The 144,179-nt window shown below is 41.7% G+C and overlaps 2 protein-coding genes across 4 annotated transcripts; one reads left to right on the plus strand and one right to left on the minus strand.

The window, feature by feature from the left end:
- The first annotated feature begins 737 nt into the window (after window positions 1-737).
- On the plus strand, window positions 738-64,525 carry JHY (junctional cadherin complex regulator). 3 transcript variants are annotated; one of them, XM_082339809.1, is made up of 9 exons: window positions 738-816; window positions 3,344-3,747; window positions 18,250-18,766; window positions 35,442-35,555; window positions 50,624-51,285; window positions 55,421-55,715; window positions 61,057-61,137; window positions 61,919-62,047; window positions 64,061-64,525. In XM_082339809.1, the coding sequence occupies exons 2-9, from the start codon at window positions 3,434-3,436 to the stop codon at window positions 64,256-64,258; spliced, it is 2,310 nt and encodes a 769-aa protein (XP_082195935.1). In that variant the 5' UTR covers window positions 738-816; window positions 3,344-3,433; the 3' UTR covers window positions 64,259-64,525. The 3 variants fall into 3 exon arrangements, with proteins under 3 accessions (XP_082195935.1, XP_082195937.1, XP_082195936.1); XM_082339811.1 differs by lacking the exon at window positions 738-816 and having other exon boundaries at window positions 938-3,747; window positions 61,862-62,047; XM_082339810.1 differs by lacking the exons at window positions 738-816; window positions 35,442-35,555 and having other exon boundaries at window positions 938-3,747.
- A 15,925-nt stretch (window positions 64,526-80,450) lies between these two features.
- Window positions 80,451-88,435, minus strand: BSX (brain specific homeobox). The gene is made up of 3 exons (XM_082339854.1): window positions 84,440-88,435; window positions 82,226-82,422; window positions 80,451-81,066 (listed from the first exon to the last, which is right to left on the minus strand). Exons 1-3 carry the CDS (start codon window positions 84,699-84,701, stop codon window positions 80,827-80,829), a joined length of 699 nt encoding a protein of 232 aa, XP_082195980.1. The 5' UTR covers window positions 84,702-88,435; the 3' UTR covers window positions 80,451-80,826.
- Between the last annotated feature and the right edge of the window lie 55,744 nt (window positions 88,436-144,179).

Below are 144,179 nucleotides of genomic sequence, written 5' to 3' on the forward strand. Positions count from 1 at the left end.
CCAGAAGCACACACAGCTGTGGGGTAAATACCTAAAGGTGAAATTGCTGAATCATAGGGTGTACACATTCTAGCTAATATCATTCTAGCTAATATCAAGCCATTTTCCAAAGTGTCTGCACCACCTCACACTCCCATCTGCAGTATATGAGGGGGTCTTTGCTCTACCTCCTCCCCAACCCTGGGCGCTGTCAGATATTTTAACGCGTGCCCAACTGGTGAGTATGGAGCTATATCCACGGTGGTCTTAATTTATCCGCTTCTGATTATTAACGAATTAAGCACCTTTTCGATCAACAACAGACAGTTATTGGCCATTGGGTTTCTTTTGTGAAATTCCTGTTCAAGTCATTTGCCCATTCTTTAATTGGATTCTTTGCCTTCTTAACTTGTAGGAGTTCTTCACGTTTCCTAGCAGTATGTGTTGCAAATATCTCCTCCCACTCGGTGCCCTGTCTTTCCTTGCATTACAACTTTGGAAAAGCCAGTGTGACCTGAGAGCGGCTTCTTCGAGAGCTCCCGGGGTCCTGGGAGCTCTCCCCTGGCCACCGTCATCACAACCGTTCCCACCCTCTCCACCAGGACAAGACAGGGCACGGAGTTATTGGGATGCTGGGGCCTGGACCGCACCGGCCCCGCCCTCCCGGTGCGGCCCCACCCACGGCCGTGCTGGCCGAGTCGCGCGGGGTGGGCCCTGTTGGTCCCGGTCTCCAGGGCAGCGCTGGGCGACGCGGGGCGGGACCCGGAGGCAGCCGGGCTGCGGAGGCGCTGAGGATGAGGGCCCGCCGGGGTCGCGGCAGCCAGGAGCGCCGGGCAGGTGACAGGCGGGGTGGGCGGTGCGCCAGAGGAGGGGATCGGGAGGGGTGGGACTGAGAGTGGGGACGGCAGGAAACCTCTCGAGGAAACTGGATCTGGACGGGGAGAACTCAGAGGTGCCCGCGCCGGGGAGCACTTGGGACCCAGGCGGGAGGGGCAGACGGTGGCCGAGGCAGGGACGGGGCCCAGGGGCTGGTGGCCAGGATCTGGAAGGACTTTGGCGCCCAGACTCCCAGAACAGCCCTAGCGTGGGTTGATTAGACCGGTCCAGGGCATCAGACCCACCGGGCTCATCACTTCCTGGGCCTTAAAATGCTCCTGGTTGCCCAGTCTTGTCCATCGGAGAAAAGGCGGGGGGAGAAAATAAACCCAGCTCCCCTTTGGGCAGCTTTGGGCTTGTTCCAAAAGAGGGCAACTTTTCCTCTACCACTCATCTTGGTAGGTGAGTCCTTAAAGCAGGGCTCCTTTTCACCTGCAGAAGGAAATGTGTTTCTCCCAGTACTAATGCGCTAGGCCCAAGGTCTTGAGGGGACCCCTAGGGAATTAGCCGTTTCTTAGTGCCACCGGTTTATCCCTGTCTGTCTTGTTTACTTAGGAGATGTGTCAGCCCCTCTTGGTCAGAAATTTCAGTGAAAAACTTTGTGCCACTAGGCAGCAACATTCACTACATTTAAAAGGCCCACTTTTAATTTATTTCAGCTATCAGCTTTTGCTACTTTAATCCCATGCTTTTATAAAATCACACCTTCCACAGAAGACCCAACTTGGATGGTATCTGCCTTTGCTCTCTTCATAATCTCCCAAACTTCATTAATGACAAAAATTATATCTTCTTCTATGGACATTTTTAACTGATTAACTCCAAGAAGTCCGAGTCTATGTCATTTAAAAGAGAAATTGAAGGGACTGAATTATTTCATGAAGGAGCAATTCCACATTGAAATGTAATGATTATTTTAAGCTTTTTTCTTTAAGATCCCAAGTACAGTGACTTGAACTCTTAAAGTAAGACTGGTGTTTATTACAAACTGTTTCAGTTAAAATGTGTTAGTATTTGAGGGATTTGCCACTTTCTAAAAATATCCTAAAAGCAACAGTTGATCTGCTTATCAAAATTAAAATAATATGGTAGAATGAAATTCGTATTTTTAAAATAAGAGAATTAACACAGCAAACTGGTCTGTGCAGTTTGACAATAATATGTTAGTCTACCAACAAGGGGGAACTTTGAATTAAAAAGAAAACCATAGATATTTAAATATCAGATGTATTGAAGTACGAATGTTACCTTTGGTCTGTTTTGTTTGTTAAGGTGCTTTCCTCCAAGGAGTTGAGGATGTTCCTTGGAAACATTAGCAACAAGGTCAACTAGGACTAGGAAGAAGGTCGTGTTATTTAATTAAAGAGAGGATTTGCCCAAAGAACAAGAGCAAGCCATTAAAACAAACTTTACAGTAATCTCTGATGAGAAAGGTTGTTTCTGTTACCTGACCTACAGAAAACAAAACAAAACAAAACAAAAAAAAACAGCATAAAGGCAGTGAGATGGAAGACAGAGCAAATAGAAATGCCAGGTAGAGATGAAAGGAAGCACATCCAAAAACATCATTTCCTTTCAATCCTATCTGAACTCAAAGCATCCTTTCCGTAAACCATCTCGTGAGTCTTTATGACAGCCCTTTGAGACAGGGAGGGCTCACTTGGAATCATACTCTTAAGCTAGTTACAAGGGACCCGAGCTGTTATTCAGGTCAATCTTCCGCCCACCCAACATTCCCCAGAACAGCATTCCGTTAAGGTAGGTGGACACCCAGCCTCTGCTATGAATCACTGAATGGCAGAATTCACAAGGCCACCAAATCTTTTGTTGAACAGTTTTAATCATTATCATGGGTGTTTTTTTGTTTTTTTCCTCTGAGCTGAGGTTGATCTCCATGTAATGTCCACCTAAATTACACATTCCTACCTAACAGCAATCTGGATATCAAAAAGTTTTCCAAACGATAGAGCCAGCCAATACAGGTCTAGGAGCAAAACAGCTTCCATCAGCTTTGCAGTTCCAACTGTGGAAACCATACTCTACTTCTCTCCCCCTCCTTTATTTTCCAAAAGGCAGACCCTGAACCTGTTTTTACTCTGTCCATAAATACTACTGAACATGGCATATTTATATCAGTGCCCTGGGTCTTGGAAATAAGGCATTGAAGTACTGTCCATAATTAGCCATTTCGCTTTGTCCGGGCTTATCTGTAACAGGCCCTTGGAAGCTCAAAAAAGGAATCCAGTCATTTAATTTTCTCAATAAAGCTGCATTTGATTACTCAGACTGTTTATGAGCTCTACATCAGATGTGTTTCTGTAGAGAGAAAAACATAATAGTTTTTCCAATAGACCTTTCTCATACACACAGAAGGGGGCATACAAAAGCCTGCAGGTAATAACAAGTCTCTCTTATTTAATTTTTTGATTAACATTGGAATTAAAGAGATTTCAGTAGTCACAGAGTAACATAAATATAATTTTTTTAGGCAAATTCTTTTGCGAGCCACGACTTTAAATATTCAGCCAGCTGCTGCCATCCACAAGAGTATCCCTGTTCATTTTTGTATTTTCTCAAGATGATTCATAGTAAATTAATTCCCAAGCTCTCTATTCAGTCTCCTGTTCATCACACCAACTTCAAGGTCCAGTCCACGGAGCCACCTTTTAAGAAAGAAGACTTACATTTGATTTCAAAAGACTCTTTGGAATCTGATTCAGAAAGCCTCACTCAAGAGACCAAGTCCCAGTCTAAACCTGAAGACCGAATTCAGGACAACGACATGGACCCTGACAGCTTAGAGGAGGAGAACTTGAGCGAGACGGAAGAGGAAGCAAGCAGAAAAGCAGCTCAGACAAACCTCCATACCCAAGATGCTGGTGCGAATAACAGGTAAGGAATTGGCTTGTGTAAGAAAACAGTGGGTTCCGAAATGCACTGTCACATAATTACTGGTACTGTCCCAAGTGAAAGTAAGGACAGGCTCTTGGTTTTCGTTTTTTTGTTTTTTGTTTTTAATTTTTATTTTATATTGAAGTATAGTTGATTTACAATGTTGTGTTAGTTTCAGGTGTACAACAAAGTGATTCAGTTATACATATACATATATCTGTTCTTTTTCAGATTCTTTTCTCATATAGGTTATTACAGAATATTGAGTAGTGTTCCCTGTACAGTAGGTCCTTGTTGATTATCTGTTTTATACATAGTACTGTGTACATGTTAATCCCAAACTCCTAATTTATCCCTCTCCCCAACCTTTCCCCTTTGATAACCATAAGTTTATTTTCTAAGTCTGTGAGTCTGTTTCTGGACAGGCTGTTGTAATGAGCACCTTTGTAGTGTGTGTGAGACAGGTCTCCAAGCAGCTAAGGACAGCTTGGAGCCAAGATTTTTGTCATATTCATTTCTATTTTTTAAAAACAAGCATGGACTTCCCTGGTGGTGCAGTGGTTAAGAATCCGCCTGCCAATGCAGGAGACACGGGTTCAAGCCCTGGTCTGGGAAGATCCCACATGCCACGGAGCAACTAAGCCCGTGCACCACAACTACTGAAGCCCACGTGCCTAGAGCCCGTGCTCCGCAACAAGAGAAGCCACCACAATGAGAAGCCTGCCACTACAACGAAGAGTAGCCGGGCTCGCCGCAACTAGAGAAAGCCCACGCACAGCAACAAAGATCCAACACAGCCAAAAATAAATCAATAAATAAATTTAAAAAAAAAAAAAGCACAAGAAGAGAATAGTTATTAATAATAAGGGCATTTGCATTTCTTATGCTCCTTATTTCCTATCCATATTCCAAGTGTCTCCACTGCTATGACCTCACCTTGCAGAAATCCCAGAAAGCCTGGTCTAGCAGAATGCCATGACTTGGAGCCAGGTGGTCTTGAGTTGGTCCAGGCACTGCCGTTTAGTGTATAATTTGAAATAAGTCCCTTCAGTCTTTTGAGGCTCACTCTCTCATCTGTCAAATGAGCCAGCCTGCTTCTCTCACAGAACTGCCATCACTGTCTGTAAAGGACGTTCTGGGGGTAGAAGCCTACCTGAGCTAGGAGAGGTCTACCTTCCCGGGCATATATAATCACATAAAGATTTAATTTCTAATAATCAGTACTTATGGGGTATTAAGTTTAGGCTACAAGTCACCAAAACATCTAAGAGGATTTAAATGAGTACAATATTACTCAGTTTTAATGAAAATATAAATGATATGCTAGAGTACTGAAGTTAAAAGCTATTGATTAGACAGGGGTCTTGGGATGGTGGTAAAGTACAGAGCATCTGAAGCAGACCATGTGGGTTCAGACTGTGCCACTGACCAGCTGTGTGACCTTGGCCGAGCCCGATTGAACCCTCTCTGCCTCAGTTCCTCCTCAGTAAAAATGGGACCGTAATAATAGTTACCTCACAGAGTTACCGTGAGGCTAAAATAAGTCTATGTATATATATAAAAAAAGTGCTTCGAACAGTAACTATAAGTTCTGTATGTGTTAGATTTTTTTAAATTAGGGTTAAAGTAAATTGAGGAAAGTTTATTGGAAGGCCTAGAACTTGGGCAGGCAGGGTTTTGGAGACTAGGTAAGATTTGGGGAAAAAAGAATAGAATTAGAATGAATGTGTGTGGCACATCGAGCCCCACTTGATGGCAGAGGATCTGTTCTGAGTGTAGGGAAAGTAGACAGAGGAGGGGCCTGCTGACAGGGACTGTCGTGGAGTGCCCCCAGCCCACGCCGCGGGTAGGACGTGGGACACAGACCTCAAATGACATGTCCCAAGAATGCAGTCACAGCGTAGACTCGTGCGGGAGCCAGAATGAGAGCCCAGCCCTGAGTCTTTTTCTTCCTTTCGTCTTTCCCTCTTTCTCTCTTTCACTGGAAATGTCAAGTTGAATCGAGCTCATTTGCTTCTTAGGGGATCTCACAGTACAGTACAGTAAGTCCCCGACCTACGAACCTTCAAGTTGCAAACTTTCAAGGATGCGAATGTATTATAACCCTATTACAGTACAGTACTCTACAGCCGATTGTGTTAGTTGGGCACCTAGGCTAACTTTGTTGGACTTACGAACAAATTGGACTTACGAACTCGCTCTTCGTATGTCCACTGTACAAGTGATAAATGCTATAACTGAGGTGCAGCCATAGAGCTGGGGGGCGAAAGAGGGGCTTAGGAAGGCTTTAACCAGCCAGCCGCCCCTGACTGGACTGGGTTGGGCACACCCGGAGGAGAAAATACAGGTTCTTGAGGAGGGCAGTGAGATGAAGCAGTGTTCAAGGAAGATTATTCTGCAAGCTGGTGCATTATGAATTAGAGGGTAAAAACACAGTGGACAAAGAGACTACCAGATGGTAATAATTACAATGACAACAATAACAGTAATGACGTCTCTTTTGAAAGGCCATCTCTTTTGAAGAATTTCACTCAATTCTTCATTGTAATCCTGCAAGAAAGTGCTGCTATTCCCATTTTACAGATTAGGAAGATGAAGCTGGCAGAGATGAAGCCACCCAACATCAGAGTGCTTTGTTATTGATGTTGAGGTGTTTTTTTAAATAATTTATTTTATTTATGTATTTTGGCTGCGCCGTGCGGCTTGCAGGATCTTAGTTCCCCGACCAGGGATTGAACCCGAGCCACAGCAGTGAAAGCATGAAAGCGCCAAGTCCTAAGCACTGGACCGCCAGGAAATTCCCTGAGTTTTTTAATCAAGAAAAAATTCTAACCTACAGAAAAGTACAGAGAAAAATACCATCTCACCCTTATTGCCATGTTTGTTTCAGATATATTTTTTAAAACATAAAATGCTACAGATAGTTTCCTGGTTCCCCTTCTCAAATCCGTCCCCGTCTTCCTCTGAGAGATAACCAATGCATCAATACATACATCAATACATACTCTTTTCTTTTTATTTTTGGCTGCGCCATACGTTATGGGGGATCTTAGTTCCCTGACCAGGGATCAAACCCTCGCCCTCTGCAGTGGAAGCACAGAGTCTTAACCACTGGACCACCAGGGAAGTCCCAACCTACACATACTCTTATATGAGTGTATATCCTTCGTAGCAATCTTTTATTCATTTCCTTCATAGGTAATTTATCATTAGTGGAGACATATGTGTATAAAGAATTGATAGGACTTGGTGACAGTTTAGAACTGGGGTTGGAAGGAACAAGAAAAGGCACAGATTACTTTAAGGTTCTAACAACAATAGCATTTATAGAATGCTTGTCCCGAGCCCATCCCTGTGCCAAACGCTTTACATGTATCATCTCATTTAATCCTTATGGCAGCCTCAATGGGTGGACATTATAATGATCCCATCTTGAAGACTGCAAATGAGGCTTAAAGAAACCGGTTATGTTATACCCATTTATTTCACCGGGTGAGTGGTGGAACAGAAAACTCCTGCAGTCTGACTCTCTGCTTTAAACCAGGGGTCCCCAACCCCCGGGCCGCACAGCAGGAGGTGAGCGGCGGGCCAGTGAATGAAGCTTCATCTGCTGCCCCCCATCGCTCCCCATCACTCGTGTTACCACCTGAACCATCCCCCCTCCCCAACCCCAACCCCTGTCCATGGAAAAATTGTCTTCCACAAAACCGGTCCCTGGTGCCAAAAAGGCTGGGGACCTTTAAACCATGTTTGTATTGTAGCTCTAATCTAAGAGAGTCATAGTTTCCTAGGTAATAAATGGTACTTTTATTTACTACGGGGGTGGGAGGGGCATCGGAAAAGAAATATCTTTTGTGGTGCATAGGTATTCTTGTCTGTACTTTTACGATGAAGAAACCAAGGCAGGGATCCATTATGTGACCTCATTTCCCCAATGTTGAGTTTTTCCTCTTTGAATGGGGCTCAGAGACCTGACTTTAACCTTGCTTTTTACCCAAGGACAATGTAAATACCACTCAATATATTTCAAAATAAAAAACCATACTTACAAAGTCAGAAGCATCGTTAGGGCCTTGGTCTTCTGACTCAGAGATCCTTAAATAATGGTATTTTCCTTGGACGGATTTGCCTTGGAAATCCTTAATGATAGACTAATCCCCAGGGTTAGAATGGGTTACAGCCCTAGTAATTGTTTGGCTGTACAGTGCTTCATACATTGAACATTTACAGGACCAGTTCTGTACTACAAAGGAAAGCTGAACTGAAGCATTTAGCCAAGTAATGCCTCAAAAATATCCTTCAGGTGAGTGTTTTGTTACTGGCCCCTTTCTCTGCCTCACTTTAGTCTTGGAAACCTTTCTTAGGTGTATTGTTACTTGGATCTGAGTAGTTTACTAGCCATGAAATAGACAAATTGATCTCAGGCTCTCAGTATGAAATTCAAGAAGACTTTCATTTCTGTCAGGTAGATGGCATTCTGGGAATTGTAGTTCAAAATAATTAGTCAAAGCCTTGCCTTAAAACGGAAGAAAATCTCTTTCTTCTTGCTTTTATGGGCAACCGTTTTAAAAGCTGCCTGACAAAATCACTTGAGCCCTACTCTTGTGTTTTGATGTTACTAGAACCCCCTCAAAGCAATTACTCCCTTGTTCCTCAGCAAAGTCAAGCCACAGTTCGATGGGTATGGATTAGAGAAAACCTTTTACTTAATGGAAATTGGAGCAGCATTGACTGCAGTGAATGAATCAAGAGTGGAAAGAGGATCTTCATATGATAATCCTTAAACCCCACTCCAGAACTAGCCCCATGACACTCGGCACTCAGAAGAAAGAGATCAATGTAATTCCTAGAGCATTAGAAATAACCTCTTCAGCTCTGGGGCCTTCTGAAACCTCATATGTTAAAAAAAAAATCAGAAAGCAGCAGTACAGTAACCAGTATATGTGTTTGATAAGGTCTTATTTACAAAAATACTTCAATATAATTAGCTACCATTTGTAGGACTATTTGCTTGATATATATACTATCTCATTTATCCTTACAAGAGACTCTTAGATATGGGCATTATTATCCCCATTTTGCAGATAAGGAACCAAGGCTCTGAAAGTTGTGTAGGTGTACGTAGCTACTAAGTGGCAGAGCCAGAAATTTAACTGAATGAACTCTCTTTTAACATCAAAGTCTGAGCCTCTAATTATAAGTATCTAGATAGGTGATCAAGGGCTGATCTGGTAAAGGATTCAGTTTTGCTCTCTAACAAAAATTAAAGGTATAACAACTTCAATATGGAGTAAACTGAGGCCAGATTAAATATGCATGTAAAATTATAAATATTAGTAAAGTAATACAAATTTATAAAGGATCCTGTGCCCTCAGAATACTATAAATATTAATGGCATTTTACCTTGGGCAGTAAGGTCATAGAGCCTATATTCCTCAGCAGCTCTCCTGGGAAACGGAATGTTTTCATTCATTGAGATCTCTCTCATCACCTGGGAAGTGTAGCCTTCACAAAAGATCCCACATTCTGTCTCATAAACCACCGTGTGCCAGAAATTACTGGGTGGGAGATAGGCACAGTAAGGTATTCTTAGTTGAACTGAATTTCAGAATTGTCTGAAGGTAAGAAAAGGATTCAGGAATAATTATCTGCATTTTTATGGTGGTATATAATTTTTCCTCTCAAACACTTTCATATATAGTTGACTCTTGAACAAAATGGATTTGAACTGAGCGGGTTCACTCATATAAGGATTTTTTTCAATAAATAGTACTGCAGTAGTACAAAATCCACAATTGGTTGAATTAGCGGATGTGGAACCGTGGATACAGAGGGCCGGCTCTGGGACTTGAGCATCTGTGGAATTTGGTATCCCCTGCGTGTCCAGGACCCAATTGCTCGCAGATACCAAGGGACCACTGTATGTTGTTTCCGATTAATAATGCAAGAATCAAGTGAAATATTGAATGATGATTTCTAGGACTTCAGTAGCAGTATGGGATAAGCAAAACAGAAAGTGGGTAAAGGGAGACTTAGTAAAAACTAAAACTCAGTATTTTAATTTCCCCCTCCAATTTCCCAGACTGTTTTGTAGGACACATTGGATATATTTAAGCTGAGGGGAGATTACTTCCTCTCATAAGTGTTGTAGAGTTTTGTTTTTTGGTTTTGTTTTTTTTTTTGCTGTGGTTGGGAGAGTAAATGTGACACTTGAGGCTAGATCTAATATTCTAGTATAACCAAGAACATTCTGAGAGCTTCCAGGAGTCGACTCTCATTCCTGTTAGTTTCTAGCAGCATTCATCCATGTTGATTTATATTGTCTTGATTAGGTTGATTTTCAATTTAAGGCCATTGGCTGGCCAACCTCTTTCAAATACATTCTACTATATACCGAATTCTAGGGGTTTCACAACAGTATTTGGGGATAGCTACTAGCGTTTTGGTTATTTATTTCTGATCACATGGGTATAGTCATAGCAGAGAAGTGACTTGTCGTAGGCATTATCATTGCTGTTCTTTTTAATATAAATTTATTTATTTATTTATTTTTGGCTGCATTGGGTCTTCATTGCTGCATGCAGGCTTTCTCTAGTTGCGGCAAGAGGGGGCTACTCTTCGTTGCGGTGCTCAGGCTTCTCACTGCGGTGGCTTCAGTAGTTGTGGCACACGGGATCAGTAGTTGTGGCACGCAGGCTCGGTAGCTGTGGCATGGGCTCTAGGTGTGCAGGCTCAGTAGTTGTGGCACACAGGCTTCAGTAGTTGTGGCTTGCGGGCTCTAGAGCACAGGCTCAGTAGTTGTGGCGCACAGGCTTAGTTGCTCCGCAGCATGTGGGATCTTCCCAGACCAGGGCTCGAACCCTTGTCCCCTGCATTGGCAGGCGGATTCTTAACCACTGCGCCACCAGGGAAGTCCCATCATTGCTGTTTTATGCTCACTTGCTCACAAACTATGCAGCAGTCAAACCCTGATGCGCTCCTCAGAGCAGGCACGGTGCCATCGTGACAGACAAGCAGAGGAGGGAGTAAGGCGTGTGCCTGGGCATGAATTGTGTCTATCAGAGGCACAGTCCCCGCCAGAAATGCTAAAGCCACTGTGACTCCTGGGATTTTATTGCCCTTGGAGACGACCACGAGTTCCTTTCTAGCTTATTTCCAAATGCGGATGCATTACTGTGTTAAAATAAGTAAATAAATAGTGAGTTTGAAACCTCCCAAAGTGTAATTTAAATTTACAGCACCTGCAATCTTGCAAGTTTATCAAGAGGATTAGGAAGGTTGTAACCAATGGATTGAATTTAAAATAAATGTTTTTTTTCCCAATGCTTATATACATCGCTGAGTTTCGCATGATAGGCCCAATTCAATTTAAAAATTAGTGAATTCTGAGAGCTGTTAGGACTCTTAAAGGTCAGTCTATTCCTTACTGTAAAAGGAGAAACCTGAGGCCTGGAGTGCATAACAAATTCACCCAAGTTCACACAGCTGCTCAGTGGCAAAATCTGGACCAGGACCCAGGTGTCAAGACCTGTCTAGTGCTTTTTCCCATGAAGTCACAGCTACCTGGCAATTCTGTTGCTGTAAATATCTGGCATTTAAAATACAAGAGACTCTATCTAAAGAAAGTGTATGCACCTGGAAATGTTGTAAATCTGGGTCCCTGGCTTTTAGCCATTGTTTCTGGAGAATGAAAAGAATATCCAAGCCTTCCACAGAAAATGTCTGGCTTGAGCACTGTAAACTCTCACTGAATGAGAGGAATTATATTTCTAAATATGTTCTGTGTCATACAGCATTTCCCTTGTGAAGATGCAGCCTTTGTTTCACATAAGATAATCTTAATTAGAAATGAGGTACGAGAATTTTACATTGCAATTACTAACACGCCCTCTTAAGATAATTTATTTTCATTTAACACTCAGATTGTCCTTGAATCAAGACTGGTACTAATAAGAACTTGGGGCAAATATCTGGTTATTTTGCAGCCATAAACCTGTTGTCAAAAAGAAAAAGAAAGGGACTTCAGCTGGAATTATCTAAACTATAATTGCAGTAAATAAACTTCACTAGATAACAATCCAGTCCCTTCACTTGAGTGTGTTTCTAAAGACAGTCTTTGGCCTTCGGTTCATTAAACTACCTTTCTTCTATTAAGATGTTTAATATTTTTAGCAGAATAAATGCCTGCATTAAATGAAATTTTCTGGGTTGTAAATAGCCTCCCCAAAGCATTTCAGTATACTTGTGGAACCATTTTATTTCATACTTGCAAAAGTGATTTTTTAATCCTTTGGATTTATTTCATTTTATTTACTTAAAAGCTGTTGATAAAAAGATTAAGATGAGCACAGAACTCAGAAATCCTTGGAAACAATTGTCAGTTTTATAGCTCCTTAAAGAAGCATTAAAAACTTTACACTTAAACAGAAAGTGAATTTGCTGTTCATATGCATAAAAGATTTAATGGCATATAAATTGGGAATAATTGTTCTGTTTAAAAGGATTAAATTAAACCTAAATCAATAATAACATGTGCAGTTTCAATTTAACTGCCTACTTAAAATAAAGTGGCAAATAAATAACTGCTAAATGATTAACAGCAATGCTTTTATTCACCTCCTCGACAGGCAAAATGACCAGTTATTGAATATTTTACTATGAGTGCAAAGGATGTTCATTGTACTAGAAACATGCTCTAATTTTAGTAATTTTTTGATTGAATACTAAACTGAATATGAGGCTCTTCGTCAAATGGAGATTTGATTTTATTTGGACTGAAGGTGTCACAGTCATGTTCAAATATGGTCCATTAGAGCCAGCAGATAGGATGGCATATGCATATGAGACCACCCTCCCCTTCCTCTCTGCATCCGTTTCTAACCTGGGCATCTGAAGGCCAGACCTGGCATCTGTTGTCTGAACAGCAACAAAAGCATTGTGTACTCATCGTCTGTGTAACCTTCCTATCAAATGGGGAGGGAATGAGGTGTTTTGTGTGCACACGATTACTGATGAAGGAGCACTTCACACTCATTTTGTTCCAGTGTGTTGACCTGGACCACACAACACAATTGAGCTTCCCGCACACAAGCTCAGAACAATGGGGTTCTTTAGTATCATGTTCTATTTCAACCATTAGATTTGTTTCTGTGAAGTATTACAGCTTTCCATGCTCGATAGTTTGCAAAACATAAACTCCCATTTGTCTCAACATATGGTTTCCATCAAAAGGGGAAGAAAGGGGCATGTTTTAAGATAATCATTGCAGGTGTACACGGTACAGTGTAATTAAAGCTCTTAGAAGAGCCACATTTTCCGATTCTCATCTTGTAAATACACATTATTAGAGTGTCTCTTCAAACGATTGGTTCAAAAACATCTTTCACAGCCAGAGCAACTCATTATGTCTGATTTGTTTCAAACCCGTCTGTATTTTCTAGGTTTCACTTAAAATATCAGTCTTTTTCAGGGCATGTGAGATTGCTTCCGTGGGCATCTAAGAATGGCAATTTGTTGAGGCTAGAAATTACAGCTCTTTCTGAAGGTCTAAAGTAATTGAATTCTCCCAGTTTTATCTTCCTCATCATCTTTCAGCAGTTCTTAAAATATCTCATCATGTGGAAACACTGACATTTCTTAATCCCATTTCCTAAATTACCGTTCAAACAGATTCTCCGTGCTGCCTAGGTCGTGGTAAAAAAAAATTGGATTTTTAAAGATAAGTGTTCATTCTTTCAGGCCACTAAGGTGCCACTTAGTGCATCACGAGCCAACTTCGTGTCCTGGAAATAACTTAAGCCCTAGGGAGAGAAGAATCCCATGAGATCCATCAGGAGGAAGCCATAGTACACACCAATGTTGTGTCATGGTGACAGAACACAACACACAGCAAGCAAAGACCAGTGATGGAGCTTGTTGGCATGTGCTTTTATAGCCGGCCCTTCCTGGGACCTTCCTTACTCCATGCCAAGAACATAGTTCTAAGCATATATACGTATATAAATGTGCTTAATACTCTCAACGACTATGAGGTAGGTACTATTATTTATTTTTTTTAGGTAGGTACTATTATTATCCTCATTTTATTGATGAGGAAGCTGAAGCACAGAGAAGTACAATAACTTGCCCACACTCCCACGGTAACTGGTGGCACCAGGGATTGAGCGCAGGCAATCCGATTCTAGGACCCTTGTCCTTTGACTTTCTACGGTACCATTTCTCAGAACCAAAATACTCCATACCATTTATTCCATGAGACTGAGGGGTGTCTATAGCCCTGACCATGGACATCATGCCATCATCAGCTAATGCTAGTTAAGTCTGGTGACCAGTCTGAGTGCCAGTTTTCTTAGTATAACTGCAGAGATGGAAGTCAGGGACTCCATTTCCTTCAATCATCAAAGACTACCTATTTGTTAAAAAGAGTGGGCATTCCTCGCTTATTGACTCTTGTGAGTTCATCATAGGATCACAGAACAAGAGAGTTGGAATGGACTTTGAGATATCATCTAGCAATTGGATCTGGAAATAAGAGGTCAACATATTTTCATTGATAAACAAGGTCTGTCCTCCTAGTTTAAATGCCCATAACATTCTGTACTTCTTTCTGCATCTAGTTTATTACTTGATTATTACTGTTGGTGCATAAGATCCGTCTGCCTGTCTTCCTCACTCAGCAGCCAGTTCCATCCACCTGCTTCTGTTTCACTCACCGCTCACCTCCAGTGCCTAGTATGTGGGCAGCCACTCAGTACATATTTGTTGACTGGCCAACTGACTGACCGACCGATTCACTAACTCCCCTAAGGCAGGCCCTGCAACAACACCTGCTTCACCACCACCTCTGGGATTGGCTGTGTGATACAGGGCGAGTTACTGGACAGGAGCCAGATCCCAGGGCCAACTGCCAGGGTCTATATCCCGGCTCCACCACGTATGAGCTCTGTGACCTTGGAAAAGTGACACTCCAAGCCTGTTTCTTCATCTATTAAATGGGCATAATAATAGCACCTCCCCATAGGGTTGCCATAAGGAGAAAACTAGAGATTCACTGTAAGCTTTCCCTAGATCAGCACGTAGTAGTGTGTGCTATCTTCCCAAAGCCAGCACTCTACAACTCACCCAGAAAAGCAGCAAGACAGTGGGCTCCAATAACGTGTGTTACTTTTAAAGGTTGCCAACCCCTACTCTAAAGAGTGCAGAGGACAGGGCTACCTGTTCTAAAACTTTGCCCCAAGAAACCATATGGCCTCTGTACAGAATCCTTTCCAAAAACTCATCACTTTGCCTATCCAGAAGTATTTGTCTTACTATAACATCTTTGCTCTCTAATTAAATGATTTTTGCTTAATTAAATAAATCCAAACTCTCAAGTTAATGTAGTTAAGCCAAACCCTTCACAGAGTTTACAAAGCCCTTCAAGATTTCACCTCTGCTTAAGCCTGAGTTCTAATCCTCCCACCCTCCATTTTATCCACGTAGAATTTGTTCTTTGAAAGCCCCATGTTCTCTCTCCCCTCCATTCCTTTTTACGTGTTGTTTCCTCAGCCTGGCTTACACTTGCTGCCCTTCTTAGCCTTCGGTCTCAGCTAAGCCATCACTTCCTTCAGAAAGCTTCCCTTTCTCCCAAGATGGGATTGGGTGTCCCTCCTGAGTCCTGATGGCCCCATGCTCCTCATCAGGGCACTCATCACTCTAATCACAAATAGCTCATTTCCTGGTCTGTATCCCCCACTAGGCTGTGGGCTCACCACTGTATCCCCCTAACTTAGTATGTGCTCAATAAATATAGAATCAGTGAACGAGCAAATGCATGAGGAAAGTTAAATTCTGTCGAATCAAGTGAATGAATGAACGAGGAGAGTTAGACTCACTTTTTCCTTTCAATATATCATAGATACGGGAAATGGCATGTTTCTTCATTTCAAAAAATCTGTATATCTTTATTTACTTGAAGATGTACTTTCATCTTTTCTTCCCCATCTAAACAACCACTGCTGAACCTTATACTTAATGCAGCACAAGATAAGCCCTAAAATCATTCACTGATTTGGTCCAATGCAGGAAGTTTTTCTGCATGTTTAGATTCTAATTTACTGCTGTTGGGTTTTTTTAAAATAAATATCTAATGCTCAGTTATTGATTGAAGCATCACTTGTTGCTTCTTCTGCCCAGAGCACAGGTTAGAGGTTAGGGAAGGAAGGATAACCCTCTGTCCCTGCTGCCCAGGACCTTAACCAGGTGAGGAGATATGGTTGCCATAGTGAAAAGTGAAATAAGCACAAATACAGAACATGAAGTAAGCTATATTGTCTCATTTTGATTTTATGCAACCTTGAGAAATAAACAGAATAAATATAATTGATCCCCTACTTACAGATGAGAGAAACCAGCTTGGAGGTGACATGATTTGCCAGCTGATGTACAGATAGGTAGTGGCAAACCCAGAACTTAAGCCCAGGTCTGTCCAGTCCCAAATCTAGATGATGCCCTGCTGGCCCCCTCGCTGCCCCTGGGACACTTCATGCCCAGTGACCCTTGGAGCCAAGTGAAAGGCAGGGCCAAAAACTCCTGTAAGTTCTCGTGAGGGGACATCACATGGAGAAACCTTCTCAAAGCCTCCGAGGCAGGTAGCCCTGTGGAGTTTCGGGAGTGGCGAGTTGCACAGTTTGATGTCGATTTCCTGACAAATATGGACCATCTCCATTCAGGCACTTTGCTGGAGGAGAATATCATTTTTCTTCCCTTGGTGGAAAAGGAAGAGCAGCCTATCCCAAGGAGTTTTCCATCTTAATATGCGAACTAAAAATTCAAAGTTACAAGGGGAATTCCCTGGCAGTCCAGCGGTTAGGACTCAGCACTTTCACTGCCGTGGCCCGGGTTCAATCCCCGGTCGGGGAACTAAGATCCCATCCCGCAAGCCTCGCAGCGCAGCCAAAAAAAAAAAAAAGACACTAAAAATTCAAAGTGACAATTAAGCAAGACATAGGAGTTGGGGCTTTCTGCTCTAGTTTTTGCTTTACATCAAATCAAAGAACTCTAGGTCCACATTAAGAAGACTAAATTAACATTAGGGGCACCATTAGTTTGTTTACCCAGCATAAAATTATGTCCTCTATAAACGGGAATATCAAATAGCATAAAAAGCCCAGATGATTTACATTTTCTTTTTGATTAGAGGATTGCATCTACTGTACCAAGGAAGGAAAATCTCTCCCATTTAGCTTTTGAAGATCAAAGCAGCCATTAAATATGGCATATTACCAGCATTTTTTTTTCTTTTTTGGTTAAGACTAGGAGGTACTTTACAAATTGAGATCGTCATGGAGAAAAGGGAGGACTTTATTTGGGGTCATATGTACTGATTACAGACCAGTTCACTCCCCTCGGGCTGGACCCTGTGCTTAGCCTTTTATTCAGATAGGGCTGTCTACAGCTTAAAGCTCACACTGACCTGTCTACTGAGTTTTGTGTACATAGACTTGACCAAGAGAGTACAAACTGAGAGCTTTCAGAGGCACCATCTGATTCCAAAAGTTAGAGATCTTTCTATAGCACATTTGATAAAATCTACAAAGACGAAATGAAGTCACAAGTAAAAGTCACTGATACAGGAGGATGAACCTATGTAGGTATTCAGTTGGGATAAGTCTTGCTTTCCTCCCACGAAAGGCTCAGACTGAGTCGTTGTTCAGGCAACAGTCGAATTTCCCTTGCCAGATAAACAGCTAAATGTGTAGCTCACTAGCTAAGTGTGAAATCCATTTTATCTTCAGCAGCTTGTTACTTATTCAACTTATGGTGTGTCTTAAGTAATAGCATTCCTTGCATCAAGGCCATTTACTGGTTTAACATTATAGACATTTGTTTTCCAGCATATAGAAATTAACCATCCCCCATTTTTTTTAAATCACTGAATTGTACACTTTATTTTTTAAAATTTTTAAAAATATATTTATTTATTTATTTTTGGCTGTGTTGGATCTTCGTTGCTGTGCACAGGCTTTGTCTAGTTGCAGCCAGTGGGGGCTACTCTTCATTGGGGTGCGCGGGCTTCTCATTGCGGTGGCTTCTCTTGTTGCGGAGCACAGGCTTTAGGCGTGCGGGCTCAGTAGTCATGGCTCGCGGGCTCTAGAGCACAGGCTCAGTAGTTGTGGCGCACGGGCTTAGTTGCTCCACAGCATGTGGGATCTTCCCGGACCAGAACTCAAACCCATGTCCCCTGCATTGGCAGGCAGATTCATAACCACTGCACCACCAGGGAAGTCCCCATCCCCCATTTTTATTTCATATTTCAATGAACTTAGATAATTATGACTTTTTGCCCTTATGTGTAGTGTGTAGGTCTAATCTGAGCCTGGGATGTGTCTTTCCCATGTAGACAGTAAAAGGAAAATTGTAGGAGAAAGATGGAGATTGATTTCGAATAAGATGATCAGCTAAAGAGAACGAGTAAATCTGTTTGGATAAAGGACTTGACATTTCTTTTCTGCTTTGGGCAGTCAACAACCCATAGAAGACAAATACTCAGACCTGCGATATGACCCAAATTGGAAGAGGAAAAAAGAGGAGGGGAAGTTGTTGGGCGTGGAAGCATTGCCAGAGTCTGTGAACAGCTCTGCAGAAAATCTGACTTTGAATCCACTTTACCCTTCCAAGGAGACTTCGATGGAACTCTCAGGGAGGAAAGGTGAACAGAAGAGCCCACAGAGCACAGCCGCCTTACTTGGGAGTGAATTTTTAAGCCCAAACTACGAGCATGGTGCCCATTGCAGCGGGCCGTTTTCAGCGCTGAGCAGCAGTGACCTGGAGGAGAAATCCAGCAACCTCTCTCAGTACTTGAAGAGTTCAAGTTCACATAGTGAGGTATTCCTGCCAGGATCACGCGGCCCTCGGCGAAGGAAGTCCAAACAATATTTTGTGGAAAAAAACAAGCTGACTTTGGGATTACCCACTCCGAAAACGGACTCTTATCTTCAACTTCACAATAAAAAACGGCGGGAAACTCACCCAGAACAGGTATGTAGCAGCTACTTAAAAATCCCTTCTGAGCACTAGACTGGAATTTGCCTTTGTTTGAAATGGCTAGGTATCACTTCCTTTGGGATGGTGACATCATTGTAACCACCTGGCTGAGTAAAATGAACTCCATGTACCTTGCCCCTCTTTGAAGAATCAGGGGAATTATTCCACAAATTCTTGAGAGCAAAATAAAAGCCATCAGTGGCTTACAGTGCTGTAATTCAATTATTATATTCAAAATGTTTCTATTCAAGGAACCGTAGATTTTTTTTTTTAACTGTATGCTCCATTAGATAAAATACAGGGCCGAGAGTTTGATTCCCTATGTTGGTTGCCTTTGTTCCCACTAAGGCACTGGTTTTCAACCCTATTAAATTCCTCCAGTACATTGGAGGTGCAATGACACACTCATATCAATAACAGCAGCTCACTTACAGAAGTGATTCTCAACTTAGATTCTGTATACATATTGGGTGGTAGTGCAAGGGGGACAGGATACAACATGAGTATTTTTTTAAATTATCTAGTCGATGCTATTATCTTTCTATTATCTTTCCAACTTCCATTGATAATCACTGTACTGTCTTTTATCCTGTGCAAACGATGTGATACCATTATGAACTTTAGTCTCCCCATCTATAAAACTGGAATAATAATAAGTGCCGTCCCTTTCTCATCTGATCGTTTTGAGGGTAAATTCTATCCCAGATGATGGATTCAAAACCTGTTGGAGGACTTCCCTGGCGGTCCAGTGGTTAAGACACCACGCTTCCACTGCAGGGGGCACAGGTTCGATCCCTGGTCGGGGAACCAAGATCCTGCATGCTGTGCGGCACGGCCAAAAAATAGAAAAAAAAAAAAAAAAAAGCCTGTTGGAGCCAGTAAACTTAGTCCTATTTCATGGGTGCACATAAAGATCCCATCAGCCCACTTCCTAGTTGATATGTTCGTGAACATGGAAAACAGTGGCTAGATCAGTGCATCCACCACCCTTATTGAGGAGACAACTTGAAATTCATCACCCACTAATGTGGGATCATTTTCAAATATGAAGGAGAGGTTATTACATTAAATAGGCATGCCCTTAGACCTCTCCCAAATTCAAACAGGTATTATGTAGAGTACTCTCACCTGTTCTAACCTGTAAGTATTTCCTGATAGAACAAGAGGGATGAGGTGGGTGAATATTTGTGATTTTTTCTTCTTAATTGAGAAACTCCTTATACGGTCTTAAATGATTATGTCACATCCCTGCCTTTGTAACTAATAATAAAACAAAGGAACGGGTGTGTATATTTAGTTGATTATCAAAATGAATACTTAGCTGACTTCAAACAGAATTTTTAACATTTTTGACTCAGTTTTAGTTGTTAATGTACTTTTCCATAAAACTTATGTGAAATTTTGAATTTTGCTTGGTTGCTCATTTTAAAATATAAATTCTGTGAAAAATGTTTATAGCCAATAATTTCTCCTAGACTAGGACAATATTTTTCCTTTGTTTTTAAATGTATTCTCAAAAGAGAAGAGGCAAATAGTGAGGCCAAAAAAATTACTTATATTTCTAATAATAAAAGTGAAAAAAGATTTATTATAAACTGTTTAATTGATTTTGTAATTGCTAATTTTTCTTAATAGTTATAACTTAAGTTTGCAAACAATATCATGGTGTGTTCCCAGTGATTCCAAGCATAATTTTCTTCTCATTATGCCAAGGAGGAAACTTTAAAGCATTTTAGGCTTGCCCAGTCTGTAAGCTTGTGAATTATTCTTTGAAGTGGCCATTGACTTTGTCCCCCACTTTCTCCAGGTTCAAATGTTTAAGGACTGATTGCTAATTATATTCAAAATTGTTGCTTCACCATTTTCCAACCTATATTTCCTTCATTTTACTCCTATTCTTTTAAAAAAGGATACAAATTAGTTTGACCTAACAATGATAGAATGATAGGCGTAACTTGTTTATTGAATTATAGTCAGTAGCACGGAATGTGTTCCTTTCAAATCATTATTTATATATGCAGTATGTGCAGGTTTTTCTACCAGTGCAGATTATATGTCCCCTGATGGGCAGGAACTATGCTTTGCATTTATTTTTAACCTTCATGGTAATTAGCCTAACACACTGTAAGGGCTCAGTAAGTATATGGGAAATGAAACGTGTCTGTCTTCCATCACCTCCAAACTATTCGCCACCTCCTTCTCTTTACTGTGATTTGAAGTTTATGTGGGAGAAACGGTATTTCTAGAGCAGTGGTTTGAAGTTCTGGCTGGATATTAGATTTGTCTGAGAAAAAAACCCAAAGTGATTCTCAACTCTACCCAGACCAGTTTACATATCTGGGTGAGAGCTCGAGCATCAGTATTTTTTTTTTAAAGATCCTCACGTGGTTCTAATATGAAGCCAGGTTTGAGAAGCATTGTTCCAGACTAGAGCAGTGGCTTTTGTCCTTGGCATCACGTTGGAATCACCTGGAAAATGAAGAGAATACTGGTTCCTTGGCCTGCAGCCCTGAAACTCTAATTTAAGTCATCTGAGGTACACTGTAAGCATGGGGAGCTTTCAGAGCTCCCCAGGTGTTCCTAGTGTTTCATTAAGACTGATCTAGAGGGCTTCCCTAGTGGCGCAGTGGTTGAGAATCTGCCTGCTGATGCAGGGGACATGGGTTTGAGCCCTGGTCTGGGAAGATCCCACATGCCGCGGAGCAACTAGGCCCGTGAGCCACAATTACTGAGCCTGCGCGTCTGGAGCCTGTGCTCCGCAACAGGAGAGGCCGCGACAGTGAGAGGCCCACGCACCGCGATGAAGAGTGGCCCCCGCTTGCCGCAACTGGAGAAAGCCCTCGCACAGTAAACGAAGACCCAACACAGCCAAAAATAAATAAATAAATATTTTTTTTTAAAAAAGCAAGGAACATGACTTTAAAAAAAAAAAGACTGATCTAGAGCAGTGATTCTCAAACATTAGATGCATCAGAATCATCTGGAGAGCTTGTTTCTGGACCTAACCCAAGGATTTCTGATTCAGTAGGGGTAAGGTAGGGCCCAGGGATTTGAATTTTCTACATGGTTCCAGGGGAACGCCACTTCTGCTACCAGGCCAACACTTTAACAACCACTGATCCTTTTTTCCCTCAAACTTTAAGATACTTATGAACGCCCTGAGGATCTCGTTAAAATACAGATTTTGATCCAGTAAATCTGGGGTGAGACTCAAGAGTCTGCATTTCTATCAAGCTCCCAGGTGATGGCAAGGCTGTTGGTGCTTGGACCACACAGAAAGAACATAAAAGGTTTTTCAAAAACCTACAGTAACAATTGTGCAAGTCAGTACCCATTGACCCTTGATGTTTGCAATGGCTGATGGGATTATTTTGTTGATTTGGGGGTGGGAGGTAAGAAGCTGGAGTGGCGGGTTTGGAGGCTGTTTTATATTCAGCAGCATCCATCTGGAAGGTTTTCATATTTGAAAATCTGTTTTCCCCTACTCATTTCTTTGAAAGAGATGACAAATATCTTAAAACTAGAAATATTGAAAGGATAAATGACCTCTGTTGTTCAATGAATGAGTAAATGTCAATTACCATTACATGCCAAGAAAACCCAGCTTTTAATACATCATTTTGTTGCAAGCCTCCATGCCCAGTTGAATCAGACAGGGTCTTAAGCAGTGTATTGTATTTGGGAAGATTTGGAAGTAAGTCTAAGAAGTTCACAACATCCCAGTAAAAAATGTGAACCTTTTTTTTAAAAAAATAAAACTTGAAAAGTTCACACTAAAAAAAACAGGCAATAATAGTAAAGCAGGGATTTCCCTGGTGGCGCAGTGGTTAAGAATCTGCCTGCCAATGCAGGAGACACGGGTTCGAGCCCTGGTCCGGGAAGATCCCACATGCTGCAGAGCAACTAAGCCCGTGTGCCACAACTACTGAGCCTGTGCTCTAGAGCCTGCAAGCCACAACTACTGAGCCTGCATGCTACAACTACTGAGCCCACATGCCACAACTACTGAAGCCTGCTTGCCTAGGGCCCGTGCTCCACAACAAGAGAAGCCACTGCAATGAGAAACCCGCACACCACAAGGAAGAGTAACCCCCGCTCGCCGCAACTAGAGAAAGCCCACGTGCAGCAATGAAGACCCAATGCAGCCAAAAATAAATAAAATAAATTGTAAAAAAAAAAATGATAAAGCAAGCTCTGCAAATTAAGAGTCATAAGAGAATCTAGCCCCACTAGATAACAGAGTATATTTTAAGCCTCAATAATGAAATAGTAGGGTAATATTTAATGCATATACAGACAGAAAAATAGAAGAACAGAATAGAAAGTCTAGAAATAGAACCAAATTAGTGTGAGAATATATGATCTGATATTATGATTTGATAAAGGCAGGACCCAATTTGAGGTCCAAAATCTACAAAAGACTGATAGATTTGACTACAGTTGACCCTTGGACAACATGGGTTTGATCTGTACAGGTCCACTTATTTGTGGATTATTTAAAAAATACATACTACAGTACTACACGATCTTTAGCTGGTTGAATTCACAGATACAGAACTACAGATATGGAGGGCTGACTGTAAAGTTATACATAGATTTTCAACTGTGTGGAGGGTCAGTGCCTCTAACCCCCACTTTGTTTGAGGGTCAACTGTACATAAATATCAAAAGCTTCTGGGGCTTCCCTGGTGGTGCAGTGGTTGAGAATCTGCCTGCCAGTGCAGGGGACACGGGTTCGAGCCCTGGTCTGGGAAGATCCCACATGCCACGGAGCAACTGGGCCCGTGAGCCACAAATACTGAGCCTGTGCATCTGGAGCCTGTGCTCCGCAACAAGAGAGGCCGCGACAGTGAGAGGCCTGCGCACCACGATGAAGAGTGGCCCCCGCTTGCCACAACTGGAGAAAGCCCTCGCACAGAAATGTAGACCCAACACAGCCAAAAATAAATAAATAAATTTAAAAACAAAAAAGCTTCTGCAAGAAAAAAGGCATAAGAAAGCCAAAATATAAAGAACTAGAAAAAATATTTCTAATTCATATCACAGCCAAAACACTAATAGCTCTAATATATAAAGAGCTCCTAGAAATCAATAAGAAAAAGACTAATATCCCAATATAAAAATTCACAAAAGATATGAATAGATAATTCACAGAAAAGTTAATACATAAGGCTATTAAACATACAAAAAGATATCCAACTTTGGTCATTATAAGAGAAATCCAAATTAATACTACATTGGGATTCCATTTTTCATCTATAATTAAACCAACAAAATTCCCAGTTTTTGCCCAGTTTACCTCTGGGCAAAAAAGTATAGTCAAGCTGGTGAGAGAATAAATTGGATTAACTAGTATGGGGGACAATTTGTTAATATCTACTTAAAATACAAATACTACATACACTCCTTGAGAAAGCAAAGCATAATGGCCAAGAGTATAGGCTTTCGAGCCAGGTTGGTTGACACTGACACCTGCTGGCCATCTGACCTTGGGCAGGTTGCTTAACCTCTCTGTGCCTCAGTAACCTCATCTTTAAAATGGAGATGATACTAGTACCTTCCTCAAAGGGTTATTAAGAAGATTAAATGAGTTAATATATGGAGAGAGCTTAAATCAATGCCTGGCTTATAGCGACCACTGTATACATGTTAGTAATTATTATTTTTTAAATTGACCCAACATCTTCCACTCCCAGGAATGTATCCTAGTTATATGTGTGCAGTTTTGAAATAACCCTTGAACAAAATCATTCATTTCATCCTCATTTCTAATAGCAAAAGATTAGAAAGTACCCAGATGTCTATCATTTGGGGAATGTGTAATAAATTATAGTACATTCATATAACAGAGTACACTGTAGCTATTAAAAAAAAAAAATGAGATGTTCCTCATGAACCATTATGGATGGACAACCTATCAGGATTTATTATTACTAAGAGAGAAGCTAAAGTTGTATAGAAGTGTATACAGTACAAAAAAGTGGGGAGGAATAAAAATATACATATCATATCTTCTTGGTATGCTTTAAAAAAGTGAGAAAAGATACATAGGTGGTTAATTGTAGAGGGTGGAGGGGGAGTAGGGTGGGAGCAAAACTTTTCACTTTATACCTTTCCATATCTCTTATTTTTGAACCATGCCTATGTGTTTACAATATACAGTGTTTTGTAGGAACCCTGGTAACTTTACACCCCCCTGATTGCTCAGGGTCACCTAAATTGCACTTTTGCTTGAAAATAATGGCTCAGAGTAGAACCACTAATTTTTAAATTCAATTTCTCCACAATCATTTCACCATTTTTCATAGATCTGTTAATCTCACATTAAAATGCACTGGAAAAATCACCTTTTAATACATTGCAAGATCTTAGTCACATGATGTGTGAGGCAAGGAACTGATGTAAAAACCAACACACGCTAGAAGGCACCTAAGTATCACAGTCGGCCAATAACTTTGCTGGTGAATATTCAGTACTTACTTTTATTTATGATTTGTTTCATAACCATAAGTATTTGTCTGAAACTCACTAGAATTTGAGTCGATTTATGATCTACCATTAAAGGAAATTGGCTCTTGAACAACGAGCTACCTTTTTTTTTTTTTTTTTGGCTGCGTTTGGGTCTTCGTTGCTGCGTGCGGGCTTTCTCTAGTTGTGGTGAGCGGGGGCTACTCTTCGTTGTGGTGCGCGGGCTTCTCACTGAGGTGGCTTCTTTCATAGCGGAGCACGGGCTCTAGGCGTGTGGGCTTCAGTAGTTGCGGCACGTGGTCTCAGTAGTTGTGGCTCACGGACTCTAGAGCACAGGCTCAGTAGCTGTGGCACACGGGCTTAGTTGCTCTGCTGCATGTGGGATCTTCCCGGACCAGGGCTCGAACCTGTGTCCCCTGCATTGGCAGGCAGATTCTTATCCACTGCGCCACCAGGGAAGTCCTGAGCTACCTTTCTATCTTGATTCTAATGTGACTTTGAAGGCTGATGAAGGCGAAATTTAGTAGGGGCTCAGGAAGGAGCAGTAAGTGCTTTATACATGTTATTCTGTTTTTTCCTTGAAATTTCTTAAAGAAATTACAGATACTTTGCAATGTGCACTATAGAAAGGTTATTCAATTACCTACGGCCTTCAAAACAATATAAAGTCCTATATAGAATCCACTACCCATGCTGAGCATCAGCACGTCTTTGAGACTGTTGCTGAGGCAGCAGGTAACTCAGCCAACAAGCATTTATTGAGCAACACTGTGTGCTAGGTACTCTTCTTAGTGCTAGGGATGTAACAGAAAATAAGACATGCAGAGCCCGGCCTTCAAGGGACTTACATCCAGTCAGGTGACAGGAAACATGTAACAAAATAACTTCAAGTAGGGATAAACATCTCAAAGGACACTGAAACAACTTTCTTTAATAAAGTAATGAGCAGGGTGTAACTGGGATATTTAGCGAGGTACTTGGGGAAGGGCTCTCTGAGGAGATACCATTCGAGTTGAGACGTGAATGGATGAGAAAGAAAAGACTATGTAAGCTCTGGGGCCCCAGCCTTGGAAGCAGCATTCTCTCCTAGGGAGCAACACAATATAGTGGGAGAAGAGATGAAACTGAAACAGAACACTGGTTTGGGAGTCAGACTATCATGGGTTAAATGCTGGCTTTTCCGTGTATTGGGTGGTACCACTAACTAGAAATTTGAGCAAGTGACTCTTCAAACCTTATCTTCATCATCTATTGTATGGGGTCCATTTCTGCCTTGGAGAGCTATTGGAAGAGTTTATACAAAGCTCCTGACACGTGGCAGACACTCAGTGAAGGGAAGCTGTTATTACCACTGGTCATTCCTCAAGCCATGAGAAAGGAATCCACCCCGGGAATAGGTTCTCCTAAACAGCTTTTTTTTTTTTTTCAGGCTACAGTGTCTCAAAATGAAAGGGACGTGACTGCAGGTAGAATAAGAACAAAGTGCTGTCAAAAGAATAACATCTGTAGGCTCTAGCAGCCCATTCTATGATGTGACTCCCAAAAGACTGCACACAACGAGGGTGGACACACCTCACACTCTCCATGCCGTCTCCTGAGGGTCCCCAGTCAATCAAACACTGCCCCATGGATTACAGGACCCTACAGTCTTGTACCCAACTTGTTGGCAATATTTCTTTAATAGTTGCCTTTGGTCTCAGTTATATTTCAAATATTTACACTTGGTGATAAGGAACATACGAATATTTGACACTTTGGTTTTGAAGTACAATTTCATATCACAACTCTTTCAAATCTATCTTCTCCACTGCCTTCACAAGTGTTCTTCTTAGATACAAATCTGATCATATCAAGCTCGTGCTTAATGAGAGTCCCTGTTGATTTCAAGATAAAATTCTAACTCTCAGAGTGGTACTCGAGGCCCTTTGTGACCTGGCTCCTTCCTGCCATTTCAGCCTCATCCTTTGTCACTCCTCCCTTGCATCCTATGCTCCAGTCATACTCTGGGAACTCACAGCTCCCAGAACCCAGCGTTTCCCCTGGGCCTCTGTCCAGGCTGATGGATTCCTTTTCCCTGTCTTGTTTGCTTGGGAAAATCTCAGCCTGCTTTTGAGATTCAGCTCAAAGTCCCCTACCTTTATGAAGACTCTCTGAGTTCCTCCCTCATCCTTGAACATCCACCTTAGAATCCATAACACCACACTGCACTATTTAGTGTATGTGTCTGTATGTCTTTACATGACTCTGAGCTCCTAAAGGCCTGGGCTGGCTCATCTCTGAACTCCGAGAGCCTGGCGTACAGTAAGCACTTTCTACATCTTTTATGAAGGAATGTGATTTTTAAATAGTTTTGGGGGGGGTTCAGAATTTTACCACTTTCAAAATGAAAAAATAAAAAAGACTAATGAGCTTGTGCTCTTGACTTAAATAATGGAATTTGGCATTGAAAGACCAGATTTGAGCCCCATTATTATTAGAGCCAATTATTCCCTTTGGTAAATAAAAAAAAATCTTGCTGAGCTTTGTTTTTCCCCATCAGAGTGAGGTTACAAATGTTTGCCTTCTTCTACAGACCCAGGATTATTTAGATGACCAAATAAGATGCTGTATGTGAACACTTTGCATAATCATATAGCCCTGTATAAATATGTTATATTTATTATTGAACATTTGATTTGAATTTAGCCTCCTATTGGATAAGATTAATATCTAAGTGATATAACACTCTCCTTTTCCATGGTTTTAAATTTCATGGTTTGTGAAACTTTTGGTTGTCTATAAAATTAAACTTTACCTTTATTTAAATTATGATCATCTTTTTCTAATTATGTTTGGTTAGAAACACAGAATTATTTTTTATAGAATTCTTCCAGTTTGGTGGTGTTTTTGAGTCCCATGTCTCATATTATACTCATTAAAAATATTCTTCTACAGAGTAGGTACTCTGTGTATGTTCATTGATTGATCTTTTTTTTTTTATTTTGCCCTGTGCAACCACAACAAGAGCACTTACTTATGACAGCATAATTTAAATTGAACTTTATGGTTTTTCAATACAAGAAGTTTCTTAAGCCATCTTTCTTGTATGCACTATTCAGCACTTATTTATCTGGTCTGTGGAGTGACACTTCATTAATTCGACATTACTGAGGAGGGATCCATGGAAAGAAAACTTTCCCCATAACTGAAGCACGCCCTTTCGAAAACCAGAACTTTAACAGAATTAATCATGTCTAAGGATAGCTGTCAAAAATGTGCCTGGAGAACCTGATAATTCTGTGCTGTCTTACCCAGGCCATAGTGCACTGTTGTGCAGTGAAGTCGAGAGCTATGGTGATGGGAACCATCCTTTGCCTCTTTACTGAATGCCCCCAAATGCTACGATTCTGTGGTCATTTTATACACTGCTGTCAGTGTATATGCTCTTCAGGCGCTTCCGGCCAAGTGGGAAGCAGACATGTAAACAGTCAGGACCAAGTGACAACTGCTGTCCTGGAGACATGTCTGGTCCCAAAGGAACCCAGAAGAAGAAGTACCCAAGTCTGTCGGGGGAAGTCAGAGAGGGCTTCACGGAAGAGGCAGTCATTGAACTGAGTCTTTAGGGAGAAGTAGAAAGTAACAGGTGGAGGTGGACAGCAAAGTTACCACAGGCAGAGAGAGCATATGGGGTGGCATGAGGGCGAGAAAGGACACCGTTTAAGTAGAGACCTGTGGGTACGGGAGGAACCACTTTGGTGCTGGTCACGAACAGGCAGTTGGTCAGTTAATCAAGTAAAGTGGTTAAAGCAGATATGACAAACGATGACCTTAAGTACTTTACTTTCACTTAAAGTATATAAATACACATTAATTCGCCAACCTTTTACTGAGGGGCTGGGCCTTCCTGTCAGTGTATATTCTATGGACGACAGTTTTGTATTGTCTTTCTCACATCAGTTTGAAAGATTTTTGGTGTCCACTTCTGATTGCTTGAAAGCAACATAAAAACTTAAAAAGTGTTTAGAAACGATCTAAGATCATAATCTTTCTAGATTTTTGTGACTGTTCCCCTAGTCTTTTACAGACCCCCCCCCCTCAGTTGTTATTTTTCCATTTGCTTTATTGGGTCATTCTAAATTATTTAACTTATTTTTCATGGAAACAACTCTCTATTCACACTCAGATTTCTCCAGATGATCTAACCTTTAAAAAGAAAGTTCATAATTTTAACAACACGTACAATAGGAATAGACAGGTTTGAGAACACACGTAAAAGACTCTTGGTAAACATATAACTCAACTAGTGGAAATAGACGTACCAAGGCATACCACAGAGTAGCCGACCAGCCATGAGCATTCGGCCCACTGTCTTAAGAAAGGACTGGAGAGTGTTACTTAACCTAGCGAGTTAGTTAAGGAGAACTTCGTGCTGTGCATGACTAGATCATGAGGATGGGAGTGTGCGTATTTAGGCTAGAGAAATGGGCATGGGCCTTTCATGTAGGCCCCTGTGTGTCATTTTAAAGTGGGGGCTCTCAGGATGTGGTCCCTGGACCAGCAGCATCAGAATCGCCTGGCAACTCATTAGAAATGCAAATTCTCGGGCCCCAGCCCAGATCTCCTGAGTCAGAAACTCCGGGGTGAGGCCTTCACCTCTGTGTTTCAACAAGCCCTCTAACTGATTCTGATACATGCTCAAGTCTTAGAACTACTGTGCTAGAGAGTTAGGCCTTTCCTCTACATGACATGGAATCATTGAAGGATTTTAGTAATGGAGCAGTTTGAATCCTGTGACCATCCAGAGGTCACACTTACAATATTCTGAGTTGTGTTATGGGGAGTTCAGGTCGCTAGCTAATCAACCTTCACAGACATTTCACAACACATTCCTAAAAATCTCTTTTGCGTTCTTGAAAATGGTTGATTGCTTCGTTCATTTGCATATAATTATTAAGAGCTTATTATGTGTCAGGCATTGTCCTAAGTACTTGGAATACATCTGTGAACAAAGCAGACAAAAATCCCAGCCTTCGTGGGGCTAACCTTCTATTAGGAGGAGACAGACAACAGACAAAACAGATAATCAGCGTATTAGTAGGTGATGTAATGGTGAGGAGAGAAATGAAGCAGAGCAGAGGGAGAGGGGATGCTGGGAGTGGGGTTACAACTGTAAATAGATCACAAAGGAGGTGGGAGAGAGCGCCATGCAAATATTTGAGGAAAGGGCTTCCTTGGAAAAGGGAACAGCAAATGCCAAGGGCTGAACTGCTGAAGGGCCATTGGGCCTGGGGCCGAACCAACGAGGGAAAGAACAGAGATGGGATCCTAGCTTCCACCTTGTTTTGCTGACAGCCTCCAGGCTTTAATATAAACCACAGATCTAGCCAGATAAACGATGCATTAGATGTGTTCTGATGTAAACGGAGCGTCCAGTGAGCAATGTAGATTGATCTTCTCACTCAGTAATATTTATTGAGCACATATGCGCCAGGTACATCCAGAACCACCACGTAGCTCATGGGAGTAGCGCCTCTGGAGCTGAACGGTCCAGCAAGGAGTCCCTACTTTTCCTGCCCTCATGGGACTTAACATCTAGAGGCGAGACAAACATAATGACCAGGGTGAAACTCATCACACAAGGGAAAGGACAGGGCACTAAGGCCGTGAGCTCAGGTGCATCTGGTATAACCTCCTCCAGGGCGTCAGGGAAGGCTAACTATATTTCAGCCAAGGCTAGAACAGTGAATGGGATTGGTCAGAATAAGTGAGGTAAAGGGGAGTTTCCAGGCAAAGAATGGCCCCGTGCGTGGACCCAGAGCAGGTGGCCCAAGAGCAGACCTGAAAAAGTACAGTCTAAAGAGAGCAGGGAGGGGAGGCTGAAGAGTAGAGGAGGGAGGGCCTTATAAACCTTTAAAGGTAAGGGCGATGGAACAGCATCAAAGGATTTTAAAGTAGGTGACTGGCATAATTAGTTTGGGGTTGTTAAAAGCTCAAGTATCTTATCTGGAAAACGAATGTAAAAATAATATACCCAGAGGTGTCAGTGTCATCAATGTCTTCCTGAGCACGTATGTGCTAAATACTGATACATTACGAAGTGTTCTACAGGATGGAGAAAGTGGCCAGGCAGAGCCAAAACATTTCAGGTTTCAGGTGTTTTGTCTCTAATAGCTGAATAATTAATACAAATCCCCAGATAATTCAAACAGCTGTACTAAATCCCCGTGTTGGAGCCTGACCGCGGCGGGCTCTCTGTGTTGCCATGCCTTCACCTCTTCTGCTGGCCGTGTGTCAATACAGGGGGCAGTAGCATTGATCTTAGCAGGTGCAAACCGACACAGAGCAAAGTGTATTAGAAATAGGACAGAGTTAAAACTGCAGATCGCTCACTAGCCAAGTTGACAAAGAAACATCAACTGAGTCCGCTGATTATGCCCCAAAGAGGGGGATTCAATAACAGCTGTGTTGGAATGATGGCAAGCAAATACCACATTTAGAAAAATAGGATTCTCTGGCCTATTTTAACTGGGATATATGCTCGTTGTTAACACCATCAAGGAATGAGAATAACAAGGAACCTAATAAATTAATGCGAGACTCCCCACGACATCTAAACACAAGGTTATTAACAGAAAGCAATAGAGGAAAAAAGGACCCGAACCTCCCAAGACTGCAGGACCACACAGTGATATTCTATTTAAACATGTTTCAGTGTGTGTCTCTGCGGATACACAGTGATTCACATACAGCTCTTGGAAAAGCATCAACTTTTTTTGTGGCGCTGATTCTCTAAGAACCTGATGAGTTTCTTTGAGAGAGAAGTAGCAGCCCAATCTAGCTCAGCTGTACTCAATCTGAGTTGCTCTCCTACATATAAACCCTCACTTCAAAGCCAGGAACATAATGTACAATTTTTTAATGGCTCTAGACCCAGGCACTCAGGCGCTCTGCTCTGCGCCTTACCTCAGTGTAAACACCTAATCAAGATTGCCTGCGCTCCAACAATAGCAGCCAAATGCAATTCGAGAACCACAAGCCTTTGAAGTCCTCCCAGCAAAGGCCGGTTTTCTAGTCTGGGATAATGACATGCCATGATTGCTGTCTTTGTTGTATCTTTTCAGTGGAGAAGCAATTATGGCCCCAATTTAACAGAATAGACATTACACAGCTTATGATGCTCAAAATGCAATTTCATTTGATCATTTTCTCGATTTGATTGGTATTAATAGAATGGTTCGCCAAGGAAAAAAAAAGAAATAGCTAGCAGAGGTTGTGTCCCATTCCACTTTCAAAGAGATAATGTAGAAGTATGTTTTACTCACCCAGAGACTTAGTGGAGTGATTCAGACACCAAGTTCTACCAAAACAGCCTGTGGATGGAAATATTATACATCCTATGTTCTCTGGGGAAGGAAGCGTAGGACAATGTATTTTTCATTTGTAAACTTTTTATCAGAGCTCCATAAGGGATCCCATCGTTGTTAATCAAACAATTAATATCACCAGTGAAAAACCAAATTAACTAAACTAAGTCCCCTTTACAAAAGCCGGGAATCAAACCCCCTAGTGGCAGATCTAGGAATAAACCCAACTTCTCCAAGGCTCCAGCTTGTCCAAGACATTGTGTGTTTGAGGTTTAAAAAAGGATTATTTCCTTGCCTGCTTAGGCAGCCTATTTAGATTTTTTTTTCCTGCCCCGACCTTCATTTCTCCTCCAGGATGGAGTTGATTTTTCTTTTAAATAAGTTGTGTATCTGTTTAACGTCATGGCAGTAAGGGACTGAAGCCTTTGAGAAAATGATGACAGAAGCTGTAAAATCTAATACTTTTATTATCATCCCATGTTTCTGGAACCAGTGAGGGACTGAGAGATGGAAACATGAGAAGTGGTTCCTGACCTTGAGCATTTATAGCATTTATAACTCCAAACTTTCCATCTCAGCACAAGTTAAACTGTTCCATGGTATTGTGAAGTTTTCCATTTGCAGAGTAGGTAATCACTCAAAACCTGTTGATTACTTCCATTTGTAATTTAAAAATTGCCATGATCCAATAGTACATTTTGTTCCTTGTATTAGCGGTGAGAATTCAAACATGGAAAAAGTTATATTTTCATTTATTCCCATTTTCAGATCAACCTTTAAGTACTGAAACTTTCACACTATTTCCCTTATTTGTATATATTAGTAGCGCAATTGTGATAGGGAAGCATTCAGGTAGGAAGGGGTTACACCCAAAACAAGAGGAACAAATTGTCTTTCTTGTGCCAGAGAAGCTACCTTGAGTAGTAAGGAATGAGGTTATCTTCACTGTCAAATGCCTGCTTACTAGTTAATATTTAACAAGTATTTTTGCCTCTTTCTGCATTGAATACTTGTCTGCATAAGTATGAAGTAAAAGTCAGCAGCAGAGTGAGAATTTAAACGCAGCCATGACAGATTCTAAACCCCATGCTTTTTCCAGCGTTCCACCTTGCCGCTTCTCACACCGCACAGCCCACCAGGGGAAATTTAACAAAACAAGTATCAAATCCTGAATCTAAATTTCTAAATTAAGGACATCAGTTTAGAAATGGGGAGACCAGCATCTTGCAGGTGACAAAGCAGGGGGGCCACAGGACCTCATATGCATAATCTTTCCCAGGAGGAATGACAAAGACGTCTTGAGAAGTCCTCTATATAAGAGAAGGCTTGGGGAAGGCATCTTAGGTTCTACCAGTTTAGGGCTGTTTTCCGAAAGAGGGATTAACTTATTCTACGTTATTTCAAAGGGCAGAGGGATAGAAATTACAGACAGACCTATCACTGCTCTTATAAGGAAGAACTTTATAGCATTTAGGTCTCTCGAGGATGGAAAATAACGTTCATCATTGATAAAACAGAGATTCAAAGGTCTAACATTTTCCTCCAGGGAGTGTTTGAAAGGACCAGGTCTCCCACAGAAAGGAACTGTTCACAAGCCACCTTGTTCCTTCTTTTTCCGTCAAGATCTTTAAACCTATACGAATAGTGACAAGCAGATAACTCCTGCCTGGAGAAGGGGCAAGTGATTAGGCAGCGAGGGGAGGAACGTCTACCAGGGATGGTACAGAAGCACTAGAGAGTGTACTGGATAATTACCGCCAGAATCTTTGCCAACGTTACTATCGCAGAACTTTAAGTTTGCTCTCTGAAATGCTACCTGGTGGCTAGAATTCCGTATAGCACAGAAGACAATCTAATTCCTTGACTTAAAACAGGTAGCTAATGAGAGCCTCCATAATTTGGGAACCTAAATCCATCAATAATTTGGGGACCTAAATCCCACGTCGCTGCCTTCATCACTGGCTCCCAAACCTGTCTTCAGGTTAGACCCACCTGGGGAGCTTTCAAAGTACGAGACTCATATCTGGGGCCACCCCCAGAGCTTCTGATTTAATTGATCTGGGATGGGACCAGAACATTAATTTTTAAAAGCTTCCTAGGTTATTCTAATATCTATCTAAAGTTGAGCACCACTAACCTACATCATTCCAATTTATGGGGTGTCAAAACTACAGTCTGCAAGTCAAAGATGATATTTCTAATAAGTGAGTTAATTTAGCAAAATCGCTAAATGTACAGTCTCTGGAGTTAGACTGCCTGGCTCCTCTGCTTACTAGCTGTTGATTCTGGGCAAGTTACTTAACCTCTCTGTTCCTCAGTTATCTCATTTGCAAAAAGGGGATAATAAAAGGTACATACCTGGTAAGATTGTTGTGAGAATTAACATATATGAAGTGCTTAGGACAGCTATCATGAGCATTCAATGTATATTAGTTATTTTTATTGTTCTTATCATCATCTTGGAGTACAGTGTTATTTCATTATTTGTTTGGCATACTTAAACATTAGTTGCAGCGTCTGGCTCAGATAACTGTTCTAAAATCAGGTCCCCTGAGTATGTATTGAGCATTCAGGTTTTTTTCCATAATCTTACGGAACGAATTTTTTGTCCAACCCAATAATTAGTAGTTTGACCTCAAAACACCAATTCTCACGTCATCCCTGCAAGAGAAAACATTGTTTATTCCCATTTTCCTTGGGAATAATCCAGATGCCTAAGGACTGAGATGAATCCTTGAAATGAACTATAAATAAAATGTAACCCTGCAGGACCTCTTTCTAGAGTACAGACTCGAGCCCCATGGCCATAAGACTAAAATGAATCCAGTTAACGTGCTGTATATGTTTTACCCCCTTAGATCTCCTACCCCGTCAGAGTAACTGACAAGCCGTCTATTCAGAACACCAGAGAGGTTGGAAATGTCGCTATCGACCCTGAAGACAAATGGCATCAAAGAGCCCAACAGCTAAAGGTCACCTGCTAGATTGAATTTTAAGTGTGTTTCAAGGGTTACTGCTGGATCTAAGTGATGTTTGTGACTGACATCTTATCACTTAAGGGTTTATTCTTATGCCACCTTCTGATGGGTAAGACTGCCTTCTGCCCAGATGGGTCATTACTTGCTCAGCTAGCCAACCCTACCCACTTTCCCAACGTTCTATTTCCTAGAGAAAAATCATCATATCACTCTTCAAACATTCAGAGGAATGGCATGGAGAAAGTACAGGCAGGAAAAAAAAAATCACAGTTCCAAAATATTGTCCAATACTCTGCTGCTCCCAAGTCTGTTTCCTTTTGGAGTTATCAGTCATATAGTATCCCTAGGTGATGGGGGATATGGTCCCTAAAAATGGGTGGGAATCCTCAGAGCCTCACTGAGCCCTCGTTTGCAGAACATAAACACCTACTACCTAGTAATTTAGCGTGATGACATCCCTTTTTTGGCCATGGGTTTACTACTTTGAAATCACAATGCAGTTTCAGGGAAGATTTTTATGAAACCGTCCCCACTGATTGTTTTGCTAGAAGAATCAAGAAAAGCTCTAGCAGCTGATGTCTTCTTAATCCAGTGTATAGTGTTACGTGGGGCAGTTGCTCTTGGACCGGGTTTTATACCTGCTTCAGAAGGGATAAAGCCCTTTGAAATCACCCAGCCTATAGGGCCTGTTGACATCATTAGTTAAAACTATGTACAGTGGAAAAGTAAGAAGAAGAAGAAGAAAATTCATTCCAGTTTCAGAAAAGTTAGAAAAGGGGGACGGCTCAAATCATCTTTTTGCCTCTGCAGTAGCCTCCAGGCTACTCTTAGAGTTGCCAAAAAAAAAAAAAAAAAGAAAGAAAGAAATGAAAACAGCCATTCACCTGAAGCTTCCTAAAAGCTGATGCCAGGGAGGCCACACCCAGAAGTTGGGAGGATGGGGCCAAATGTCTCCTAGAAGTGGACCTAGAGGACAGGGTCTCCTACCAGACCTGATGGAGAGCCTAGGCAGCTTGGCCAACAGGATCGAGGGGACAAAGGAAACGCCTTAAGGCTTGTTATGTGTTGTGGGTAAAGGACTGGGTCAGAAGACAGGGAGTTCTGGGCCCTGACCTGCCATTTACTTGATGCGTGACTTGGGCAAATCTCAGCTTCCCCCGAGCCTTAAGTTTCTTTTTTCTTAAACGAAGCATTGGCCAAAATGAACTGCAAGGTCCATCCCAGCTGCAAAATGCTATAAATCTATGATCCTTTATCTCTAGTTACTTAAATTACTATAGGAAACACAGTTGAAGCATGTAAGATTCTTGCAAACTCTAGCTTTCACACTTGTCACTATGGAAAATCGTAGGCGTCTCGGCCAGTGATAAAATAATCAAGGTAAAATCACAGTGCTTAATGCATGGCATGGCCCTAGGCAGAGACAGTAAAAAAAACTTCGTACAGAAGAAAGCAAAAAGGATACTGTTTCATCTCTGAGGGTACAAGACTCATTTGTTTCTAACCCACTCCTGAGTAAAGACAATAAGGAGCAAAACATCTTAAGATTGTTGCATCTAAAATGACAGCAAGACAGAGCGGCCCAAGGAATGTTTCCCTTTCTTTATTCAGAAAGGATCTGTTAGGTGTTCGCTGCATCCTGTATGCTGGCGGGGCACTCAGCATACAAACCTCCAGGCTGACTTTTTTTCTCCTCTTCAACTACCCACCTCCGATGGCTTCTCTGTGGTCCCCCTCCTGCCTCTCCCACCCCTGTCCTGTTGTGCATGTGGCTGGAACCACTCCTCCAGGGTTTAATCCTATTCGGCCATTGTCTCATTAGCTGTTGCCTGTGTTTCTTTTGTACCAACTACACGATAAGCTCCTTGAACCTTAGCATTGTATTCCTCTCCACCTCCTAGCACATTGCTTTACCCAAAGCTGATCTCAATATTTAATGGTTGACTAAAAAACCATTTAAAGGTCATTTAGTGAATCTCAAGTGAAAATGGGCCTCATCTGAAATCTTTTTCTTGAAAGATGATTTTCAAAGAATCTGCATATCCCTCAGTAAACTTACTCTAACAATGAGTAACTCAGTACTAAGAGATACCTTTACGTGAAATCAAAATAATTCAGACAACAAATATTTATTGAGTACCTACTATATTCCAACCACTAGCTTTTAGGTGACTAGCCCAAAAGACATGTTTTTTTAAAAAAACTCTTCAGAAAAGTAAATAAAACTCGACAAAAGATCCTTTTTTTAAAAAAAAATGATTCCTACCCTCAAGGAGCTTAAAACTTTTGGTAGTGGGAAGACAGTTATGTAATCATTATAATGCAGTGATATAAAAGTAGGTATAATTTAATTCTTTCTTTTAGTGTAACTAAAAGAGCACCTAATTCTGCCCTAAAAAGACAGGAAAAGCTTCCTGAAAAGAGATAGCACCTGAGCTGACCCTAGAAGGATGAGTCAAAATATGCCAAACAGACAAATGGGAGCAGAGGTGTAAAAATGCAGGGCAATCTAGTCTGTCCTGAGTATTACCTGGAGTTCAGTAGCTAAAGGGCAAAGTATGAGGGACACAGGGCTGGGCAGGTCAGCTAGGGGCCATGAAAGGCTTTTTATGCCGATCAAAAGATTTTCAGTTTTATCCTACGGAGAGCAGGAAGCCACTGGCAAATTGTAAGCAGGTTAATGACATCATCGGGCTTGCATGTTAACAAACTGGGAAGGTCTGAAGAATAGATTGGAAGAGAATAATAAGATTGCAGAGACAGCGAAACCAGTCAGGCGACTTCTGCTGTAATTTCTGCAAGAGATGATGGGAGAACTGGAAAGGTGGCAGCATTTGCTCTGTTTGCCCCACACTCCACATGTCATCAGTTCACTTTGCAGGACGGTGGGTATATCCTCTTCCACCAGCTGGACTGAACTCCTGGCAGGTTAGGACAGCATCTGATCCCCCTCAGCCCCTGCCTTGAGGTGGTCAGGAAGTGGAATGAACAAACTTAGCAATTGCTTAAATACAAGGTGAACGTGGGAGAGAGAAAGAGAATAGTTTCTGAGTGTCTGATTAGTGGCACCAACACCACTGAGGAAGAAAAGGAGGGCTTTGGTGCTGGGAATGAAAGGGGGGTGTGTGAGGCCAGCAGTGGGCCTGACGTTGAGTTTGGAGGTGCCTGTAGGGAGGAGGACCTAGAACTCAGGAGAGACATCTGAGTTAGCCTATGTGCATTTGCATCATAAGAATTCCCTGGTGGGTTGCAGCCATGGGAATTGCTGAGCTGCCCCAGGAATTGTAGGTAGTGGGAGAAGAAAGGAAGGTCAAAAACAGGGCTCTGGAGAAATTGGTAAGAATATTTTAAGGGAGAGCAGAGGTAGAGAAGGTAAAAGATTACAAAGGGATTGCCAGAGAGGCAGAAAGCTGACCAGGATAAAACAGTGTCACGGAACCTGAGACATGAAGACTTCAAGGAAGGGAAATCAGTGAACAGGGTTCAACTCTGCAGAGAAGACAAGTAAAAAGGTGCCATGAAAAGGGAGTGATGTATGCAACTCATATATGCAAGTTTCAAATGATTCAGACAAACTAAGTAATGATGATACAAACAATAATACTATAAATGATAGAATGTAGATTTGTTTGTCTACAAATGGAGAGTGGGAGATCTACAGAAAGAGAGAGAATGAAGAAATGTGGCTAAATGTTAAAAAGTGGTGAATCAGTGAGGATATTTGGGGGTTCTCTGTGCTATTCTTGCCATTTTTCTGTAAGTTTGAAATAATTGTGTAAGTTTGAAAAAATAGAAAGTTAAAGAAAATGGTACCATAGGATTTAGCACTAAAAGGTCATTGGTGGCCTGAGCAAAGCAGTTTCAGTGAGAATAAGGGCTCTCCTGCAGGGTACAGAGGTCAGGATGAGAGCTGGGGGAATGAAGACCAGCCTACATTTTAAGATGCCTGGCTGTGGATTAAGAGATGAGGTTTAACCAGAGAATGAGATCAAGTAAGGGACTGTTTAATTTTTTTTTTTTTAAAGAAGAGGTTTAAACACATTTATATGCTGAAAGGATCAGAAACTGGAGATAGAGGACAAGAGAAGAGAGGGTGATATGCTGGAAACAAGGTCCCTGGACCATTTAAGCCTGTGTGTTTTCACTTTAAAAATACTGAGAATTCAGAGCTCCCACTGCAGAAGCTTCGGCCCGACCCTGGGTTCATGGACCAAGATCCCACGAGCCACCTGGGGCAGCCAAAAAAAATAAAATAAAATAAATAACAAAGTAAAAAATAAAATTAGACTAGGAAACTAACCTATGTCAGGAAGAATATAAAAATAAAAATAAAGATGAATCAACAACCGGAAGGTACAACAATACCACAATAGTAAAAAAGAAGAAGAGGAAAAAAGAAAAGGGTGGGGGGGAAGGCCTTGGCTATGGAGGGCAGGGCCTAAGAAAGGGTGAGTTTTGGGCAGTGGGCGGGGCCAATGCTCAGGACCCACAGGGCTGAAAAAGGCCCTGGGGGCTGTGGGGGGTGGGGCTTATGCTCAAGGAACAGAAGGGGCCCAGGTTGCTCCTCATCCCTGGTCTCAGAGGGCAGGGGGGCCTCACCTGGGAGCCCAGCAGGCTTCCTGGGCTTGAGTGGGCAGGGCAAACGCCTTCCTCTCCTCTCCTGCTCCTCCGTCTGGGAGGGCCCCTCCTGCCTGCCTCTCCTGATCTCCCTGTCCTCCCTCCTATGCCCCCAAGGAGCTATGCAGCCTGGAGAGGGCTTTGGAGGGCAGGGGATCGGCCTGGGAGTTCAGCAGGCTCCCTGGGCCCGAGTGGGCGAGGCAATTGCCCTCTGCTTCTCTCCAGCTCAGCTCCTCCTGGAGGGCCCCTCCCACCTGCCTCTCCTGATCTCCCCGGCCTCCCTCTTATGAACCACTGAACTAACAGAGAACCTCAGACCCCAGGGAATATTCATCAGAGTGAGGTCTCAGGGAGTTCCTCATCTCAGCACCAAGACTCAGCTCTACCCAATAGCCTACAAACCCCAGTGTTGGAAGCCTCAAGCCAAACAACCAGTAAGACAGGAACACAATCACACTCATAAAAAAAAAAAAAAAAAAAAAATGAGATGGCAAAAAAATATGTCACAGATGAAGGAGCAAGATAATCTACAAAACCAAATAAATGAAGAGGAACTAGGCAATCTACCTGAAAAAGAATTCAGAGTAATGATAGTAAAGATGATCCAGAATCTCGGAAATAGAATGGAGGCACAGATTGAGAAAATACCAGAAATGTTTAACAAAGATCTAGAAGAATTAAAGAACAAACAAACAGAGATGAACAACATAATAACTGAAATGAAAAATACACTAGAAGGAATCAATAACAGAATAACTGAGGCAGAAGAACAAATAAGTGAGCTGGAAGACAAAATGGTGGAAATAACTGCCGAGGAGCAAAATAAAGAAAAAAGAATGAAAAGAACTGAAGACAGTCTCAGAGACCTCTGGGACAACACTAAATGCACCAACATTCAAATTATAGGGGTCCCAGAAGAAGAAGAGAAAAAGAAAGGGTCTGAGAAAATATTTGAAAAGATTATAGTTGAATACTTCCCTAACATGGGAAAGGAAATAGTCACCCAAGTCTAGGAAGCATACAGAGTCCCATATAGGATAAACCCTAGGAAAAACACACCAAGACACATATTAATCAAACTAACAAAAATTAAATTCAAAGAAAAAATATTAAAAGCAGCAAGGGAAAAACAAAAAATAACATACAAAGGAATCCCCATAAGGTTATCAGCTGATTTTTCAGTGGAAACTCTGCAGGCCAGAAGGGAGTGGCAGGATATACTTAAAGCGATGAAAGAAAAAAACCTACAACCAAAATTACTCTACCAAGCAAGGATCTCATTCAGATTCAATGGAGAAGTCAGACAAAGCAAAAGCTAAGAGAATTCAGCACCACAAAACCAGCTTTACAACAAATGCTAAAGAAACTTCTCTAAGCGGGAAACACAAGAGAAGAAAAAGACCCACAAAAACAAACCCAAAACAATTAAGAAAATGGTAATAGGAACATACATATCGATAATAACCTTGAATGTAAATGGATTAAATGCCCCAACCAAAAGACACAGACTGGCTGAATGGATACAAAAACAAGACCCATATTATGCTGCTTCAAGAGACCCACTTCAGACCTAGGGACACATACAGACTGAAAGTGCAGGGATGGAAAAAGATATTCCATGCAAATGGAAATCAAAAGAAAGCTGGAGAAGCAATACTCATGTCAGATAAAATAGACTTTAAAATAAAGACTGTTACAAGAGATAAGGAGGGACACTACATAGTGATCAAAGGGTCAATCCAAGAAGATATAACAATTATAAATGTTTATGCACCCAACATAGGAGCACCTCAATACATAAGGCAAATGCTAACAACCATGAAAGGAGAAATCGACAATAACACAATAATAGTAGGGGACTTTAACACCCCACTTACACCAATGGACAGACCACCCAAACAGAAAATAAATAAGGAAGCTCAAGCTTTAAATGACACAACAGACCAGATAGATCTAATTGATATTTATAGAACATTCCATCCAAAAACAGCAGATTACACTTTCTTCTCAAGTGCGCATGGAACATTCTCCAGGATAGATCACATCTTGGGTCACAAATCAAGCCTCAGAAAATTTAAGAAAATTGAAATTGTATCAAGCATCTTTTCTGACCACAACGCTATGAGACTGGAAATCAATTACTGGAAAAAAAACTGTAAAAAACACAAATACATGGAGGCTAAACAGTGTGCTACTAAATAACCAAGAGATCACTGAAGAAATCAAAGAAGAAATTTAAAAATTCATAGAAACAAATGACAATGAAAACACGACAACCCAAAACCTATGGGACGCAGCAAAAGCAGTTCTAAGAGGGAAATTTATAGCAATACAATCTCACCTCAAGAAACAAGAAAAATCTCAAATAAACAATCTAACCCTACACTTAAAACAACTAGAGAAAGAAGAACAAAGAAAACTCAAAGTCAGTAGAAGGAAAGAAATCATAAAGATCAGAGCAGAAGTAAGTGAAAAAGAAACAAAGAAAACAATAGCAAAGATCAATAAAACTAAAAACTGGTTCTTTGGTCTTCTCTGGTGGCGCAGTGGTTGAGAATCTGCCTGCCAATGCAGGGGACATGGGTTCGAGCCCTGGTCTGGGAAGATCCCACATGCCGCGGAGCAACTAGGCCCGTGAGCCACAATTACTGAGCCTGCGCGTCTGGAGCCTGTGCTCCGCAACAAGAGAGGCCGCGATAATGAGAGGCCCGCGCACCGCGATGAAGAGTGGCCCCCACTTGCCACAACTAGAGAAAGCCCTCGCACAGAAACGAAGACCTAACACAGCCATAAATATATAAATAAATAAAAATTAAACTTTAAAAAAAAAAAAAAAAAGAATATCACCAAACATTCCGAGAAGCAACTGGCCCTGAATCTGATCAGGGACCACTTCTAATCTCTTAAAAAAAAACAACTGGTTCTTTGAGAAGATAAACAAAATTGATAAACCCTTAGCCAGACTCATCAGAAAAAAAGGGAGAGGACACAAATCAGTACAATTAGAAATGAAAAAGGAGAAATCACAACTGACTGCAGAAATACAAAGGATTATAAGAGACTACTACAGGGCTTCCCTGGTGGCGCAGTGGTTGAGAATCTGCCTGCCAATGCAGGGGACACGGGTTCGAGCCCTGGTCTGGGAAGATCCCACATGCCACGGAGCAACTGGGCCCATGAGCCACAATTACTGAGCCTGCGCGTCTGAAGCCTGTGCTCTGCAAGAAGAGAGGCCGCGATAGTGAGAGGCCCGCGCACCGCAATGAAGAGTGGCCCCCGCTTGCCACAACTGGAGAAAGCCCTCGCACAGAAATGAAGACCCAACACAGCCATAAATTAAAAAAAAAAAAAAAAATTATAAAAAAAAAAAAAAAGAGACTACTACAAACAACTATATGCCAATAAAATGGAGAACCACGAAGAAATGGAAAAATTCTTGGAAGGGTACAATTTTCCAGACTGAACTAGGAAGAATTAGAAAATATAAACTGACCTATCACAAGTGATGAAATTGAAACTGTTATTAAAAATCTTCCAACAAACAGAAGTCCAGGACCAGATGGCTTCACAGGTGAATTCTATCAAACATTTAGAGAAGAGTTAAGATCAATCCTTCTCAAACTCTTCCAAAAAATTGCAGAGGGAGAAACACTCCCAAATTCATTCTACGCAGCCACCATCACCCTGATACCAAAACCAGAAAAAGATATCACAAAAAAAGAAAATTACAGACCAATATCACTGATGAACATAGATGCAAAAATCCTGAACAAAATACTAGCAAACAGAATCCAACAGCACATTAAAAGGATCATACTCCATGATCAAGTGGGATTTATCCAGGTATGCAAGGATTCTTCAATATATGCAAATCAATCAATGTGATATACCACATTAACAAATTAAGGAATAAAAACCATATGATCATCTCAATAGATGCAGAAAAAGCTTTCAACAAAATTCAATACCCATTTACGATAAAAAAAAAAAAACTACAGAAAATGGGCATAGAGGGAACCTACCTCAACATAATAAAGGCCATATATGACAAACCCACAGCAAGCATCATACTCAATGGTGAAAAACTGAAAGCATTTCCACTAAGATCAGGAACAAGACAAGGATGTCCACTCTCACCACTCTTATTCAACATAGTTTTGGAAGTCCTAGCCACGGCAATCAGAGAAGAAAAATAAATAAAAGGAATACAAATTGGAAAAGAAGAAGTAAAACTGTCACTGTTTACCGATGACATGATACTATACATAGAAAATCTTAAAGATGCCACCAGAAAACTACTAGAACTAATCAATGAATTTGGTAAGGTTGCAGGAAACAAAATTAATGCACAGAAATCTCTGGCATTCCTATACACCAACAAGAAAAAATCAGAAAGAGAAATTAAGGAAACACTCCCATTTACCATTGCAACAAAAAGAATAAAATACCTAGGAATAAATCTGCCTAAGGAGGTGAAAGACTTGTTGTACTCAGAAAACTATAAAACACTGATGAAGGAAATCAAAGATGACATAAACAGGTGGAGAAATATACCATGTTCTTGGATTGCAAGAATCAATATCGTGAAGATGACTGTACTACCCAAAGCAATCTATAGATTCAATGCAATCCCTAACAAACTACCAGTGGCATTCTTCACAGAATTAGAACAAAAAATTTTACAATTCGTATGGAAACACAAAGGACCCCGAATAGCCAAAGCAATCTTTTATTTTTTTTTTTTTAACACATGGGTGTTTCTTTTTCCCCCCTGAATATCAGTACCCAAGGGCTGCCAGAGCAATCTTGAGAAAGAAAAACGGAGCTGGAGGAGTCAGGCTCCCCAACTTCAAACTATACCACAAAGCTACAGTAATCAAGACAGTATGGTACTGGCACAAAAACAGAAATATAGATCAATGGAACAGGGTAGAAAGCCCAGAGATAAACTGACACACATATGGTCAGCTAATTTACGACAAAGGAGGCAAGAACATACAATGGAGAAAAGACAGCCTCTTCAATAAGCGGTGCTGGGAAAACTGGACAGCTACATGTAAAAGAATGAAATTAGAACACTACCTAACACCATACACAAAAATAAACTACAAATGGAGGAAAACATAGGAAAAACACTCTTACATAAACCACAGCAAGATATTTTTTGACCCACCTCGTAGGGTAATGGAAATAAAAACAAAAATAAACAAATGGGACTTAATTAAACTTAAAAGCTTTTGCACAGCAAAGGAAACCATAAACGAGACAAAAAGACAACCCTCAGAATGGGAGAAAATATTTGCAAATGAAACAACAGACAAAGGATTAATCTCCAAAAAATACAAACAGCTCATGGAGCTCAATATTAAAAAAACAAACAATCCAGTTAAAAATTGGGCGGAAGACCTAAATAGACATTTCACCAAGGAAGACATACAGATGGCCAAGAGGCACATGAAAAGATGCTCAACATCACTAATTATTAGAGAAATGTAAATCAAAACTACAATGACGTGTCACCTCACGCTGGTCAGAATGGCACGCCAGTCAGAATGACCATTATCAAAAAATCTAGAAACAATAAATGCTGGAAAGGGTGTGGTGAAAAGGGAACCCTCCTGCAGTGTTGGTGGGAATGTAAATTGATACAACCACTATGGAAAACAGAATGGAGGTTCCTTAAAAAACTAAAAATAGAACTACCAGATGACCCAGCAATCCCACTACTGGGCATATACCCTGAGAAAACCATAATTCAAAAAGAAACATGCACCACAGTGTTCATTGCAGCACTATTTACAATAGCCAAGACATGGAAGCAACCTAAATGTCCATCAACAGATGAATGGATAAAGAAGATGTGGCACATATATACAATGGAATATTACTCAGCCATAAAAAGAAACGAAATTGAGTTATTTGTAGTGAGGTAGATGGACCTAGAGTCTGTCATACAGAGTGAAGTCAGTCAGAAAGAGAAAAACAAATACCGTATGCTAACACATATATATATGGAATCTGAAGAAAGAAAATGGTACTGATGAACCTAGTTGCAGGGCAGGAATAAAGAGACAGACATAGAAAATGGACTTGATGATGTGGGATGGGAGGGCAAAGCTGGGGCAAAGTGAGAGTAGCATCGACATACATACACTACCAAATGTAAAATAGTTGGCTGGTGGGAAGCAGCAGCATAGCACAGGGAGATTGGCTCAGTGCTTTGCAATGACCTAGAGGGGTGGGATTGGGAGGATGGGAGGGAGACTCAAGAGGGAGAGGATATGGGGACATGTGCATGCATATGGCTGATTCGCTTTGTTGTACAACAGAAACTAACACGGTATTGTGAAGTAATTATACTCCAATGAAGATCTATTTAAAAAAATTACTGAGAATTGATGGTCATCCTCATCATTTTCTATGTAAGTGCCCTACACATGCGTAAGATCCTTACTTCAAGCCAAGCAATCCGTCGTCACTTTACCTGTCCACATAGGTCTTGTTGCCCTGAATCGTTTTGTGCTCTCCTGTGAATCTTCACAGATTTTCCAAATCCCATTTCCACTGTGTGCTCAGAACCAGACACAGTACTGAGCTAAGGGTCAGACCCTTGCTGGCCAGTGCAAGAGGGTACACTCCCACCAGCAGAAGATCCTTCCCAGGAAAGGAGCATGCTGTCAGTGGGAAAGAAGAAAGTTCCCCAAATACGTGAGTCTTCAAAAGGATGAAACAGGATGTTTCCTTTCTTGCCTCTAAATAAAATAACTTGCCTCTCTAGACAAGGAAAAGAAATGATAGCGTGAAAGATATGTAGCATCTTTGACTTATTTATGTCAACATCCTTGTGACCACATCCTAAGTGATCTTCCCACCTTTCCAAAGAGCTATTCATTTGGTTTTCCTCCAGCACTATCAACAGAGCTATGCCGCTTTTATTCACCTGAGCATAGAGTCCTTCTATACTAGCACTGAAAATTAGAGCTACTGTGTTCTCTAAATTTTATTAATATTATCGAATGGAATGTATAACCCAGACTCAGAGAATGTGTGTTTTGTTGTTAGTAAACACAAAAGAAACTTCAGAGCTAATCTTGGAGCCCAGGCACAACCCTCAGGACTCCAGGGTCGATCAGGGTGACTAAGAACAAGAACGGCTTTTGTTTTAAAGCAGATTAACATTTTGGCTGACATCAAAGCATGCATTCTCCCCTCTGCTTATGTCATGTAAACGGAAAAAGTCGTGAAAGAGAAATAGCCAGATGCTGCCTTTCTCAGGGTTGGGGGCAGACTTCCTTTGGATGGCACAGTAGGAAGGAGCATTAATAACTGAGCACAGATCTTACCGAGAAATTATCATCCCAGCATTAGGCATCAGGAGACCCCGGTGCTAACGCTCCAGCCAAAGGACTCTGCTTTGTGTGTGCTGGGAAAACCTACTGCCATTAAGCAGTTATTCTGAGTGCATGTAGTCCGGACTGATGGTGAGTGTTGGTAACAAAAGAACCCCAGTGAGAGGGGGATGAAATAGAGGATTTCGGTGCTGATGGAGATTAAATAGCCTGAGAATGGCTTTGTATATTAACTTCAGGGAACTAGGGTCTTGCCACCTAAAGAGTGACACCTGATGCCTCAATTGTAGGTAATAAATCTTTAGTAAACCTCAGATCTCAAGTAGTCTGCTCGGAAGGTGAGAGAAATCACACCAAGCCCATAAACGGCTTTCTTTCTGGAGACTGAAATGCCGTCTCTGGGCACTTACATTTACATGAACAGTGGATTTAACACTCGAGGCAATTGAAGTTTCTCCTGAAATGATGAGTCCTTGGCCTTGTTGACAAAGCACCCTGTGAAGAGCACTACTGTCATCTGAATTGTCAGCTGCAAAAGGTATAACATGATTAAGACGAAGTGGTAACCCAAGATTTGGGGTCTGGTACCCCAGGAAAAAAAATTCTTGATAGGTTTTTTTTTTTTTTTTTTAATTTATTTTTGGCTGTGTTGGGTCTTCGTTTCTGTGCGAGGGCTTTCTCTAGTTGTGGCAAGCGGGGGCCACTCCTCGTCGCGGTGCGCGGGCCTCTCACTATCGCGGCCTCTCTTGTTGCGGAGCACAGGCTCCAGACGCGCAGGCTCAGTAATTGTGGCTCACGGGCCTAGTTGCTCCGCGGCATGTGGGATCTTCCCAGACCAGGTCTCGAAACCGTGTCCCCTGCATCGGCAGGCAGACTCTCAGCCACTGCGCCACCAGGGAAGCCCTCTTGATAGGTTTTTTTGGTGGAAATGAGAGAGAGAGAGAGCTGGACAAGTACAGTCAGACGCCAGCAGAAAAAGAGTTCCTGGTCACTGATTTTTCTAGCAATTTAAAGGCTGAACAAGCATGGTTGGACTTAGAGAGTATCATACTAAATGAAATAAGTCAGAAAGAGAAAGACAGACACCATATGATATCACTTACATGTGGAATCTAAAATGTAACACAAGTGAACTTATGCACGAAAGAGAAACAGACCCAAAGACATAGAGAACAGACTTGTGGTTGCCAAAGGGAAGGCGAAGTGGGGGAGGGATGAACTGGGAGTTTGGGATTAGCAGATGCAAACCATTATAGATAGAATGGATAAATAACAAGGTCCTACTGTATAACACAGGGAGCTATATTCAAGATCCTGTGATAAACCATAACAGAAAAGAATATAAAAATAGATGTATATATGTGTAAAACTGAGTCACTTGGCTGTACCACAGAAATTAACACAACACTGTAAATCAACTATCCTTCAATTTAAAAGAAGGCTGAACAAATATTGAAAAGAATGACATTATCAGCGTTAATAAATATCTCTAGGTCATAGCAAAGAGGGATCTTTTTTGAGCTTCAAGAACAGTGATGACAGCCATGAAAAGAGCCGCTGTGTTTCATGAACACACCTACAAGAGTGTAAATAACAATGTTCTTCTGGATCCACTACCAGGAAGGATGCTCTTGGGCTGTCTGTTGGCAGAGCCTCCTTGCCCACGTTTCCCCCATGCAGCTCAATATACTGCATGAAAGGAAGGACCCTTCTTAATTGAAATACAGATAGAAAAGGAAGTTTTTTCTTTTTTGGAGCACCGCAGGTAAAAATTTAAAGTTTAGAGGAGCTACTAAGAACCTGGCCAATCCTCCAGAAAGCTCAAATTCTAAAAACTTACTCTAAATTTTGAATTATAAGTCATTCTTACTTGAAAACTGATATAAGAAGTCATATTGTATATTACTGTTTTAAATTGAATAATCTCAACCTTATCATTATAATGAGATTTCATGAGACATAGAATACCATTAAATGATATTATACAGGAGTAGGATGAGCCTTAGCAATTATATCAGAAAAGTGAAATAGAAGTTGAATTTATCCTTAAAACAATTTGAGCAAAAACATGATTTATTCAAGTTTTTTTCTCAAATGATCTGGGTAACTTGCATTTTTCGATTAACGTTGCATAGATACAGGCCACAGAGGCTTTTTATACGTGTGTTCAGCAAGGAAGAATTATGTTGCAGTTATATAACACACTGAGGCATATGGTCCTCTGACTGTTTTCAGTAAGCATTTAATCATTCTTTCCAAAGGCCTCTTAACTCAGCTAGTTTTTCACAAAGTAATGAGCGCTTTATTCCTTGGGAAATATGTCTAAATGGCTTAGCACAATATAGTTACATAGTGTATCTATTATACCAGGAGTACATTTTGTTGTTACAAGACTTTGGAAAGCATAAAGACTGCTCTGAAATTGAAATATTTCCCCCAGATGTTTGATTGCCTAAGTACAGGCTATATTAAGGAACAGAAGCAAAACAACCCTTGTGGTTTCACAGATGTCCTATCACCGCACAGACTCTTTTATAATCCTCTGAATAAAATCTAATTTGTTTCATCTGGTGAAGAGATCATTTCTAGCTTCTGACCTATATGAGTAAGAAGATCTGATAATCTGAATTGTATTTCATATTAAACTTGTACTTGGTGGGTAAAGCAAATTGTTGATGTTCTTTCTGGATAATATTTTTTTAAATATTCATCTTAGTTAAGATAAACTTGCATATTTTGATGTTGATTTGCACTTCCGTTGTATGCAGCTCTTTAGAGGTAAAGCTGCTTTCCCCCCCCCATTTGGTAATACTTCATTTTACAACATCATAGGTCAAAGACTTGCCCTTAATATAATGCCCATTCTAAGCTATTTCTTTCTAGAAAATTCATAATCTGAAACTGCCAGGAGGAACCACTCAGCTAATCACCCTCTCATTACCTGAAACGAGGAAAGGACCCTCTGTTCTCCTTCTTTATCTCTTTTCAATTCTGTGGTCACCTTCCTAGAAGTCTTAACTCCCAGTTTGAGAAACACTAAAATTTGTGAAGAGTGCCAATCTTTTAACTTTATATTAACTAAAAATATCTTTTTAGGATTACCAGGAACACTGGTCTCAATTTGAAAATGCAAAATCAAGCAGTGGACCCAGAGGTCAATCTTCAGAAACAACCAATGGCCAGCAACCTTCCAGAAGACCAGCCAAGCACAAGATTCGAAAACAGCATAAACACCGGCATGGCCCAAAGCCTTTGGTGACTGAAGAGCTGGTTGTCAGTCAAGGAAACCAGAATAACTCTTCCAGACAGCAGCAAACCCCAAATAAGCCTATAGATACTGCAGTGAAACAGGAAACAGTCGTGATGATGAATGCCCCGAACAATGATTTACAATACTCAGGTATACCGAGAAGCCAGGAACCCAAAGTAACCTCCAATAAATTTGCTCCACCACACCAGGCTTCTGACAAGGTACTATATAAAAATTCTACCAGGTATCACTCAATGATGAATGTTAATACAGAAAGAGGACACAAAGACCAAGAAGAGAAAAGATTTTCATATCAGCAGCTACACATTGACACTCTTTCCAATATGGACTTGAACTATCTTCATGAACTTACTAAGAAGCATGCATCCCTTAGCCAGAAAGGCTCTCAGTCTGTTTCTAACATAAATGATAATGGATCAACTGAAAATAAGAAGCAACCCAAAGGGACTTATACAGAAACAAAGTATAAGAACTTAGAAATATTATGGTAAGAATTCCTTGTTCTCAAGTGGTTTTCTAGAGTAATGAGAGGCTGCTAGAGAAAGATAGGAGGGGGAGGATGGGGTGGAGAGGCAGGGGGTGTTCATGGCGATGGTCAGGCAAGAGGAAAAATTCTCCTAACGACGTCCTTGCCTCTGATTTCTGCAGAAAATAGTCCACTTTTGATGTATTTCTTTTCTTCTTCCCTGTCTCCTTTACTTTTTCTACTGTCGTTAAACCAGAGGTTGGAGGGAGAAGGGCAGAGGGACCCAGTCAAAAAAGATCAGTATATTTTAAGGGTCGCAAGTAATGTTCACAGGGAACAAATTCTCTCCAACTCTGTAATGGTCTATCCTAATAAAATAATCTAAAATACAGAAAAAAAAAACACGTGGGTGTAAAAATATCATTTACAACCATATGATATCATTTATATGTGGAATCTAAAATATGGCACAAATGACCCTATCTACAAAACAGAAACAGAATCACGGACATAGAGAACAGACTTGTGGTTACCAAGGGAGAGGAGGGGAGGGAGAGGGATGGACCGGGAATTCGGGGTTAGTAGATGCAAACTATTACATTTAGGATGGATAAACAACAGGTCCTACTGTATAGCACAGGGAACTGTATTCAGTATCCTGTGATAAACCACAGCGGAAAAGAATACAAAAAAAGAATGTCTATATGTGTATAACTGAGTCACTTTGCTGTACAGCAGAGATTGTCACAGCATTGTACATCAGCTACACTTCAATAATATATATATATATCATTTACAGAAATGACAACAATAATTGAATATGGAAATGTTTAGATTAATTATAATATTTAATATCATGTAACCATTAAAAACCATGTTTATGAAGAAATGCTTCTATGAAGAGAAAATAGTACAGTACAAAAATTACACTTAAGGAGTATGAGCTCTATCTACTATGTCAAAATGTGCAGAGAAGATGAAAAATGCACAAAAATGTCAATAGTGGTTATTTCTGGCAAGAGAGATTGGGATTATTTTTAATTTCTTCTTTATATTTTCTGAGTTGTCCAAGTTCCCTACAATGTAGATGCATTACTTCTATAATTAGAAGAAAGAAAAGTTATTTTTAAAATCGGGGTATTTCTTGATATCATTCAGTCAAATGTGTTTATTACATACCTGATACGGCTGGATATAGGACTAAAATGCTATAAAAGATACAAAAGTAGTATGATGCATGGGAACCTTCAAGGAGCTTATTTTCAAAGTAGGGAGACAATTTGACACACATGAATTAATCAGAAGACATTTAAGTGTTCCACTTGGAGGTATGGAATGTACAATGAATAAGATTAGGAATTCGCTTCCTAGAAGACATAGTGATAGATAGATAGCAGGCATTTTTGTCTTTTCTTCCTGACTTTAGAGGGAGTGAGTCTAACATTTTTGCCATTAAAAATATTTAATTTTTAGTAGTTAGGGAGATAAATAGGAAATGACCTCCTATTCCTATTTTTTTCCTGCAAAGAACTTCTATCATAAATAGATGTTTAATGTTATCAAATTCTCTGCATCAACTGAAAAATTTTCTCCTTGAATCCTTTATGTGGCTAAATGTGTTAACAGATTTTCTAACATTCCATCATCCTTTTATTCCTAGGACTAACCCAACTTGTCATACTATTTTAATATATTGCTTGATTTGATTTGTTAACACTGTTTAGGATTTAACATTCACATGCAGGAAGTGAGACTGGCTTAAAATTCTCCAATCTGTCATTGGCCCCCGTCTGGATGTGTTATCAAGATTATACCAGCCTTAAAATAATTCCCCCGTTTTATATCCTCTGGGAGACTTCATGTACAATTGGAACTGCTTCTTGAAGATTTCATAGAATTTTCCAGTAAAACTATTTAGTTCTCATGTGTTTTTTTGTTTGGCTTTTCTTTTGTTGTTATTTGTGGGCAGATATTAAACTTTAAACTACTTACATTTTTTTGTGATACTCATATATTTCGATTAATTTCTACTATCTTAATTTGTCCTAGCCACCCTACTTTTTCCAATACGTATTGTCTTTATTTTTTTAATATTGTCTGTTGAACTGATAGAACTTTCTGCTACTTTTTCCCTCTACTGATTTGGAAATGCATATTCTCTTTCTATTCTTTTTTTTTTAAACTTACATTATTAACTAGTCTAGTGTTAAAATTTCTATTCTTCTGCAGACATATTCAAAATCATTGGATTGTTCTAATCCAGTCACCCTTTGTGTCATACATATTATTTTTAACCAGCATCTTATATCTCTAAAACTAATTGTTGTTTTATTATTGTTGTATAGAGTCAGTGCTGTTTTAGATTTAACCAGTTGTTTATTATTGTCTTTGCCTCCCATTCTTTTTTCCATTTTACTCTTTCTTCCTGAAGTAGATCCTTTAGAAGTTCTTTCAGCAAGTACATTTCACTGGTAAATTTACTGGAAATTCCTTTACTTTCCTCTCTATCTTAAATTATGTTTAACTTGATAAAGAATTAACCTCTTTGAAAACACTGTTTTTCTATTTCCTGGCTTCTCTATTTCTTTGAAAAGTCTTTTATCAATGTAATTATCATTCTTTTTGTCTTTGTCTTTTTTTCTCTTCTTGGTTTTGAGGTCTCTGTTTTTGGTGTTCTGAAGCTTCACTGTGATGTATCTAGGTTTGAAATTTGTAATCCTGCTTGTGATTTTTTCTGGGATTCCTAAATCTGAGGGTTCATTTCTTTCATAAATTCTGGAAAATTATCACCCATTTGTCCTTTGAATATTATGTCTCCCAAATTTGCTCTAATTTTCCTTCAGGAACACCAAGTAGATGTATATTTGATTCTCTTATTCTAGACTCTGTGTCTTTTTAACTGTTTCTTATTTCCATCTCTTATCCCTCTATGCTTCTTTCTGAGAAATTTCCTCTAAGTTTCTAAGTCTCTTCAGCTCCAATATGCTCTTTAGTGTATCCACTGAGTTGTAAATTTCAGTAATGGTGTTTTTCATGTCTAGGAGTTCTATATGGTTCTGATTAAAACCTTCCTGTTATTTTTTCAGAATATATTTCTCAGGGTTTTGATTTCTTCTTTCATGTCTTTAATCATTATAAACATGCTTCCTTATGAATGCTATCTAATATTCAATTACCTTAAGTTCTTAGAAATCTACTACTGCTTTGTGTGTGTGTGTGTGCATGTGTATCTGCTGATTCTCATACTTTGTAGGTTATTTACTCACATGTTCTAGGATTTTGGATTGTGAACTTATCCATCTTATCTGTAGACACCTAGGCAGGCTTGGGTGGGAATGTATCCTTCCAGAGAACTTGCTTCTGCCAGATACTACAGAGGTATCCTTCCTCTAGGATCACTTTATGTTAATTTCTTGGTGTTGGATTTCCATGATTATGTGGGGAAGGTAAATTTGAACCCCAAATATTGTCCCATAGCTATTTACAGGGAATTTTTTTCCCACCTCAGAGCCTACATTAAGACAGATAGGCTTGCTTTGTTGTTGCCCAAGGCTGGTGAATGAGTTTTTCACTAATCTGCCATTTTATTGAGGGTGTAGCTCTTCAAGGGTTACAGCCTTCACGCAGGCATCTTAGTTCTGATTCTCTGCCTGACACAGAGCCAAGATCTCACATATCCCATACCAGTGTTGAATGGTGAAACTCAAGCACGTAGGTCCAAACTCCTCAAAGAAAGCCATAGCTTCATCTTATCTAAATCTGCTTTAGTTTTAGTTTCTGTTTAGTTTGTGGTCTCTGAAGATTCCCTGTCTCTCTTACAAATCCAACTATCTAATTAAAAGGGCATTTGTTTAATTTAATCCAACCTGTCCAGGTGTTTTGTGGTGGGAATGCCTTTGATTTTTCAGAATGATGTTTTTTCTATTCTGAATGCACTAAATGAAAGTTCTAAGCAAGAGCTAGAATATCCTAAAGAAAAAATAGAGGATATTAAGAAATTAATGTATTTATGAAAAGATTAAGCTAAAGAACATTAATTTGACTGGGGGAGTGATAAAGACATCAAATTAATGGTTCATAAAGACTTTTATGCTAAAAGTCTTATGTATCTAGGTTTCATTAACAGATTTGTGCTATTTTTTTTTTTTCCTTTAAGGAAGTTCCATTCTTCCTCTGAGAGCCAACCTGGTAGTGCTTCCCCAGACTCACGGCTCACCCGGACGATGGAGCAGCACCAGCAAGCCCTAATGCATCTGACTGAGGCGCATCCCCACGAAGGGGCCTTACCCGGCGTCACGCTTCCACCCATACCATCAAGGGTGGAAAGTGAATCCCAACTCAGTTCAGAGAGAAGCCAAAGAAACCAAGTGAAAATTAGCCGTAGCAATTCTGAAGGCTATCTGTTTCAACTGGAAAAGGGGAAGAAGCATAGGAAAAGCAGCAGCATTAAGGTAATAAAAGCATCTTACTTACTTAACCTTTTATTTTGCTAATACACAGGGACCTGGATTTTCATTCTCCTTATCACGGGCCTGGAATAGGGATGCTGCTGGTGCTCCTCCCTCCTCCCCCTCCTTCCTCCTCTCTAGTCCCCACCCTTTCTCAGCCTTCATCCCACCTCGGCTCCTGCAGTAAAACACCCAGGACAGCCAGCCAATGACTGAGCTTTCTTCTGAAATGTTTGCTTTACTGAGTTCTGTGTTTACCTAAGATTCACCATGACTAGCACCCTTGTGCACTTAGGTCTTTCCCATCAGGTCTGCTTTGTTAAATAAGGGAAATGGGGGTGGGAGGCAAAGAGGAAGATTTCCAGGAAGAAATGAAGGAGCGTTGAAGGAGCCTTTTTATGTCCTTTGTGTTTCTCTACTGTTACAAACAATAAAAACCCTTCAGGAAAGATCACTTGTTTCTAGTGTCAAATAGTAAGGAAAAGGCTGGAAAATGCATTCTGCTTTACTGGGCAACAGGGAAATAGTTGCCCAGTTTACTAGCTGGAAGCAATAGTCCTGTGGTGGATTGGCCCCGCCAGGAACAGACTCTGAAATGGAGATTTGTGAGCAAGAGAGTTACCGGGGAACCACCCCTGTTGGGGAGGGAGGGGGCAGGACCAGGTGAGGGAGAAGGGGCGGCTTTGAGGCTGGTGCAAAGGATGCCTCAGCCAAGCCCATGAGGGTTCTGAAGTTGGGATGGCCCTTCAGAGGCAAGGAACCCAGATGTTCCCCCACATGGATCAGCCATTGGCTATTGACTGTCTCTGGGGGAGGGTTGTAACATTGGGCACAGCCGCTCCATCTGGCTGAGGGCAGTTCTTAGGGAGGGACTCGACTGTGAGCCATAGCAGACAACACTCCCAGCAGCTGGGGGACCAGTGGACACCAGTGGGGCGTCCACTATAAGGCAGATTTACGGAGCCATCCTTAGTTCAACTCAACATATATGTGTTGAATTCCTACCGGGAACTGTGTCAGGTGCTGGGATGTATAGCAAACGAGCCACGCCCTGTCCCCAGCAGTATCATGTTGAAATAAGAGAGAGAGATGCACAGTGAACACAGAGGAGGACACATCCCCACCTGCGGGTCAAGCAGAGCTTCAGGAGGTGATCGTGAGGCACCTTAGAGGATGATTGAGAGTTAGCAAAAGAAGGAAGACTGAAAGCATTTCAGGCAGAGGGACCAGTGTGAGCGAATGTTCTGAAGCTTGAGAGAACACAAAGCATGCTGGGAACTGATGCATTTCAGGGCTGCTGTCACTCAAAGTGGGAGGCGCTGAGTGTCGAGAGGTGACAGTGGAGAAGTAGGTCGGGGACCGGGTCTTCGAGGATCTTGCTCGTCATTGGAAGAAGGAGGGCTCTAATCCCTCAGCTGGTGGGGAGGCAAGGGGGTTGGCGGGGGGCATGGAAGAATTTTAACCACAGTTAGATTAATGTTTTAGAAAGACTGCTCTGGCTGTGGTGTGCAGGGCAGATGCAGGGCACTCCAGGAATAGGGGATCGTGAAGTCAGTGGACACCCACATGGGAGCCTCAGAAAAAAAGGAAAGGGTGGCCTTGAAGAGAAGAAGGGAAAGCTGGACTAGAATGACAGTGGGTCATATTGCAGAGAAGAAAAGGAGGACCAGCTTGGTGTGTCCTCCTGAGATAGAACCTCAGAGGTTGATGCACATGAAACGCCCCAGCCCACTGCCGCCACCTGAGAGCCTAGGCCTCCAGCTCGCTCACAACCCTGGGGTCCTTCCCTCCGCCCCTTCCCACACGCCGACCTGAGGGCTCCTTGAGCTCCTCATCTGACCCTCCCTCACATCCTCCGTCCTGCCGGGGTACCTAATTCTTGCCCAGGCTGTGGAAACCACTACTGGTTGTTTAGAGCTGGGATGATCCCCAGTTTCACAGTAAATAAGAAGAAATGTGTTCCTGGGTTCATAAGTAACTTATTTTTCCACCAAAACATCATTACTTGACAGTTAATCGTACCTAATCTGAGGTACGATTAGTACTGTTTTCAAGTACTTCATAAATAGAATAGGGTTTGTAGACTGGACTAGGAAGCCAGACACTGTGTGTATTATTATTTCTATAGGGAAATGTATTCAGAGCTTAGGAACCAACACATTCTCAAGGTGAGGGCGTCCTGTCACTCTGGAATTTACGAGTTACCAGGGCCTAAAAAAGAGCTCAAACTCACTACCTCGGAAGAGAACCTTCTGGGTTAGGGTTCTTGCCAACTGTGGATTATTGTTGAAAATGCAAGCTTTTAACAATTCCTAATGAGCAGGGTTTAGTGGAAGTCACGCACTCAGCCATTTCTAATTTCTCATCACCTAATCTCTCTGTGACTCAGACAAGCTATTAATTCACCTGAGCCCCTATTTCCTCATACACACAATCAGAATTGTTCTTTTTATAGATTTGGTTTGACAGTTAAGTGAAATAATGTATTAAAACCTTAGCTTAGTGCCTAGCAAAGAATAGACATCAACTAAATGTTAGTTTCCTTTCCCTTCCTTCTCCTCTTGGTAGTTTGAATCTGTGTTTTACCGAGGGAAGGCAGAGGACAGTACCCAGTGATGGTGTGTATCATGAGACATCTAAGATCGGGGAGGGGAGGGAAGAGGAAGAAAGAGAACTTCCACTTCCCACTTCCCAAGCCCTCTTTCCAACTTGGGAAATCCCTGCCTTCCTGCTTTCTCTCAGAGATGTTGCAATCCACACGTATCCATTTTCTCCATCCAAGACTTTCAGCCTATATCCGACAAAGACACAGAAGCACTCTTTGTCCGGGAAGCCATTCCAGAAGCTAAAATGATTTAGAACCGAGCTATTTGTATAGGATAGCAGGTAGCCGGGGCCCCAGGCAGAGGGACTCATTACCCAGGTCATGCCTATTTCCTAGTCAAAGCAAATCTCGTGGTTTCCAAGGGAATCGACTTGAATCACATTAAAAATTGGAGGATTTGTCAAGATAATAGGCCCAAGCACTGTTCCTCTTCTGGCAGTTCTGTTGTGACCAATTTATGAACATTCAGCATTGTCCATGCCACTGAATCCAGACATCAGGCAGTGAGAGATTAACACGGCACAAGTGATGACAAACAGTAATAAAAATATCTACCGCAACCTGCCACAAAATAACTGCTTAAGGAGTTCTCTGACAGCTGTGTTGAGCTGAGCTGCAGTAATTAACTCGTGTGTTTGTTGTCACAGACAATCCGGGTATTGCTGCTTGACTGCTTCTAAGACGAGGTTTATTTGGATTAAGTTTAGCAACCGCAGAGCAAACTTCCTTCACTTGCTGTTCCCCAGTATTTGAGGCATTGTTTTCCGTCCTGTCTCTGAGTAACTTTCTCACCCTTACACATCTGAGGAATGTTCTGGAGGAAAGCCCTGCAGTGTCCCCCACAGCGGGGCACGACCTCTCAGAGTTGAAACAAGTCCTCCCGGGACAGTCAATGTCATTTTCAAGTCAGGCACCTTTTGCCCCACGTTTACAATAAAAGTCACTCTTCTGGCTTGAGAAGACGTGTGATTGATGGCCAGCAGAAACCTTCCACCAGGAGATCCTATGCCAGACTCTGCCAAAGCCACGACCAGTGGACACCAGTTTCAAGGGGTAGATCTGGTCTGGTCAGCCGTCAGCTAGAGCCAGAGTTGGCTGATGTCACCCTGTGTGCATCTCATGCAAAGACTAGCAGCAAACCCCACCGGGGATTTTTTGAAAACATGCTTTTATTTTCCCCCTGTGTTTGGAGACCTAATGAGACTATTATTGTTGATTTAATTTTAAAAAATTGGGGGGGGGGCATGGTGCCATTGTGACCTTTTGGTCTTGTAACAGCCAAAGAGAGGTAAATCAAAGTAAATTCTAGGGATTCTTTGACTATGAAAGCCTTTTGAAGAGACAGAAAGTAGCTTAGTGGCTGCCTAGGGCTGGAGGTGGGGGGAGGGAAGGGACTGCTAATGGGTATGGGGTTTCTTTTTAGGACAATGAAAATGTTCTAATATTGGATTGTGGTGACTTTCGCACAACTTGATGACTATACTAAAAACCACTGAACTGTACAACTTCAAATGGGTGAATCTGGTGGTGTGTGAATTTTACCTCAATAAAGCTGTTAAAAAGATTTTTGATGGAAAGAGATCAAACAAAACTACAGCACTGAGAACCAATCAAGATTACTTGAAGCCAACAAGTAAATCCAGGATTTTTGATTGCCAGTCACCCAGAACAAACTCTGTTAGGAGCCATCGCTCTCCCTTGAGAAACATCTCTTCACTGGAAGCTGCTCAGCCTGTCAAGGAGTCAGTGGCGTTTGGAGATGATCCCTTCGGGCCACACTCTTTCCTTTGTGTCAGTCTGCAGTGCTAGACCCTCAGTTCTGTTTTTCTGTGACAGCCACGATGTTCATTCGAGGTGATAGTAAGAACTTCAACAGGGATGCAATAAGCAATTATTCATGCTTTACATTACATCTTTTGTGAGTTGGTGGAATGATTAAAGCTAAGCTGCTTCAGACTGGGTATCTGCTGCAAGTAGCAAGTCAGACTTCACGTCAAAAGTGGGAGTTTGGGGAATATCTTAACCTGTCCTACAGTCAGGAGCGCATTAGTATTTTTCCTGCCTGTTACTGTGCTCAACTGACATAATTTAATAATTAAATAGCCTCGGTCTGTTACTCTGTCCCTTGAAATATGCAATAGTAATAAGCATTATCATATAAAATTATTTGTACCTTTCAAAATATCCAAAATCACACTGAATGAGTTTCTCAGTGGGTCTTGCTTAGACTCTTAACCCTTAAATGTTTCCTTTCTTTTGAGTATTATGACATTAGACAGGGTGCCCTCTCTTCGAAGCAGTGTGCTTACCTGATTCGTTTAGATCGTCTCTTCCAGGGAAATCAGTTGGTTCAGTGAACGGTACAAAACTAGACATAATACTCATAGCAGCAGCAGCAAATTAGTAATGTATCCATTATGTTAAAAATGTTAATAACAAAGCAGCATTTTACTCACTTGAAATTTTTTATTTATAATTTTCAGAATTTCAATGTTTTTTATTGCAGAAGTGGAAAAGTCCAAACATGTTAGCTCACCAGCTACAAATTACCAAGGAAACGATTATCAATGACGACCATTAAAATGGAAGAATTGTTGGGAAACACACCCACTGTCCCACGGTCCACACAGGCTGCCATTCTTCATTTTGCTTCTTCCCTTTCTTATGTGGCTATGACAACTTGAGTGTGGGGGACATACAAGTCTTTAAAAGAAACTGTCTCTTTGATTGTATTTTTAGAGTTCCAAGCTGAAAGGTTATCAGAACAGAGACGTGAAGCTTGGAGGCCTCGGACCTGACCTTGAGTCCATCAGAGACAAAGTGAGTGTGATGTACATATAGCATTTCCAGGATTGGATTTGCCCTTTGTCTTCCAGCAAAACTGGATAAAGATATCCCCAGAACCAAGTCCTAATTCAAGTGTCTCCCTCTGAATAGAGACCCTTCTGAAATAGCATTGGTAATAAGCCCCGGGCACTCCTTCTACCATAAAATAAAATTACTCAGCCAATGTTGTTTTATGTATCCACCTTTTCGTTAGTTTTGAAGGCCCAAACAGGAAAGTGGGGCACGTGCACATGAAAAGAGATGTGTGTTATATGGTCGTGGGTCTTTCCCAGTAGAGTTATCTTGATAATACTGAAGAGTGGCTACAGAGAAGACACTCAGGGTAAGAGTTTCCCAAGCCACGAAAAGTGCATCCACTTTATTCTCTTTCCTCTAGTGAAAGGAGATCTTCATTTAATGTGTTTTAACTGCAGTTGCACTCAAGGCATAAAAAGAGAGTAGAGTTCAAAGTTGGAAGCAAAAATGAAAATAAATTGGGTAAACGCAACAAAGAAGAGGCTGAATGTGATTTAGCCACTGTTAAGTGAACACTGGGTGTGCTACTGCAGTGACATTCCCCCCCTCAAGAGAAACTATTTGTAGGAGAAACATTAACTTAACCATTTCACTGCTGTCACCTTACACGCGGTGATCCCATTTCCCCCGTGCAGCTGATACTGTATGCCCAGCTCACTAAAATTAGTGTCAATTTAAATAGAGAACAGAGCGATCTAGCAGGACCTGTGAGTCACCCTCACTTTGTTTCTCTGGACAGATGCAGAAATTAATACAGCAAAAGGAATATGCAAAACAAGTAAAGGAATACAACTTGAAGGCACTATTCATCCCGTCAAAGCCACAAATAGCAAAGACTGAAAATAAATGTGCTGTCCCTCGGCAGAAGGTAAGAAGTTCTCACCAAGGCAATTGTCTTTTTAATTAGAATTAAAGGGAAACCTCTGTGACCTCATGACAATAAATTCCCCACGTTTTTTGAACACAGAGGATGATTTAGCTACTACTGTTCCTGCGGCTCCCCATCATTCACAGATACTGATGTAAAAATGATATACACACATATGATGCTGGAAAGTTAGCCTCTTTTTCTCCCTGAAGTTCACTGTTATCTTTAGTCTTCCACATGTTTTCCTCCAAGTATAGTATTTTGAGTTTCTCACACAAAAATTCAATGGTTAGGTGATTTCGTAGAAAAAAACTAATAATCCTGATTAACTATCAATTTCCTTCTCTACCATTAAATAAGTTTTAAGAAATTAGCATCTTCTTGCCATCTCTGGGTGCTTATGTCACAGGAAAGTCCTTCACTGTTTCTCTCAAGTTCATTCCCTATATTTTTCCTAAGGGATGGTACTATATAGGTTTCTTTACTCAATAAAAATGATAAATACAGGATGTTCTCCCTCTCAGAAGTCATCCAACTCTAAGTTGTGATGTGAATGAAATACGTTCTATGGAGACACCGAGGTTTGCAGTACAAGTCTCTGCCTCAGTCCCGGTAAGGACATGGGACCCTTTGCATGAGGGACAAGTGACCCTTTGGTGCTTTTAGGAATTTGTACTTCGTGTTCTCTTTCACAGACTCTCATATTTTCTATCTATTGCATTTCTTCCTCAGACCTTGAAGACCTCAATCCACTTGATTGAGTTTCCATGATGCCACTTTTTCTTTTTTTCTCCAGTCCATTATTTGTTCATGAAGAGATTCAAGGCAACAAGTCTATAATTAGAAATTCCAATAGAAGTCACCTACACACACTGAAAAGTCTGGAGTTTTTCTGTTTTGGAGATTTTTCCCCTTCTAGGACCTACATATACTATCCATTCCCATTTTAGCTCTCAAGAAACTCTTATTAAACTGTAAAACTGGGGGTGGGGAGAGATAAATTAGGAGTTTGGGATTAACATATAACACAACTATATATGAAAGATAAACAACAAGGACCTACTGTATAGCACAGGAAACTATATCCAATATCTTGTAATAACCTATAATGGAAAAGAATCTGAAAAAGTATATATATATATATATATATATATATATATATATATATATATATATATATATATACACACACATACACACATATATATATGTATATATATACATGTATATATATATATATAACTGAATCACTTTGCTGTACACCTGAAACTAACACAACATTGTAAATTAACTATACTTCCATTTTAAAAAATGGTTAATTTTAAAAAAGTAAAACATATAAAGGCAGATTTAGAAATCATATTCAGTAATCTCATTTTTATTGTAATGCCTGTCAGAACTGACATCACTGAAAAAAAGACTGCCTTTTTTTAGTATCCAGGTATCTATAGATACGCTAAAGAAAAGGAAAAAAAATTTTTCAACCTCTAATAAATAATTGCCAGAGTTGTAAGAACCCAGAAACAAGAATAGTTGGTGTAATAATGGAGACTCAGTTTTATCTCAACTACAGTGATGTCTTTGGTCTCAACCTGTAACAAGTCCTCTTTGGATGGAAAGGTCAATTAATATCTCCTTAATAGAGGTTTGGTTTTAATAAGACTGCCAGAAGCTAAATAGATCAAACACATAAGAAATCTATTTTCAAGCACTTGAATAAAACTCAGTTTTATAAAGAAAATATCCAGAGTCACAACTGTACATATCATTCTTCAACTCTCTTTTTTTCCACAGCATTTTGTTACGTGGCTAATTTATTTTGTTTAAACTGTGCATTATATTGCATTATTTGTATTTTCCATTTGGTCTCCATTTCCATCCATCCCTTAGTACATTATTGTAGCAATAGTCTCCAATTACATTATCAATAAACCTTTCCTAAGACTAGATTTAATTTAAGGAATCCAGGGTTCACTTCCCATCTCAAATAAAATTTTATCTTTATGCTTTTAGGCTTTGGAATATGCTAAGACCATCCCCAAACCCAAACCTTCAAATCTGAGTGATCAAGCCTCAAAGGAAAAGAAAAATCCAACCCATGCTGGAAAAGAAGACATTTTACCTGAAATCTCACTGCTGGAAGTACTGCAGAACAGACATGAAAGGGAAAAACAAGCTGTGGCTGCTTTTAAAGCCCTTCACATTGTATAGACAAGATATGACCAGAGATGCCCAGGGAATGGACTTGGAGAAGAGAAGCTCCAACCCACTGCTCTGCACTGAGAGTGATGACCTAGTATCATCTAACTGCAGTCCATGTTTGCTTCGTACAGGATTTAAAATATGGGGCCCTATTACATTACGGCGCCATATTTTACTTTCCAGGAAGAAAAACTATTTTAATTATTTATTTTCAAATCAGTTAATATTGGGGCTGAATAAGAACTAGGGAATAAAGCCTTTTGGTTTTATACTGGATCCTTTTATTTCTTTTTGGTTTTATATTGGCTCTTCTAATTTCTTAAATGATCGCTACCCTTTCTTAGCATAATGAAACTCTTAAAGTTACCCAGAAATAAATGTATCTCCTTGTGTTTCTTTCTCATTTTTCTGATTAAAAAAAAACTATAAACACTTCAGTTTCTATTGAAAAGAACTCAACTTGGACTAAACACTGGTAAATTTTGCGATATCATTTCCAAAATATTTCAAAAATCTCTAAATTTAGCCAAGGGTTTATATGTAAAATTTTAAAAATGAAAGTGCTTCTAGATGTGCTACTCAAATAAAACAAATCTCAATGTTGTTCTAACAGAGCGTCAAGATATTAATTAGAAATCCACCAAGTCCAAAAGCACTCAACTCGGGCACCTCTGAGAGAGACAGTTTCTCAGAGCTGCTGACTCCAAGTGTATAAATATGCTGAACATCTTGCCATTAAAAATATCTTAAAATATCATCAAATGTGTGCTTCCACACAAAAACATTAGGTAAGACAAAAACATCCCTTAGTTTACTACTGAATGTCAATATTAATAAATATTTTTTCCCTTTTAAAGAATCTTTTGAAACTGCATAAACATTGTGAAATTCCCAGGTCTTAAAATAGTCCCTGGGACTATTTTAAATCCTATTAAATTAGGATTTAAATTTTACTTATTTGCTTGTACTAGATGGGCATTGCATTCTTAGATGGCTACATCCAGAATCAGACACATTTAACAATAATTTAGGGAAAATCTGTTTCTCTATACAGGTGGCGTAAGGACTGGCTTTGGAGATTTATTCCTATATTGTACACATTTTACATATACCAAAATGTGGTAGAAAAGCTGCCTGTACAAAACTTTTTCTTAATACTGGAAACAGCATTGAAAGTCTGAAAAGATAACAAGTATCTGAAGATAAACAGTAAACTGGAGAATCATGTTTCAGTAGTATTTGGAAAATCATAGTACATATGAGGAGTTAGTTCAGGAAAATCACAGCCCAAGCTGCTCCTAAAATGTATCTGTAAAAGAAGAGGACCCTTCAAGGTACATGTTTAAAGACTTTTCTAGAAACATGAGATAGAATGATTTTTTTCCCCTATATTTTTAAACTTCCCTATATTTTAAAACTTGCTCTGGAAGCTAAAAATAATGCATAAGAGATATTTCCATATTTTCATTTTTAAAGGGACAGGGTAAATTTTTTAAACATTCCATTTCTACTAAATTATCTTAAAGGAATTTAGAGCTTGGAAGGGGTTTATCTTGTTCAAGTGCCAATTTTTCAGAAGAGGAAATGGAGATCAAGAAAGGATAAGTGACTCTGAAGTCCTTCAGTCCTACAATGGGAGACTAGCCAGGTCTAAACTCCAATCTTTCAACAGCAAGGACAGCACTATTTGATTATTTGTTTGTGGGAAGAGAGTTCTTGTTTTTCTGTGTGGGCAAGGAGGATGTAATTATATATTTCAATTTGGGACATGAACTTCCATCATTTAATTTCCATTTTTAGAAATATGCTTTACTATCTACCTTGCATTTTTAACACGTACAGTCTGGCAACTTCATTACTACATTGATGAAGTTGTAAGAGACATCTACAATGCAACTCAAATGTTGACCAATAAAAGAGACACTATTTCAATTTTTTTTTCAGAACATTTAAATACCTCTCCCTAACTGTTTCTCTCAGCCTAAGCATTAAATCCTTCAGGCACTTTCACACCTACTATTAAGAACCCACACCCAGCTGAAGCAGGTTCAATGATCCAGTTGATATCAAACAACATTTCACAGGAATTTTACACTCAAGGCAAAGCTTTACCATCCAGTATATATGGCCCTAGAGCAATCAAAATTCTTTGTACACAAACACTGAAAGTGACAGGTAGCATCTAAAATGAGTTTGACTAAAGAAATAGAACATACTTGCTGAAAGCTTGGGGTTGAAATCAAAGAATAGATCAAAATAGCCTTCATCTGGCCCCAAGTCATCCCACAATGGTAAGATCCAGCAGAATGTCACTAAGGTACCATGATACTAAGACACAGTAGAGATTCTGCAAAAGCAGTAAATGACAAACACTTGTTTGGCTCCTCCTTTAAAGGCGATTGTACTATTAACAATAATATTGATCTTTTATAGACCTGAGTGGATCAGTGATGAATTTTTATCATATTTCTGTTTCAGATATTTAGGAAATAAAAATAATCTGCCTATTAGAAGACAAGGAACCATAAACTTGAGTGACGTAACGATGGAGGGCCTGGATTTGACCAGATGTTATACAAGCCATTGAAAGACATAGTGCCTAACTCCCTAATCTCTATGAACTGGTATAAAGGACCTTTAAATCATGTATTCTCTCTTATCATAGACTCCTTTTATGATGTTTTTCCATCTTGAGTTTCTAACAAGAGCATCCTCCTAGAGGGAGCTTTTGTACAAGTAGCTGAATTTAATGACAGCTGTCTTCATGATATTGCTTTGTAGAGTAAGGAGTCTCTTGGGAGTTATCTAGAAACCAACTCAAGAAAAGACAATATTGAGGAACAAAATAAAAGGTCAGCCTAGCAAAGGCATCGATGTCTAATTGTTCCAATTGGGGCCTTATTATTGGTTAATGAATCATTGTCAAAACATCACAGTAAGCATGAGCATGCACAGTCTAGTCTATAGCGAGAAAATGACTCTTCATCCCAACAGTTATTAGCTGGGAGTTGCTTGAAAACACATCCAGTAATTAGAACAACACTGGAGCTAATTGAGAACTTTGAATTGATAGCAAATGGTCTACAATATCAGACTGGATAAACTCAGGAGGGATTCTTTTTTAATTACTTATTGAAAAATTGCATAAAATGAATTGAATTTGGGTGATAGTCTGCACATACCAGGACAAGTTTAACTAACTCTAACATGTGCTTCAAAACATATATTACCATTATATTAGAAGTTGCACTTGAAAATATAAAGTTCTTAAGGAAAAATTAAGGTTGCTTCCCTAAATATGCCTTTTTAAAGATCATCTTTTTCTATCAGAGTAAGAATAAATCTTGAATAATACACATTTCCTCTAACACTCAAGTATTTTACAGGATGACTATAGGACTTCTCCCTAATGCTAAGTGAGTTTTCATAACTTTTATTCGTAATGGGTAAAAACAGAAAGACAAAAGGACACATGAATGCTGCATTGCCTCTTTAGTTGTTTTCCCAGTGAGACAGGATTTAAACAGCAGCACAAAGTCAGTGTTTCATTATTGTGGATTTTGTTTATCCAGTATCTCACTCCCTCTGTATCCCTCATTATAAGAAATGGTCTATATTGCCAGACAAAATTTCTATATTAGAAAGGCAAAAAAGGAGAATTATGTATTCTAATAAAATTTTATTTAGATATTTATTCCACTTTTTAAAATATACTGAAGTAGGATCTCAGAATAACTAAAAATCTGATATTCAGAATTGTCCCCGCAACTCACTGCCTCCAGACTAAGTACAGTATTTGTTTCTACTCCCCCTCTCAACTTCATTAAGCAAAGCCACACATCTTTCTCACAGGGGTACTGGGAAAATACAAAATATCTCAATTTCCTAAGCAAACATCCATTCAATGGAAAGCAAAAGGTTTTGGATGGCAGGTTTTTCTTTCATTCATTCACTCATTCATTCATTCGTTCATTCATTTTATTCTCTCGTCTTAAAGATTCCCATTCTTCATGTTTGGTTACTTAATTTTGGTTCAGTGGAATAACTGAAAAGTTGGGGCTTTCCCAAAAGGTTATGAAAACATCACAGTACGAGATGCAATAAGATGCAAAATGAACAGATTTTTCAGCTCTCTCTACCACTCAATATAGGGCCTCTTTGGGTAAAATGAAGAGAAGAAAAAAGAATTTGGCGGGCAAGGTTTATCTCCCTTGCTGCCTCTCCACTGCCTTTTCATTGTCCCCTTGCAAACCTGGGCAATATAAGTAATTAATTTTCAATAGGCTGAATAAATGGTCTTCCGCTATTAAATAGCTCTAACAGGTCGAGAGGATTACAATGATATGAGCATTTCAGGCAAATAAATTTAGTGAAACCCTGGAAATATCTGATAAGATTTCACAAATTTTCTTTACTGAGTTGGCAGCTCATAGAGACCAGACCTGATACCAGGGCTGCTAGACTGGCTTTTCAGAGTACCTCTTACTGCTAGAGTCCCAAGCTTTTGCAAGAGATGCTTAAATAGTAGATATCCTTATGGTGCAAATTTGACACTGGGAGAAATAACCTTCAGAAATTTAAAACCCACGAAGTATAATCAGTTATCCTTTGGGAAGCTGTCTATACAGGAGAAGGAAGTAGAGAACAGAATGAATGTCCAGTGCAAAAAACCACTGTAGACCTCTACACCAAACAATTTGGGCCCCAAGTGGAATTTTTCCTCTGTGGCAAATTTGTCTCCTAAATTAATCCTTATGCTTTCTTTTTTGTCATCCGGAGAGTGATCAAAATCACTATCATGAATCCTGGTTGGCCTTACCTTGTATCTCTAACCTGTCACCTGGCAGTGATGTCTTTTCCCATTTCCCCTGCTTCCACACAATGGTGACACTTTGAATCAGTACCAAGGATGCTGTCTCTACTTAAAATTGATAATCTATCATACAAATCTCAAGTACCCAGTTTTAATGAAACCTTTAGATGAATATCAAAGAACTATTTGCCGTGTCTAATGTTTTAATTAGATTATATTCTCAATTTAACCCATTAAACCTCCTTTGATGATCCCCATATTTAGTGTTTAGCCTCAGATGCACGAGGTAATGAATACTGGACCTTTTGATTTAATGAGAATTTCGGCTCTTCCAGCCTGCGCCTCTTTGTATACCTTTTATTTTGCCAGCTATAGAATTCAGTTAATTGAAGGAGTCTCTTACCCTCACACATTAAGGAGTATAAATTAGCATCCCCATTCTGACTGCAAAATGCAAGCAGACAGTTTTGCTTTGATCTGCGGATTGAGCTGAAGAAGGCAGCAGCCCTCTGAAAACGAGCTGATGGCCTGTTATCAGGGCAAAATGCAGACGCGTCCGTGCGTCACAAAACACTTAATGTCTTAACTGATCACCTTCCAATTCTCCTTGTCCTGTCTGCATCATTCTCTTTATAAGCGCGTGCGTGCATGTGTGTGTGTATGTGTGTATTTCTGTGTGGCTCTGTTTTGCTTTCTCTGTTTATCTTTTCTGATTCTCTACTCAGAGAATTAAGGACCCAGGTTTTAAATCAATCTGAGATCAAGGAAAATGAAATAAGATAAATTCCCTCACCTTGAAATTTCTACGAATATCCTGCAAAACTATTCAGGACCTTTCACAGACAAAGATTCTTAAGGACTAACTAACCTCCAATGCTTTCAGATGGATAGATCCCAAGCCATTGGTAGTACATCACTGAATATAAGGTAAGAAGGGCTATCCTGTGCTTTGGCAATGAAGTCAGCCTTTTAATATGTTCTAATGATAATGCAACTCTCTTGAACTTAACAAATTCAGTTACATAAAAGAAACATCAAGGTAAAAGATCAATACCTCCATCACTCATTGTAAAAGCCAGAATAAAATAATCTTAGATTCAAATTATGAAACATCTGGATAAATATGGTAGATTGAGCACCCACACACACATGCACACGCACGCACACATCTGTTTCACTCCCTTGGCAAGCCCCCACTAAAATCACAGTAACGGGTTTTTTAAAGGCATAAACATATAAGAACAGGGAGGGGACTTCCCTGGTGGCGCAGTGGTTAAGAATTCGCCTGCCAGTGCAGGGGACACGGGTTCAAGCCCTGGTCCGGGAAGATCCCACATGCCGCAGAGCAACTAAGCCTGTGCGCCACAACTACTGAGCCTGCGCTCTAGAGCCCGCGAGCCACAACTACTGAGCCCGAGTGCCACAACTACGGAAGCCTGCACGCCTAGAGCCCATGCTCTGCAACAAGAGAAGCCACCCAATGAGAAGCCCACTAACCGTAACGAAGAGTAGCCTCCGCTCGCCACAACTAGAGAAGAGCCCACGCGCAGCAACAAAGACCCAAGGCAGCCAAAAATAAAAATTAAAAAAAAAAACAACAGGGAGAACAGGAAGAGGGATACCAGTAGCAACTTTTTAAAAACTGGAAAACAGATGAATAAATTGCAAAATAATAATAATAATAATAACAATTGGAAGCCTCCAAAAATACTAAATCGTAACCAGGCAATGGGGAAATCCAAGAATCAATCTGATATACACTACAGAATGCCCAAAATGCTCAGGAACTGATGGTGTCAATTACTGCTGGAAGTAGGGGGGGGAAGGGGGTGAGGGGGTTAAATGAAGGATGACTCCCCTCCACCACCCTGGTAAAAGGCTGCTCGACCCTCTACAGAGTCTCAGGAGTGAGAAACAACTGGCTGTTAGGAGGCACCATCCTGAGAACAGAGACAACAGTGAGCACAGGGGTTCTAAATACAGAGACCTCTGGTCCTCCTCTGACACGTGGTTCCCAGAATGTTGGGCCTTCATCCTATACGCAGGAATTTGGAAAATTCTTCTCTGGGGAATCTGACCAGCCTAAAAGAAAGGAGCTAAAAATTCTGATTTCAGAGGTTCTCCAACTGAAGAACTCAACCATGTTATCCTATAGGAAAGTTCACAGTCAGCAGGTCGCACTGGGTATTCAGAGCTTCCTATTAGCTTTTTATTTCTCCTACTTAAATATGAGCAGACAATCAAGGATTTCCAAACATCTGAGGATATTATATGGGATACCATTAAAAAGGAGGAGGAGGAAATTAAAGAGATCTTTGGAATTAGAAACATGATAGCTGAAATAAAAAATTCAAAGGTTATAAAATAACATTCAGAATTTTTTCAGAAAGCAGAGCAAAAAGGCAAAAATACAGACAATAGGAGAGAAAGGAATAAATTTAGAGGATAAATCCAGGAGGCTGGAAAAAATCAAAATAATAGGAGTTCCATAAAGAACATAGAAAAAAAGGAACAGAAATCATCAAAGAATTAATTCAAGAAATTTTCCCATAACTGAAAAAAAATGAGTTTTCAGACTGAAAGGGCCTATTGAGTATCCAAAAGAGTGGGTGAAAACAGACCTCCAACTCAGGCATATCACTGCAAAATTTCAGTACACTGGCTCCAAAGAGAGTACCCTACAAGCTTCCAAAAAGGAAAACAAATGAATTAATAAAACAGGATAAAGAATCAAGAATCAAAATGGCGTTAGACTTCACAGCAGCAATTGGAAGCTGAAAAGCGATTGAATGATGCCTTCAAAATTATTCAAAAGTATTCAAAATGATTTCCAATTGAGAATTCTATACTTAGCCAAAATACTAATAAAGCATCAAACTAGAATAAAGATGTTTCTATACAAGAATGATCTCAAAACATTGACTTTTCATACAACAATCAGGAAACTACAGAACCGTGTGTTCCACCAATATGAGAGAGTAAACCAAGAAAAAGGAAGATAGAGGAAACAAGAGTAAAATGAAAGGAATGCCCGAGATGAAGAGGAAGGAAGATGCATTGACCCAGAATCCATAGGGGAGCAGACCAGGGGGTTCTGGGAGAAATTTGTTCAGGAAATCAAAATGTTAAGAATACATGCACAGCAAAGGAAACTATAAACAAGACGAAAAGACAACCCTCAGAATGGGAGAAAATACTTACAAACGAAGCAACTGACGAAGGATTAACAAAATATACAAGCAGCTCATGCAGCTCAATATCAAAAAAACAAAAAACCCAATCCAAAAATGGGCAGAAGACCTAAATAGACATTTCACCAAAGAAGACATACAGATGGTCAACAAACACATGAAAAAATGCTCATCATCACTAATTATTAGAGAAATGCAAATCAAAACTACAATGAGGTATCACCTCACACCAGTCAGAATGGCCATCATCACAAAATCTACAAACAATAGATGCTGGAGAGGGTGTGGAGAAAAGGGCACCCTCCTACACTGTTGGTGGGAATGTAAATTGGTACAGCCACTATGGAGAACAGAATGGAGGTTCCTTAAAAAACTAAAAATAGAACTACCATATCACCCAGCAATCCCACTCCTGGGCATATACCCAGAGAAAACCATAATTCAAAAAGACACATGCACGCCAATGTTCACTGCAGCACTGTTTATAATAGCCAGGACAGGGAAGCAACCTAAATGTCCATCAACAGAGGAATGGATAAAGATGTGGTACACATATACAATGGAATATTACTAAAGGGACAAAATATTAAAAAGGGACAAAATTGGGTCATTTGTAGAGACATCGATGGACCTAGAGACTGTCATACAGAGGGAAGTAAGTCAGAAAGAGAAAAACAAATATATATTAACGCATATATGTGGAATCTGAAAAAAAATGGTATAGACGATCTTATTTACAAAGCAGAAATAGAGACACAGACGTAGAGAACAAACGTATGGATACCAAGGGAGAAGGGGGCAGTGGGATGAATTGGGAGATTGGGATTGACATATATACACTATTGATACTATGCATAAAATAGATAACTAATGAGAACCTACTGTATAGGACAGGGAACTCTACTCAATGCTCTGTGGTGACCTAAATGAGAAGGAAATCCAAAAAAAGAGGGGATGTGTGTATATGTATAGCTGATTCACTTTGCTGTACAGTATAAACTAACACAATATTGTAAAGCAACTCTACTCCAGTAAAAATTTTTTTAAAATACATGAACATTTGGGAGGGAGGTAGAGACAAATGGTGAAGAATTGGAGTTAAATTAGTCACAAGTACACTAAAAATTAAGAATAATAAAATGAGCCTTAATTCCAAGAAAAACAAAAAGCCTTGCAGAAAAAGTAAAGTAATCGCAGCTGATTACCTGGCTTAGCTGAGAATTACACATGCACATCATAATAATGCTCTAAGCAAAATTACAGTTTTGAGAGGAGAGATAGAGAGGGTGCACATATGTGGTGGGAACAGGGGAGAAAGAGAACTACATCTTCATCTTTTATAGCATGAAGTACTAGATAATTCCTGAAATAGAAACACCAAAAAGCAGCAATTCAGTGAAGTCATTTAGAAACATGAAGGTAGATAAGATACCAAAACAATCAGCCCAAAACAGAAACTGGTTGCCTCTGTAGTGAAGAAAATACGGAAGGGGACAGGGGACTGCTTCCTTTTTAAATAATCCTTGTAGAACTATTTGACTTTTTAAACACTGTGCACAGGTAAATGATAAAGCTCAAATCTTTAAAATTAAAATTAGAGAACTTAGGAACTGGAGAAAAAAAACAGATGGGAAAAGAGCAGAGCAAGCATAAAGTATTCATTTTTTTGTTTTTAGCTTGTAAATTATTCCCAACTTAAACTCGGGATAAAGAGCCATCTCCTATCTTTATTCCCATTGCTTTCTATAGTTTGTTTCCCTTCCCAAGTGAAGCACTGAGGAGGAATAAAGATTATTTGGTATATGTATGTATGTATGTACGTAGGTATTGATTGCTGCCCTGCGGCTTGAGGGATCTTAGTTTCCCCAACCAGAGATGGAACGCACGCCCTTGGCGGGTGAAAGCGCGGAGTCCCAACTACTGGATGGCCAGGGAATTCCCTATTTGGCCATTCTTTAACTTCTGGCTAGAATATTGGCAAGCACACATGGTTACTCCATTATCTGTAGCCCTGGAGGCTAGGGAGGGCATGGATGTTAGAAATGTTCAGATAATTCCCAGGGATTATATTAGTTAATATTTTGAAACAACTCTTTTATGTATTCTTGTTACAGAGGTATATGCAAAAGGTGTGCCTTTTTTAAACTAAAAAAAATTTCTTAAAGGCTTCAGAAGGAAGCTTAAATCCTGGATTTCCCTCGTACATTCTGTATTGGAATCATAGACAATTCTTTCTAAATTGACTCCTGATATAACATCATGTCCGTCACCAAATGGGATAACAGAAACCAGGGGCAGAATGGGGCTGGGACAGGTAAGGGGGAGGAAAAGGAGCTTTCCAGATAAAGCATCCTCAATGACACTTTCTAACTCCTATTTCATCCAGGGCTGTCTTGTCCTCTCAGGCCACACGGGAGGTCAGTGACAAAGAGAAATTAAGATGAAGTTATAAAAAAAATAAAACTCCTTGGAAAGAGATATAATATCCCCTTTGTAATGATAGTGAAGGCACACAAGACTAATACTCATCTTTTAGGTAACCATATTGCTACAGTTGATGTCCTCTGAAGTTTGGTATCAATGAACAAACTGATATGTTCAGATGTATACTGTAATTCGTCATCTTTCTCTAGCACTTTTCATCCAAGATATCACAGTATATACTTTTATAACTGTTATCTCACATCCCCTCCCCATTCTTAACTGATTTACAGGGTACTCTCCTCATATTTTGCAGGCCAAGTAAGAGAAATCATGTAATCATTAGCTAAAGTAAGATTGGAATTGAAGTCTCTAAGCCATCTAGCCAGTGGCAATGAGGCCAAATCAGATGTGGTTCCACAATATTATAAAGAGAGTAATAAGAGAGAGCTCACAGAATTATTATAAATGAAATCATGGAGGGACGGTTATCTAGTGTACATGCCAGGAATTCCGAGAGGGAAGGAGAAACGTGTCTTTAGAAGGTGGGATTAAAATCAGAAAATACAACAGAGAGATTCTGACTGAAGAGAAAACATGAGGGTCATTTCAAATTCTCATCTCACTTCTGAATATTTATCGGAATTATCTCTGACCTCTGCATGTATTAATTCTGTAACACCAAATTAATAGCCTGTATGACATTGGGCAAGTCAGTCTCTGACTCTCAGTTGCTTTGTCTGTAATTAAAGGAGATTAGGCCAAAAGTTTTAGAATAGAAAAGTGGGGGGATTGGAAGTAGCTTAGGCATCATCTAGCTCATCCTACAAGAGGATACATGAACCTCTTCTAAAACATCCCAGTGCTATATGTTAAATGTATCCTATGATCATTCACAACATATATTAACATAGTAAAAGTTTGTAGTTAAGAAAAAAAAAACGTAAGCATAATATAGGGATTGGCATAAATTATAATAGTATAAATTTATTGTATGCCTTATTCAAATAAAACATCATTTTCAATTAAAAAAAAGAAAACATCTGAGTAAGTGGTTATTCAACTGTGGCTTGGATGAAAACAGGGCTAAGGGATTCAGTGCCTCCTAGGAATGTCAATTTAAGTTTCAGATTGCTCTTATTTAGAAGGTTTTCCATAAATTGATCTAAGAATTTGCTAGATAATTTCCAGCTAATTTAAAAAAATTTTACATCCAAAATTGCTAGGCAAAATCCTCTCCTCCACATAATACAATGACAATAGCCCCACTGCCACCTTTATCACAATATGAATTAGTGGTAAGCTATGAAAATTAAAATTGGCTTCTAGTCTTAATTCTGCCACTGTCTATTTGACATTGGCCACACATTCATTATATCTAGATCTTAATGTCTTCGTTTATAAAATGAAGGGCTTAGATTTTTGTCAAATGTCTCTTCTAACACTGACAATTCCTTCCTGACTGTAACTTTGTCCTTAACTCAGTGGGATATCACCTTGTTTTCATTTACTTTCTAGAATGAGGTTTTGGGACTCCTTTAATGAATAAAGTAATATCCTTTTCTTCTTTTTCTTGTTTCTGTTAACTCTTCTAATTGTGATAGGTCTATTTATTTATTTATTTAAATTTATTTTTGTTGATTTCTAGGTATCTTTTTTTTTTGGCCGGGCCACGCAGCATGTGGGATCTTATTTATTTATTTTATTTTTGGCTGCGTTGGGTCTTCATTGCTGCACGCAGGCTTTCTCCAGTTGCAGCGAGCGGGGGCTACTCTTCGTTGTGGTGCGCAGGCTTCTCACTTCAGTGGCTACTCCTGTGTGGAGCACAGGCTCTAGGCACGCGGGCTTCAGTAGTTGTGGCACGTGGGCTTCAGTAGTTGTGGCTCGCGGGCTCTAGAGCACAGGCTCAGTAGTTGTGGCACACAGGCTTAGTTGCTCCGCGGCATGTGGGTTCTTCCCAGACCAGAGATCAAACCCATTTTTCCTGCATTGGCAGGCGGATCCTTAACCAGTGCACCACCAGGGAAGTCCTGGTCTATTTATTTAAATTCGAGTGTATGAAGTAAAATCTTATTCTTAGTAAGATGACAAATAATTTTAAATGTTTTGCCTTCCAGCTTCTGATCAAACTTTGCTAGTGAAAAGTGCTTAGTGTTTTGTGGACTTAGCCTGTCCTATTGATGGACAACACAGTACCTGGCCTATAGAAATTGCTCAAATATTGTTCCAAAATCTGCTTGCCTGGAACCATCCACTGGTTCTGGTTCTGCCCTCTCTAGCAGGACAGACTAGACATACCCTCCCAATACGTAATTGCTCTGTAGCCATTGAAATACAAGAAACACAGCCAATCTCCTCTCCCAACCCTCTCTAAAGCCTTGCTTCTCCAAGCTAAAAAGCTCACACTCCTCTGTTTCCTATACCTTTTACTATCTAGGTTCCTGTATTCATTCCTGGATGAATTTTAGTTTGTCAATATCCTCTTTAAAATGTGCTGCCAAGAATATAACATCAATATAAACTATTTCACTATTTTTGCACACACACTGAGCCCAATGCAAGAAGACCAGGGAGTCACTGCTTCAACTAAGTATGTTTGTTGCACGATTCTCTTAGCAGAAGAAAGCATTCTGCTTGCTCTGTGCCTTCACACCTCTTTATCTCTAGTTATCATATCCATCGACAAAAGCCAGTCCTCTGTCTTTTGAAGCGGTGTCATGGATTCCAATTAATCATTTCTTAGTGCCACTATCAGCTAATACTGGGCTGAATGACGTGTTGTCGATTTCTTGTGTTCTTATGTCATGTGAGAAGAAATATTATCGAGTTCCTCTCTGAGAAGCTATGAAATGAAGTCCATCAGAAACAGCATTGAGAACAAATACTGAACAAATTATTTACTACATTTGGGATTACATGTAGGATGACTTGTCCACCTTGGCTATTTTAAGATGGTTTTGCCCCTTCAGAATCAGACCTACGTATGGCTTTCTTTACTTTAATACATCATAATGAACATGGTTTTGTCAGATCTTCACCACCAACTGAAACTGAGTCGAGGCAAAAGCCTGGGTAATTCAGACAAAATATCTTTTCAGCCTATGGAGGCTTTGATCAGTACTGAAGGGCAAAACCAAAAAGTGCTATCATGTTACATTAAATTGAGACTAAATTTTGTCTATCCTCTACTATCATCACTAACTCCCTGTGTATTAAAAAAGAAAGAAAGAAAAAGAAAGAAAGAAAGAAAGAAAGAAAGAAAGAAAGAAAGGAAGGAAGGAAGGAAGGAAGGAAGAAAGGGAATAGAAAAGAAAAACTAGGAGAACTTTGCTATTGAATTGTTTGCCGCCAATTTCAGGGGATACTGTCTGATGAGAAAATGGTGCCACCGTCAGTGTGGCTGGTGCTGAACGTCTGAGCTCTTCCCTTCCTAACTAATCTATTCAGGAATAGCCACAGAGGGAGACAAGGATGAGGCAGAATGAGCATCTTTTTGTGTTTGATGCTCATGAATGAAAGACACAGCCATTCCCTGAGCCCCAGGATTCCTCCTGCCTCTGATCAAGCAGAGCTGTGCCTATGCTAACAGTGTTTCCTCTTTACCTGCTTTTTCAAGACAGAGAGTCTTAAAATGTAGCTAATCTGCTACTCTGAGACCCAGAATAAGCCCTGACATCTTCTTGTGAAGACAAGAGAAGAAAGAAAGAAATGCTTGGTGCTTTGGGGTTTGTGTTAACCATCTAATTTAATTGTTTTTATTTCTCCCAAAACATAGTATTTCTACTCACTTCAAAGATTCTCCCCCAAAATCCCTTTTAGTAGTTGTTCTTCCTGGGATTAGAAGTATTTGAGATGTTCCCCTTGCATAACAGTATCCACTTTCTCTCCCAGGTTACTAGGAACATTCTTATTCACAAATTGCTTTCTTTCTATAACCAAGTCTTTCACAAAGCATTTGCCAGAAACTCTTGCTTTAAAACAGTACTATCATTATCTGAACAGGGAGAGAGAGGAGAAATCTGAACCTAGACTTGCTTTTGTAGCACGTCTACACAATCTAAATAAATACGAGAGGTGTCCTTACAAAGTGTTAGAAGCAAAATGCCAACCATGTTACCAGAAGAAAGCAAAGTGTTTTGGGCAAAGAAGTGATCAAGGAGTCAGAAGAAATATTTTCTGTCCTGCTTTGGCTCTTAGCTAGTCCTGATTTCATGGGTAAATCCTTCCATCTCGCCAAGCCTCTATTTCCTTATCTATGAAGAGAAAAATAATCCTTGCCATGACTCACAGATTGTTGATTGACAGCACTTTGGAAAACCCAAATAGTGTATACAATGCTTGTGTTTTTAAAGCAATAGCTTTGCCTCCTAAATGGTGCAGATTGGATAAAGGTCTCACTCTGACGCTTATCTTTGCTTAAGTTAATGTTTCCCCAAACAAGCCTACTGGAAAAAAAAAAAAAAAAATCTGCTGCTACATTCATAGAATCATAGAACTTAGACCCAGAAGGATCTTTAGGATTCATCCTCTTATTAGAGAAATAAGGAACCGAAAAGTGTAATTAAATGTAACCCAAGCTCACACCTCTGTAATTTTCATAATTGCTATTAGTCATTAGAACCCAAGAGTCAGTACTCTACCTAGCCACACACACTTTCCCAGCCTTCCTGGGCTCTTTTACCTAAATATACAACCAGAGCGAAAGGAAGATGGGAAACTGAGGTCGCCTCTGGCACGGCTGCTATATTTGATAAGTGTACTGGGTATGTAGTGTCGTCACACAATTCATTACCATAATTTCACACTCCTAATATCAAGAGATCTCCGTCCTTTCAGCACTTCAGAGTCAAAAAATACTATTTGCAGAGACCTTTTTCACGTAGGTGGAACTCTAGACTATTAAACGATTAAAAACAGAAAAATCGGCGACGGGGAGATGGGAATCTGTTAAGGAAAAGTTATTAGCCCTGCTCATTCCTGCGGGGGACAGGAAACTGCCCAGGGCGGAGGGGTGGGAGCGTGCGCGCAGGAGGTCGCGGTAACAAACGATTCCCGGAAACTCGTGTCTGTTCCCAGTTTTGCCCGGCGAGCCCTTTATTATCTAAAGAGAGTGCAAACCCGGGTAAAAGAATAGGAGACCTCCCAGGGGAAAGGGAGGGGGCAACGCGCAGGGCCAATAGGACTCCTGCCCCACCTCAAGGGTCCCCAAACAGGTGCACGCCTGCAAGGGGATGCGTATTCCCCTTTAGGTTTCATTTTGCTAAAACTCCGAGTTCCCTAAAATGCAATGAGAATGAGCATTTCCACACACAACCCGAGGAACATTCGCTTTTAAAATACCAGTAACCGGTGGGACATGGAAGAGTTGCTGGACAGGCGCGCAACAAGGTCGGGAAGCAAAATTGCTCGGTGGGTTTGCTCTGCCCAAGTGTCTCCACTCGCGTGAGCGCCGCTCAGAACGGGGGCGGAGGGAGAGGGAACCAGAGTAAAGAGCGCGGGTGCCTGGGGGACCACAAGCTCAAAAAGGGTTCCTGGGTGCAGAACCGCGAGCTCTTGAGGGGAACAGTGACGCTAGAGGATGGAAGCGCCGCCCTGAGAAGGAGGGAGTCGCCTTAGTATTAGTTAGAGATTGGGGGGGTGGGGCGGGGCGAGTGGGAGGTTAGTGGCGAGCAGCGCGCGAGTCTGTCCGGGAGTGAATGTGTTAAGGATCAGGTCCGGATCCGGATCCCCGCAGAGCGGAGGGCCCAGACACCCGGTCCCTTACCTGCAGCCCATCGGTCTGCCCAAGGAAGGGCAAGGGGTCCGGTGGAGAGCCTGGCCAACGGAGCGGGGACAGGTGGCTGAGGGGCGAGGGCCGAGGGGTCTGCAGTCGCGGCGGGGAAGAGGTCCCCCACCGAATTAGGGAGCCAGGAGCCCGTGCTCTCCTTTGCGCTGCCGAAGACGCGGGGCGAGCGGACGAGCCAAGCAGGCGCACACTCGCCCCCGCACTGGCGCTGCGAGCTGGCGGTCGGGCGGGGGAGGGGGTCGGGAGGCCGCGCGGCGCAGGCCCCGCAGGGGTTGGAGGGTTAACAGGTGTGTCGTGTTTGTCTTCCCGGAGCCGATGTGCCTGGCCCGCCCCGCTGCGTCCTCCCCGCCTTCCCCAGCCCGGCGGCTCAGAGCACGTGCGGCCCTGAGCCCAGCTCCCCCTCGTCCCCAATGTCCACCTCGTCCTCCGGCTCGGTCAGCACGAAGGGACCCGTGGGCAGGCCCAGCCGAGCCTCGGCGGGTGCGGCCTTGGGGCCATGGGGGCTGCCCTCAGGGCTCTCGGGCCCATCAGGTGCTTTGGGCTCGTCTTGACTTTTCCTCAGCTGCTTTTTATGCTTCATCCGCCGGTTCTGAAACCACGTTTTCACCTGATTGCGGGGAGAAACAAAGAAAATCACGTCATTCCTTCAGACCCATGGTTACTGAGCTAAGACAAAAGCGATTGCTGGAGTTTAAGAAAATAGACCGCAATCCACTGACGAATTATCCAGAAGTTGTGACAGGCCCAACCTTGGGTTAAGTCACACCTGAACGGCTCACAAGTTACTGTCTTAGCTTGAATGAGAATCAAGCATCCTAGCTCTCAGAAGTACTTGTCCTGCAATAACGATGAGGCTCAAAATGGTGTGTTTAGTAAATACTAATCCTGCTATCAATTAGAATATCTAATAGTAAGTGTTGCGTGGATAAGTTTCCTTTCCGTTCAGGATACGTTCCTCTGACTGTGACATCTAAACACCTGGTCCAGCAAGACTGCTGGACAGCAAGATGAGAAGCAGACGTGCTGCTTCTCATCAGAGAGAAAATCACTGGGGCCTGGCAGGGCTATGACTTCACGGCAAGTTGGGTTTCCACGTACAGAGAATAGGAAAGGGAGTGGAGCGAGGTATTTTGAGGTTGCAGGTGAATAGCATTTGGAAGAAGATGAAAACAGTTCTTCCACTCAGGACAGGGCAATAGAAAGGAGGCTTATATTAGTGTGTGTGCGTGTGCGTGTGCGTGCGTGTGTGTGTGTGCGTGTGCGCGTGTGCGTGCGTGTGCGTGTGTGTGCGTGTGTGTGCGTTGTGTGTGCGTGTGTGTGTGTGTGCGTGTGCGTGTGCTGGGGAGGGGTGGCTATGAAGACTCGCGGCTGTGAGAGAGGTTAAAGAAGAAAAAAAAAACTTGTGTGGGCTTCTCTCGGGTCAAGAACCCTCTTATCTCTTACCGATTTACGTCTGACCCGGGTTACTGCCCTGCTCAGAAATGGGTGGGGAGGCACAGAAATGATAGTTCTCGAGCGGGGAGTGATCATCAGAATCACTCGAGGGGTTTTTCCTCCGTGTCCAGAACCCGCTCGAGAGATTTGGCTTCGGTGAGTCGACAAGAGATGGGAGGTGTCGGTACTTTTACTACGGGTCTTCGGAGCAGCCTAGAATAAAGGGCAGCGGGGTCGTTGCACTCAAGAACTCCGCGGCCGGTCCAGAGGCGTTAGGAGTCGTGGGGGGAGAGGAGCGAGCGGAGATGGGGCCTCCCCGTCCTCCGGCCCACCTGCGTCTCGGACAGGCTGAGGGCCGTGGCCAGCTCCACCCGCTCGGGCGTAGACAGGTAGCGCTGGATCTCGAATCTCTTCTCCAGGCCGGAGAGCTGCGAGTCCGAGAAAACCGTGCGAGCTTTGCGGCGGCGGCAGTGCTTCCCCGGCGGCTCTGGGTGCTGGGGGTGCGGGAACAGCGCCGGGACAGGCACCCCTGCGGAGGGAAGGGCGGTCAAGTGGGCAGAGCCCGACCTCCCCGGGCGACCCCCGCTCCACTCCCCACCCTCGTCCCCGGCACCCGCTCCACCTCGTGCCCCCGCCGGCCCCCGCCTCGCCCCACAGCTTCTCCAGGGCTTCTCCCAGGAATCGCAGGGCAGGGGGAATAAATCACAAGAATAGCGCTTGGAGATCTTTATCAGAAAGGCCATCTACACACACACAAACAATAAACAGTAAATAAAACGGAAAAGAAAATTATAAAATAGATCCGGAGGCCTTAAATACTGTCTTCTTGGAGAAACTTCCGGAGAATCCTCGGCCGCGCCTCCCGAAGTTTTCTTGCAAACGTCGGAGGGTCCAGCAGCTATCCTCCTCCCCACCATCCCCCCTCCCCCCAATCTTCCAGACCCCTGACGACCATCAGCGATGTCCTGGGGCTGACAGAAGTGTGAATGTGATCCTGCTTCCCAACCTCACTAAAAAACACCGTTCTCTTCCCTGAGCCGCCTCCATTCTCCCGCCTCTGGCCAAAGGGAACAAGCCAACACTCCCACGTGCGGCGAAGCTCCTGAGCGAGAACGGAAGGGTAATTGCCGCCTCGCACGTTTCCTATCAGTCTCGGGGTCGCGCTGGGGACCCCGCTCTCTAATCTAGCTCTCATTCTTTCCCTCCAACCCCACGCAGAAGGATTGGAGCGCTTTTCCCGGGCCGCGGGAGACTTCTCGTGTCTTTCCTGACCTTCGCAAGCTTTACCATGTCTGAGACGCACCAAGCGGACCAACAGCCGCATACATCAATATCCGCTGATCCCAGGGGGGGAAACAGCAAAAACAGAAAACTAGTAGTTCCGGTATCTCTGGCTTTGGCCACTACTATTTGCCGGGGACATGGGTGCAGCGCAAAAGAGATTGTCTCTGGCCGGCGGTGAAGCCAAAGCAGAGAGGCGGACTTGGACGCAGGCTTTTACAATTGCCCCTCCAACCCAGTGCCCCGAAGTCTGGGTTTTACCGCTTCACAAACGCTTTAGCTTTTGTCGTGGATTCCAGCGCCCACATTTCACAAACTGGCTCACGTCTGTCCAGCCCCCACCCCGACTAGGGTTGTTTTTCCGACTGCGCTCTGCATCTGGACTCAACGAATTATTCTATTCTGTCTGGAATGAAGATGCCGGAAAAGAAAGCGTGAATGTGGCCTTTCAGAGAGAGGCACAAGAAAAACCTGGGTATTTCCCCGCATCTCCCGGTCTCAACCAGACTTTGCTGGTCCCCGCTCTTTGCCATGCCTGGGAAATCAAAATACTTTGGCTCTGGGCTCCAGAGATATCAGCAACAGGGGCAAAGGAGGGCAGCCCAGCCCAAGATTGTGAATTAAATGCTAGATGTTGGGAGTAAAGAGGGGTAATGAGCAGTCGCATCTTCTCCCTCTTTTTTTCTTACCTTTTCTCCCTTATTCGGGCCAGCCCAAACCTTCAGTCCTCAGAATATCCCAAAACCCTCCTTCACTTCCAAACCCCTGCAGTGTCTATATCTGCAAATGCTCAGCGCCTGGGAGGAGAGAGCTGGCCCCACTGGAGCCTTTTGAGCTTCTGGGCTGGAAAGTTGAGTTCCTTTCCGTGGGGTGGGATAGTCAGGGGTCTCCCTCAGAGTGGGAGAGGTAGGGATGGGGACTGAGAGATGGACCAAAGTGGCCAGGAAGACCAAGAGAAAGGAAACTGAACACTGCCCATCAAGAATATCGCCAAAATCTACAGCTACTTCTTGGCTTGGCACGTTTCCTCCATTATAAAAAGTGAGGAGTGACCACGAGTTACTACCCTGGATTGGAATGCCTCAAGGGAGCTCCCTGTGTTCTCAGCCATATCCCCAACCTTCCACTGTCACTTAGGGAAGGAGGCCCAGCCAAGCCAGGCCCAGCCAGCTCTGGCCTTTCCTCTCCTCCGTCACAGGCTTAGGGTCTCTGCTGGAAGACGTGCTCTCTCTCTTTCCCCATACCTTGAGACCCCTGCTACTTACCCGAGGTGGTGAGGAAATAAGGGTGGTGGTGGTCTCCCTTATGTAGAGGGTGATGGGGGTGAGGAGCCAGGAGGGTGGGTGTGGGCATGAGGGGGTAGCCATAGTCTAGCAGAGGCACCCGGGAGGCCAGAGAGCTGGTGAAGTGGTCAGAGGCCACCTCCCTTAGCGGCTTGGGCTTGTGTAGCAGGATGTCCTCGATGAAGAAGGACGTGGGCCTCTGAGATGACGCCGGGTGTAGAGGGGAGGTGAAGTTGAGATTCATCTTGAACCGAGCGCCTGCCACAGGGCGAGGGCCGGGGACGACGAGTAGGAAGCAGGCAGCGTCTCAGCACGTCTGGTCGAGAGCCAGCCACCCTCGAGGCTCGGATCCCTGATGCTCTCTCCTCGGCCTGGGCTACCCCCGGCGCTGGAGAGGCGAGAAGATAAGCTCTTGGGTAGGTTGGGTCTATGTGTAGGAGAATTGGCAGCTTGGAGAGGGGAGCCGGGAGAGCCAATGGCAAGGCTGCCAGAGGCAGAGGGGAGGGTGCGGTGGGCGCGGGGCGGGGCGGGGAGCTGTCCGCGGTGCTGAATACGACCGGCCAGGCCCGGGGAGAGTGGAGCCGAGTGGGCCGGGTTCTTGCTCCTACCAGGTTTCTCGACCTCAGTTTCTCCCCGCCACGGCAGGAGCTGCCCAGCTCCTGGCCGTTTTTAAAGAAAACGAAAGAGATAAAGTCTCTACCCTCGGACAAACTCCTCTTTAGAGAGCAGGAGGCATTTAAAGGGCCCCGAAGCAACAGGAATAAAGCACTTATTTCAGCAATGGGGCCTGGGCTTTAAAACTTTAGAGAAATGACAGCAGAGGGGGAAGAGGAGAAGTGAGGAGAGAGTCCATATCTGCTAGACCCAACTGAAGTTGATGACTGAGGGATGACTGGATTGTCAAGGTAGATAAATAAAATGTTGATGATGATCGTAACATTCTTTACCTCAGTTTTAGAGGGTGGTGTGAGGAAAGTTATACCTACATTAGTCAAGTAATTTGATCTGTGTAAATATGTCCAGAACTACCTCTTAAATGCCAGCCTTCCACCTCCTGTCAAATTTCCATTACTTTCTCCTCATTCCGCTCACATGGGCTGCTATTTCTGCTATACTATCCCTTTCAGCCCTAGCGCCCCCCCCCAAATAATTGTACTGTGTTTTTGTTTCCCATTCCCTTTTGCAGCCTTTCTTTTCATTTTCCTCCCTCCCAATCTTTTGTTTTTTAATGTTTGTCTTTTTTTAAATCTGTCACATTTATTTCCCTGGAGTCAATTTGCTAAAATTAAGGTGATCATCTACAGCACAGCAGGGGTAATTTCAGCTCGCATCTCTGAAAATTGCTCTAATTATTGATGTTAAACTCAGGGAAATTAAAAGAAGCCACTTCTCTTCCATCTCCCCATTTTTAAGCTCTAATTTGTTGAAATCTAGTCATCATCACAATTCCAATCACCACTGCTAATAGTAAAAGTGTTTTAATAGAGACTGAGTCCTCACAACCCATGCTATTAGATAATTAGAGGAGGTGTTAGGAAGCCAAGTGCTAATCCTTGGGCGCACGGGTAGGATTTCCATCTGATCTAGCAGGTAGAACAAATTAATTACCAGAATCAATTAGGCCCCAAACTACAGAGCTCCAAGAAGTGGGAGCGTCGTATTCCATACGGATGAACTGGTAAACGGTAAACAGACGAGGGGAGTGAGAAGAAGGAGGAAGAAGGGGGAAATAACTTTAAAATAAGCTCTTGGCAAGTAAGCCTCTAAACGAAGTCAGAACTCTTTGTCCTGGAGTGTGAAATGTGATCTTTTTAAAGTTTATAATTGTAAGAACTGAAGACCGGAGAGCAGGTGGCCACGGAGAGGGAACATAGAAGACTTCCAGGAGTCATTGCTTGGTCCTTAGCCCTGGTCCAGTCATCTCCCGCAGGACTAAAGGAAGACCAAGGAGACTCGTGAAGAGGGGACTGTCCACACTTTACCCACATCCACCCTGCTGCCAGAGAGCGCTTACTCTTTCCTGTGAGTGGAAACCGAGGCATCCCGTCTCCTAAGACCCTAAAGGATTAGAGGCTGTTGAGGGCGTGGCGGGTTTACAACCAGAAGTAGCCCCTGAAAAGAGCCTTCCCGAGCCAGCGCGCGCTTACACTCCATCCCTACGCAGACCGAGCACAGATTTGCACCCAGCCTTGGGGGTGGGATTTTAGCTTCACTCTGGGGGCAGGGACTAACTTCTGCCTCAGAAACAGAAATGGCAAGGTTACTGAATGTCCCTTGGGACCAGGGGCAGTAAAAAACGCCTTTGGGTAGCAGTTACCTTGGAGCCAAGGCGCTGCAAACCCTTTCTCAGAATTCATTCTTACACGTCTCCCGGAGTGTTCGAGGGATCCGAGGAGGGAAGGGAAGGGGCGGGGTAGACAGCCTGCTCAGTCCTTACCCTCCCCCTTATTTCATATACTTTTATTTCACATTCACCGCTGTCCCCCAAAGCTAAGGCTATCTCCCCAGGCCCTGCTCGCTGGCCAAGACGCGCGGGAGGAGGGGCCGACTGGCCACGCTCCCCTTTCTCTACTTCTGCTCGTGCCGGGACCCGCCTGCCCAAGAGCCCAGCGCTGCCGAGGGAGACTTTCCCTCGGGAGTCCGGCTCTCCAGCCCCCGCCTCCGCCCCAGTGGGAACCTAGGAAGTGAGCGACGGAGGGAGAAACTGGACAGCTCTGGGAAGTGGAAGGACTTCCAGGACTGCGGGAGTTTTCCTTCCCTCTCCGCTTTCAGCGATGCTGGGAAACCAAGCTCCGTGGCTGAGAGAGTGCGACCCGCCGTCCGCACCAATGCAGGCCCCTGGGGGCGCGGAGGCAGGAACAGGGGAATCGGAAGTGGCGCAGGGACAGGGATTCCTCGGTCGCCACCCTTGTCCATTAAGGAGACCCCCTTATCCCAGCGCACTCAGATAATCCCAGCTGGGCTCGCCAAGGGGGCTATGGGGCCTGAGCACAGCGCAAGGGGCAGGCTGTGCACGCGGGGCTTGTCCTGGAGAAGTTCCTTTCGGGTCCCGGCTTCACATTCCTCTAAGACTTACGGCCCAGACCCTCGGGGAAATCTCGAGGTGAAGAAAGCTGGCAAGTTTCTCTATGATGCTGGAGCTCTGGCCTGGCCCATCCTTCTTCCCCGGTGGGGTGAAGGAGGCCCCCAAGGTGCCCAGCCCCGTCTTGAGATTCAATTCGGGTAAGTCTTAGGGTAAAAGGAAGAGGCATTCCAGAGCCAACAGGCCTCCCTCTTCCCTCCACTCCCGCCAGCCCAGGTAAGGAGTAAATGTCATATTTTTATATAGCTTGCAAACAGTTTGCCCCTTAAAAGCAGAAATATTTCATTGCCTAGATTATCTCTAAAGTCTAGACCAACGATGTCTAATAAAAATATAAAGCGAGCCACATAAGTTATTTAAATTTTTCTACTAGTCACATTTAAAAAGTAGGAAGAAACAGGTGAAATAGTAATGTATTTCACTTAACCCCAATATATCAAAAATATTATTATTCAACATATAATCAATATAAGTATCATTGAGATTTTTTTTTTTGCATTCCTTTTTTTATACTAAATCTTCAAAATCCACTGTGTATTTTACACTTACTGCACATCTCAGTTCAGGAGTTCTGACTAGCCACATTTCAAGCGCTCAATAACCACATATGGCAAACGGTTACCTATTGGACAGCACGTGTCTAGTAAATTGCCATAATTCCTTTTACCCTTTTCCAATGTAGGTAGACACACATAGAAAATGGAAAGCAGGGACTTTCCTGGTGGCACAGTGGTTAAGAATCCAACTGTCAATGCAGGGGACACGGGTTTGAGCCCTGGTCTGGGAAGATCCCACATGCCGCGGAGCAACTAAGCCCGTGTGCCACAGCTGCTCAGCCTGCGTTCTAGAGCCCGTGAGCCACAACTACTGAGCCCCCGGGCCTAGAGCCCACGAGCCACAACTACTGAGCCCACACACCTAGAGCCCGTGCTCCGCAACAAGAGAAGCCACCGCAATGAGAAGCACGCACACTGCAATGAAGAGTAGCCCCCGCTCACCGCAACTAGAGAAAGACCACGTGCAGCAAGAAGACCCAATGCAGCCAAAAATAAATAAGTAAATTTTTTTAAAATGGAAAGCAGTTGCTGAAGCCAGCCTAGCACATTCTCAATACTTGCCCTTCATCTATCCACTATATTCTATTATTGTGAACATTCACTGAGCATCTACTATCTTCCAGGGTACTCACTACCCGTCTTCGCAAGCTTTCCCCAAGCCTTAGGAGATTAAATAAATGTACTCACATTACATTTATTTTTCATTCTCATTTGACTGAAATTGATCACCTGGAGCCAGCAGGCTATAACCGTATGCCAGGCAGACGCGTAAAATCAGATCCTGTTCACTGCTCTGAGCAAAAGTTAAGGATCAAATAAATTTTCCACCACCCAACCCACAAGACCTGATCGAGCTCCTGTTTATGGTTTCAGATGAAGAATTATTAATTTAAAGAGAGAAAATACATGTTTTTCAGGGAACTGATAATTAAACAGTCCTTCTCTCTTTCATGTCAGCCTCATCTAAAACTGTCATCTGAGCTGGGACTTAGTTTCCCGAAAAGATAACCCTATTGATGATCAAAGGAAGAGACTGATTCCATTAGCCAAGGTGCCTATACCGTGGCCTTCAAAATAAAGGGAGAAAGGTATTTTAGAAGGATCTGAGTAACACACTTTACTCATAACATTTTGTATTATATTGCTTGTTGTCTGTTTCAACTTACCTTCTATCTGAGTACTTTATTTTAAGCACTACCAAAGTGGATGACATGCCTAGAAAAAGAACAGGAGTCACTGAATGCTTCCCGCAAATGCATCTTCAAATAATGCTTTTACACTGAAAATAGGATGTGAATTCTATGAGAACACATTCAAGGACAGGGTATTCAAATCACAGTATTCCTAACATAAGGAAGACTAACTCTATCCAGTTTGCTCATTCAGGACAAGGTCAGTCTGAAGAGTTTAAAACTTTCATTTTATTTCTTTCTTGAAGTTTTCTATGCTGCCTTTGGCATCTCAATTCAAAACATGCTTCAAAAAGTGACAGAAAAAAAACCTCTGAAGTTAAAGGTTTGAAATATGAGAGATTACCTATCATTTCTTAATACTCTAAGAGGCATATAGTAGAATAAGAATGAGGTTTGAATAGGTTTCTTATTAGTATTCCACCATTTCCTCACTGAGTCCCCAGAAGAGTAGCCAAGTGTATTACCAGAGGAAAAAACCCAATAAGCTAACAAAATGCCTTTTAAGTATTCTTTTCTCCCATTCCAAACCATTCAAATTCTATGTCAGATTTTAAATTTAGCACCTACTAGCACAATGTACTTTAAACAATACAAAATTAGTAATGCATAGTTTTAAAAATAAAGGTTCATGAGTTGCTACCATAATACAATGTGAATTTCTAATGTTAGAGACAGTAAGACCCTTTCAAACTCTATTATTGGGTATAGAAATTTGTAAACATTTCCCAAAAGGACTATGTACATGGAACTAAATATTTGGTATGTTTTGTTAAAATGCTGGACCGTTTATATTTTGTTTGAGAATACTGTTCATGAAACAGATTGATATTTATTTGTAAACTCTCATTGGTAATGCAATCAAGTTAGTGGACCAAAAAAATGGGAGGTACAAATGTTGTCACTATAAGAGAATAATATTGAATTTGTCTTACAATGACCAAGATGGTAGATAATCTGTGTATAACATAAAAACCTGGAAGTCAGAGAAGAAAACATTGATTAAAAAATTAACTAATTTTTAAAAATTCTGCATGGCAAAAGTTATCATAAGCAAAGGAAAAAGACAAACAATAAACTGGGAGAAAGTATTTGCAACTCATATCCCAGACACAAGGATAATTACTTATATATAAAAAGTTCCGGGCTTCCCTGGTGGCGCAGTGGTTGAGAATCCGCCTGCCAATGCAGGGCACACGGGTTCGAGCCCTGGTCTGGGAAGATCCCACATGCCGCGGAGCAACTAGGCCCGTGAGCCACAATTACTGAGCCTGCGCGTCTGGAGCCTGTGCTGCACAACAAGAGAGGCCGCAATAGTGAGAGGCCCGCACACCGCAATGAAGAGTGGCCCCCGCTCGCCGCAACTAGAGAAAGCCCTCGCACAGAAACGAAGGCCCAACACAGTCAAAAATAAATAAATAAATTTAAAAAGTTCCTACAAATCAATAAAAAAAAAAATTAAGAGTACAATTTAAAAATGGGCAAAGGATTGAAAGAGTTCACCAAAAAGAAAATATAAATAAATAAATGTCTGTTAACCATTTTAAAAGATGCTAACAATAATACTAAAAATAAGACTAATAAAAGATTACACTGAGACATCATTAACCTGTCAAATAAAACATTTTTTATATCTAATTGCCCACTCTGTTGGCAAAGCTGTGGGGGAAAGAATCACTCTCATATATTGATGCAAAGAATGCAAATTTGTACAATCTCTATTGAGAACAATTTGGTACTATATATCAAAATTACAAATGCACATCGTAATTTATCCAACAGATATGATTTGCACATCATGGCTAAATTACACAAACCCAGAACAAAAGGAACTCTAGGATGTACTTTTAAGTGAAAAGAGCAAAGTATGCTAACATTTGTTTTAAAGGGGGAAGGATGGGGGAAACTACACAAATTTGATTACATATTCTATATATACCTCTGGAAAGATACAAAAGAAACTCATAGCATTAGTTGCCTTTAGGGACTGAAGTCCTGGGGACTTGATGGGAAGCAGGTTTTTCCCTAAATGCCCTTTTGTATCTTTTGAGTAAGAATCATATGAATATAATATTTATTCAAAAGTCACTTTAAAATTAAAATATAAAAGAAAAAAGAATTATTTTACTTCAACCCCAAAATGTTCAAATCAAAATTCACTACATTATTTTATTATGATTTTAGCATTTCTCCATAAGTTACTGGACCCAAATTAGTACATAGTTTTTTTTTTTTTTTTTTAAAGGAATTCCTTTATTTTTATTATTTATTTATTTATTTATTTTTGGCTGTGTTGGATCTTCGTTTCTGTGCGAGGGCTTTCTCCAGTTGCGGCAAGCAGGGGCCACTCTTCATCGCGGTGCGTGGGCCTCTCACTGTCGCGGCCTCTCCCGTTGCGGAGCACAGGCTCCAGACGCGCAGGCTCCAGACGCGCAGGCTCAGTAGTTGTGGCCCACGGGCCCAGTTGCTCCGCGGTATGTGGGATCTTCCCAGACCAGGGCTCGAACCCGCATCCCCTGCATTGGCAGGCAGACTCTCAACCACTGCGCCACCAGGGAAGCCCCTACATAGTTGTTTTTAATTGATATTTGCCTATAAGGGACATGAAACTTTTATTCCTTAGTAAAAGTTCTGCAAGTCTTTATTTTCATATAAACTATACGTGATTTCAAAGTTGATCACACACCTCACTCTCATCCATAAATTAAGAATAATATCGATTTAATCACTTAAGGAATGTCTTTGAAGAATGTTTTTTAGCAATTTCAATGATGGCACTATGGATAATGAGGTGAATTTCTTGCATTTATATTATACATCATATATTTTGCTCTGCCTTCTCACTTGAGTATCACAACTCTTCCTTATTACATACAAAGAAACAGAAGATCACTTAGGTAGAGTCAGGAGCTCAAGATCATTCAGCTTTGTACGCTAGGATTTGAACTCAGGTTTATCTGACCCCAGTGTCCATACTCTGTTCATTCCAACCACATTATCTTTGAAAAATAGACAACTAAAGCAATAATAGATGCTGCTTATTTCTCATCTGGAATGGAACTTGAAACTATCGCCCTTGATTTAAGAGTACAATCTCCCCAATTCTTCTCATTGGAGGATTTATAAATTCATACCATGACCTGTAATAACTAGAACCAGAAAGGATGTTTTAAAGTTTTAACTTTGGAATATGAACACACACACACACACACACACACACACACACATATATGTACACTTCAAGATGATGAGGGCAGTATACATAACCAGTTGAAGATAGAACAGGGTTTAGAGTCAAACAGACTGAGATTAGAGATCTGGCTCCATCACTGCTGCATACTGGCTGTATGGCCGTGGAAATTTTGTTTAATCCCTCTAAGCTCTATTGTTCTCAATTGTAAAATGGGGACAATATTTGCATCTCATAGGGTAGTTTTGGAGAGAATTTAAGGTAATGGATATATGTCAATTATGTCTCAATTTTATTTATTTATTTATTTAGGCTGCGCTGCTGCGTGTGGCTTGTGGGATTTTAGTTCACCGACCAGGGATGGAACTGGGGCCCTAGCAGTGAAAACGCCAAGTCCTAACCACAGGACTGCCAGGGAATTCCTGTACCTCAATTTTTAAAAGGTAATGCATTTTGCTCAGTGCCTGGCACACAGCTAATGCTTAATAAGTGGCCCTGCTACTGGTGATGATGGTGGTGATAGTGGAAGTGGTGGTGGTTATGGTGACGGTAGTGCTGATGGAGGTGGTGATGGAGATGGTGGTAGTGGTGATGCTGGTGGTGATAAAAGCAAGGCCAAATGATCAATACTGGAACCCTAGGGCTACCACGGACATATGAATAATGAATCCAACACCGTGTCGCTACACAAAAGCAGGCTTATATAATCCTAGAAAGAGTGTCTTGTCAAGAAAAAAAAAAAAAAGAATGTATTGGGAAGGTGGTGATGACTACGAGCTATGAGGGAGTGGTCTCCTGGATACAAATGGGGAATAGCTATTTAGCTCTAGAAGATACCTTGAAGATGATTTTAAGAAAGATGACACCTTCTTATTGGATGGCTGCGCTATTCATGTTCCTACTTTCCCCCAGACAGGGTTCGAAACATTAAATTAGAAAATGATATCCACATCAGGTCTATTTTCTTCTGGTGGAGGGTGGGGAGAACCAATCATACAAAGACTACTTACGGAGTGTCTACCAGGTACCTTACCTTGGCTAGGCTCCCTGTGAGGTGGTTTGGAGAGATAGGGTAGAGAAGTGCAGGAAACAAAGAAATTTCAGAGAAGTGTAAGCCTTATTTCCTCTTGAAATACACACACACCTCAACACATGAAACTAAAAACATGCAAAACAAACAACCAACCAAGAGATTCTCTGTGCATTTTACTTAATTAGCAAAATATTTTCATCACTGAGATGATGCAGGCTCAATTGTAACTAGGGGAGAAAATTATATTGGGAGACAGTGAAGCCAAGAGCTCTGTGATTTATTCAGTTTACATCTGCAAACATTTATTGAACATGTACCTTATAAATATGTGAGTGTGCATTTGAAGGCTTTTTCTCATACGTATATATCTTGCCTCCACTTTTAGGCCACGGATTTAATTTTATCTTCTGTGTCTTTAATATTTTCCAGTATTGGAATCCCCCCAAATTGACACGAAAATATTTCTATAATTGACTGCAGTATTATTTGACAGTTACCAGGTAAGAGAACAATTTAGTGCAGGTTACCAGAGCCCTCCTTATTGGCTGGAATGTGGGCAGCCCCTCAAGATGGTGTGGTAATACCATGTGCTTTTTAAAAAAATACCATGTGATTTTTGGGGGGGGAAGAAATATGGACTGGCAAATGTAGGGAAATCTCTTCAAAACTAAACTAAAACAGAGCCTCCACTTTGCACTCTGAGGTCTTAGCCTCACAAAACTTGATTATTAAAAATTGCTTTCATCTATCTTCTTTCGGGAAGGATCATCCTTATCACCTCCCATCTACGTAGATAATTTCTATCCAAATCTAGATCCAGTTCATACCCTTTTCCCTCAGAAAACCACTCCTGTCCACAGTATTTAATCATCATGGAATTAGCAGATATTCTACTCACTGAGCTTTTGGAATAGGCTAAATACTACATTGATATGTTTTATCTCTTTTTATGGTCAGGTTCTGTTTTTCCAACTAGATTACATATCATTTTTTTCTATAGGAAATATATTCAAATAATGCAAAGTGAAAAATCATAAAAGTTACAAAGTGAAAAATTTTCCCATCCCACTCTTCCAGCCACCCAATACATAATATATATTGTGAATAAATAAATAAATGTATAAGTGAAATATAAATATTATGTAATATATTTTTTTTTCCTCTCACATACACACATCCTTTCTCTTTTTATACAAATTCTTTTGCATTTTGGTTTTTTACTTAACTTTTTTTTGGTTGCACATTATAACATTTATGGACGACCATGATTTTATTTAACTAGTCCCCTTCGATGATAATAAGATATTTAGGATGTTTCCAATCTCTTGCTATTACAAACAATGCTGCAATAAATAACCATACACATATATTATTTTGCAAATAGGCAAGTATGTCTATAGGAATTCTTAGATGATAAATTGCTGGATCAAGTTTGTAATTCTCACTGGCTTTGCCAAATTGTACCCCATAAAGATAGTATCAGTCTATACTTTTTTCTGTAGCACATCAGAGAGCCCCAGGTGATTCTCATGCAACTGATCTAAGGATAATACTCTTGTGTTTACTAGGTCACTTAACCCTTGAAAGCCTTAGTTACTCTATCTGCAAAGTGGAGATAATGTTACCTACCTCAGAGGACTATTGTAGGACTATTTTATGAGGACAATATGCAAAAGATCTTTCAAAACTGTCAAGCAGGATGAAAATGTTGATTATTATTAAGGATAATAGCTTCTAGCATTTACTCTGTGATTGGCATTGTATTACATGCTTTAATATATTCTCTCCAATTTATACAGCAAAGTAAAGATAATTAGCTTAGTTTTATATTTCAAGAAACTGAAGCTCAGAGAGAGGACTTACAAGACCAGGCATCTGGTAAATGGCAGAAGAGGTATTCAAACCCAGGCTTGCACAGGTTCAAAGACTGGGCTGTTTCCACTAAACCTCATTTTGACTTATAATGTAAATAAATCAACCACTATTATTACTGTAATTTCTATAAAATGTTATTTAAATCATCTATCAAATATAATGCATGAGTGAAGGCTTCATGCAAGACACAGGACTGGAGCTGGACCATCCAGGATTGGTCAGGTGGCGTGGAGATGATGAAACTGTTCCAGCAAAGGAGAAGGGCACGTACAAGCACTCACAGGTGGGATAGCACAGAGCGTATTTGCAGGATACTGTGATTAGCATAACTAGAGTAGAGACTCTGAGTAGTATTTGGAAATGTGGTTAGGGGCTTATTAATGAGTGCTTTGCAAGATAGAAGACTTTGTTCTCAATTTGGAGCCCAGTGGGGTGAGGGTAGGGGCCAAAGAAGGTTTTCTGAGCAGAGCTCTAACTGTGGATGATAACATTTTAGGAAATTTTTATCTCAAATCCCTATGCGTGAAGAATTAGAAGAAAGATACTAGAAAGTCCAGAAGGTAAGTTATCCGTGTGTCCAGATGTAAGTCCATTCAGCCATTCAGTTAACATTAATTCAACAAATATTTATTAGTCACTTTCTATGGATGTCAGGCATGATAGTAGTAGCTTAGAAGTTACAAATATAAATACAACATGATCTGCTTTTAAGACTTTCAAACCTCATGGTAACGGCATGATCTTAAATGCTAATGGTCTCTGTGTCCCTCTTTTGTCACTCCCTCCAATCTTTTCTTCACTAGCCAATGTGATGATTCAAAAGTACAAATCTGATTGTTATTCCATGCTTAAAATCCTTTGGCAGTATGTTATGCTACCCTCTCTGCCAGGAACATTTACTGCTCTTGCCATCTCTCACTCCAGCGCTGGCTTTTACTCCTATACAGTTTTCAGCTAAAACAAATCACTTCCTGCCGGAAGCCTTCCCTAATGCCCCCAGGGGTATTAAGTGCCCTGCGCTTGTGCTACCACACACTTCTGACATCATCATAGTTTTCTCACTACATTGCAACTTCCTCTTTAATCATTTGTATCCCTCTCTCAACTGTAAACTCTACAGTAAGGAGGACCAATTATACCCTAGGCATCTATCTAGTTCAATGTCTGGCACATGGTAAGGCCTCAAATATTGACTGACTGAACAAGTGAATAAATAAATAAGTGCATAGGTGAAATAGCCACTCAGACGATCAAGCCTGGAAGATTTTACTTTGCTCAGGAAAGAAGCAAGTGTTTTCCATTGGTTACAAAATGGCATGAAAGCCAGTCAATCCCTGGTCACTTTTCCAATTCAATATCAAATGGGGCAGAGATCCTATGTGGCAGTGGAATTGGAATGGCTGGTTATGAGATAACAAGCTATGGGGAAGGTGGTTGCTTATTAAATACCACAAACCTATAGCACAGGAAGCGGATGGGGGTTTGCAGATTCAAGTGGGTTCAGATCTGCAGCCTCCAACCACCTGGTCCAAATAGTTCTTTGTCTTTTTGAGAGTCCTAGAATTCTAAGGCTGGTAGAACCTTAGAGATTTTTCCTTTTTGTATTCCTGGTTGTACAAATAAATTCCAGAGAAGGTAAGTGATTTGCCCAAAGTCACACAGCAAATTGTTGGCAGAGCTGAGGCTAGAAAACCTGAGGCTCTCCACATCCAGTGAAGTGTTAGTGTTTCGTGACCCCCAAAGGTGTTGAACCCTTTAACTAGCGTATCAGTCACAGGTGGGTTTGCAGAATTTCTCGTTATGTTAAGTTTTTCACTTTATTCACTCAGAACCTCGTGTGTCCATCCATTCGTTCATTCATACCTTCAACCAGTATTTTTTAATATTACTACATCTCTTCCTACGAGGTGCTGCAGAAAACAGGAAACTCTAATGCACATCCTTGGCTCTCACTTGCTGTGAAATAAGGAAACTGGGTTTTGTTAATGGCACCAAAGTAATACCCTTCAGATTACTTGCTGTTTACGAACAAGGAAATGTAACTTTATATAGTGCCATCAGGCTGTCAACATTTCAACCCAATGATCGATCTTAGCACCCCTAATGGTGGGACAACCAGACATTACACGTGCCCTTGTTGTGATGCTACATGAAGCACACATCATCGCCTGTAAAGTATTCCTGCCAAATGTTTAACCTGAATCCAGTCAGGCTTGGATCCAACTTTAAGTTACAGAAAATACGAAGGATACAAAAGCAAGCTAAACTATACTGCATAGAAGCAGTGAGAGAAATCCAGGAGATCCAGCATTCCATGGGACAATTGCCCATTTCATTCAAAAAGGCAATGCCACAAGGAAAATAAAAATAAAGTGAGGACTGGAGACTTAAGACACAAAATCAAACATTATGTGTGGTCCTTGATTAGATCCTGCTTTGAACGCACCAATCATAAAAAATACTTTTAGAATAATGGAGAAATGTAAGTAAATCGCAGGGGCTGGGTCAGGGGGGATGAAGTAAATATGACAAGAGGTTAATAATTGTTAAAATTTAGTGATCAGTACATGGAAGTTACTTATACTATTTTCTTTGTTTTTCTATTTGTTGAAAATTTCCATAATAAAAAGAAAGAGCAAAAATACCATTCAACCATAAAAAGAAAGTTGGGCAACGGTAAGTTAGTGTATGCTCAGTATCAAGTGTCCAGAAAGCATCACAGAAACATAGACCAAAAGCTTTCTAGGAGTCTAGAGAAAAAAAAGATCTCTTGGCCTGAGGTAGGCAAGGAATACTGCATGGAGGAGGTGGGACTTTGGATGAATGAAACTGAAACATACACGAGGGTCAGTAATCCTAGCAGAGCCAAGACAGTGCCAGTTAAAGACACATTCACCGTCATACTCCTCTCACTGTGGGCTGCAGGAGGGATGCTGGCAAGTCTAACCCTCAGAGATGCCAAGCCCTAGTGCCTAATTTGATATTAAAAGTCCACTCACTGTTGTTCTCTGGAGTGAACCCAGAGCCTGATCTCCCGCACCGCCGAAAGCCCCCAGCCAAATAATCAAAGCTAATTACAAACACAAAGGGATGCTCATTTGTACAGAAATGACCTCCAGCTACTTGTTGCATCAGCCAGAGGTCAACTCAGTCCAACCCAATTAGTACTTTCCCCGAGAGATTCCTGTGACATCCTCGCCCATCCCAACAGCAGGCTCTCGTTTGAGCCCCAGCAAAACCACCCAGAAGCCTTTGAAAGCCAGAGGGGCATGTTTTCTCTGAAGTTCAATGCCGACCAGTTTTACCAACCCTTATCCCTTAAGAACAAACTCAGCGAGCCCGCATCAAACAAAACAACAGGCGAATGGATAATGTTGCCATTTAAATGCTCTGACTAATGCAGTTCCTGATTTCCCTTCCAAATTAAATGCATTTCGCTTAGTACATTTTCAACAGACGTTACTCATCTGCTCGATTAATGAGTTTGCTGTGAAAGCTACTTCGGTAGCAATTTGAAACAAAAGCATCTCAGCGTGACTGAGGCCCCCTTCCCCTTCTCTCTCCATCTTAGTCTCCCTTCCCCCCTCTCCCGCTCCAGCGTAAATGCATCACCAAACGAGGACGGCGAAGCTGGAGTCGGCGAGGGTTCTCTTCTGTGTCACTACACTACATTAGGAATAAAACCTTCCACTTAAACACTTAAATGAAAACATCGAGAAACTAATTTACTATTTGCAATCACATGATTTAAGCCGAAGCTGCCTTAATTTCCTTCCCATTTTGCTTCATATTCAATGTGAGCACACACTAGATTGGTCTATGAAAAGGCTGTCTTCGAATCACAACACTTAAGACCTCTTTCATTTTCTTTTTGATTAAATAATTGAAATTCCTGTCAGGGCCTGCACTTTACTGACGCACAGATTTGGTGTGTGAGGATAAAGACCACTTTTTGTTTGCTGCCTGGGTCTTAAAAGCCAGCGGGCTTTACTTCATTAAGGGGCTGATAAAATGGACCTATGCTATTCACCCATTTCGCAGAAATTTCCTGCGCCCATTAAGTGATTGTTTGAGACAAATTATGAAAAGCATCTCCTTTCATTTAACCATCCTCATTCATTGGGAGGCTTCTGCCTGCTGCAGAGAGCTCAGCTTCTCCCATGCCAACTTCGTCCATTAGGAAAATAAAAACAAGAACCCACGTGTATATGCACATATGCACACAAAACGCACAAAAACCAAAATGAAATAAGGCACAGAAAGCTTCATTTGCTTCAACTAAAGAAACCTGAGGTTATTTCTATTCTGTGATGGGCCATGGCAGGGAAACCCCAGACCAACATCATGGCCCAGCCTGGCCAGCCTGGCCATGGGCCTTTGGACTCCTTGAAGTTGAGGTAAGCAGATCCTGAAGGAGGTGGGGAGAGCCCATCACTCAGAAGAGAAGCTACACCACCCACTCTGCAGTCCCACTGTCCCATGAGCCAATGACTAAATCGGACAACAGCAGGTATGTATGTGGTCTCTGTAATAAATGCACAGTCTCAGAATGTGTGTCTGTGTTTAAATACAGATCACAGATCCTCTTTTATGAGGCTGATTATCAGACACTCCTGGATGTTCAACCCAGGTCTACCTGGTTGTGTGCCCTTGGGTATGTTATCTGGGACCTCACAGAGTCTTTGTCCCATCTGTAAAATGGGGACATAAATAAATGGTCCCACCTCCTCACAGGATGGTTGGGAGCTTTAAATGAGACAGTGCGTGGAAAGTGGTTAGTGAGTCCAGCACATGGTGTTTAATAAAAATTAGGAAACACTGTTATGTGCTTCTGAGTCTTTACATGCATATCTACGTATGACCATATTCACATTCCTTTAAATAGTGTACTTTCAGAGAGTAAATGGTCTTACCTACATTTACCCGTTCATAAAAATAAACAAACAAAAACCTATGTCTGGGTACAGGAGGAGACCCATATGCTACACACATATATACATATATGTAGTATAATTTTATAACAGGAAAGGGCATTACCAGATATTTTGTCCAACCTCCACCCAAAGTAGGCCTCCCACCTAGAAGATCCGAGACAGTTCGATGACTCCCTCTTATGAAGACTCAATTTACTTCCATGTCACCTGTACTACTGGTCCCTGTTCTGACCAACAGAATCACATAGGAGAAAACTCACTGCTACAGAGAAGCCTTTCCAATATTAAACAAACAAACAAAAATTCCAAAGCTCTACTGTTTTCTCTGAGTATTCTCTTTCCCAGAACCTGCACTGCTCCTTGTAACACATCATTTTTTAGACATCTCACCACTATGGACCTCTGAACTTTAAAACAGAGCCTGCCTTGAATTGAACATAATATTCCACATGTGGTCTGAATAATGCTGGATAGAAAAACATATTGTATTCACTCATTGATTAAGTAATTGATCCAACACTTATTGACAGCAGAAACTAAGCTCGTCACATGTTTGGACATATATATTAAATAGCATAATAAATGCTATATATAAAAGGTGACCTCTTCAGCATGGTGTCTATAGTTAATAACATTGTTTTGTATATTTGAAAGTTACTAAGAGAGTAGATCTTAGAAGTTCTCATCAGGGCTTCCCTGGTGGCGCAGTGGTTGAGAGTCTGCCTGCCAATGCAGGGGACACGGGTTCGAGCCCTGGTCTGGGAAGATCCCACATGCCGAGTAACTAGGCCCGTGAGCCACAACTACTGAGCCTGCGCGTCTGGAGCCTGTGCTCCGCAACAAGAGAGGCCGCGACAGTGAGAGGCCCGCGCACCGCGATGAAGAGTGGCCCCCACTTGCCGCAACTGGAGAAAGCCCTCGCACAGAAACGAAGACCCAACACAGCCATAAATAAATAAATAAATAAATAAATAAAGTTCTCATCAAAAGAAAAACAATTTGTTACTATGTGTGCTAATGGATGTTAACTAGACCTCTTGTGGTGATCATTTTGCAAATATATACAAATATGGAATCATTATGTTGTACACCTGAACTAATATAATGTTACATGTCAGTTATATTTCAATTAAAAATAATAAAATATTCTACAAAAAAACATCACCTCTTGGTCGTGCATGTTGAAGATCATCCATGGCCAAGCATTCATTCCAAGGAGGTTGCTCCCATCCCAACCATGCTTCCTGGTATTCTTCATTTTGTTTGCAGTTGTTACGGGCTCAGGAACCACGAATTCATTTTTAGCCTTTGCCTAAAGAACAAAATAAAAAGAGATGCATCTCCCTCAGAAAATTCCTTCACACTTCTCAGCACCAAACAGAAAGATCTTGGTATCAGGCACTGTTTTGTACGGTCACCCGGTCACCCTTCTCTGTGGCAATAGCACCAGTGACTGAGAATGAATTCCATAGTTAAAGAAGAAAGTAGAATGAGCATTAACAAGGTTAGACCTGTGAAGGCCCACACTCTCATCAGCCAAGGAAGCTTCCATGGAAGATGGCTGGGAAGAGCAGGAGTTTGGATGGAGGGCTGAGGGCTTGCACAGCCCTGCCTGGAGGGAGGGGAGTGCAGTCCAATGGCACTCACCAGGACTGGTGCAAACGCAGGCCTGCCTGGAGGCCAGAGGAGAGACAGGATGCTGCTTAAAGATCCCAGCCAGACTTTCCTTTCTCTAAAGCAAACCTAACCAAGCTCACACAGAGTAGGGGAAGCTCAGTGTTTATTTTCCAACTGTCAAGCTTGGCAAGGATCCCGGCCTTCTCATTTTCACCTTGAGGATTTTGGTGGCCTGGGGAGCTCCTTGAACAGCCTTCCAGCCTCAGACTTTCAGGCCTGCTTCTCCCCCTTTGCTCCTACCTCTTCACTGTGCCCTCTTGCAGGGACACTTTTTCAGTGTTTGAGTCTTTTTTTTTTTTAATATTTATTTACTGGGACTTCCCTGGTGGTCCAGTGATTAAGAATCTGCCTTCGGGCTTCCCTGGTGGCGCAGTGGTTGAGAATCTGCCTGCCAATGCAGGGGACACGGGTTCGAGCCCTGGTCTGGGAAGATCCCACATGCCATGGAGCAACTGGGCCCGTGAGCCACAACTACTGAGCCTGCGCGTCTGGAGTCTGTGCTCCGCAACAAGAGAGGCCGCGATAGTGAGAGGCCCACGCACTGCGATGAAGAGTGGCCCCCGCTTGCCGCAACTAGAGAAAGCCCTCACAGAAACAAAGACCCAACACAGCCAAAAATAAATTAATTAACTAATTAAAAAAAAAAAAAAAAAAGAATCTGCCTTCCAATGCAGGGGACACGGGTTCAAACTCTGGTTGGGGAACTGAGATCGCACTTGCCATGGGGTAACTAAGCCCGTGCACTCTAGAGCCTGCGCGCCACAACTAGAGAGCCCACATGTTCTGGAGCCCACACGCTGCAACTACTGAGCCTGTGCACCACAACTAGAGAGCCCGCGCTGCAATGAAAGAGCCCACATGCCATAACTAAGACCCGATGCAGCCAAATAAATAAATAAATATTTTTAAAAAAAAACACAAAAAACAAACAAAAAATTTTATCTGGTTGCGCTCTTAGTTGCGGCAGGAGGGCTCCTTAGTTGCAGCTCACCAGCTCCTTAGTTGTGGCATGCATGTGGGATCTAGTTCCCTGACCAGGGATTGAACCCAGGCCCCCTGCATTGGGAGCGTGGAGTCTTATCCTCTGCACCACCAGGGTTGTCCCAGTATTTGAGTAATTTTATTGCCATTTCCAAGCCTGCTGGATAGCTCAGCAAGTAAGAGATACTAGCCATGCGAACCCGTTACCCTGAACTCCTAGGTCACTGCTTCAGGCCGAGTGGGAAGGGTGATTTGGAAGAGGTAGAACCCAAACAATCGAGGGAAAGAAACAAACAAGGCTGTTGGTACAGAGGCCTGGAGATGCTTCTGGCCTTTTCTATTCTGAACAGAGATAACTCTGACTTGTCCCGTGAGTAGATCCATGGATGAAAAGCGGAAGAGCCGGGATTGGTCCTAAAGCCATCTCTGCCTTGCCAGGTGACCTCTTGCTGGGGCTCGGTTTCCCTGTTTGGGAAATGAACTGAGCTTCCCAGGGCTGTTAATGAGCTTCAGTGAACTGGGAGACGCAAAGGTGCTTGGAATGCTTTGGAGGGTTTCCAGAGTTATCCGTGGGTGCAGAAAAAGCAGGCAAAGTGAGCTGGACATCGCCACTTTACCGATAAAACCAAAGCGTCAGAAGTTGCACTCACGGAAACCTGGCTCATGCCACCCAGTGGTGTACAAGGCCATGCCCCATTTCCCATTTGAGCCCTGTGAGAATCCAGACAGCATCTAAATTTTGATCTGATTTTCTTCCATATGAAGTAACTTCAGGGCTCTGTCCCTGGAAACAGACAAATGCATTAGATGCAGAATTCCCAAATGCTGGTCTGTGGACCAGTGCTGCCACACAAGGATTTTACTAATTGAGATGAAAAGAGAACAATAAGAACACCGGAAGAATCTTTCATAGAGTTAAATTTATTTCACTTAAAGAACGGAGATTGTTATTGCAACGTCAGATCCAAAAGGACAAGGACTTTGATATTCTCATTCTCTGTTTTTTCACCAACACCCAGAATACCTGTATGTAATGGGCACTTGATAAATATTTGTTGAATGAATGAAGGAATGAATTATTTCCTTTCTATTCTCCTAGCATTAAAATATCCTTTCTTTGCTGAAATGGTATTAGTAGTGTCAGGTTTTGGGGTTTTTTTTAAAAAATATTTTTCCTTGGAAAAAATCAAAGTATATAATTATCTTTAAAAGGTTCACGGATCTATCATGTTTAAGATTGGGAATCTCTGGACCAGGTGATCCACCAGAGAACATTGAATCCTATGATCCATCAGACACTGAGAGGAAACACACTCACAGTCCTTAGGCCACATCCTGGCAGAGATGTTTCCTTTCTAAGATCTTAGAGGCAGGGAGATCTGGGCTCAGATACTGGAGAACATATTAGCCATATGACTTCGGACAAGTCGCTGAAGCGTGTTTTCTCCTCTGTAGAATGGGAGTCATGCTACTTGGGTTTTGTTTTGTTTTGTTTGGGGGAGGGGTGTACCATTTGTGGATTTTCAGCCCTGTGAAGGAAGGATGTCCCAGTGGCCTGGCTGCCTGAAGATTTTCTCAATCTTCTCTGGGAAAGATGTTCCCTTTTCTAGGCTGGTCCTTGAATCCAAGATACCCTTTAAAGAGAAAAAGAGCAACATTTGCTTCTAAATTGGGCACATTCTTGCCAGTATGAGGGGAAACTGGAGCAAATCCTAATGCAATGAGTTGAGGGAAAAAAATGAGTTTTTTAAAAAGCTGAACATATTTTACTTAAAGGATCATTCTTATTAAATGTTTTTGGTATTAAAGGGTGTTCCCTGGTGGTACAGTGGTTAAGAATCCACCTGCCAATGCAGGGGACGCGAGTTTAATCCCTGGTCCGGGAAGATCCCACATGCTGTGGAGCAACTAAGCCCATGCGCCACAACTACTGAGCCTGTGCTCTAGAGCCTGCATGCCACAACGACTGAAGTCCACATGCCCTAGAGCATGCACACCGCAACTACTGAGCCCGCGTGCTGCAACTACTGAAGCCCACGCGCCTAGAGCCCATGCTCGGCAATAAGAGAAGCCACCGCAATGAGAAGCCCGCGCACTGCAACGAAGAGTAGCCCCCGCTCACCGCAACTAGAGAAAGCCTGCGCACAGCAACGAAGACCCAATGCAGCCAAAAAAAAAAAGATGGGCGGGGGGGGAAGAAATGTCTTTGGTATTAAAGATTTTTATTCAGTTACTATGTGATGGTGATAGTGGATGGTAGTTGTTTCTTTTTAAAGGCAGGAATTAACAAAATTTAAAGTTTCCAAAGTAAAAAAAAAACCCCGAGACTCTGCATTGTTGTGTCAAACTGACCTAAGACAGCTTGGTCTTGCACAATTTTTAGGTTCTTTTTTTTTTTTTTCATAAATTTATTTATTTATTTTTGGCTGTGTTGGGTCCTCGTTGCTGTGCGCAGGCTTCTCTAGTTGCGGCGAGCGGGGGCTACTCTTCGTTGCAGTGCGCGGACTTCTCATTGCGGTGGCTTCTCTTGTTGCGGAGCACGGGCTCTAGGTGCCCGGGCTTCAGTAGTTGTGGTACGCGTGCTCGGTAGTTGTGGCTCGCGGGCTCTAGAGCGCAGGCTCAGTAGCTGTGGCTCACGGGCTCAGTTGCTCCACGGCATGTGGGATCTTCCTGGACCAGGGCTTGAACCCGTGTCCCCTGCACTGGCAGGCGGATTCCCAGCCACTGTGCCACCAGGGAAGTCCCTATTAGGTTCTTTTTGACAGACATTGGTAACTTCCCTCCAACTTCACCAGCAGGTCCTAAATTACAGTGAAAGAGAGGCACAGACTAAATTCTGCCACACATGCAAACGTTAGCAATTAGCTACAAAAACAGTCCTACAGCCAGCTCCGTGGGCTCAATGAAGTTGAAGCTCTATCCCTTTCCAGGGTTTTTGGGCACTGTTGCCGTTTGGGGGCGGGTCATTCCCTGTTGGGGACGGGGACTGTCCTGTGCACTGCAGGATGTTTAGCAGCGTCTCTGGCCTCTACCCACAAGATGCCAATGGCTCCCCACAAAACACACACGCAACTGTGACCAGCAAAAGTATCTCCAGACATTGTAAAGGCCCTGGTCGGGGGCAGGAGGTGCAAAATTGTCCCCAGCTGAGAATCAGTCACTCCATCAAGCATCTTGCAAGCAAGGTTCACTCACAGTAGACTCAAATCACTTTTTTTTTTAAAACATCTTTATTGGAGTATAATTGCTTTACATTGTTGTGTTAGTTGCTGCTGTATAACAAAGTGAATCAGCTATACGTATACATATATCCCCATATCCCCTCCCTCTTGCGTCTCCCTCCCACCCTCCCTATCCCACCCCTCTAGGTGGTCACAAAGCACCGAGCTGATCTCCCTGTGCTATGCTGCTGCTTCCCACTAGCTATCTGTTTTACATTTGGTAGTATTTATAAATCCATGCCACTCTCTCACTTCGTCCCAGCTTACCCTTCCCCCTTCCCGTGTCCTCAAGTCCATTCTCTACGTCTACGTCTTTATTCCTGTCCTGCCCCTAGGTTCTTCAGAACCATTTTTTTTTTTCCAGATCACTTTTTAATCAATGCCAGGCAGCCAGATCCTGTATAAGTTTCTCAAAATAAGACCAGGCAAAATACTGGGCCTAGGCACTGTTCTGAAGGGCGTAGGCTACCTTGCTACGCAGTTCATTCATGAAAAGTGCCTCGTCAATATTTCTAACCAATCCACATGTCTTGAACATCATTCATTTCACCAGTAAAAAAAAAACAAAACATTTCTGACACCAATTGTGCGCATTAACAAAGCTCTGATGTTAATAGAGATCATTAAAGCGCTTGTAGCGGCCACTTCAAGGGTATGGACTTTTGATTCGAGATTTTCAAATGCTAACTAACCAACTAAAGTGTGAGAGATACACCACATTCTTCATCCCGAAGTAATTTTCAATAAAGGCAATATAATAGCTCGATATGACAGCTTTTTAGATATCCCAAATCCTTCATTATTATTATTATTGCTTTAAAGATATTACTGATCCATGGAATCCAAAAGGCTGAAAACCGCTGCCTCACATCAAATCTCTTCTTTGTGAAAGGCTATTCAGGTGGACACAAGTCCCCCCAAAGGGAAATGGGACTCTGGCACTCAGACTGTTCCTGCATGCAATCTGTAGCCAAATTTTAATGAAAACCAATGTCCCCAGCCACTTTTCCCAACTGACAGAGAGGATGGTTTAGAACAGAAGTCAGCCTAGGGTCCATCCTGCGGGTGAACTGCATGATTGCCAACCGGAGTTTGTTGCTCCGCGAGTTTGTGTGTATAAGAATGCACAAGTTGCAATTAATTCCCAGCGAAGTCACTCCTCAAGTTAATTAGAAATGCAAAGTGTGAGTCTAAATGTTATGAGATTATAAAATGGCTTTAATAATGGGAACAATGAGATTGAAGCATATGCATTCTGGCCATGTGAATATTTCACGACAGCGTCAATCTGATTTCATTTGCCTAATCATGCCATTGATATGCAGCCACCAGCCTGCAAACAGAACGGCTGAATTGCAGCAGATCACCCTTCTAATGTCATAATTATTAATACTGGAGGGAAATGGAGCTGCTACACTCCAATGGAAACTGCTGGGCCTTTGGAATTGAGATGGGGATGGCCCAGCTGGGGGAGGAGGAGGAGGGGAGAGGCACACCAGCCTCAACATCCCCATCCTGCTTCTCGGCCAGAAGTATTTAGGTAATTAGGCGGCTCAACCGATTTAAGTGACGAGAATGCTGGGGAGAAGGGCTGCAGGGCGTAAATTCTCCAGTCCTCAATCAAAACCACGATGAAACACGCTCGCAACTCGAAAGGAAAAGGAAGAGCCATTTTGTGGCCATAAAGGATTCTGCGCATGAGGGTTCAGCTGGGTGCTGGATGACAGGGTTGAGGGCTGACCAGGGCCGCAGGCTCTCTCCCTTTTGGCTTCCTCTAGTCGGTCAGCATGTTCCATATACTTTGTGCACAAATCTCTTTTATAGGCACAGAATCTGACTTCTTCCTTGACATCTGAGAACTGCTTTCCCTTTATTTCCGATTACACTGCTTTGGGACATTTCTTCTACCACTAACTCAGTTCCCCATGTGTCTTATCTCTGCATTTGAAGCATAAGGAGTGGCTAGTCCAGATGCTCTCTGATTCCTCCATGGCACTTAGTACAGTGTCATGAATATGGTGGCTCGATTGCACCAGCAGTGTTGCGAACTCTTAGGCAGCACAGTGTAAGGAAAGGCTGCTAGATGGAAATCTGTAAGACATAGGTTTGAATCCTGGCTCTGCACTGAACTTAGGCAAGTCACCTAACCCCTCCTAGTCTCAGTTTCCCCATTTATAAAATAAGGATCTCACAGTTGTTGCAGGGGACTCTTCAAGAAAAAGAATGTGACATCACTATTTATTTAGCTACACAATGCCTTGTTTCAAAAAGGATCCGGTGCAACCAGAAAGCACTTAATAAAATGCCAAGTGCTATGCACATTTTCCCGCGTTCACATTTGCACAGTTTAAGATGTACATCTTCAGTCTTGAGTTTCTCTGCTTCCTTTTACTCCCTGCAGTCTCCTCCCAGCCTAACAGGTCATTACCTGGAAATCCTGGAAATAAGCACTAGAAGGGTTCCCTTTTAAGGAATAGTTCTGGGAATTCCCTGGCAGTCCAGTGGTTAGGCCTGGGTTCAACCCCTGGTTGGGGAGCTAAGATCCTGCAAGCCGCGCAGTGAGGCCAAATAAAAAAAAGAATAGTTCTTATCCCCAGAATTTCTTGTCCATAATATTCACAGATATTGACATAGGATTATATTAAATCTAGGCAGCACATTTTTTATGCTTTTTAAAAGTGAATTAATTAGTTAACTTCTCTAAACCTCAGGGACCTTATCTGTAAAATGGAGATAATAATAGTCCTTGTCACAGAGAATTAATGTGAAGACTGAGATGACATATAGAACACATATAGGATGGTGCCCAACTTACAGAAAGCTCTGTCTATATGTAATCTGTTACTATTATTACTTTTAATTACTTTTATTATTATTAAACATTGTACTGTATAATAAATACTATTACTAATTATTTATTAATAATCATAAAATAATAAGTAGTGAGATAATGGTGAACTCCAGGGAACCTGCGAAGTTAGAGATATCATGACAAATGTAACTCTTTTTTTTTTTTTTTTAATTTATTTATTTATTTATTTATTTTTGGTTGTGTTGGGTCTTCGTTTCTGTGCGAGGGCTTTCTCTAGTTGTGGCAAGTGGGGGCCACTCTTCATCGCGGTATGCGTGCCTCTCACTATCGCGACCTCTCTTGTTGCGGAGCACAGGCTCCAGACACGCAGGCTCAGTAGTTGTGGCTCACGGGCCCAGTTGCTCCGTGGCATGTGGGATCTTCCCAGACCAGGGCTCGAACTCGTGTCCCCTGCATTAGCAGGCAGATTCTCAACCACTGCGCCACCAGGGAAGCCCAAATGTAACTCTTGATTACCTTCTTGCTGTCAGGCTGCATACAGAACTGTAGGTTGTCATTACATGTCCACAGCATCCAGAACTTGTGAAATGTGCACTATAGAAATAATAATTGTTAACACTTACATGGCTCTAAATGCGTGCGGGACACTGTTCTAAGCACTTTACATGTAACTCATTTAACTCCTACAGCGGCTCTCATGAAGTGGGTGAGTCCTACCATTCTCCCCATCTTACAGATGAAGACACTGAGGCAGAGGGAGGCATATAACTTGTCCAAGGTCACAGAGGCACTAAATAGCAGAGCTGGGATCAAAATCATGTAACCTGCCTGCGGAGTCCATCCATGCCTTTACAGTGTGTTGCTTCCTTACTATTAGGAATTCACAGGAAAGGAGAAATTCTAGGTCTACTTGCATCACTCCTCTTCCTGGGGAGCTAAGAGCCTTGCACTACTCAGCAGTGTTTTTTAAATGTTTTTATCCTGAAAGCCATTAGGCAAAATGCATGCTCTTCACGTTAAGGCGGGCAGCACCACTCACTCACTATTGGATTATACCTCCCTTATTTCCCGAGGACATTTGAACATGCAGCCCTGTGCTCTAAGAAATAGGATTGGAGCCTGGCATCTGGATTTGAACCCAAGCAATTCTATTGCAGTCCGGGGGATGCTGGGCTTTGCCAGTAGGGTGGAAATGAGAAGAAGCTGTGACAGGAGAGGGGGGTTTCCTCTTCTCAGTCTTCATCCAAGGCAAACACCTGAGGCTGGGAGGTTGACAGGGGCCACAGGGCGAGGGACCGCTCATGCTTTACTAGGGAGTCTGGGCTTTAGGTTTCAGGCCGTGGCCCAAATGGCAGGTATTCACTTGCCTTTGCTTATCTCAATCCGTTGCATATCCTGTTTGCCCAGTAGACCGGGTGTCCCCACACACTGCGCCTCTTTCCTCTGCACCTCCCCTCTGCAGCCAGGTCAGAGCTCTACATCCAGGGGCCACCCGCTGCCTGACGCTCATCCAGGCTCTCTCAGCAGGTAACTGGGAGACCTCGGAGACCCAGGCTTGGTGATTCTCAGCGGCAGCACCTGCACTTGAGTCTTTGCCCCGATGGTGCCGCTGACTCAGCTCTCCAAGTGCAGCCAAGGGGCAGCGGAGGGGAGAAGCGGTGCAGCACAGTGGGTACAAGCACAGAGGCAGCGGCAGGAATGTCAAGGCCCAAATCTTGGCTTCCCTTCGTTTCAGTGGCGTGGCCTTGGGAAAATACTTAACTTTTTAGTGCCCCCATTTTCCTCATTTTTTCAAACGAGAACTAATAACAATACCTAACTTGGAGACTTGTTGTGGTAATCTGTTAATCCGTTCATCCGTATACAGCATTTAGAATAGGGCTTGGTGGGAATTCCCTGGCGGTCCAGTGGTTAGGATTCAGTGCTTTCACGGCCGGGGCCCAGGTTCGATCCCTGGTCAGGGAACTAAGATCCCGCAAGCCAAATAATAATAATAATAATAATAATAGTAATAATAATAGTAAGGCCTGGTGCATAATAAGTGCTCAAAAAAGAATCGTTTTTATTCTTTTTCATCACATGTAAATCAGCCACTCAGGCGTCTAGGTAGTTCCTCCATCTCTGACCTCTGCCCCTCTGTCCAACCACCCTCTTTCTTGATTGTCTTCTTCTAGGCTGGAGACAAAGGAAGGAGAGAGCCCCTTCCCTTCCACCCCCCCTCCCTCCCTCTTCTCTCTTGGGGCTACAATTAACACATGATAACGGCACAGGTTGGACTCAATTAGGACCAGATCCCAAAGCAGATGCTGCTTATGTGCAGAGGATGGAGTAAAAGAATTGGCTCCAGAAGGCTTGGGACTTGCTCGTAGAAGATACTAATTGGTTTTTTGCTGGTAATTTTTCACCCCTAAGTGAACAAGAAAAAGGGCATCTCAGAGGCTCATCTGCTTTGCAGGTGATCGGGCAAATGAATATCTGTGTCCAGGGAGAGGTGAAGATTGTCTTTTTTTCTCTCCAAAGGGAACATAATCTCATTTGTCCCAGGACTTAATATCTGCAGATCTGCTGAGCTGGAGGGGGATAAAGATCAACTCCAAAACTGTATGGGGGGCTCTGACGCCTGAACATTTGTGAGAAGTCCTAGGGTCATGGAAGCTTGGAAAGAGTTATAGTCATTTTATTGCTGAGGAGTTTGGAGAGATATAAAGAGAGCTTGGCTTTCAGTGGTTGGGATGAGGTTAAACAACAGACAGGCATCCATAAGAATCACTCTCCTTTAATTAATCTCAAAAATATACGAACAGGGCTTCCCTGGTGGTGCAGTGGTTAAGAATCTGCCTGCCAATTCAGGGGACATGGTTTAGAGCCCTGGTCCGGGAAGATACCACATGCTGCGGAGCAACTAGGCCCGTGCGCCACAACTACTGAAGCCCGCGTGCCTAGAGCCCATGCTCTGCAACAAGAGAAGCCACCGCAAGGAGAGTAGCCCCCGCTCAATGCAACTGAAGAAAGACTGCGCGCAGCAACAAAGACCCAACATAGCCAAAAATAAATTAGTTAATTAATTAAGAAAAAAAAGATCCTGCATGCTGCAACTAACAGCCAAAATAAACAAATAAATAAATATTTTAAAAAATATACAAACAGCTCATGCAGTTCAATATCAAAAAAAAACCAAACAACGCAATTCAAAAATGGGCAGAAGATTTAAATAGACATTTCTCCAAAGAAGACATACAGATGGTCAAAAAGCACATGAAAAGATGCTCAACATTGCTAATTATTAGAGAAATGCAAATCAAAACTGGAATGAGGTTATCACCTCATCAGTCAGAATGGCCATCATCAAAAAGTCTACAAATAATAAACGCTGGAGGGGGTGTGGAGAAAGGGGAACCCTCCTACACTGTTGGTGGGAATGTAAATTGATACAGCCACTATGGAGAACAGTACGGAGAGTCCTTAAAAAACTAAAAATAGAGTTACCATTTGATCCTGCAATGCCACTCCTGGGCATATATCCAGAGAAAACCATAATTCAGGGCTTCCCTGGTGGCGCAGTGGTTGAGAATCTGCCTGCCAATGCAGGGGACACGGGTTCGAGCCCTGGTCTGGGAAGATCCCACATGCCGCGGAGCAGCTGGGCCCGTGAGCCACAATTGCTGAGCCTGCGCATCTGGAGCCTGTGCTCCGCAACAAGAGAGGCCGTGATGGTGAGAGGCCCGCGTACTACGATGAAGAGTGGCCCCCACTTGCCACAACTAGAGAGAGCCCTCGCACAGAAACGAAGACCCAACACAGCCATAAATAAATAAATAAAATTTTTAAAAAATAATAATAATTAAAAAAAAAAAAGAAAACCATAATTCGAAAAGATACATGCACTCCAATATTCATTGCAGCACTATTTACAATAGCCAAGACATGGAAGGAACCTAAATGTCCATCGACAGATGACTAGATAAAGATGTGGGGGACTTCCCTAGCAGTCCAGTGGTTAAAACTCCTCACTTCCACTGTAGGGGGCACGGGTTCAATCCCTGGTCAGGGAATTAAGATCTCGCATGCCCCGCGGCACAGCCAAAAAGAAAAAGGGTATGCGAATTATATCTTAATAAAGCCGTAGTTTCCTTCCCTTCTTTAAAATAAAAAAAGAAAAAGATGTGGTATACACACACACACACACACACACACACACACACACACACACACACACTGGATGAAATAATTCCATTTGCAGCCATAAAAGGATGAAAAATCATAAAAAAGGATGAAATAATTCCATTTGCAGCAAAATGGATGAACCTAGAGATTATCATACTAAGTGAAATAAGCCAGATAAAGACAAATATCATATGATATCACTTATATGTGGAATCTTAAAAAAAAAGATACAAATGAACTTATGTACAAAACAGAAATAGACCCACAGACATAGAAAACCAAAGGGGAAAGCGGGGGAGAGATAAATTAGAAGTTTGGGGTTAACATATATACACTACTATATATAAAATAGATAATCAACAAGGACCTACTATATAGCACAGGGAACTATACTCAATATTTTGTAATAAGCTATAAGGGAAAAGAATCTGAAAAAAAATAGATATGTAGATATAACTGAATCACTTTGCTGTACACCTGAAACTAACACAACATTGTAAATCAACTATACTTAAATAAAAATTTTTTTAAAAAATCACTCCCCTTTATAACTCTTTCTGTCCCTTGTATATATATCTGTTACTGCAGCGTCTTGCTGGACTGGATGAATACAGTTACACGATGATGGCCTTGAGGGGAGGGACTTTGTCTTACACATCATATTAGCAAATACTAATCACTTACTACTGTACATGACAGGCACTGTTCTATTTGCTTAACCTGTGTTAGCTCATTGAATCCTCATAGCACTCCTGTAAGATGGGTGCAATTATTATCCCTATTTTACAGTTGAAGAAAGTGAAAGGAGGTGTTATGTATAGATTGAACTAGGAAGCCTGATAGAGTCCCACATGTCTGCTCTCATTGTATCTCCAAACTCTACCGTAGTACAGCCTTAATGCATGTTATTGACCTAAGCCCAAAGTGCAAAAAAGTGCTGATGCTGAGGCTGTGAACAGATCATACTAAGAGCTCCATAAATACTTGCAAAGGAAATGGCTAGCCATAGGCTCTGCCGAGATGACTGTTTAAAGCTGTGGCCCTAAAACAGAGGCTGCCGCCCACCTGGAGGTTACTCTAGGAAGAGGGAGAAGACCATTCATACCAGCTGCCTCACCCACTTGTCACTGCAAATCCATCTCTGAGCTTTATCTTGGACCCCTCATTGGGGCATTTGAGTCTGCCCTGACATCATCCTTCCTTCCCATTCCTATTGTCACCACCTCCATTCAGTTACTGATTACCTCTCCCTCAATGGGTGAATTAATGACCCTGTTCATCTCCCATCTCTCTAAAAGCCAAACCACCCCATGCATTGCTGCTAATCTTTCGAAAACATGATTCCAATCAAGTGGAAATTTGCGTTAGACGGTGCCTTCCCAATCCAGGCAAAGTCCTCTGCCCAGCGCACTGGCCTTCCACCCCAACACGTGAGGCAGCCTCATGCCACTCCTCTTCTGACCCTGCGCCCAGGCCACGCCCCCTGCTCCAACCCTCTTTTGCATATTTGTTTCTCATCTCAGGGTTTTCCAACCTAGTGTCCCTGTCTTTAGGCCTCTCTGGCAGAAGAATAGAATGAGAGGAGCACCTTTAAAGTCAGACAGATCTAAGATTTAAACCCCCGCCCTGTCACTGAGAGTTGCGTGAACTTGAGCAACTTAGTCACTCTCCCTGAGTCCTAGATTCCTCAGCAGTGAAAGAAAACAAATCACCACTACCTGGCAGGATTGTTGAGAGATTCGAGTTAATTCATGTGGTCACTTTGACTAGTGTTTGTTGAGCACTTAGTGTGTGGCAGGCATCACGGTGAGACTAGAGACACAGCAATGAACAAAACATGAAGCTTGCATTTGAGTGTAGGTGGAGGGGAGACACGAATGAATAAAAACACATATAAAGTGCCCAATGCGTGTCTGGCAGATCGCTGTCTCTCAGTAAATGGTAATCATTTTTCTTTTCAAATATTTCAAAAGGCCTAATAACAGATGTACCCAAGATAGTATGGGACAGAGATGTCTAGTTTCTTTGGTTTCAACTAGAAATCTCAGAAAGTCCCTTGAAGGAGGGCAGTCTCTTATCTATCAGTGTATTTCAAGTACCAGGCACAGCACTATACACATAGAAGGTGCTAAATACCTGTTTTGTTGAATAAATGTTGGCTAATAAGTGATGATCAGGAGCTTTAATCGACAGCTTTATTGCTTTAATTATAAATAGGAAAACGTGTTACTTAATAAATCTATTGTACTTTGATAGCACAATCTTTCAAATGTGGGACCATTGCAAAAAGGAAAGTTTAGGCATCACAACTGTAGTTCCTGGAAAGGCCCTCTCAGCTCTCTTCATTCACTGATATCCTCTCCTCCCTTCAAGACCCAGGTCAAGGGGACTTCCCTGGCGGTCCAGTGGTTAAGACTGCGCTTCCACTGCAGGGGGCGTGGGTTCGATCTCTGGTTGGGGAACTAAGATCCCACATGCCACGCAACCAAAAAAAAAGACCCAGGTCAAATACCTCCTTATCCTTTCTGATTCCTTCCACCATATGCATATCTCTTCATGATGAACCTCCAAAGCACCTCTCTTCAACATGTAAGCTTTGTAGCCTAATCATCTGAGAGTTAGTTTTGTGCCACCTCCAAGCCACAAATACTCTGGAGGCCTATATCATCTTTTCACCCCAAAGAGACTAACAAGATATCTTGCTTTCAGAAGACACACAGTCACTGTCACCAGCTTGCTTTCTTTTTCCCTCTCCCTCCTTCTGCCTTCATGCACCATGACCTGCTCAGTCTCTTCTCTACATCCATAATGGTCCTCCCCCACCAGACTTCTCTCCTCTTAGAACAAGACCACATAGAATCACTCTTACAGCTTCAGCAAAGGAGGTGGCTGCTTTTGCAAAGTAACTGCAAAATATCATGGGGTTCAGTATGTAGGTTCTGAGTCTGACTAACAAAGTTCCAACTTAAACTCTACAGGCACACCTCAGATATTGCGAGTTTGGTTCCAGACCACTGCAATAAAGAGAATATTGCAATAAAGTGAGTCACATGAATTTTTTGTTTCCTGGTACAGATAAAACTTACGTTTATTAACCAAAGAGGTGAAAGACCTATATGATGAAAACTGTAAAACACTGATAAAGGAAATTGAAGATGATTCCAAGAAATGGAAAGATATCCTATGCTTTTGGATTGGAAGAATTAATATTGTTCAAATGGCCATACTACCCAAAGCAATCTACAGATTTAACGCAATCTCTATCAAAATACCCATGACCCTTTTCATAGAACTAGAAGAAAGAATCCTAAAATTTATACGGGATTTAAAAAATCACAAAAGACCCAGAATTGTCAAAGCAATCCTGAGGAAAAAAGAACAAAGCTGGAGGTATAACCCTTCCAGACTTCAGACTATACTACAAAGCTACAGTAATCAAAACAGCATGGTACCTGCAGAAAAACAGACATATTGATCAATGGAACAGAATAGAGAGCCCAGAAACAAACCCATGCACCTATCATCAAACAGTTTATGATAAAGGAGGCAAGAATATACAATGGAGAAAAGACACTCTCTCTAAGTGGTGTTGGGAAAGCTGGAAAGCTACATGTAAATCAATGAAATTAGAACATTCCCTCACACCATCTACAAAAATAAACTCAAAATGTTTCAAAGATCTAAATATAAGACATGAGGGCTTCCCTGGTGGTGCAGTGGTTAAGAAGCCGCCTGCCAATGCAGGGGACATGGGTTTGAGCCCTGGTCCGGGAAGATCCCACATGCTGTGGAGCAACTGAGTCCATGCGCCACAACTACTGAGCCTGTGCTATAGAGCCCGCATGCCACAACTACTGAAGCCCGTGAGCCTAGAGCCCATGCTCCACAACAAGAGAAGCCACCGCAATGAGAAGCCCGCTCACCACAACAGAGTAGCCCCCACTCACTGCAACTAGAGAAAACCTGCGTGCAGCAACGAAGACCCAATGCAGCCAAAAATAAATAATAAAATAAAATAAATAAATTTATTTTTAAAATAAATAAATAAAGACGTGACACCATGAAACTCGTAGAAGAGAACACAGGCAAAACATTCTCAGACATAAATCATAACAATATTTTCTTAATCAGTCTCTCAAGGCAAAAGAAATAAAAGCAAAAATAAACAAATGGGACCTAATCAAAAGCTTTTGCACAGGAAAGGAAACTATCAACAAAACAAAAAGACAACCTACAGAATGGGAGAAAATATTTGCAAATGATGTGACCAACAAGGGGTTAATAACCAAAAAGCTAATAAAACAATATCCAGAAAAAACACAACTCAATCAAAAAAATTGGCAGAGGACCTAAACAGACATTTCTCCAAAGACATACAGATTGCCAACAGGAACATGAAAAGATGCTCAACACTGCTAATTATTAGAGAAATGCAAATCAAAACTACAATGAGGTATCACCTCACACTGGTCAGAATAGCCATCACCAAAAAGTCTACAAATAATAAATGCTGGAGAGGATGTGGAGAAAAGGGAACCCTCCTACACTGTTGGTGGGAATGTAAATTGGTGCAGCCATTATGAAAAACCATATGGCGGTTCCTGAAAAAACTAAAAATAGAGCTACCATATGAGCCAGCAACGCCATTCCTTGGTATACATCCAGAAAAAACAAAAATTCTAATTCAAAAACATACATGCACCCCAATGTTCATAGTAGCACTATTTACAACAGCCATGACATGGAAGCAATCTAAATGTCCATCAACAGATGAATGGATAAAAAAGATGTGGCATAGTTATACAATGGAATATTACTCAGCCATAAAGAAGAATGAAATAATGCCACTTGCAGCATCATGGATATACCTACAGAATATTATATTTCGTGAAGTAAGTCAGACAAATACTATATCACTTATATGTGGAATCTAAAAAATAATACAAATGAATCTATGTACAAAACAAAAACATACTCACAGACATAGAAAACAAAGGTTACCAAAGGGGATGGGGGAGGGACAAATTAGGAGTATGGGATTAACAGATACAAACCACTATACATAAAATGGATAAGCAACATGGATTTACTGTATAACACAGGGAATAATATTCAATATCTTGTGATACCATATAATGGAATATAATCAGAAAAAAAATAACTGAATCACTATGCTGTACCCCTGGAACTAATACAATATTGTAAATCAACTATACTTCAATTTTTTAAAAAGTTATGTTTACACCATACTGTAGTCTATTAAGTGTGCAATAGCATTATATCTAAAAAAACACTGTATATACCTCAATTTAAAAATGCGTTATTGCTATTAAATGCTAACCATCATCTGAGTCTTCAGTGAGTTGTAATCTTTTTGCAATAGTAACATCAAAGATTACTCATCACAGATCACTGTAATAAATATAATAATAATGAAAAAGTTTCAGGACTTCCCTGACAGTCCACAGGTTCGATCCCTGGTTGGGGAACTAAGATCCCATAAGCTGTGTGGTGCAGCCAAATAAATAAATAAATAATGGAAAAGTCTGAAATATTGCAAGAATTACCAAAATGTGACACAGAGACACAAAGTGAGCAAACGCTGTTGGAAAAATGGCGCCGTTAAACTTGCTTGACACAGGGTTGCCACAAACCTTCAGTTTGTAAAAAAAAAAAAAGAAGAAGAAAAACACCAGCTGCAATTGCAATAAAATGAGGTACACCTATACCTTCATCTCTTACTGTGATCTTGGGCAATTCGTTTCACCTCTCTGGGCCTCAGTTTCTTCACCTGTAAAATCAAGAAAATAAACAGCAGCACTTACAGGCTTGTTGGAAGGATTAAAGGACATAAGATATAAAAGTCTTAACATGGTACCTGGTGTATTATAATTACTCAGGAAATGTTACGTATAATCCAAGGGCATCAAAAAGTTCACAAGGCCCAAATGTAATTCCCATGCTAGCTGGTACCTAAACTCTACATTGTTAAGGAGCGTGGGCTGAGGAGCCAGACTGCCTAGGTTCAAGACCTGCTCCCCTAATTACCAGCTGCGTAGCTTTGGGTAAGTTCCCAAATCTGAGAGTCCATTTCTTCATCTTTAAAATGGGGATGATGCTGATAAGGTGCTTCCTCTTAAGGACGTTGCGAGGATCAAATAAATAAATACATGTAAACTTCTTAGGATGATGCCTGCTACACAATAAATGCTCAATAAATATTGGAATTCAAGTGCAGTCACCACAGCTCCATCCCATTGCCAGTGGTTCTGTCCCTTTGTCCACACCAGGACAGAGAGGACGTATTTGTTCTGTTCTGCTAATGAACCCACAGTGATAATGACTCCTCAATTCCATTCAATCAGATACCCATAGCTGGAGTCTGAACGCAAAGATGACTCAGACATGATTCTTGTCCTTTAGGAACGTCCAATCTGGTCCAGCCGATATGGTCCATAATAGCTAATAATTATGTAGCAACTTGCAGTTTACGTAGCACTTTCTCATTTACAATTCTCTGCTTGTTCACAACTCTGGAAGATAGATGTTATCAGTCCATTTTGCAATGGAGGAAACAGGTGCATTTAGTGTAAGTGGCTCACAAAGGTCACACAGCTAGGGAGTGGCTGAGTCAGGATTAGAATGTGAGCCATCTTCACGAGGCACGCTTGCAGCCCGCAGAATGGATTTAGACAGGTGGGAGGGGACCAAGGACCCGGGATTCCTGAGGGAGCCCAGAGGTAGCTCAGACAGCAGGAAGGAGAGCGCGGATGCAAGTCACGAGTTCCTCTTACTTCAGGCACCAGCACTGGAAGGCAAGTGGAATGGCCTCGGGGCAGGTGCTGGAGGAACAAGCAGGGGAAGACTTGTCTGCAGGATTCCCCTCCTCTGATTACGGGCCTTGCCCTCCTTCTTGTCTACCCCGTCCTGGTTTTCTCAAAGGGTATTTAAGCCCCTCTCTCCTAACTGTCAGGGAGGCTGCATTTGTCATTCAGGTCTTTTCAGGTCTGCGTTCTCCTCCCTTGTTTGGCAGCTAATGAGTCCTCATCTAATTAGATTTTTACAGTCACCTATAATTAGGCCCCTTCAGTGCTTCTGAATAGGATACCTTTAACCTATTTTGCCTTGTAATTGGAGGCCTCCGTCCAGGTGTGCACATGTGGGAGCAGGTGCAGGTGAGGGCAGCGAGTAAGGGGGCTGGGTCAGAGGCACACATGCATATACATACATATGCATATACACACACATACATATATACACATAAGAAATGTACATTAAAGCACACATATTCACACACGGGACTCTTGTTGGGTACATGCATGAGGACTCCTGTGCGTACCACAGACGCATGGCTGCCTTCGTGTGCCTAGCTGGGCCTGTGGTACGAGAGAGAGCATTTGCTCTAAGTTAACTGTTCAAATGCACCTGTGGAAGGAAGGGGTGTGTGTGCAGAGAATTCTAGTTGTGAGTGTGTTAAGGGAGGGGAGTAGGGAATAGTATATTGTTGGTGAGCTCCTACTATCTCTTTCCAAGAAAGGAATTTCTTTTTAATAGATAATATATGGACATGGACTTAAAAAGTACAAAAGGTACACAGTAAAAGGAGAGCTCCCTCCCAGCCCCGCCCCCAGCCATCCAGTTTTCTTCCCCAAAGGCAGTCTTTGTTACCAGAGATATTCTCTGCCTGCACAGTATATATTTACAACAGTGATAGCTAAGTGGACACATTGTTCTGAACCTTGCTCTTTTCCTTTAAAAATAGATCTGTCACCTGTTACTATTGGTCAGTGTTCCACATCTATATAGAGAGATTTTTTTCCTATCTTTTTGATGACTATATAAAGTGTTTTGTTTTCATACTATTATCACTTAATTAACAATATGCTTGTGTAAGGATACCAATGAACTTATTTACAAAACAGAAATAGACTCACAGACATAGAAAACAAATTTATGGTTACCAAAGGGGAAGGGGGGAGAGGAATAAATTAGGAGTTTGGGATTAACAGATACACACTACTATATATAAAATAGATAAACAACAAAGGCCTACTGTATAGCACAGGGAACTATACTCAATATCTTGTAATAACCTATGTAATACCAATATAATGGAAGAGAATGTAAAAAAGAATATATATATTTATATATATATAACTGAATCCCTTTACTGTTCACCTGAAACTAACACAAGACAATAACTCAACTACATTTCAATAAAAATAAAATAACCTAAACTGGGCAAAAAAGCATGGCCCATATCTAAAACAAACAAACAAACAAAAAAACCAATATGCTTGTGAAGTAAATCTGTTTCTTCCCACTTTAAAAAAAAACAGATTTTTCTCTCATCTTCCTCCTAAGAAAGCTTAGTTTGCTCTTTTTTTAAATTAATTTCTATTGGAGTATAGTTGCTTTACAATGTTGCGTTAGTTTCTACTGTACAGCAAAGTGAATCAGCTATACATTTACATATATCCCCTCTCTTTTGGATTTCCTTCCCATTCAGGTCACCACAGAACACTGAGTAGAGTTCCCTCCACTATAGAGTAGGTTCTCATTAGTTATCTGTTTTATATAAAGTATCAATAGTGTATATGTGTCAATCTCAATCTCCCTAATCCTCCCACCCCTCCCAATCTTAATCTCCTGATTCATCCCACATCTCTACAAATAACCCAGTTTCGTCCCTTTTTATCGCTGAGTAATATTCCATTGTACATGTGTACCACATCTTCTTTATCCATTCCTCTGTTGATGGGCATTTAGGTTGCTTCCATGTCCCAGCTATTGTAAATAGTGCTGCAATGAACATTGGGCAGCATGTGTCTTTTTTTTTTTTTTTAATTTATTTTTGGCTGCATTGGTTCTTCGTTGTTGCGTGCAGGTTTTCTCTAGCTGCAGCGAGCGGGGGCTACTCTTCGTTGTGGTGCGTGGGCTTCTCATTGCAGTGGCTTGTCTTTGTTGTGGAACACGGGCTCTAGGCGTGCAGGCTTCAGTAGTTGTGGCTTGAGAGCGCAGGCTCAGTAGTTGTGGTGCAAGGGCTTAGTTGCTCCACAGCATGTGGGATCTTCCGGGACCAGGGCTCGAACCCATGTGCCCTGCATTGGCAGGCAGATTCTTAACCACTGTGCCACCAGGGAAGTCCAGCATGTGTCTTTTTGAATTAAGGTTTTCTCCAGGTATATGCCCAGAAGTGGGATTGCTGGGTCATATGGTAATTCTATTTTTAGTTTTTTAAGGAACCTCCATACTGTTCTCCATAGTGGCTGCATCAGTTTACATTCCCACCAACAGTGCATGAGGGTCCCCTTTTCTCCACACCCTCTCCACCATTTACTGTTTGTAGACTTTTTGATGATGGCCATTCTGACTGGTATGAGGTGATACCACATTGTAGTATTGATTTGCATTTCTCTAATAATTAGTGAGTTGAGCATCTTTTCATGTGTTTGTTGGCCATCTGTATGTCTTCTTTGGAGAAGTTCAATATCAAAAAAACAAACAACCCGGGCTTCCCTGGTGGCGCAGTGGTTAAGAATTCGCCTGCCAACGCAGGGGACACGGGTTCCAGCCCTGGTCTGGGAAGATCCCACATGCCGCGGAGCAACAAAGCCCGTGCGCCACAACTACTGAGCCTGCGCTCTAGAGCCCGCGAGCCACAACTACTGAGCCCATGTGCCACAACTATTGAAGCCCGCGCGCCTAGAGCCCATGTTCAGCAACAAGAGAAGCCACTGCTATGAGAAGCCCGCGTACCACAACGAAGAGTAGCCCCCACTCAGCACAACTAGAGAAAGCCTGCATGCAGCAACAAAGACGCAACGCAGCCAAAAATAAAAAATAAAAAAATAAATTTATTTTTTTTAAAAAAACAACCCAATCAAAAAATTGGCATAGTTTACTCTTAAGCTCGCTCACCAGAGCGGCTCGGGCAACTCTAGATCCTGAGAATCCAAGGCAGGAATTCCAAGGAGGGGATGCGGAAGGGCAGGGAATTGGGCAAAAGACCCAGAGGATCTGTCTTTAGGGAGAGTGAGGCTGCCTGCTCGTCTGAACTCTGGGATGCCAGAGAATAAAGGGGCGGAGGTGGCCCGCGTGGTGGTCATGCTCTAGGTGGCCAGGCAGTCCCTAGACATTTGCTGCGCACTTACTCCATTAGTGATATTTTGCTGTGTAACAAACTACCCCCAAACTCAGTAGCTTACAGCAATGATAATAGTGTCCTATTTCATGATTTCTGTAAGTCCGGAATTTGGGAGCCACTGGTTGGGAGCTTCTGCTCAGGATCTCCTGTGAGGCCGCAGTCAGGATGTTGGCTGGGGCTGCACCTGAAGGCTCATCCCCAGGTGGCACGTTGACGCTGACTCCGATTGTTACCTGGAGGCCTTAGCTCCGCCCCACGAGGGTCTCTCCACAGTGCTGGCTGAGCGTCTGTATTAGGTTTTTATTGCTGCATAGCAAATTACCACACACTTAGTGGATTAAAACAGCACCCGCTTATTATCTCACAGTTCTGTAGTCAAAAATCCAGGCAAGCTCGGCTGGGTTCTCTGCTTAAGGCCTTACAAGGCTGAAATCAAGGTGTCTGCCGGTCTGGGCTCCTATCTGGAGGCTCTGGGGAAGAATCTGCTTCCGATCTCATTCAGGTTGTTGGCAGAATTTTTCCTTGCAGGTGTATAGGACTGAGCTCCCCATTTTCTTGCTGGCTCTCAGCTGACGGCTGCTCCCAGCTTCCAGAGGCCAATTCCAGACCCAGTTAAGTTGGCGACAACGCATCAAGTCCTTCTCATGCTCTGCATCTCTCTGACACCCTCTTCTGCTACCAGCTGAAGACAACTCTCTGCTTTTAAAGGACTCATGATTAAATTGAACCCACTCAGATAGTCTTTCTGTCATAAGGTCAGCTGATTAGTAATCTTAGTTACATCTGCAAAATCCCTCTTGCCCTGCATCGTTAAGATAATGAAGGGAAACGCTAGAGGGCAACGTTATGGGGCCAGGAGAGCACTGGAGTCGCTCTGCTTTCCCACACATTTGATATTGACTGTCTTTCTTATTTTCATTATTCTGGTTCCTGCTTAATAGCAGTCACTCAGCAAACATTTATCGAGTCCCCACTACTACATGCTGAGTGTAGTGCCTAAAAGCATGTCTAGCACAGAGTAGGAACTCAGTAAACCCTTGTTAACTGATTTTCTAGATGGTGAAGACACAAAACTCAATTAGACAGGAATTCTGCCCTCAAGGAGCTTAAAAATATATATGTAGGGAAAGATTGGTGACCAGCACATAAATAAACACAACGCAGTAAAAAAGCAATAAGAGCCATGAAGGGGGTATGTCAGAAAGCTAGAAGAATTCAGAGGAGAGAGAAAATGTTTTCCAATTTACAGAGGACAAACCAAGGAAAACTTCCGGGAGTAGGTGGTATTTGACTGGGTTTTGTAAGAAGGAATTAGGGTTTAGACACGCAGAGGTGATGGAAAAGGATGGCTGTGGCTACCAAGCAGATAGAAGAGTATGAATAAATTATAGAGTAGTCACAGAACCTCAGACCTAAAAGAAACCTTAATGAAAGAGTCTCTACTTCACAAACTGCAAACCGGTGGCTTTCTGGACACATTCAATGTCCAAATGTAATTTTGTTTGGTCTACTCAATGTTTTTTAAAAGTTTAAATATGAATGCATTTTAATAGGGCATGCACTTTCCAATTCAGCTTTACTTAGATTTATGTTATCCCTACCCCCACCCCTGGCTCCTGAGGGATTTGTGTTTAAGACCATGGAGTTCAGTAATCCCTCAATTTTACACATAAGAAAACTGAAGTCCAGGACAGCCCAGTGACCCCTTGAGGAGGCGCTGATAGTGGCGGAGTTCCTGCATGAATTCCAGCCTCTTGATGTCCTGGCTACGATTTTTTTGCAGAGAGGCTGACAGACCAAGGCCCTCAGTCACACTTACTGGGAAGACCCCTGGCAGGTAAACCCATTACAGCTGTTAACTAGCAATAAAAGTTTGTTTTTCCTTGGAGGAAGTTTTAATGAAAGGAAAAGAGAAGGAACCCACGGTTTCTAGGCAGAGACAGGACAGAGACTGAATTGTGGTTCTTGTGTTGTTTTGCCAAGAGCTGAGCTGAAGACCTAAACGGAACGAAATTTTTTAACTGAATTAAAAATACAATGAGAATGTCCCTCCCCCTTCTCAGGAATGCAATCACTTCCCACAGCCAAACTCACCCCTCCAGAAGCTGACTCTTAAAATGGGACTGCAGTGGACTCTGAGGCGCCACCTGGTGGCCTCCTTCAACTCAAGCGAAAGGAAAGGGGGGTTGAATTAAGAGGTTGATCCAGGTAGGACTGATCCTGGGCATGGAGAACTCCCCATGGACAAAGGTGCTGTGACAGGTATCAAAAGGTTTTACTTGGGCTGAGGCCAAAGCCCTGCGGAGTTCAGTGAAGGTGGGCTGGATTGAAATTCAGGACTTTTAAAGCACTTCTCAGAGCATTAAAGAAACAGGAAACAGGGAATTCCCTGGCGGTCCAGTGGTTAGGGCTCCGCACTCTCACTGCCGAGGGCCCGGGTTTGATCCCTAGTCGGGGAACTAAGACCCCACAAGCCGCGTAGCATGGTCAAAAAATAAATTTAAAAAAAAGGCGATACAGGAGCAGAGAAGGGCATTGGTGAAAGGAGTAGGGCAGGAAGTGATCAGGGTTTGACTCTCCCTGCAGAATAACCTGCAGGGATCTCCCTAGGAGTACCTAGCCTCGGAATATTTCTCCAGGCCTTCCGGGTTATGAGAGAGAAACAGTCCATATACACTGTGTTTTTCAAAATATTTTTACAAATACTATTCATTTTTAAAAACATGTATTGACTTTATTACAAGTTAATAACAAAACCACAATAAAGGGTGTGAAGAAAAAAAGAATTAACCTAAGTAACTTTAGACAGTAATTTACAATATATACTCTAAGACTAAAGAGTACACAGTATTGTACTCTAATTAGTAAGTTTGTTTTTCAAATAGGTTATAGGTTAGCAATTCCGAAACTGCTTTATGTATAATCTAGGGTTGAGCAAATAAGTAAATATATTGTTAGCAATAAGCACCAGGTTTTTGTACTGTGAGAGAAAGTAATCACAAATAAAGGGAAAGGGTAGAATGAAGCCTGAGTGTTGGAATGAAATGGGAGGTATCATTATAAAGTCATGTTTTTAATAGGTAGACAGACAGATATGAAAATAAATAGAGGTGTGTATATGTCACACATACATATATTTCCTAGCTCTGCCCACTAAGTGAAGAAACAATGACACCCCAGGAGCAATAAGTACCTCGTGTCCAGATCTTTGTTTCTAAATATTATTCTCCAATAAAAAGGGATCAGGCCTACTTAAAGAGATGGCTGATTACATGACTAGGGCAGGGAAAGTACAGAGTGAACATGGAACATCTTGTGGGACCAGCAAGTAAGGAAGGACTCAAAAAATCATGGGGACGTATTGAAATGACACAAGCTAACTTGATGGAGCTTTGAAATCTGGGATAATTTGGGCAATAAAGTAAGAAATGATAATAAGGCATTATAATCTACAGAATAAAACAATATTCAAGAGTCCATATTGATATAAATAGATTATTGAATAAATAAATCAATAGACAAATGGAGGAAAAGGGAAAGTTCTTTCTTACTGTAGCACTCTAATTAATAAACGTAGAAGGGATGATGGAAATGGAGAATCATCAGCTGGAAGCACCACAGTAGTAATTGTTTCAAGGAAGTATCATCACTAGATGCTAAAATTTGTGGGTGAAAATACGGCTGGAAACAGGATATTTACATAGTCTCAAAGTATCTCTCCACAAGATGCTTATTAATTACAGTGAGAAACGTAATACCTTCAGTGAAGAAACCCAGCAGATATCTCCTTAAGCAAGTGGTCAAGGTAACGAAACATGCAGACACTCTGTTCCTCCTGACGTGATGTGCTAAGAAGGACACACCATCACGTGGGTGGAATCCTTACCAAAATGCACAACCTGAATTTAATCTCGAGGAAACTCAAACAAACCCAAATTGAGGAACAGTGTACAATTTAACTGACCAGTGCTCTTCAGAAGTGTCAAGGTGATGAAAGATGAAGAAAAACTGAGACACCTTCCCTTCAAGAAACTAAAGAGATGTGACAAAGAAATGAAATGTATGATCCTGGATTGGATCCTAGACCATAAACAGGACAGTAGTGGAACAGTTAATGAAAATCAAATAAGGTGTATAATTAGTTAATATAGTTGCAATGTTAATTTCCTGGTTTTATCATCGTACTGTGGTTATGTAATATGCTAACATTTGGGGACGTTAGGTAAAGAGTCTATAGGAATTCTTTTTACTATTTTTGTAAGTCTTACATTAATTTGACATGAAAAAAAAAAACTTCTAACTAAACAAAGATTATTGATCGTCTGATATGTATAAAGTACTTTACCAGAACATAAGTTCTTGAGACATGTAACCAGCAAATTAAAGATCTTTTAACATAATATCAAACAATTATCAGAGCACCATTGTTCCACCAGCTAGAAACCCCATGACTCTCTTCTTGTACATCTCACCTGTAAGTATCAAAATTAATTAATTGCTTTGTTCATTCATTGATTTTTCAAATTAAAGGACTAGGGACTAAGCCTCATGCTGGGAATACAACCATGAGTAAGCCTGACATAAATTCTTACTTTCAGTGAACTAAAAGTCACATGGAGATAAACAGTCAATTACAAATTGTATAATAGGTGCTGTGATGTATTAAGCAATTGTGGCAGTGTAACATCATCACACACAAACTCTAGGGCTATATTTTCTGGATTGAAATCCTGGTTCTACCACTAGCTGTGTGACTTTGAGAAAGATACTGAGCCTCTCTGTGCCTCTATTTTCTCATCTGTACAATGAAGGTGATAATACTATATCTGTATCCTATGGTTGTTGTGAAAATTAAATGAGTTAATTTTATAAAGCACTTAGAACCATGCCTGGCACATAGTAAGCTTTATAAAATAAATGGGAACAATGGGTAGGGGGCATTTAACCCAAATACGTAAAGAAGGGGAGTATTTAAGAAAAAAATGTTCCAGAGCGAGTGACATGTAAGCTGAGACCCCAAAAGCAAAATGACTACTAGCCTTTGCAAAGGTAGAGAAATGAGATAGGGCAAAGAAATTCACAACCTGAAAGAAGATGTAAATGTCTGGAGTTATGAGTGGTGAGTGGTGAGAAATGAGGATAGGGAGATAAATAAGCAAGGACTAGATCATGCAGGGCCTTTTATGCTGGGTTAAAGAGTTTGGACTTGATACCTTTAAAACTATGGAAAAGAAAAAAAAAGAAAAGAAATAAATAAATAAAACGATGGGAAGCCAGGACAAGATTGAGGCAAGAAGCAATGTGACCAGTTTGCCCTTTAGAAAGATTTCCAAGGCAGCAGAGTGGAGATTTACAGAGGATCACACTGGAGCCAGGATAGTCAGTAGGCTTTTGTGGTGATCCAAATAGGAGAGGGTGGCAGGCTGGGGAGAGAAATGGACAGATTTGAAAGATACTTAGTAGGCTGAATTAATTTACTTTTCACTAAGATATGAACACTATGAGAGGAGAACTTTTTAAAAAATATTTATTTATTTTTGGCTGCATTGGGTCTTAGTTGTGGCACGCAGAATCTTTGTTGCGGCACGTGGGCTTCTCTCTAGTTGTGGCGTGCAGGTTTTCTCTCTAGTTGCGTGGGAGCCCATGGGCTCTAGTTGTGGCACGTGGGCTCCAAAGCATGTGGGCTCTGTAGTTTGCTGCACGCGGGCTCTAGTTGAGGCATGCTGGCTCAGTAGTTGCGGCATGCAGGCTAAGTTGCCCCACGGCATGTGGGATCTTAGTTCCCCGACCAGGGATCGATCCCGCGCCCCCTGCATTGGAAGGCAGATTCTTTACCACTGGACCACCAGGGAAGTCCTGAGAGGAGAACTTTTTAAACATCTTTATTGAGATATAATTCACATACACACAATTCACCCATTTAAAGTGTACAGTTCAATGACTTTTAGAGATGTGCATCCACCACCACAATCAATTTTAGAACATTTTTGTCATCCCATACCCTTTAGCAATCACTCCACGTTTCTCCCCAAACCTCTTCCCAAAACCCCTCCCCCAACCCTAGACAACCACCAGTCTTCTTTCTGTCCCTATAGATTTGCCTATTTGGGATATTTCATATTAATAGAATTATATAATATGTGGTCTTTTGTGACTGGCTTCTTTCACCTAGCACAATGTGTTCAAGGTTCATCGATGTTTTAGCATGTATCAGTACTTCATTCCTTTTTATGGCTGAATAATATTCCATTTATGGATATATCACATTTTATTTATCCATTCATCAGTTGATAGATGTTTGAGTTGTTGACACTTCCTGGCTATTATCGATAATACTGCTATGAACATTTGTGTACAGATTTTTGTGTAGACATACGTTTTCATTTCTCTTGAGCATATAAGTAGGAGTGGAATTCCTGAGTCATATGGTAACTCTGTGTTTACCTTTTTGAGGAACTGCTAAACTGTTTTCAAAAGTGGCCACACCATTTTATGGGAGTTCCCTGGTGGTCTAGTGGCTAGGATTTGGCACTTTCACTGCTGTGGCCCAGGTTCAATCCCTGGTTGGGGAACTGAGATCTCGCAAGCTTCATGGTGTGGCCCAAAACAAAGAAACATACAAAAATGGCTGCACCATTTTACATTCACACCAGTAGTGCATAAGAGTTCCAATTTTTCAACATCCTAGTCAATATGAAATGGTATCTTGTGGATTGGAGTTGCATTTTTCTGATGGCTAATGGTGTTGAACATCTTTCTGTGTGCTTCTTGGCCATCTGTATATCTTCTCTGAAGAAATGTCTATTCAGATCTATTCCCCATATTTAAATTGGGCTATTTTTCTTTTCATCACTGAGCTGTAAGAGCTCTTTATGAATTCTTGATACAAATCTCTTATCATATGTATGATTTGTAAAATCTCTCTCCCATTCTTTTGGTTGTCTTTCACTTTCTTGATGATATATTTTAACATGCAAAAGCTTTTAATTTTGATGATGCCCTGTTTGTCTATATTTCTCTTGCTGCTTCTGTTTTTGGTGTTATAGCTAAGAAACCATTGACCAAATCCAAGTTCACAAAGATTTACACCTATGTTTTCTTCTAAGAGTTTTATAGTTTTAGCAGTTGCATTTAGAACTTTGATCAATTTTGAGTTAATTTTTGTATATGGTGTGAAGTAGGGGTCTAAATTCTTTATTTTGTATGGGTATCCAGTTGTCCACCTTGATGAGATTTTGATAGGAATTGTTTTGAAATCACTTCCAAGAAGAGTGGGGAGGGAATTCCTTGGCGGTCCAGTGGTCAGGTCTTTGCGCTTTCACTGCTGAGGGCCCAGGTTCGATCCCTGGTCGGGGAACAAAGATCCCACAAGCTGCACAGTGCGGCCAAATAAAAAATGGAAGAGTGGGGAATGGAATCTAGGAACGTTCCTCAAGTAACACTATTGGTTAAGGAACAGCAGAGAAATGCTGGCATTTCTGTTATTCTATAGATAGAATAGAGAAAACCCAGGAGAGCGTGATGTCAGAGAATCCAAGGGCAGAAAAAAGATCATAGAGAAGAGAGACATTAGCAATGTCAAAATTCTCAAAGAGTTCAAGCAAAATAAGAACTGAGAATATCCACTGACTTTAGTGACCAGGGTCACTGGAAATAAGGAGAGAGCAGTGTTAGTGGAGGGTGGGGTTTAGCAGAGTCGAGAATGAAGGCGAGGAGGAAGGAGAGATGGCAGAAGGAGACAAGTCTCTGAAGTCGTTTGACAAGGATGGATTTGAATGTCGAAAGTAGAACGACTAGTATTTATCATGCATCTACTATGTGCCAAGACCTTTCATAAATTTCTGTTATTTATTCTCTTCAACCACCCTATTACATCAAGACTTCCTGTGTCTAGAGCATGGCCCTGTTAGATAACAGTCAGAACGGAAATTATACCTCATTCTTAGTGACCCACTATCTTCTTTCAAAGGTATGTCTCCTTTCAAAAATGTCAGAAAACATTTTTTTTCATGATTTATTCTATAACTTTGCCATGATCAATTTCATTATTGGTCTATAGTTGGCAGAATATATCTTTCCTCTGCCATATTTACCTATTTTTTGCTTTCTGACGTCAATTTTTTTTTCATAATTCTGTAGCCAGGACTGATATTGTTTCTGTGATTAAGTGGATTCAAGAATATAGCTTCAGAAATACACAAGACATAGAATAAATAGCCTTATGTCCTGATTTCTTTGCTTCCCATCCTCTACAACTTCTAACCTGTCCCCTGTCAGCCCAAAGCACACAAATGTCACTTCACAGACGACTCCTACAAAAGCTCCCCAGCTTCCTCCTAACATTAAAATACAGCTTGGGGGCTTCCCTGGTGGCGCAGTGGTTAGGAATCCGCCTGCCAATGCAGGGGACATGGGTTCGAGCCCTGGTCCGGGAAGATCCCACATGCCGCGGAGCGGCTGGGCCCGTGCGCCACAACTACTGAGCCTGCGCTCCAGAGCCCGTGAGCCACAACTACTGAAGCCCGTGTGCCACAACCACTGAAGCCCGTGCACCTGGAGCCTGTGCTCTGCAACGGGAGAGGCCACCGCAATGGGAGGCCTGCACCCCGCAACAAAGAGTAGCCCCCGCTCACTGCAACTAGAGAAAGCCCGCGTGCAGCAGCGAAGACCCAGTGCAGCCAAAAATTAAATAAATGAATAAAAAAAAAGAATACAGCTTGACATTAAACCCAGACCAAGAGAAACTGGGCGAATTTTGTTATTCAGTTTTATCCACTGCCTGCCTTCCCATTTCCTTGAGCCCCACTGCCTGGTTTTTAAATGGGGCCCACTCTGATTAGTTTTAGGCATATGGGGCCAGGACTGATTTTCTGAACTTGTTTTCAGCACAATAGGGCATTCTCACTTCAAACAACAAAAAAAACCCATCATGCTTTCTTCACCTGCTCAAAGATGCAGCCCCACCATCCCCATCTCCCTAAAAGCTTTCTGCAGCCCACTAAAAATATCCAATGTTGACAGATGCAAACTATCAATACAGAGACTCAAGATCCCAGGGTGAGAAGTGGCCAGAGGTGAAGTCTTGATAAACAGCTCAAATTGGCTCTTACTCCACAGGTGATGCCTAGTTTATCTGGGTAATTGTAAAGGGCATTTTACAGCAAATCAATTAAATGAAAATCTTTTAAACCCTTTTTAAATGGGGGAGGAGGGGGAGGGTGGAAAGGGCCAACCTTTGTAAGCTAACAGGTGATTTTAATTGGAACCAGCAGTGTTATACCATGGATTTGACCCATTCGGTAAAGGCAGAAAAAGAAATCAATAAATTTCCATCAGCATTTGCCCTCCTGGAGTCTTATAAGTAGAATGGAGACACGAACCCCAGTTAATGGCTTCATCAAGCACCGCACTGATTCTCTAACAGAATTAACTAGGTTGCAGGTCTCTCACCACTGTCCTCCACCAATGAGACTCAAAAGGCCCCAGCGTGCTGGGTGCTGCTAGGTGACACATCGGGTGCCATCCTCCTGTTTGTAAGCACAGGTTCCCCTGCCCTCCACTAGGCCCAGTCACGGCAGAATCTCCTAAAGCAGCCCCGTGTCGGGGATGTGACATCCACATGCTGATCCTCTATTAAAAGCAAAACACTGAAGCTCCAAGTTTCACTCCTGGAAATAGATCCACAGAGAATCCACAGGGCCTGACTGTCAGGAGCGTGACTTCAGCCACACATTAGCTGTGTAACCTTGGGTAAATGACTTAACCTCTCTAACCTCTCTCTAGGCCATTTTCTCATCTTTATAAAGGGAAGTAATGATACCAGCCCCCTACCTCACTGGTTGTTCTGACATTAGCACTGTATGTCAGTACAATACTTAAAAGTCCATGCGAAGATCTGAACAGGCAGAAAAATGAACACAGTCATCCAATACATGGGAAGACTCACTACCTCACTCATAATAAGGGCAATGCAAAATAAAACTATACTGAGATACTGCTTTACATCTATCAGATTGGCAAAAATCCCAAAGTTCAAGAGTATATTCTATTGATGAAGTGGTGGGGAAACAGGCACTCATTCGATGTTGGGGACCCAAAAAGGCATCACTCTATTAGAAGGGGATTTGTAAATATCTAGAAAAACATGTGCATTAACCCTTTAATCCAGAAATCTCACTACTAGGAATCTACCCCAAAGATACACTAGCAAACATTCAAAACAACTTATATAAAGTTAATCTTTGCAGCATTATGTATAATTGCAAATGATCGGAAACAATTCACAATTCAAATGTCCATGGATGTCTAGTTGAATAAGTATGGTACATGTATGCAATGGATACAGTGAAGCTGTAAAGAGTAATGAGATAGATCCGTATATGCTGATGTAGAGTGATCTCTAGGATACACTAAGTGAAAAAAGCAAGATGTGGAACATATATGTACATAGAATGTCACCTTTTGTGTAAAAAGGGGGAGGAGGAACCAAGTGCAAATATGCATGTGTATTTGCTTATATTTGCAAAAAGAAACACTGAAAAATAGATCAAAAGCTAATAAAAGTGACGGAGGATTGGCAGGATGGTAGTTGGAAGCAAGATTTCTTTAAATATAACATGTCAATTTGACTTTGGAAACATATAAATGGTTTATATATTAAAAAATGACAGTATGTATGTTAAAAAGTAATTGCTAAAAGTTAAAATGAGCAAAATTAACTATAAATCAATTTGATGAATAAACACTCAGAGAAAAGAATTAGTCCAAGTGACTTTAGACCACAGTAATAGAGAAATGTATTCCAAAGGCAAATAAAGCTGGAGAGAAACTTTAAACTTCATTTGGTAGTTCAATTGTTAGTAATAATATTAATGCAATTATTTTAAAACTATTTTATGTGTTGTAGAACAATGCTAATAAGTAATTATACTAATGTTGTCAGAAACCAAGATTTTTAAATTATTATTTATTTATTTATTTTTGGCTGTGTTGGGTCTTCGTTTCTGTGTGTGGGCTTTCTCAAGTTGTGGCAAGTGGGGGCCACTCTTCATCGCGGTGCGCGGGCCTCTCACTGTCGCGGCCTCTCTTGTTGAGGAGCACAAGCTCCAGACGCGCGGGCTCAGTAGTTGTGGCTCACGGGCCTAGTTGCTCCGTGGCACGTGGGATCTTCCCAGACCAGGGCTCGAACCCGTGTCCCCTGCATTGGCAGGCAGATTCTCAACCACTGCGCCACCAGGGAAGCCCCCAAGATTTTTAATGTAAGAAAAAAGATGCAAAGGGTAAATTTTTAAAAGCTAGTAAAGATCTTGGCAAATACAGATTATGCAATAAATCCTAATTTCTTCTTTTTTTTTTTATTTTGGAAAGAGACCCTCCACCTGGATTGGGTATGGACCAAGGGGTCCAGAATACACTGAGTTTCTTCCCTTTGCCTGAGGTTCTCTTATACTGAGTATTCATTACAAGCAACAGACATAGCCTCTGACTGCCTTGAGGGGAAAAAAACCTATTAGCAGGATAGTCACAGGATCAAAGGAAGTGCTGACCAGTCACACTTTGGGGACAGCCCTTCGAGCAGGGTAGGCTGGGAGCTGTTTTATTTTTCTACTGCAGCAGAGCAAACCAGCACAAAACTTAGTGACTTGAAATAATAGCGTACTACTTCTCATTCCCCTTACATGTTGGCTGGAAATAACTTCGGTTGGTTTCTCCTGGACTCAGTCATGTGACAACATTTAGCTGGTGGACAGACTGGGGCTGGGCTCAGGTGGGAAGGCTGTGAAGACTGGCCCTCTCTTTCCATGTGATCTTTTATCTTCAAGGAGGCTAAACCAGCCTCTTCACATGGCGATGGGAAATGCTTCAAGGGGGTGAGAGCGCAGCTGTAAGGCCTGTAACTTCTGTTATGTTCTGTTGGTCGAAGAACCTCACCAGAATAGCCCAGATTCCAGGGTTGAGGAAACAGACTCCACCCCTTAATGGGAAAGACCACAAAATAATTTGTGTCCATTTTTAATCTGCCACAGTCCATCCTTGGGCCACAATTGTTTGCAGCTCCTCCCATCAAGAAATGGAGTTCAGGGACTTCCCTCGTGGTCCAGTGGGTAAGACTCCACACTCCCAATGCAGGGGCCTGGGTTTGATCCCTGGTCAGGGAACTAGATCCCGCATGCATGCCACAACTAAGATCCTGCATGCCGTGACTAAGACCCGGCACAGCCAAAATAAATAAATATTTTAAAAAAAGAAAAAAAAGAAATGGAGTCCATGTCTCCACCCCTTCACTCCAGACTGGCTTGCAGCAGGTTTTGACTGGTAAAACATCGGGGAAGACTTAGGCTCCAGTGTGTTGCCTTTTCTCTCTTGGAACACTGTCTCAGCATGTGAAGAAGCCTGGTCTAGACTTCATGAGGATACAAGACCACGTGAAAAGAAAGCCACCCCAGGCTCAGTTCCCAGTCAATCTGCCGCCTGAATGCAGCTGCATGAGTGGGCCCAGAAGAAGAGCTGCCCACCCAGCCAATTCACAGAGTTATGGGAAATCATAAATGTCTATTTTAAGCCACTACACTTTGGAGTATTTGTCACGCAGCAATAGATAACTGCTACAGGGGCTCTCCACAGCAGGAGTTGTGCAAAGTCTGAGTTGTCATTATGTGACTGCTCCGAAACCTGGTGTCCAGGTCTCTTGGCTCCAAGTTTGAGTCAGGAGTCTACCTCTGAAGCAACCAGCTGGGAGGTGATGGGCCAAGTCTCCTGGCACAGATGGGTGCCCAGGAGTCACCCAAGTTGAAAATCTCCCATCACCTCCATGCTGTATCCCAAGGAGGTTGCTATCTCTGCTTTTAACCTTCAAACCCAAGCCCAGGTAGGATGAGTGTCCTTCCTAGCTTCCCTTTAGCACAACTGAAAAATGTTGAAACTTAAAAAAAAAAAAAAATTGCCAAAACCTCAAGAGGAACCAAAGAGACCAAAATAAAGGGAAATGAGAAGTATCTAATAATGTAAATAACAAGGTGTCTGATGTGCACAGACTAGACATGGCTGTCATGATGAATTCTATCAGTCCTTACATCTCACATGCTGAGAACTGTTCTGTCCCTGTTGCAGATCGGACAGCATATCAATATCTTGACCATGCAATACATGTCTGTAGAATGTGGGTCTATTCCAGAAACTTTTCATTTACAAATTCCACTAAGGGAAATTTTTTGGGGGGAGACAGTATTGCACAGTGTTTAATATTATGGATTTTAAAGAATTAGACTAGTCTTCTCATTTGTAAAATGGGAATAAAATGTATTACCCAAGATTATGGGGCAGACTAAAAGAAAAAAGCATGTACAGGCATCCCTCGGCATCTGCGGGGGATTTGTTCCAAGACCTCCACAGATACCAAAATTCACAGATGCTCAAGTCCCTTATATAAAATGGCCTAGGATAGCTGGCCCTCCACACCCGCGGATGCAGAACCCCCAGCAAGGGAGGGCTGACTCTTACAGTATTTAGCATAGCTGGCAAACAGAAAGTGCTCAGTAAATGCTTACTGTTAATAATAAACTGAAAACAGCTTTGAGCACTGGGACTTACCCTTCGTCTTTGTACCCTCAGATACCCTCAGCATATCCTAGGGGTACAATAAATGTTCACTGAATGAGTCACTATATCTAGGGGTTGGGGGGCACAAGGACACCCAGCAATAAAGACATTTGCCACTCTGCCACTTCAAAGCAGAGTTTATAAATCTCTCCAGTGTGGGTTTCCCTTTAAGTCTCTTGCTTCCTGTGTGTTTAGATCCTACCTGACTGAGCATAAGTCTTGGGGAGAAAGATTCAATCAAGGTTCCAAGTCTGATTCTATTCCGGCCAGAGCTGAGTGTCTGTCTCTCCTTTTCCCTGGGCCTGAGACAATCTTGACAAATAGGCTTTTAAATTAAGTAGTGATTTGGAATGTAAGTGAGTGCATTTAAGATGATAAGAGACAGAGAGATCCTAATGGCTGAAATATTTGTCATATCACAAGTAAACGGAGTGTTTCCGGGAGTCACTAATGTAACTAATTTTTTCCAAACCCTCCTATGCTCTGTGTGAGAAGATGAGGTCAGCGCAGGTTGAGCCAGCCCGCAGTGAGCAGCTGTCGGGGGACTGAAGAGAATACTGATGGATGGCCGAGGCACCCGGACTGTTTTCCTCGGGAAACCAGGGCCCAATTGCGCAAATTAAGCTGCGGCTGCCCAACAACCAGCGGCAGGTTGCTGCAAATGAAAAGGTGGGGGAATGAGCGTGCAGCCCAGACGGCCTCCCCCCAGAGAGCAGACATGCTGATGGTTTGGGCTTAGCTCCATGCTGGGGGTTCTGAAGGGAAAGTAGAAATAATCTCACGCAACTCCCTCCTCCTCACTCCCACCCCCTACTCCTGATTCTCCTCTGCAGCAAACCCAAATCATGTTCGGCAAACCTCTTCTTGACTGCTCCCAGAGCCTGGGGTCTCACTACCTCCGGGGCAGCCCACTTCAATCAGCATGTTCAGCAGAACCCAGCAGTGTCCTTTACAGCGGCCTTATTAACATTCTGCTTGTGTTGGCAGTGAACCCAAAGGTGGACGGCCCGGTCAGTAGGGCTTGGTGCTTGGAGTGCTTACACTTCCCGCCAAAAACCTGAGTTCAGGTCTTGACGCCACCACCAAATTTGCTGTCCTATCTTCAACTAGGAATAATGCTTGCTGAGACCCTTCTGGTTTGTAAAAATGGGGGTGGCATCTACCCCATAGACTTTCCCAATGGGAAGTGTTGATGGAGAGAAAGAGTCATTTCACCTGAGTCTCACATTAATGAAGCTCCCTAAATTTACATTTTGACATTATCTCAAGATGAATATACATTCAACTGCAGAGAAATACTGACGAGAGTGAAAGATGTTCATCCTCCACTTTCAAGCTGATGTGTCACACAGCATCACCACACCTTCTGCGGCACATTCTAAAGGATTTTTTAAAACAAATTTTGTCTGGGACAAGCATATGGCATTGCATTTTTAAAAGTATTCATTTATTCCATGTAATAAAAATGTTAATATACCACAATTTTTAAAATCTCAGTTTCAGGTTTCTTAATATCTTCAGAGCCTAAAAAAAAAAATGGAAATGGTCCAGGACTCTCTCTAAAAGGCTCTGCCCTACCTGCTTGTAGGACTTCCCTGGTGGCGCAGCGGTTAAGAATCTGCCTGCCAATGTAGGGGACAAGGGTTCGATCCCTGGTCCGGGAAGATCCCACATGCCACGGAGCAGCTAAGCCCGTGCGCCACAACTACTGAGCCTGCGCTCTAGAGCCCGTGAGCCACAACTACTGAGCCCGCGCACCTAGAGCCCGAACTCTGAAACAAGAGAAGCCACCACAATGAGAAGCCTGCACACCTCAAGGAAGAATAGCCCCTGCTCGCAGAAACTAGAGAAAGCCTGTGCGCAGCAACAAAGGTGCAATGCAGCCATAAATAAATAAATAAATAAATAAATTTATTTAAAAAAAAGATTGTTGTAATCAAATAAGATTAAGAATGTAAAAATTAGTTGGCTATAAAAAGGTCTTACATATTATATGAGGTTTCTAGAATAGTCACTGTTAGAAAATATAATGGTACTTCTACTTTCCCAGGGGCTGGGGGGGAGTGGGAAACGGGGAGTTGTTGCTTCATGGGTGCAGAGATTCAGTTTTGTTTTTGTTTTTTTAAATTTATTTATTTATTTATTTATTTATGGCTGTGTTGGGTCTTCGTTTCTGTGCGAGGGCTTTCTCTAGTTGTGGCAAGCGGGGGCCACTCTTCATCGCGGTGCGCGGGCCTCTCACTGTCGCGGCCTCTCTTGTTGTGGGGCACAGGCTCCAGACGCGCAGGCTCAGTAATTGTGGCTCACGGGCCCAGTTGCTCCGCGGCATGTGGGATCCTCCCAGACCAGGGCTCGAACCCGTGTCCCCTGCATTGGCAGGCAGATTCTCAACCACTGTGCCACCAGGGAAGCCCAAGAGATTCAGTTTTATAAGATGGAAAAGTTCTGGAGATTGGGTGTACAACACTGAATATACTCAACACTATTGCACTGTACACTTAAAAATGGTTAAGATGGTAACATTTGTTATATGTATTTTACCCCAATTAAAAATATTTTAAATCTTAAAACTTTTTTAACGTTTAATATAAATATTAGGTGTTGCTGATAATATGAATACTATCAGTAATTATATACCCAGCCTCTCTTTAAATACATCTTTGAGTATCTACTCTGCACAGTGCCAGACACCATGCAAGGCCCTAGGGAACTTTTAACTATAGGTGGTGAATCAACACAACATAGAACTTCTTGAGGTAGGTGACAGGAAGTTTATAAAAAGGTAATATAAATTAGTATCCGAGTGTTGGAAGGCTCACCAAACGGAATTCCAGCCTAGAGTGGCAACCTGCTCTACCATCAGCATGGCAGCAGGAGAATGCTAGAATGAAGTCAGTTGTCCTAGACTCTAATCTGGGCACTACTGCTAGATAACAGCAACAGAGAGAAAATGGGTAAAAGTAGGCACTCAAGCTGGAAATCTTTGGTCCAAACCTCAGCTTTGCAATTTATTATCTGTATGATCTTGGGCAAGTTACTTACCCAGTCTGTATTTCGGTTTCCCACCCTAGGAAAGGGGGATTTATGATAGTACCTACAGGAGAATGTGATTATGGTTTAAATGAGCTATTTATCAAGGTGTTTAGAACAGTGTCTTCTATATAGTAAGTGCTATATGTAAGTATTAAATGAAACTTTCTTGATAGTAATTAAGTCAGGGTCCAGTGAAGAAACCAGAAACCATACTAGTGATTTCAGTGGAGAGAATTTCCTGTAAGAAACTAGGTATTAGATAACTGACAAAGCTAAAAGGGGACACTGAGGTAATACAGAGATAATAACTTCAGTCACCTCATCCAAGGCTGGGGCACAAAGGGACAAGGAGAGGCTATTGGAGCCTAGAAGCTTAGATGAGTCCCCAGTAAAGCTGGACCCAGACCTCTGAGGAAGGGCGCTGCCTCGTTATTGCTGGGACCTCAGGAGCTTGGAGGAGAGCCCAGTAGAGCTGTGATTCAGACCTCTGAGGGGGCAGTTTTACCCAATGCTGATAACCTCTGAAGGGCCACAGTGATATTTGCTCTGGGTATGTTGAAAAACAGCTGGACACTGGAACAAATTGCCACTGTCATGGTGGAGGGCCACTGCTGGGTGATGCTATCAGTAACAGCAAACCAGAATATGGATGTCCCTTATCCTTCCTCCTGCTCTCCAGGCTCCCTTTGATGCCCCCTAACTGGCGAACGTAACGGGGATCCAGCTGGAAAGGAGGAATATGGTTTTCAGAGTCCCAGGCCCTACATCAAAAAGCAGAGTCTAAAAGAATTGGTTTGGCACTAGAGAAAATAACTTCATAACTGACAGCCCCCAAATTGTTTCCTGTTACTTCGACTCAGCCACAGATGCCGGTTCTGACCTCCAGAGTAACCCTGATATATTCACACTCTTCAACTATCAAGAGTAGGTAGTCCACAGATTCAATGCAATCCCTATCAAATTACCAATGGCATTTTTCACAGAACTAGAACAAACAATTTTTTAATTTGTATGGAAACACAGAAGACCCCAAATAGACAAAGCAATCTTGAGAAAGAAAAATGGAGCTGGAGGAATCAGGCTCCCTGATTTCAGACTATACTACAAAGCTACAGTCATCACAACAGTATGGTATTGGCACAAAAACAGAAATATAGATCAATGGAACAGGATAGAATGCCCAGAAATAAACCCACGCACCTTTGGTCAATTAATCTATGACAAAGGAGGCAAGAATATACAATAGAGAAAAGACAGTCTCTTCAATAAGTGGTGCTGGGAAAACTGGACAGCTACATGTAAAAGAATGAAACTAGAACGCTCCCTAACACCATACACAAAAATAAATTCAAAATGGATTAAAGACCTTAATGTAAGACCAAATATTATAAAACTCTTAGAGGAAAACATAGGCAGAACACTCTTAGACATAAATCGCAGCAATATCTTTTTCAATCCGTCTCCTAGAGTAATGGAAATAAAAACAAAAATAAACAAATGGGACCTAATTAAACTCAAAAGCTTTTGCACAGCAAAAGAAACCATAAACAAAACAAAAAGGCAACCCACAGAATGGGAGAAAATATTTGCAAACCATGTGACCAACAAGGGATTAATCTCCAAAATTTACAAACAGCTCATACAGCTCAATATCAAAAAAACAAACAACCCAATCAAAAAATGGGCAGAATGGATGGGAGAGAAGTCTGGGGGAGAACGGATACATGTATATACATGGTTGAGTCACTTTGTTGTGCACCTGAAACTATCACAACATTGTTAATCAGCTATACTCCAATATAAAATAAAAAGTTAAAAAAAAAGTACAAAAACAAAAAAATGTACAGAAGACCTAGATATTTCTCCAAAGAAGACATATAGATAGCCAAGAGGCACATAAAAAGGTGCTCAACATGGCTAATTATTAGAGAAATGCAAATCAAAAGTACAATGAGGCATCACCTCACACCAGTCAGAATGGCCATCATCAAAAAGTCTACAAATAATAAATGCTGGAGAGGGTGTGGAGAAAAGGAAACCCTCCTACACTGTTGGTGAGAATGTAAACTGGTATAGCCATTATGGAGAACAGTATGGAGGTTCCTTAAAAAACTAAAAATAGAGCTACCATATGATCCAGCAATCCCACTCCTGGGCATATATCCGGTGAATAACATGGTTCGAAAGGATACATGCACTCCAATGTCCATTGCAGCGTTGTTCCTGAAGCCAAGACATGGAAGCAACCTAAATGTCCATTGACAGATGAATGAATAAAGAAGATGTGGTACATATATACAATGGACTATTACTCAGCCATTAAAAGGAATGAAATAATGCCATTTGCAGCAACATGGTTGGACCTGGAGATTATCATACTAAGTGAAGTAAGTCAGAAAGAAAAAGACAAATATCATATGACATCACTTATATGTGGAATCTAAAAAAAGTGATACAAATGAACTTATTTACAAAACAGAAATAGACTCAGAGACTTAGAAAACAAACTTATGGTTACGTAAGGGGGAAAGGGTGGAGAAGGATAAATTAGGAGTTTGGGATTGACATATACACACTACTATATTTAAAACAGATAAACAAAAAGGACCTACTGTATAGCACAGGGAACTCTGCTCAATATTCTGTAATAATATTCTGTAATTATTTTCCCTAAATGGGAAAAGAATCTGAAAAAGAATATATATATATATATATATATATATATATATATATATATATATATATATAACTGATTCACTTTGCTGTACACCTGAAACTAACACAGCACTATAAATCAACTATAGTCCAATATAAAATAAAAATTAAAAAAAAATTAAAATGTTGGGAATTCCCTGGCGGTCCAGTGGTTAGGACTCCACGCTTCCACTGCAGGAGGCACAGGTTCGATCCCTGGTTGGGGAACTAAGATCCCGCATGCCACATGGCATGGCCAAAAAATAAAAAAATAAAAAAATAAAAAATAATAAATTAAATTAAAATTTTTAAAAAATTTAATTAAAAAAAAAAAAGAGTAGGTAGCTCAGCTGCCCCAGGCTTTCCTTTTCCAGCCTAACAGAGACTTATGCTGATTTCTCCACTGTGGGCTCCTAAGACAGAGTCTCTGGGACTCATTTCTGTGCCCCTCTGGAGTCAGCATAACACTACGAACACACCAGGTGCTTTCTCAGCGTTGATGTGAATTGTCAGATGGCTCTGAATGTTAGGAAATTAGTCTCTATACTCAGCCCAAATCAGCCTGTCCTCAAAGCAAGTGGCCTATGCAATTCAGGACACCACCTCACCCACTTAAGACCCTGGCATGATTACAGTTCAGGACTCCCCAGATGAGAACTCTCTGCGTGCCCTTTGCACCTTCCCCTGTCACTTGGCCTAGCTGCCCTCTCCTCCTCAGATCATGCAAGCGCTCTAGAGCATGAGCCAGTGGAGATCCTTTGTAAGAGTGGTGGGCTTTCAGGGGGGATCAATTTTGGCCAATTTCAGGGATAGTCTTGCCTGGCACTGCTCATGGTAGACTCAGTACAGCGTGGAGGGGAACCAAACAGGCTTGGGAGTCACCTGTGTTCACATTTCTGCTGTGTCCCTTCTTATGTGACCTTGGGCAAGTAACTTGGGCCTCACTTACTCAACTGAAAATTAGAGTCAATAATGGCACTGAACTCAGAGCATTGTTACTATTCATGACATATAATAAATGTTCAATATATATTAGCTATTTCTGAGCACTGGGTACTTGATACTGTACAGAGTGTCATTTGCTACCCTGTCATTTAAACCTTTGCATGCCTTGTGACTGGGTATATCACCCACCTTTTACAGATGAGGACACTGAATGTGAAGTGGCCACATAGACAAAAAGAGGCAGTGCCAGGGTTTTTGAACCCAGGGTGATTTCTGAATGCCTTCCAGATATTCATGTAGATGAAAAAGCTTTCTATAATGTACAAAAATAACATGAAGTCTTTTTTGCACAACTGAAAAATACACTGAATTTTCCCAGAAGGTAAATACCATGTAAAATAAGAAATGGATGTCCTTGCTTCATTTGGGACAATACAAAGATTTGGTCAGCATTTCAGAAGAGTCTATCTTGACAGCAGTGCCACTGATGTCTGAGCCACCAAAACAGTGGCCTGAATTCTGCTTTCACAAGGATTCTGCAGAAGGGTTGAGCAGCCCACTAGTTATGTCTTCCAGTTTAACTGAACT

This window comes from Balaenoptera borealis (assembly GCF_965194805.1).
Source record: "Balaenoptera borealis genome assembly, chromosome: 11".
Lineage (NCBI taxonomy): Eukaryota > Metazoa > Chordata > Mammalia > Artiodactyla > Balaenopteridae > Balaenoptera > Balaenoptera borealis.

Bases quoted from the DNA above. Each gene is read 5' to 3' on its own strand.
- JHY (XM_082339811.1), top strand. From the start codon at position 3,434: ATGATTCATAGTAAATTAATTCCCAAGCTCTCTATTCAGTCTCCTGTT. The intron at 3,748-18,249 runs GTAAGGAATTGG...TGCTTTGGGCAG, and splicing joins GATGCTGGTGCGAATAACAG to TCAACAACCCATAGAAGACA. The intron at 62,048-64,060 runs GTAAGAAGTTCT...TTATGCTTTTAG, and splicing joins GTGCTGTCCCTCGGCAGAAG to GCTTTGGAATATGCTAAGAC.
- BSX (XM_082339854.1), bottom strand. From the start codon at position 84,701: ATGAATCTCAACTTCACCTCCCCTCTACACCCGGCGTCATCTCAGAGG. The intron at 82,423-84,439 runs GTAAGTAGCAGG...TTCCCTCCGCAG, and splicing joins TTATTTCCTCACCACCTCGG to GGGTGCCTGTCCCGGCGCTG. The intron at 81,067-82,225 runs GTGGGCCGGAGG...CCCCGCAATCAG, and splicing joins TCAGCCTGTCCGAGACGCAG to GTGAAAACGTGGTTTCAGAA.